Here is a 142129-nt window from a genome sequence, read left to right on the forward strand (position 1 = left end):
TACCATGGTCGATGGTATCAAAAGCCGCTGAGAGGTCTAATAGGACTAGGTCAGAGGAACAACCCCTGTCCTGAGCCCGCCAGAGATCATTCACCAGCGCAACCAATGCCGTCTCCGTGCTGTACCCGGGCCTGAAGCCCGATTGGTACGGGTCAAGATAATCGGTTTCCTCCAGGGAGCTGATGCGCTACCACACTCTCAACAACCTTCGCCAAAAAGCGAAGGTTGGAGACCGGACGATAGTTGTTCAAAATTGCTGGATCCAGGGCAGGCTTCTTGAGAAGGGGTCTCACCACCGCCTCCTTCAAGGCGGCGGGGAAAACACCCTCCCTCAAAGAAGCAGTTATTACTGCCTGGAACCAGCCTGTCTCCTCCCGAGCTGAATAAACCAGCCAGGAGGGGCATGGGTCCAATAAACAGGTGGTAGAGCTCAGCCTCCTCATAATCCTGTCCACCTCATCGGGGGGTCACAGGATTGAACTCAGTCCAGAAAACACTCTCAAGACCGCTCGCTTCTTCCACATCAGACTCTGCCCAGTCAGAGTCCAAACCAGCCCGAATCTGAGCGATTTTATCCGCCAGATGATGACTAAACTCCTCGGCCCACCCCTGTAAGGGCTCCTCCCTCGCCTCCTGATTAAGGAGGGAGTGAGTCACCCTAAACAGGGCAGCCGGGTGATTATCTGCGGACGCGATGAGGGCAGCGAAGTAGTTAGACTTTGCTGTCCGCATCGCCGCGAGATAAGACCTTATAAAGGATCTTAGTCGCAATCGGTCAGATTCAGACTGGCTGGATCTCCAACAGCTTTCTAGACCCCGTCTCCGACGCTTCATCTCCCGGAGCTCCACAGAAAACCATGGGGCCCAGCGGGATCTGCGCCAGGACAGGGGTCACAAGGGTACAACACGGTCGAGCGCCTCAGTAGCAGCCCTTTCCCAGGCATCCACCAAGGCGTCGCCTGGGCTGTGAGTGAGGGAGATAGGTATAGACCCAGGCGCTGTCTGGAACCGTTCCGGGTCCATTAGGCGCCTGGGGCGAAACCACCTGGTCGGTTCCGCAGCCCAGCAGCGGGGGGTAGCATACTGGAAGACAAGCCGTAGGAGATAATGATCGGACCATGACAGGGGAAGAATAGTTGGCAAACCCCCTCCCAGATCATCAAACCACTGCCCAGATAGGAAAACCAGGTCAAGAATGTGACCCCCTCCATGAGTTGGACCCTGAATTATCTGGGTCAGGTCCATGGCTGTCATGGAGGCCATGAACTCCCGAGCTAACTCTGACGACCCGCCCAGGGAAGGAAGGTTGAAATCACCCAGAACAATAAGTCTGGGAAACTCAACCACCAACCCTGAAAGGGTGTCAAGAAGCTCGGGCAGGGCCGTTGCAACACAGCTGGGCGCCAGGTATGTCAGCAACAAGCCCAACTGAACCCCAGGGCCACACCTCAGGAGGAGAGACTCACTCCCGCCAATCTGTACAACAGTGGTCTCCCGCGGACATAAGGTCTCCCGTATAACCACCGCCACACCCCCGCCCCTACCCTGAGCCCATGGACGATGCAGCACACAGAAGCCTGGGGGGCAGAGCTCAGTCAGAGGAACACCTCCCTCTGAGCCCATCAGGTTTCCGTAATGCATGCCAGATCTGCGCGTTCCTCCTCAATCAAATCTCGGACGAGGGAAGCTTTATTCGCAACGGATCTGGCATTAAAGTACACCATCCTTAGCTCAGGGGCCTGATCTCCCTCACCCCTGGATTAACGGGTATCAACCAGAGGGTCAGAGCACGCCACCGCTTGAAGACAGCGGGGGCGTGTTCCCAGATGTTGATATGGCCCTCCGTGTAACCACCCGCTGCCGTTCCCAATCGTCGTGGGGATTTGAAACCCCACCCCACTGCTGGGAGAACCAGAAGTCCCCAACCCCAGCCCCGTCTCGCCAGAAACCATCTCCGGCCTGGACTGACCACTGGTTGATAAAATCCCCTTATCCCTCCCAACCCTACCATTCCCCCCCTCCCCAACCCCCTAAAACAACCAGCTAAAAACATACTAGGGGCTTCTTAATCCGTTTCAACCAACAGCCCCTATCTATCCCCAACCATCTCTCAGGGTCCCAACAATTGGGCCCATCCTCGAGGGAGATAGAACAAAGGGCGAACGGTCGTATCCAGGAGGCAAGAACCCTCCTGAGGGCATATAAGTCCGCATTAGAGTAATATAAACGAACCATATGCTAAAATGTCCGCATGGGCTATTATAAGCAGCTAGATGGTCAAGCATTGAAATGATATTAAATAATGTCATTGGTGTTATTAAGTCAAAAGAGTGATTCAATCCATTAAGCTAAGCCGAGCCGGCTCTACTCTCACCCGAGCCGGCAACAGACAAGGACCATAACTGTCCTCTCACAACAGTCGAAAGCCAATCTGGGCTAAACTGGTCACAAACAGCCGGGATAAATCCACCCCAACTGATCTCTCACATCAGTGGGGTGGATTGATGGTCAGTTCAACTGCCCTCTCACTGCAGTCAAGTCCCGGGTCCACTCTTCACTATTAAAGAAAGTCACCGGAACAGGAGCATAAAAACTGTGTCCAAGATATTCCAAGGACATACGTCCGGGGAAGGGAAAGCCACCAGGTCTCAAACGCGGAATCCACAACAGTTCTAAGGAGCAAAATTGTGGACGCCTATCTCCAAGCCACCGTACTCTTCCAGCAACAGTCAGCATTCCAAGAACAAGGAAGGCAAAAACGACGTCCATTAGATATTCCAAGCGCCAAGTTGATCCTCGACCATCACTGTTCTCCAGGTTGGAGCTGGCACTCCGTGGGAAGGGAGGAGGGGGTCTCCCAAGCACTAATACCGCTCCAAAGGGGGGAGAAAGCACCGCGCTGTAAAAATGGCACCAACCAGCTGTTCCGAGGACGCGGAATTGTTTTCCAGCCGGCATATCCCCCCGCTGTTTTTGCAGCTCCAAGAGAGGGGGGGGAGGTCTCCGCACCGAACAAAGGGCGCCCACCAGATGTTCCAAGGCGGCGAGTTGACATTCAGCCGCCAATATCCTCAAAACCCCTCCATCTCTCCTTCTCTCTCCAAAGGGAGGGAGAAGCCTCCTCGCTGTGAAAGGCGGCGTCAGCGAAAACAACAAGTGAGCCCTCACCCGCCCAAAGCTCCCTCCGATGTTGCAACCACTCCGAGGAGATGAAAAAACACCTCCACACCGCAGAACGATGCCCGGTAGCTATACTCCAACCCAGGACGTCACAAGCCCCATACCAGGCTTCCTAGGCTGCTCAAACAGAAAGCCCATTGCGGAGCTTGTAAGCTTAGCTCCCGACCGCCACCATCTTAGGCAAAAAAAAATATATACAGAATAAAATGAAACCCATCCAAGGTTTATGGACTTTTCCGATATTTCTCCTCCTACCTGAGGCAGAGGTTCAGCCACTCTTTCAGCTCCACCACAAAGAGAAGGTGGTTCTAAAAACACTAAGGACAGCTTTCTATTATCTGTGAGATAGAAAACAGTGGAAGCAGAGAGATTTCACTCAAGATGAACATAACAATCACCTGGATGTCCAAATCTCACATCACATGAAAAGAACTTCGGTTACCTAGTGTGGTGTCCTGACTTTGACCTTTCTGGAAGCTCTCCCTGAATAACAGGTCCTGGGAGGATTTGGATGAATCTTTCCACCCCTGGGGATACTCAGTGATAGCTTGCAAGGATTTCTGGACAAGACGTGACAAGAGAAAGAAGGGAAGAGTACAGAGACAGAAATGAATTATCAGGACTGAACACACAACCTAGCAGACCCCAACGTCCATCGATTAAGTTGAAAAGTGAGAATCCAAGAATTGCCCCAAATGCATCCTCTGGAAGAAGAATAGAACAATGGGTCTTAGGAGTTCATAATCCCAGAAAATTCTACCAGAGACACATTGACAAATTCAGAGAGATTCTCCTTGGAACTGACATAATTACATTCTCACACCTGCAACTCTTCTTGCATCTTCTCAGATTCCTGGCTTAGCAAGAAGCCTTCGGCCAGGGCCACCGCCTGGGAACTGGTTTCCACTCCACACTCTCGCACCCATTTCTCCATCTCTGAGGGAAGGACAGCCAAGAACTGCTCCAGGAGCACCAGGTCCAGCATCTGGGCCTTTGTGTGTATTTCTGGTTGCAGCCACTGACAGCAAAGGCGGTGAAGATGACTGCAAACATCTTGGGGTCCCCTCCCCTCTTGGAACTGCACTTTTCTGAAGTGACAGCATTGGACCTCTGAACTGTTGGCTTCCTCTTCTTGGCTCTTCTGCGCAGGACTTGCCCCATTCTTCCCACAGCTCCAAGGCAGAGCAGCTGCAGGGCCTTTTCGAACTCCTGAATCTGCTGGGCTTTGTCCCTCCATGTAATCCATCACCAAAATGGACTGATCTCCCCAGGTCTTCCTAATCACAAGGGGTCTGTCCAAATCTCCAAATGCCATTGAGGCCTCTTCCCTCACAAGATACTTCAGTCTCCAGAGGAATCACCTTAGGTATCTGAAAAGCAAAACATAGGAGGTTGCAACAGGGTGGCAAATTTGAATACTGGGCATCCTCCTCCATAAATAAACAAATCAACAAAAGAAATTCTTATGACCCACCAATGTCTGGGAAGACAGGGGGTGGGAATCTTATTAGACTCATTTATGTTTGGGAAACTTCTTAGCACACTTCTCTTCTTGCTCAACTTCTATCAAGGAATCAAAATACCAAATAAATACATTTAAAATATGTTTTCGGTTTCTGTTTCTGTTAACAGATTAATTATATCAAATCGTTTCTGTTGCTGCCTAGAAAGAATGACCCTTTCCACAATCCAAATTATAAATGTCTCCAGGCAGAAGAAAATTCACCTGAGTGCCTATCTAAATCGATTTAGCAAGGAGGTTAATCAACATTTGAATTTCTAGTAAAACCTAAGGCAGCAGAACCCCATTAACCTCGTGGCCCAAACCCCTGGGTCAGGGGAAGGCAACCTCGGCTCTTTTATGGCTCATAGCTGGCTCAGGAATTCTGGGAGTTGAAGTCCTTGAGTCCTAAAAGAGCCGAGGTTCCCTTCCCCTGTCCTGGGTGAACTCCAGAAGCCAGAATTAACAAACCACCATCCAATGCACCGGCAGAGCCACCAACGGATAGTGAGGCAAGGAGGGAAACGAGGAAACCGAGTTCCAGTCCTTACAACCCTCGCACTCAACTCTTGACACGTGGAACTGTAGCCTTGTGTACAACCCAACAAGAGGGATGAAATGAGGGGTCCTTGGTGCTCTCTGAGTTTCCTTGTTTTCTTGCAGACATTTCATTACCCTAACTAGGTAGCATCATCAGTGCTAATAAGGAGTGCAAACTACAGCACCAGTTCCAGTCCTTGCGTGCCTGGCACACAACTCCTTGCAGCCTTGCATGCAAAGCCAGCAGGAGGGACTCTGACCCGTCACTTCTCTCGGTCTAGGAAGGGGAAGGCGAGGGAAACCCCTCCTGAAAACGAGGCCAAGAAAATTTGCAGGAAATCATCCAGGACTCAAGACTGACTTGGAAGCACAAATCTCTGCTTTGCAAAGACAGCCTCTCCTCCCCTTCTCTCCCCATGCAGAGGTTTTCCCATCAAAATGGGGGGTAAATGGCTGCCCTTTCTGTGACCCTGATTTCCCCCCCCCCAGAGCAGGGGTAGGCAACCTTGGCTTCTTTATGACTCGTGGACTTCAACTCCCAAAATTCCTGAGCCAGCATGGCTCAGCTGGGAAACCTCTCCCTTTCCCCTCAGCATGGCTGGCTCAGGAATTCTGGGAGTTGAAGTCCACGAGTCATAAAGCGGCCTAGTCCAGGGGTAGGCAACCTTGGCTCTTTGGTGACTTGTGGACTTCAACTCCCAGAATTCCTGAGCCAGCATGGCTCAGCTTGGAAACCTCTCCCTTTCCCCTCAGCATGGCTGGCTCAGGAATTCTGGGAGTTGAAGTCCACGAGTCATAAAGCGGCCTAGGGCAGGGGTAGGCCACCTTGGCTGTTTGATTACTCGTGGACTTCAACTCCCAAAATTCCTGAGCCAGCATGGCTCAGCTTGGAAACCTCTCCCTTTCCCCTCAGCATGGCTGGCTCAGGAATTCTGGGAGTTGAAGTCCACGAGTCATAAAAGAGCCAAGGTTGCCTATCCCTGGGCATGGGCAACTATAAATCAGCATACCCTTAATCGCTTGCCGGCCACCACAGTCTGGTGATTAGACCATTGCAAGAGTTAATGAGATGTTGTTCCTTATGCTTGGTGTCCTTCCTTCCAGAGCTCAGCTGGTGGACTGAATTCTGGAATTGTGGCTCAGGGATTCTGGGAGTTGAAGTCCACGAGTCACAAAAGAGCCAAGGTTGCCTACCCCTGCCCTAGAGACAACGCGAAGGATCCGAAGCTTTGCTTTCTCCCCTGTCTGGCCCACGCATGCACAGGGGCGGCAGGGGAACATGGGACCAATGTCCCCCCCCTTCCCATGACTCCAAGCCAGATGAATCTCTGCAAGTCTCCATGCCCGCCCCCAGCGCAAGAGAAAAGCCCCTCCCGCCATCACTGAACCGCGAGTCATCTCTGGATCGCGATCCGTGCAAGACTTCCCTGCAGCCTCTTCCCCTCCTAGAAAGGCTCACCCAAAGGCTCGCAGCGAGGCAGGGCAACGGAATCGGACAGCGTAGAAAGGGCAGACACACTTTGATGCCCTTTCTGGAAACCAGCTCGGGAAGCGTGCATCCCTCTGGATGCGGGAGACAGAGGGCGCATGCTCAGTTCTCTTGCAATGCGGGGGCGGGGGGGCCGGAGAGAGAGAGATATCGAGGGAGCCCCCTGGTGGACCCTGTGCGCAATGCCAGAGGACCTTGCAAGGGCGCAGGACATCATGTCCCATGCGGGCATGGGATGATGGGCATCAGAATAGAAGGATAGGTTCCCTCTAACATTGCCTATCTAGAGAAAAAGGGGCGTCTCCACCAGGCGGCAATTTCTAGATTTTCCCTTTTTTTTTAAATGTCTAAGAAACATCTGTGACCTTGTGAACACTGAGAAAATATCTGTGGAAACTCAAGAGCAGCTTCTCTGAAGGGTCTGCAGGGATTCCCAGAGGCCTCAAAAATGAGCAACATCCTGTCAGAAATGGAAGGGCGGTCAAAAGACAAGAACTGGAATCTCTATGAAACACAACTTGTGTCTTGGGGCTGATGACAAACTCAGCCCCTGAAGTGAGGGGAGCTGAGGGGCCTGACAGAGACAGATTTTGTTTTCAGTGGGAGAAAAGGTGCCACACTATAAAAACCAAACAGAAGCTTTATTGGCCACACACCAGCACTGTTTTTTTCTTAGAGACGATCAATCCAAGCAGGAGCAGCCTGCATTGGGAGCTATCCGGGGTTCTGAATCCTGTCTTCTGGCACATGCAATTTTTGATTGCACTACTTTTATTCACTTCCTTGACTATGCTAAAGCCTTTGATTGTGTGGATCATAACAAACTGTGGCAAGTCCTTAAAGAGATGGGCATACCAGACCATCTTATTTGTCTCTTGAGAAACCTATATGCGGGCCAAGAAGCAACAGTGAGAACTGGACACGGAACCACTGATTGGTTCAAAATTGGGAAAGGAGTCCGGCAAGGCTGTATACTGTCGCCTTGCCTATTTAACTTATATGCAGAGCACATCATGAGAAAGGCAGGGCTAGATGAATCGAAAGTTGGAATTAAGATTGCCGGAGGAAATATCAACAACCTAAGATATGCAGATGATACCACTCTAATGGCAGAAAGTGAAGAAGAACTAAAGAGCCTCTTGTTGCGGGTGAAGAAGGAGAGTGCAAAACTTGGGTTGAAACTAAACATTAAGAAAACCAAGATCATGGCATCTGGCCCTCTCAATTCCTGGAAAAATAGATGGGGAAGAAATGGAGGTAGTGACAGATTTTATTTTCCTGGGCTCCAAGATCACTGCAGATGGGGACTGTAGTCAGGAAATTAAAAGATGCTTGCTCCTCGGGAGGAAAGCCATGGCAAATCTAGACAGCACACTAAAAAGCAGAGACATCACCCTGTCAACAAAAGTGCGTATAGTCAAGGCTATGGTCTTTCCAGTTGCAATGTATGGCAGTGAAAGTTGGACCATAAGAAAGGCTGAGCGCCAAAGAATTGAAGTCTTTGAACTATGGTGCTGGAGAAGACTCCTGCTAGTTCCTTGGACTGCAAGGCGATCAAACCGGTCAGTCCTAGAGGAGATCAACCCTGACTGCTCTTTAGAAGGCCAGATCCTGAAGCTAAAACTCAAATACTTTGGCCACCTAATGAGAAGGAAGGACTCACTGGAGAAGAGCCTAATGGTGGGAAAGATTGAGGGCAATTGAAGAAGGGGACGACAGAGAATGAGGTGGCTGGATGGAGTCATTGCAGCAGTAGGCGTGAGCTTAGATGGACTCCAGAAGATGGTAGAGGACAGGAAGGCCTGGAGGAACATTGTCCATAGGGTCGCGATGGGTCGGACACGACTTCGCAACTAACAACAACTTTTATTATGTAATCCATTGCTACATTTCTTGAGGCTCCATGCTAGACCTCGGTACTAATGACACTAATATTCTCCCACAGTGTCCTCTAGTTGTCCTGTCAAGAGTGGTTTAATTCCTTTTACAGATTAATTTGGATTTGAACAAAAAATCAGGATGCTGCCAGGGGGCAAATCTTTGCATCCACTTTGCATTATGGCCAGATGTGTTAACTCTCCATAGAATCTTTTCCTTCTGCAGCTCTTTGTCTGAGCATCACCTGCTGGTCTTCTTTGAAGCAAGCACTTTGCTGCATTTTGTCCCAAGATGGGATCTGACACATGGAGCTGTACACCCTACTGGGAATTCTCTGGGTCAATTAATTTCCCATCAGCTTCCCAACTGGGTGTCCCAGGAAGTGGATGTGTTTGTGAAGGTTGATGCCACAGTGTCAGTCATCTTCTGGACGTCCCACTGACTGACTGACTGATTTATTTATAAAAATTATTGGCTGCCCATCTTATCACAGGGTAACTCTTGGAGGTTTACCATCATAAAAGTAATTATAGATACATATTGGGAAGGTGGGATAGAGATGGTATCGATTAGTCACCTCCACTGTGATGCTCCCCCATTGGGGCCTCAAGCTAACTGGCAGAGCCAGATCTTTAGGCCCTTAACTGAACATCAGGAGGGTTGGGGCTGATGTAAAATGGGGGTGGGGGTGGGCAAGATGATTCAGAGGGCAGGAACAACAGCAGAGGAGGGTCTTCTCCTGGACCTCACCAACCAGAATAGTCAGGCCGATGGGTCCTGCATCATGCCTCTCCTGGCAGCTTGTGTGGGATGGGTTTTGACTTCCCCTCAAAACCGCAAATGTAATCAATCATCAAAAAATGATTGCTATCTGGGATCCACTATATACCGTGTCACATTTCCAACAGATGGAATCCCAAGTGAGTGGAGAACAAAGCCTGACTTGAGTTTCAGCTCCTAGAATTCTGAACATGAGGGAAAAGGGAGGGTTTCCCACCCACGGCCTGCCTGAATCACCTTAAACAAGGGAGGAGGAGGAGGAGGAGGAGGAGATGGAGATCTCCTGAGGTGCATGCAGAACAACTAAGGGTTTTGCTAATTTCTGAGGCTGCTCTTGAGGAAAGTGACTTTTGAGCTTCAACGAAGATTTCCTCAGTGTTCACAAATAATAATAATCACACAGAAATAATTTCTGTGAAATTAAGAAGAGGAAGCTCTAAACCTGCAATCATATTTAGAAAGGCAAGACGTTAGAGAGACCCAATCCCACGCCCATCATCCCCGGCCCCCTTCGGCGCCCTTGCAGGATCCCCTGGCATAGCGCAGAGCGTCCACCAGGGGTCTCCCTCGGCAGCGGTTGGAAAGGATGGGCAGTCGCCTTCCGGAGGGAACTGAGCATGCGCCTGGCTCTTCCGCCATCAGAAGGCAGATTCGTACTTGCCGGAAAGGCTGGAAGCGCCTCTGCTTTTTCTCCCGTGTCCGATTCTGCTCCCCTTCGCTGCGGCCCTTAGGCTGAGCCACCGGGCCAAGAGGCCGTGAGGAATCCCCGCACGGGGGGCGATCCAGACGTGACTCAGAGTGAGTGGAGGGGGAGGAGGGGGCTTTCCTCTGATGCTGGAGGCGGGCGTGGAGTATGCAAAGCTTCATTGAGTTCCTCTTGTTGGGTTGTACACAAGGCTACAGTTCCACGTGTCAAGAGTTGAGTGCGAGGGTTGTAAGGACTGGAACTCGGTTTCCTCCTTTCCCTCCTTGCCTCACTATCCGTTGGTGGCTCTGCCGGTGCATTGGATGGTGGTTTGTTAATTCTGGCTTCTGGAGTTCACCCAGGACAGGGGAAGGGAACCTCGGCTCTTTTAGGACTCAAGGACTTAAACTCCCAGAATTCCTGAGCCAGCTATGAGCCATAAAAGAGCCGAGGTTGCCTTCCCCTGACCCAGGGGTTTGGGCCACGAGGTTAATGGGGTTCTGCTGCCTTATGTTTTACTAGAAATTCAAATGTTGATTAACCTCCTTGCTAAATCTATTTAGATAGGCACTCACGTGAATTTTCTTCTGCCTGGAGACATTTATAATTTGGATTGTGCAAAGGGTAGTTCTTTCTAGGCAGCAACAGAAACGATTTGATATAAATAATCTGTTTCCAGAAACAGAAACCCAAAACGTATTTTAAATGTATTTATTTGGGATTTTGATTCCTTGATAGAAGTTGAGCAAGAAGAGAAGTGTGCTAAGAACTTTCCCCAAACATAAATGAGTCAGTAAAATTCCCCTCCCACCCACATCTTCCCAGACATTGGTGGCTTCATAATAATTTCTTTTGTTGATTTGTTTATTTATGGAGGAGGATGCTCAGTATTCAAATTTGTCACCCTCTTCCAACCCCCTGTGTTTTGCTTTTCAGATATGTAAGCTGGTTCCACTGGAGACTGAAGTATCTTGTGAGGGAAGAGGCCTGAATGGCATTTGGAGATTTGGACAGACCCCTTGTGATTAGGAAGACCTGGGGAGATCAGTCCATTTTGGTGCTGGATTACATGGAGGGACAAAGCCCAGCAGATTCAGGAGTTGGAAAAGGTCCTGCAGCTGCTCTGCCTTGGAGCTGTGGGAAGAATGGGGCAATTCCTGTGCAGAAGAGCCAAGAAGAGGAAGCCAACAGTTCAGATGGCCAATGCTGTCACTTCAGAAAAGTTCATTTCCTCAATGGGAGGGGTCCCCGAGATTTTTGCAGCCATCTTTACCACCTTTGCTGTCAGTGGCTGCAGCCAGAAAGACACACGAAGGCCCAGATGCTGGACCTGGTGCTCCTGGAGCAGTTCCTGGCTTTCCTTCCCCCAGAGATGGAGAAATGGGTGCTGGAGTGTGGAGCGGAGACCAGTTCCCAGGCGGTGGCCCTGGCCGAAGGCTTCTTGCTGACCCAGGAGTCTGAGAAGATGCAAGGAGAGTTGCAGGTGTGGTAATGTAGTCTTAGCAGATCTGAAAAGAATCACTCTGTATTTGTCAATTCCTTTCTGTCAGAGTTTTCTGAAATTATTAACTTCTAAGGGGAGTTGTTCTATTCTTCCAGAGGATGTATTTGAGGCAATTCGTCCGTTCTGTTTTGGGTTTCAGCAATGGACATTGGGGGCTGCTAATTTGACAGTGCAATATGATAATTCATTTCTATTTCTCTGCTCTTTGTTTCTCGTATCACATCATGTCCAGAAATCTTTGGAAGCTGTGACTGAGTATCCCACGGGGAGGAAAGATTCATTCAAATCTTCTCGAGAGCTCCTGTTCAGGGAGACCGTATACAAACATCAAAGTCAGGCCACTATGCCAGGTAACAAAAGCTCTTTTTGTGTGACGTGAGATTTCAACATTTACGTGATTCTTTTGCTCCTCTTGATTGGAATCTCTCTTTTTAACAAATCTGCTTCCACTATTTTTCTCACAGAGAGTACAAAGCTATCTTTGGAATTTGTAGAGTCACCTCCTCTTTGTGGTGGAGCTGAAGGATTGGCTGAACCTCCACTTCAGGTAAGGAGGAGGAACGTTGCAAAAGGTCCGTGAATCTTGGATGGATTTCATTTTGCTATGGAGTTTGATGTATGCATTTGCGGTTTCTAAGCAACATGAATTTGATATCAGATCATTGAACATTCACACTCAATTTAGCTTACCCTCTCCTTTTTGAGGGGATCCTTTATGATATGCATTCTACACCCCTCCTGCTTCGCCTTCAGATTTCATTGACCAGACAGTTGTGAGCATTGTGACTCTTCTGTCTCCCAGTGTCATTCTCACACACCATTACAAAAAAAAACCCCTTTTTTGCATTTTGAAAAGGAATTTTGGGGCAACCATGACCTGGTGATTGAGAATCTTCATGGACATATATAGTACTATTACAAGCTCTTCCAACACATTCACGAAGGTGTGGAGTTGCGGTACATTTGCCTCTTAAGTGGATAAAGTAAGCCATTGGCAAAAATGTCAGTGGGTTTTGCCAGTGGTTTGCTGTGCTCTGCCCACCCTAGGGAGAATTGGGGTCACTGATAAGAGTAGATTGAAGACCCAACTACCAATTGACCCCAAAATTATTTTAGTTGGCTACAAAGAAAGGCATTCCAAATACTTCCAACTTGATCCAAAGAGCTTCAGTTGTGCTGTCAGCCAAAAGCTGTGAGATCTCATTCAGCAGAAAGATGCCCGTTGTGTTCATACGATCTCTCTGTTTAATTGGTGAAAGAAAACTGTCAGATTATTCTTGGGATTATCTGTTAAGTGGGAAACTTGTTTCCTTGTCCAGGATGTTGTGTCTTTGGAGGAAGTGGCCATTTATTTCTCCGAAGAGGAGTGGTCTCAGCTGGATCCTGACCAAAAAGCACTCCATGAGGAAGTCATGCTGGAGAATTCCAAGAATCTGGCTTCTCTGGGTAAGAACCCCCATCTGTGCTCAGAAATGTAGAGAAGGAATGGGTGGATGTTATTTTTGATTGGAAAATATCACTTTTTATTTATATCCCATCTTTGTTAGTTTTTTCTCAGGGCGGTAGATGCACCCAGTACTACTTCTTCTTCCTATTTTCCCCCTAACAACAATGCTGTGTCATGGGTTGAGCTGAGAGAGACTGGCCCAAAGTCAGCATTCGCTTAAGGCAGAACTAGAACTCCCAGTCATCCAGTTTCTAGTCTGGTGCCTTCACCATTGGAGCAAACTGACTGAGATGTGCCCACTTGTGTTCTGAGTTTGGCATCATTCCAAGTTGAGGGTGGGGAGCTTTTGCCATGCAGAAATTTTATTGACTTTCAAAGATTCTGTCTGACAGACAAGTGGAGATGAGGTTTTTCACTGAGGTTGGGGAGTTGGTGGGTATGTTGCTGTCCTAGCATTATAACAGTGTCCAATAGCACTTGGGGGAGTTTGTGGCCCCTTGGAATTGTCCCAGGTCATTGAACAGCCTGACACACACGGTTGGTCAAAGTTTAGGACAAGGTTTTGCTTACTTTCATTCTGAGGTCATCCAGTTTTGATGACCTAAATTTCAAAAGAAAAGATTTGGTCATTCCCCTACAGTTTTCATTTTTCCTTTTCAAGGCTTTAACGGGCAAGAGAATAAGAATTGCAAGGAGGAATGCCAAGCGATCCATCTGACAGAGAGAAAAGAGAACTTTACAGATCAAGTTCAACCAAAGAGTAATGAAACAAAGCCATCACAAAGCGGAATTAAATGCATGGAGTCTGGAAAGAGCTTTAATAAATCTGCTAATCTTATTTCCCTTAAAAAGACACGTTCAAAAGAGAAACGATATACCTGCATGGAATGTGGAAAGATCTTCCGTGATAGTTACCGTCTCAGAACTCATGAAAGGAATCACACAGGAGAACGGCCTTATAAATGCATGGAGTGTGGAAAGACCTTTAGTTATGGCAGTCAACTTACTTCCCACAAGAGGGTCCACACAGGAGAGAAACCATATCAGTGCTTGGAGTGTGGAAAGACCTTTACTTGTAGTGGTACTCTTAATAACCACAAGAGGATCCACACAGGAGAGAGGCCATACCAATGCATGGAGTGTGGAAAGGCCTTTACGTGTAGCAGCTGTCTTAATAAGCACAAGAGGATCCACACAGGGGAGAAGCCATATCAATGCATGGAGTGTGGAAAGGGCTTTAGTCAGAATTCGAATCTCACCTCTCATAAAAGGATCCACACAGGTGAGAAGCCATATCAATGTGTGGAGTGTGGAAAGAGTTTTAGTAGGAAGTTGAGTCTCACTTCTCATAAAAGGATCCACAAAGGCGAGAAGCCATATTAGTGCATGGAATGTGGAAAGGACATTATTTATAGCAGTAGTCTTAATACCCACAAGAGGATCCACACAGGAGAGAAGCCATATCATTGCATGGAGTGTGGAAAGGCCTTTACTTGTAGCAGTCATCTTTATTCCCACAAGAGGATCCATATACGAGAGATTCCATACAAATGTGTGGAATGTGGAAAGGGCTTTAGGTGGAATTGTGATCTCACCTCTCATAAAAAGATCCACACAGGAGAGAAACCATATCAATGTGTGGAGTGTGGAAAAAGCTTTAGTAAGAAGTTGAGTCTCACTTCTCATAAAAGGATCCACATAAGCGAGAAGCAATATCAGTGCATGGAGTGTGGAAAGGCCTTTACTTGTAGCAGTCATCTTTATTCCCACAAGAGGATCCACATAGGAGAGATGCCATATACAGGGAGTGCAGAATTATTAGGCAAGTTGTATTTTTGAGGATTAATTTTATTATTGAACAACAACCATGTTCTCAATGAACCCAAAAAACTCATTAATATCAAAGCTGAATATTTTTGGAAGTAGTTTTTAGTTTGTTTTTAGTTATAGCTATTTTAGGGGGATATCTGTGTGTGCAGGTGACTATTACTGTGCATAATTATTAGGCAACTTAACAAAAAACAAATATATACCCATTTCAATTATTTATTTTTACCAGTGAAACCAATATAACATCTCAACATTCACAAATATACATTTCTGACATTCAAAAACATAACAAAAACAAATCAGTGACCAATATAGCCACCTTTCTTTGCAAGGACACTCAAAAGCCTGCCATCCATGGATTCTGTCAGTGTTTTGATCTGTTCACCATCAACATTGCGTGCAGCAGCAACCACAGCCTCCCAGACACTGTTCAGAGAGGTGTACTGTTTTCCCTCCTTGTAAATCTCACATTTGATGATGGACCACAGGTTCTCAATGGGGTTCAGATCAGGTGAACAAGGAGGCCATGTCATTAGATTTCCTTCTTTTATACCCTTTCTTGCCAGCCACGCTGTGGAGTACTTGGACGCGTGTGATGGAGCATTGTCCTGCATGAAAATCATGTTTTTCTTGAAGGATGCAGACTTCTTCCTGTACCACTGCTTGAAGAAGGTGTCTTCCAGAAACTGGCAGTAGGACTGGGAGTTGAGCTTGACTCCATCCTCAACCCGAAAAGGCCCCACAAGCTCATCTTTGATGATACCAGCCCAAACCAGTACTCCACCTCCACCTTGCTGGCGTCTGAGTCGGACTGGAGCTCTCTGCCCTTTACCAATCCAGCCACGGGCCCATCCATCTGGCCCATCAAGACTCACTCTCATTTCATCAGTCCATAAAACCTTAGAAAAATCAGTCTTGAGATATTTCTTGGCCCAGTCTTGACGTTTCAGCTTGTGTGTCTTGTTCAGTGGTGGTCGTCTTTCAGCCTTTCTTACCTTGGCCATGTCTCTGAGTATTGCACAACTTGTGCTTTTGGGCACTCCAGTGATGTTGCAGCTCTGAAATATGGCCAAACTGGTGGCAAGTGGCATCTTGGCAGCTGCACGCTTGACTTTTCTCAGTTCATGGGCAGTTATTTTGCGCCTTGGTTTCTCCACACGCTTCTTGCGACCCTGTTGACTATTTTGAATGAAACGCTTGATTGTTCGATGATCACGCTTCAGAAGCTTTGCAATTTTAAGAGTGCTGCATCCCTCTGCAAGATATCTCACTATTTTTGACTTTTCTGAGCCTGTCAAGTCCTTCTTTTGACCCATTTTGCCAAAGGAAAGGAAGTTGCCTAATAATTATGCACACCTGATACAGGGTGTTGATGTCATTAGACCACACCCCTTCTCATTACAGAGATGCACATCACCTAATATGCTTAATTGGTAGTAGGCTTTCGAGCCTATACAGCTTGGAGTAAGACAACATGCATAAAGAGGATGATGTGGTCAAAATACTCATTTGCCTAATAATTCTGCACTCCCTGTAAATGTGTGGAATGTGGAAAGGGCTTTAGGTGGAATTGTGATCTCACCTCTCATAAAAAGATCCACACATGAGAGAAGCAATATCAATGCATGGAGTGTGGAAAGGGCTTTATTCAAAACTGGAGTCTCATTTCTCATAAAAGGATCCATATTATGGGGAAGAAACCATATGAATGAATAGATTGTTTGTGGAAAGAGCTATGTGAGAAATTACACTCTTTTTTTCCAATTTTATTAAATACACATTTAAAAACAAAAATGGATATGATTCAACTTCCCTAGCTACAACACTACTATTAGTATTATCTTATGTTACAGAAAGAAATAACAGAAACCTAAAATACAATCTATAACAGGACAAAGTATAAAAAACTACATATGAGATCTGTTGGTTTTTTTAGTACATGGTCATTCACTCCTCAACATTATATTTACGTATCTTTCAGTAATGACCATTATATAGATGCTAATAAAAAATCCTTACATTATCAACCAATCAAACAATGTTCATCTCAGCGGTCTTCCTTAACTCTAACCAATTGTACAAATTTTGTCAAATTTCATAATACTCCATTTAGTTCTTATTTTTGATCTCTAGGGTTAACCTGTCCATTTCAGCGCAGGATAAAATTTTATCTATTATTTCTTCTTCAGTGGGTGTTTCCTTTCTTTTCCATTTTTTGGCATATGCCAGTCTTGCTGCGGTTAAGATATGGACTAATAGGTAGAGAGATGCTTTAGATTATCGTTAATAATCCCCAATACAAAGATTTCTGGTTTACACTCTTACTTGCCATAGAAAGATCCACATCTAGGCGAAGCCATGTCAATACAGGAAATGTGGGAAGAGCTTCAATAGAAATACAAGTAGTCCTCAGCTTATGACTGCAATTGATCCTAAAATTTCTGTTCCTAAGCAAGACAGCTGTTACACCTCATGGCAGGTTCTTTTGGGTTGCCTTGGGACTTCCCTGGTCTCCTGGAGGGTGATGCCTCTGATTTGCCCTGAGGGGCTTTTCAGCTGCATTCTGCTTCGTGGTGACCCTCTCTCCCACATTTGAAACAGCCTGTTGATTTCCTAGCCGTGGACGGTGCTTTCGCTGGCTCGCGCGTTTGCTCACTTGGTGGGCGGGCCCATGGTTTTCCCTGGCGGTCTCTTTTTAGTAGGTCTATCTTCGCCTCCTTTGCCAGGACATACCAGTCATCAAGACGGTGTGGGTCTCCTCAAGGCAGTCAAGCATCATATAGATCGTAGTTTAGCCCGACTTTGAAATGATTTAGGTGGATGTCTTCCGGCCAGTTCAGCTTGCTGGCAATGGCCCGGAATTCTTGTGTGTATTCAGCCACTGGCCGTCTGCCCTGCCTCACCATTTTGATTCTCTCCCGGGCCTTACGATCAGCCAAAGGTCCTCAAACTGCCTCCTCAAGGATGACATGAATCAGTTGAAGTTGTTGAGTTCTGGGGTGTTGGAGTCATGCAGGTTCACCACCCAGTCTGCGGCCGGTCTGTCCAGGGCGGATTGCATGATGCGGATGTGGGCTTTGTCACTGGGGATGTCCCGTCCATATTCTTCCATATAGCTGAGGATTTGTGTTAGGAAAACCCCCAACCATGGTGGCTCTCCCCTGAATTTCGCTTCCAGGGGTGGTAGTCTCTGAATGGATCCGTGTCTGCGCAGCGGGTGCTATTGCCCCCCATCCTGATCCCCGTCTGGTTCGGCAGGGGGTGGGTGCTGCTGAGGCAGCAGCTCCTGGTCCAGTGGACGGCCCTGGTGTTGCAGGTTCCAGATCCTCCCCACTGTCTCTCCAGTTGTGGCCCCAGGCACTGCTGTGGCTGCGGTATTGAGGTTTCTCCTCTCTTAGTGAGCTAAGGGTTTTCTTCATCAGGCCAATAGCTTTCTCTAGGATCCACTCCTCTTCACTGACGTGCAGGGAGCTCTCCATCTCTTACCTCCATTTTGCTTGGTGGCCCTCCCGCCTCAGGATCACTTTCCTTGATGCCTTTTCCCACTTGCTTTTCCTTCCAACGCCCATTGACCACCGTGGTTTGCGGTCACGCGTCTCCACCACCTCTTCCCTGGAGGAATATGACGCTTCAGCCTCTGATCGTTGGTGGGGTTTTGTTCAGGGGGAAGTTCCCTTTCCATGGGGCTTTCCTGGTCCCTTGCCTCGTAGTTAGACATTGTATTTTTTGCAAAGTCCCCTGGTAAGGCTCTCCCTTCCAGGTTGACTCTTAATGCAGATCCTGTCTAATGTTAGAACCCACCCCAATCCACATCTTAGGAAAGAAGAACTCTTGGGAGACAGGATTGTCCAAACAGGAACTTTTACTAAAACATGGTTGACAGTGGATAATCTAGACAGGATCTGGAAACTGTGTTGTAGATCAATACTTTTAAAGTGACCCCGAGTAAAAATCCCTCCCCTCAGACCATTTGGTCAGTTTTGGATCATTAGAGTTCTATGTGTCAAAACCTCTTGTGGGGAAAAAGAAACATCAGTACATTTACAACATTATTACTTCCTCCCCTTCACATTCCAGTTGGAGATACAAGCCAGAATCCCACCCCTCTATATTTGTTCTTCTTAGTTCAAAGGTCTTTTCCCCTGGTCTTTATGATGGCCTCCAGGCAGGCTGAATAAACAACCTTGGGTCTAAGGGATAGGGATGGCCAATTAACATCTTCTCTTCCCCTCCTTGAAAATGGCAGAGTCCAGTAAGCTGGAGAGATTTAGGTTTGCACAGATAGGGAGTTAGGAATGGAATATAAATGGATTCTGACAGATATCATATCCTTAATTTGTTGACATAGAGGGTGAGAAGTTAAGTAGATGGGATATGTATTTTTAATATTAGATTTTGTGAGGAATGGTGATAGATGAATTGGGAGTATATTAAAAATCTTGGGAATGATAAATATCAAATGTTAAATTTAAACGTTAGTGGAAATTAAAACTGAAAAATCTATTAGGTCATTGATTGCCTAAAAGATTGTATGTTAAAACAACTGGAATATGTGTAAACTAAAAACTGTGGATATATGTAAAAGATATTTTCTATGTGATTGATAAAACTTGTCTTTTAATTTACAAATAGACAGTAAATATGAAGGGAAAAAGAGAGGAAATGTTTGTGGTAACAGACTGAAATCTGTACTAATGATATCTCTATGTAATTGAATACTACTACTCAGCCACCATGTTGCTTTTCAAATATGTGTCTGAAATTGTGCTTCCCCCATCCTTCACTCTACCAGCTGAGCTCTGGAAGGGCACCAAGCATAAGGAACAACATCTCATCAACTCTTACAATCCTGTAATCACCAGACTGAGGTGGCCAGCAAGCGATAAGGCCATGCTGATTTATAGTTGCCCATGCCCAGGGGTGGGCAACCTTGGCTCTTTTATGACTCATGGACTTCAACTCCCAGAATTCCTGAGCCAGCCATGCTGAGGGGAAAGGCAGTTTCCAAGCTGAGCCATGCTGGCTCAGGAATTCTGGGAGTTGAAGTCCATGAGTCATAAAAGAGCCAAGGTTGCCTATCCCTGCCCATGCCTATCGTTTTTTGTGGTCTAGTGGTTTTCACATTTACCTCACAGGCAAAAGGCTGAAAACCAGGCAGAAACGCATCTTTTTCTCAGCATCAGAGCCACTTCTCGCTCAAAGAAAGGGCAGGAAAAGGCTTCATCCCTAAGACAAGCAAGAACCCCATACCATTTTCTCTTTTATTGGGGAGGGAATGAATGAGGGGAGGCTGATTTCAAGCCACCGATCAAGGAAGGCTGGTCATCCCAAGTGAGTGGAGAATAAAGCCTGACTTGAGTTTCGCCTCCCAGAATTCTGAACATGAGGGAAAAGGGAGGGTTTCCCATTCATGGCCTGCCTGAATCCTCTTAAACACAGGAGGAGGAGGAGATCTCCTGAGATGCACTAGGTGTTTTGCTAATTTCTGAGGCAACTCTTGAGGAAAATGACTTTTGATCTTCAACAAAGATTTCCTCAGTGTTCACAAATCACACGCAGTTCCCAGAAATTAATAAGAGGAAGCTCTAAAACTGCAATCTGTATAGATGACACGATGATATTTAGAAAGGCAAGACTTAGACCCAATCCCACGCCCATCATCCCTGGCTCCCTTCGGCGCCCTTGCAGGATCCCCTGGCATAGCGCAGAGCGTCCACCAGGGGTCTCCCTCGGCAGCGGTTGGAAGGGATGGGCAGTCCCCTTCCGGAGGGAACTGAGCATGCGCCTGGCTCTTCCGCCATCAGAAGGGAGATTCGTACTTGCCGGAAAGGCTGGAAGCGCCTCTGCTTTTTCTCCCGTGTCCGATTCTGCTCCCCTTCGCTGCGGCCCTTAGGCTGAGCCACCGGGCCAAGAGGCCGTGAGGAATCCCCGCACGGGGGGCGATCCAGACGTGACTCAGTGTGAGTGGAGGGGGAGGAGGGGGCTTTCCTCTGATGCTGGAGGCGGGCGTGGAGTATGCAAAGCTTCATTGAGTTCCTCTTGTTGGGTTGTACACAAGGCTACAGTTCCACGTGTCAAGAGTTGAGTGCGAGGGTTGTAAGGACTGGAACTCGGTTTCCTCCTTTCCCTCCTTGCCTCACTATCCGTTGGTGGCTCTGCCGGTGCATTGGATGGTGGTTTGTTAATTCTGGCTTCTGGAGTTCACCCAGGACAGGGGAAGGGAACCTCGGCTCTTTTAGGACTCAAGGACTTCAACTCCCAGAATTCCTGAGCCAGCTATGAGCCATAAAAGAGCCGAGGTTGCCTTCCCCTGACCCAGGGGTTTGGGCCACGAGGTTAATGGGGTTCTGCTGCCTTAGGTTTTACTAGAAATTCAAATGTTGATTAACCTCCTTGCTAAATCGATTTAGATAGGCACTCACGTGAATTTTCTTCTGCCTGGAGACGTTTATAATTTGGATTGTGCAAAGGGTAGTTCTTTCTAGGCAGCAACAGAAACGATTTGATATAAATAATCTGTTTCCAGAAACAGAAACCCAAAACATATTTTAAATGTATTTATTTGGTATTTTGATTCATTGATAGAAGTTGAGCAAGAAGAGAAGTGTGCTAAGAACTTTCCCCAAACATAAATCTGTCTAATAAGATTCCCCCCCACCCCCTTTCTTCCCAGACATTGGTGGGTTCATAAGAATTTCTTTTGTTGATTTGTTTATTTATGGAGGAGGATGCTCAGTATTCAAATTTCTCACCCTCTTCCAACCCCCTGTGTTTTGCTTTTCAGATATGTAAGCTGGTTCCACTGGAGACTGAAGTATCTTGTGAGGGAAGAGGCCTGAATGGCATTTGGAGATTTGGACAGACCCCTTGTGATTAGGAAGAGGTGGGAAGATCAGTCCATTTTGATGCTGGATTACATGGAGGGACAAAGCCCAGCAGATTCAGGAGTTGGAAAAGGTCCTGCAGCTGCTCTGCCTTGGAGCTGTGGGAAGAATGGGGCAATTCCTGTGCAGAAGAGCCAAGAAGAGGAAGCCAACAGTTCAGAGGTCCAATGTTGTCACTTCAGAAAAGTTCATTTCCTGAATGGGAGGGGTCCCCGAGATTTTTGCAGCCATCTTCACCACCTTTGCTGTCAGTGGCTACAGCCAGAACGACACACAAAGGCCCAGATGCTGGACCTGGTGCTCCTGGAGCAGTTCCTGGCTTTCCTTCCCCCAGAGATGGAGAAATGGGTGCTGGAGTGTGGAGCGGAGACCAGTTCCCAGGCGGTGGCCCTGGCCGAAGGCTTCTTGCTGACCCAGGAGTCTGAGAAGATGCAAGGAGAGTTGCAGGTGTGGTAATGTAGTCTTAGCAGATCTGAAAAGAATCACTCTGTATTTGTCAATTCCTTTCTGTCAGAATTTTCTGAAATTATTAACTTCTAAGGGGAGTTATTCTATTCTTCCAGAGGATGTATTTGAGGCAATTCGTCCGTTCTGTTTTGGGTTTCAGCAATGGACATTGGGGGCTGCTAATTTGACAGTGCAATATGATAATTCATTTCTATTTCTCTGCTCTTTGTTTCTCGTATCACATCATGTCCAGAAATCTTTGGAAGCTGTGACTGAGTATCCTAAGGGGAGGAAAGATTCATTCAAATCTTCTCGAGAGCTCCTGTTCAGGGAGACCGTATACAAACATCAAAGTCAGGCCACTATGCCAGGTAACAAAACCTCTTTTTGTGTGACGTGAGATTTCAACATTTAGGTGATTCTTTTGCTCCTCTTGATTGGAATCTCTCTTTTTAACAAATCTGCTTCCACTATTTTTCTCACAGAGAGTACAAAGCTATCTTTGGAATTTGTAGAGTCACCTCCTCTTTGTGGTGGAGCTGAAGGATTGGCTGAACCTCAGGTAAGGAGGAGAAACGTTGCAAAAGGTCCATGAATCTTGGATGGATTTCATTTTGCTATGGAGTTTGATGTATGCATTTGCGGTTTCTAAGCAACATGAATTTGATATCAAATCATTGAACATTCACACTCAATTTAGCTTACCCTCTCCTTTTTGAGGGGATCCTTTATGATATGCATTCTCCACCCCTCCTGCTTCGCCTTCAGATTTCATTGACCAGACAGTTGTGAGCATTGTGACTCTTCTGTCTCCCAGTGTCATTCTCACACACCATTACAAAAAAAATACCTTTTTTTGCATTTTGAAAAGGAATTTTGGGGCAACCATGACCTGGTGATTGAGAATCTTCATGGACATATATAGTACTATTACAAGCTCTTCCAACACATTCACGAAGGTGTGGAGTTGCGGTACATTTGCCTCTTAAGTGGATAAAGTAAGCCATTGGCAAAAATGTCAGTGGGTTTTGCCAGTGGTTTGCTGTGCTCTGCCCACCCTAGGGAGAATTGGGGTCACTGATAAGAGTAGATTGAAGACCCAACTATGAATTGACTCCAAAATTATTTTAGTTGGCTACAAAAAAGGCATTCCAAATACTTCCAACTCGATCCAAAGAGCTTCAGTTGTGCTGTCAGCCAAAAGCTGTGAGATCTCATTCAGCAGAAAGATGCCTGTTTTGTTCATAGGATCTCTCTGCTTAATTGGTGAAAGAAAACTGTCAGATTATTCTTGGGATTATCTGTTAAGTGGGAAACTTGTTTCCTTGTCCAGGATGTTGTGTCTTTGGAGGACGTGGCCGTGTATTTCTCCGAAGAGGAGTGGTCTCAGCTGGATCCTGACCAAAAAGCACTCCATGAGGAAGTCATGCTGGAGAATTCCAGGAATCTGGCTTCTCTCGGTAAGAACCCCCATCTGTGCTCAGAAATGTAGAGAAGGAATGGGTGGATGTTATTTCTGTTAGGAAAATATCGCTTTTTATTTATATCCCGCCTTTGTTATTTTTCGCTCAGGTCATTAGACACACCCAGTACTCCTCCTCCTCCTACCGATTTTTCCCCAAACAACAATGCTGTGTCATGGGTTGAGCCGAGAGAGACTGGCCCAAAGTCACCTAGCCAGCATTCGCGCTTAAGGCAGAACTAGACCTCCCAGTCACCCAGTTTCTAGTCTGGTGCCTTCACCATTGGACCAAGCTGACTGAGATGTGCCCACTTGTGTTCTCAGTTTGGCATCATTCCAAGTTGAGGGTGGGGGAGCTATTGCCATCCAGAAATTTTATTGACGTTCAAAGATTCTGTCTGACAGACAAGTGGAGATGAGGTTTTTCACTGAAGTTGGGTAGCTGGTGGGTATGTTGCTGTCCCAGCATTATAACAGTGTCCAATAGCACTTGGGGAGTTTGTGGCCCCTTGGAATTGTCCCAGGTCATTGAACAGGCTGACACACACGGTTTGTCAAAGTTTAGGACAAGTTTTTGCTTACTTTCATTCTGAGGTCATCCAGTTTTGATATATGAGAATTGGGGGGATCCCACTTAGAAATACGTCTTTGGTAACAGCATGGCTTAGAATCTTCATGTTTGCCAGCAAAGCCGCCTAAATATATTTTGCTAAATTTAAAAAGAAAAGATTTGGTCATTTCCCCTAGTCTTGCTACAGTTTTCATTTTTCTTTTTCAAGGCTTTAACGGGCAAGAGAATAAGAATTTCAAGGAGGAATGCCAGGCGATCCATCTGGGAGAGAGAAAAGAGAAATTTACAGATCAAGTGCAAACAAAGAGTAATAAAACAAAGCCATCACAAAGTGGAGTTGAAGAAGGCTTTTCTCCGGTCAGTTTGCTTCCTAACCCTACAAGCACCGATACGGAAGAAGAACCTTATAAATGCATGGAGTCTGGAAAGAGCTTTAATAAATCTGCTTATCTTAGTTCCCATAAAAAGACACATTCAGAAGAGAAACGATATGCCTGCAAGGAATGTGGAAAGACCTTCCGTGATAATCACTGTCTCAGAACTCATGAAAGGAATCACACAGGAGAACGGCCTTATAAATGCATGGAGTGTGGAAAGACTTTTAGTTATGGCAGTAAACTTACTTCCCACAAGAGGGTCCACACAGGAGAGAAACCACATCAGTGCAAAGAGTGTGGAAAGACCTTTACGTGTAGCGGCACTCTTAATAACCACAAGAAGATCCACACAGGAGAGAAGCCATACCAATGTATGGAGTGTGGAAAGGCCTTTAGTCAGAACTGGAGTCTCATTTGTCATAAAAAGATCCACACTGGAGAGAAGCCATATCAATGCATGGAGTGTGGAAAGACCTTTTCTTATAGCAGTAATCTTAATTCCCACAAGAGGATGCACACAGGAGAGAAACCGTATAAATGTGTGGAATGTGGAAAGGGTTTTAGGTGGAATTCTGATCTCGAGTCCCATAAAAATATCCACACAGGAGAGAACCCATATAAATGCATGGAGTGTGGAAAGGCCTTTACTCGTATCAGTCGTCTTAATTCCCACAAGAGGATCCACACAGGAGAGTTGCCATATAAATGTGTGGAATGTGGAAAGGGCTTTAGGTGGAATTCTGTTCTTGCCACCCACAAGAGGATCCACACAGGAGAGAAGCCATATCAGTGCGTGGAGTGTGGAAAGGGCTTTAGTCAGAATTCGAGTCTCATCTCTCATAAAAGGATCCACACAGGAGAGAAGCCATATCAATGTGTGGAATGTGGAAAGACCTTTGCTTCTAGCAGTCGTCTGTATTCCCACAAGAGGATCCACACAGGAGAGATGCCATATAAATGTGTGGAATGTGGAGAGCACTTTAGGTGGAATTCTTATCTTGCCTCCCATAAAAGGATCCACACAGGAGAGAAGCCATATAAATGTGTGGAGTGTGGAAAGGACTTTAGGTGGAATTCTATTCTCACCTCTCATAAAAAGATCCACACCGGAGAGAAGCCATACCAGTGCATGGAGTGTGAAAAGACCTTTTCTTGTAGCAGTAATCTTAATTCCCACAAGAGGATCCACACAGGATAGAAGCCGTAGAAATGTGTAGAATATGGAAAGGGCTTTAAGAAAAATTGTAATCTTTCTTCCCATAAAAGGATCCGTATGGGGAAGAAACCATATGAATGAATGTATGACGTGTGGAAAAAGCTTTGCGAGAAATTACACTCTTGCCATAGAAAGATCCACATATAGGCGAAGCTATGACAATACAGGAAATGAGGGAAGAGGTTCAATAGAAATACAGGTAGTCCTCGGCTTATGACTGCAATTGATCCCAAAATTTCTGTTGCTAAGCAAGACAGCTATTAAATGAGTTTTGCCCATTTTATGACTTGTTGCCACAATTGTTAAATGAAGCATTGTAGTTGTTAAGTTAGTAACCCAGTTGTTAATTGAATCGGGCTTTCCCATTGGCTTTGCTTATTGTAAGGTTACAAAAGGTGTTGACATGACCCAGGGGACACTGCGACCTTTGTAAATATGAGTCAGTTGCACGTGAATTTTGATCATGTGACCATGGGGGAGTACTGCAATGTGAAAAACAGTCATAAGTTAATTGCTTTTGTGCTGTTGTAACTTTGAATACTCACTAAATGAACTGCTGTAAGTCGAGGACTACCAGTAGTCATCTAAAATCTCATGGAAGGAGCATTTGGACAACAATCCAAATAAATACTAGACCTTGTTAGGTAGCATGTATAATTTGCCTGAAGTTAAAACTCAAATACTTTGGCCACCTAATGAGAAGGAAGGACTCACTGGAGAAGAACCTCATGCTGGGAAAGATTGAGGGCAATAGAAGAAGTGGATGACAGAGAATGAGGTGGCTGGATGGAGTCACTGAAGCAGTAGGCGTGAGCTTAAAGGGACTCCAGAAGATGGTAGAGGACAGGAAGGCCTGGAGGAACGTTGTCCATAGGGTTGCGATGAGTCGGACACGACTTCGCAGCTAACAACAACAATAATTTGCCTTTCTAGTGCAAATCAGAACAAGGTGGATCCCAAATCCTGTTGTGGTTTTGGCTAAGTAGGAGTTTGGATCTGAAAAGTGAGTATCAGTGGAGATTAGGGACATTTAATTGCCCTTTCAGTGACTTGTCCAGCCTATTATTTTAACAGTTGCAGATTTCCCAATCATTTGAAGCAACTCCATCTGAACAATATATACCTGATTTGTCTCAACCAGAGAAAACCTATCATTCCTTCCAGCAGAGCAGACGTGCAGGCAGAAATTCAATCCTCAGTCTCTTACTAGAGTTCAACCTATTTTTGTTTTCCAAAATGCATAGCTAAATTTCCATGGAGATTCTTAGTCTTCCAGGTCATAGTTATCCCAAAGATGCTTTTTCATGTGTCAACTGGACTTTCTTGTTTTTCTTTGAAAACATTTCGTTTCTCATCAGCTCTGATGTCTTCAAAGAAAAACAAAAGTCCATTTGCCTCGTGGAAAAAGCGTCTTTGGGATAACTTTTCTTGTTTTGTTTAACCTTTTTACAGTTTGACATTCCACCCTTCTAAATGGGATGCAGACGACAGCAGTAGCTATGGAGGAGATCTATAAAGAGAACGAGATTTCACTGAGGCCGAATTGGAAAAAAATAACAGAGAGGCTGTGTGTACTAAATGTCTGATGATTTTCTCCCTCTTCCTTTCCCTTGTTCTTGCTCCAAATAAAACAGTAAAAGGAAAATTTAAATCTTGCCGGCATCAAAAAGAGCCAAGCATCAACTGAGGAAAGGGAGTTTGGGAAAGTGCAGGGCTAATGCCTCCTTAAGTAACACCAGCTGCCTGCAGTTAGTGCAGGTTCGAGTCCCACCAGGCTCAAGGTTGACTCAGCCTTCCATCCTTCCGAGGTAGGTAAAATGAGGACCCAGATTGTTGGGGGCAATTAAGCTGACTTTGTAATAATGCCGCTTGGGGGTGGGCCGAAAGCCCTAATAAGCAGGCATATACATAGAATGAAGGCTATTGCTAAGCACATTGGTTTGTGCTTAAATTGTAAGCCGCCCTGAGTCTTCGGAGAAGGGCGGGATATAAATGGGATTAAAATATATATATATGTGGGAATGATCTTGGGAGAACAGGAGAAACACTGGATGCCTGGGCAACGGTCTCAGAAGAGGCAGCTCAGGCCTCAGATGACGGAACACGCGGGAAGCATTTCAATTTCCAGAGAATAAAAACTGAGAAGGGGACAAATACTTTCAGTCTTGCAAGATTCTCTTAACTATATAGTTCAGGGGTAGGCAACCTTGGCTCTTTTATGACTCGTGGACTTCAACTCCCAGAATTCCAGAGCCAGCCATGCTGAGGGGAAAGGGAGAGGTTTCCAAGCTGAGCCATGCTGGCTCAGGAATTCTGGGAGTTGAAGTCCACGAGTCATAAAAGAGCCAAGGTTGCCTAACCTCACAATACAGGTAGTCCTCAACTTATGACCTCAATGAGCCTTGGTGGAGCAGTGGGCTAATGCCTCCTTAAGTAACACCAGCTGCCTGCAATTAGTGCAGGTTCGCATCCCACCAGGCTCAAGGTTGACTCAGCCTTCCATCCTTCCGAGGTAGGTAAAATGAGGACCCAGATTGTTGGGGGCAATTAAGCTGACTTTGTAATAATGCCGCTTGGGGGGGGGGCTGAAAGTCCTAATAAGCAGGCATATACATAGAATGAAGGCTACTGCTTAAGCACATTGATTTGTGCTTCTTAGATTGTAAGCCGCCCTGAGTCTTCGGAGAAGGGCGGGATATAAATGGGAATTAAAAAAAAAAGTTAGTACAATCACTGTAGGAATGGTTGGGGGCTTTTGCCACGTTAGAAAGTGCTGCAATTCACAAAGGAGTTACTACTTCATGGTGATGAAAATAACTGAATTCAGACCTACTGTGTGAGACGGTGACTAGAGATAAGCAATAGGAATGAGAAAGTATTTTTCAGTCTAAAATATTTGTGTCACGGGTTCCTCACCATAAACCTGTATGCATACATATACCACGGAAGAAGCTTCAGACGAAGAGTTCTGAAAAGAAACCACAACTGTGGGAAATCCTATAAACACACATGCAAATGTTTTTCTCCAGTGAAGGTGCCAAACCAGGGAACTTTTGTGTATTAGGCAAATGTGATCCCAACCACACCACAGAAACCACAAGCCTGGGTGACTCAACCAGCATGACCATATCTTTTCCTGGCCAAGACAGCGTGGTGCATGTTGTATCAGATGGGTTAAAGAACTCTGATTCTTCAGTGTGAAGGATGAGGGAGCATCCTCATCCTTCACACTGGTTGAATATTGGGTTGAATGCTGGTTGAATATTGGGTTTCAGAAGAGTGTTTCTCTCATTATTAGATGGGAACAGAGAAACCTCGAACATCAATTTTACATCTCTTGGGACAGAATCTTAACATCTGTGCCAGTTGCCACAGGTAGGCAACCTTTTCCTGGGCTCCAAGATCACTGCAGATGGGAACTGTAGCCAAGAAATTAAAAGGCGCTTGCTCCTTGGAAGGAAAGCCATGGCAAATCTAGACAGCACACTAAAAAGCAGAGACATCACCCTGTCAACAAAAGTGCGTATAGTCAAGGCTATGGTCTTCCCAGTTGCAATGTATGGCAGTGAAAGCTGGAGCATAAGAAAGGCTGAGCGCCAAAGAATTGAAGCCTTTGAACTATGGTGCTGGAGAAGACTCCTGCGAGTTCCTTGGACTGCAAGGCGATCAAACCGGTCAGTCCTAGAGGAGATCAACCCTGACTGCTCTTTAGAAGGCCAGATCCTGAAGCTAAAACTCAAATACTTTGGCCACCTAATGAGAAGGAAGGACTCACTGGAGAAGAGCCTAATGCTGGGAAAGGTTGAGGGCAATAGAAGAAGGGGACGACAGAGAATGAGGTGGCTGGATGGAGTCATTGAAGCAGTAGGCGTGAGCTTAGATGGACTCCAGAAGATGGTAGAGGACAGGAAGGCCTGGAGGAACATTGTCCATAGGGTCGCAATGGGTCGGACACGACTTCGCAACTAACAACAACAACAAGGCAACCTTGGCTTTTTTATGATTTGTGGACCTCAACTCCCAGAATTCCTGAGCCACCATGGCTTGCTCAGGAGTTCTGGCACTTGGAAGTCCACGAGTCATAAAAGAGCCAAGGTTGCCTCCTCTGGTATAGGGACATCATACATGTCTCCATTCCAAGGACTTGGGTTTGAATCCTGGCTGGCACATGCCTTTTTTCAACTTTTACCCTTCTGGGATGTGCAGGCAGCATCACCAGACCGAATTTTCATCCCAGTTTTTGTTTTTAGTGGGGGACAAGGAGCCCAGAAACCAAACACAAGTTTTGGTGGCCTGAATCTCTGGACTGAGGGAGGCTGATGCCAAGCCCTGGGCCAAGTCTTTGTGGCGCAAGGGGTTAGCGCATCTGGCTGTTAACCAGTAGGATGGTGGTTCGAGCCCACCCAGGGACGGCCTGCTTGATGAAATGATCCTGAGGTGAAGGTGATGGACTGTTATTGCATTGGGTTCTTCATCTGAGGGCTTCGATTCCCATACTGTCAAGGATTTTTCTCAGTAGGATTTAAATATCTGAATTAGTTTTACCCTCTGGAATGAAAAATGGGGGCGAACGGCCATCGCCTTTCTTGAGGATTTTATTGGCCACAGAGCAGCACTGGAATTGTGTTTTTGTTAGAGACGATTAATCCAAGCAGGAGCATCCAGCATTGGGAGCTATCCAGGGTTCTGAATCCTGTCTTCTGGCACATGCAATTTTTGATTGCAGTGCTTTTATTATGTAATCCATTGCTATTTTTCTTGAGGCTCCATGCTAGATCTCGGTACTAATGACACTAATTCTCTCCCATAGTGATCTCTAGTTGTCCTGTCAAGAGTGGTTTAATTCCTTTTACAGATTAATTTGGATTTGAAAAAAATAATCAGGATGCTGCCAGGGGGCAAATCTTTGCATCCACTTTGCATTATGGCCAGATGTGTTAACTCTCCATAGAATCTTTTCCTTCTTCTGCTCTTTCTCTGAGCATCACCTGCTGGTCTTCTTTGAAGCAAGCACTTTGCTGCATTTTGTCCCAAGATGGGATCTGACATATGGAGCTGTACACCCTACTGGGAATTCTCTGGGTCAATTAATTTCCCATCAACTTCTCCAGTGGGTGTCCCAGGAAGTGGATGTGTTTGTGAAGGTTGATGCCACAGTGTCAGTCATCTTCTGGACGTCACACTGACTGACTGACTGATTTATTTATAAAAATTATTGGCTGCCCATCTTATCACAGGGTAACTCTTGGAGGCTTACCATCATAAAAGTAATTATAGATACATATTGGGAAAGTGGGAGATGGGATTGATCAGTCACCTCCACTGTGATGCTCCCCCATTGGGGCCTCTAGCTAACTGGCAGAGCCAGATCTTTAGGCCCTTAACGAAAGGTCAGGAGGGTTGGGGTGCATGTCAAATGGGGGTGGGGATGGGCAAGATGATGCAGAAGGCAGGAACAACAACAAAGGAGGGTCTTCTGCTGGACCTCACCAACCAGAATAGTCAGGCTGATGGGTCCTGCATCATGCCTCTCCTGGTAGCTTGTGGGGGATGGGTTTTCACTTCCCCTCAAAACCACAAATGTAATCAATCATCAAAAAAATGATTGCTATCTGGGATCCACTATATACCGTGTCACATTTCCAACAGATGGAAATTGCAGGGATTAAAATGCAGCTGTGAGTAAGAATTTAACTGTTGGAAGGTTTAATAAATCTATCTAAGAAAGGTGTACCTTTAGGTTTTTTTCCCATTTACAGAGAAGGACTTGTATGCACATTCTAAATACAGACTTTCCCACAATGCAGTTTTGGGAGAAAACGTTGCAGAAACAACCTTTTGAAAGATGGCCAGCCCAACCCTCTAAGTTAGCACCTTCCCAATAGTTTAGCTGTTCAGAGGATGTAGATGTGAGGATGTGGCTTTTTCAAAGGAAAACACCAGGGACCACTCCTGAGCTATCTTGCTTATCCAGCTCACCTTTGTGATAGCTCAAGATGGTCCCATTCCACTGTGGGTGGCCACTATTTTAGATCATTTATATATCCTTAAAGGTAAAGGTAAAGGTTCCCCCGCACATGCGTGCTAGTCGTTTCCGACTCTAGGGGACGGTGCTCATCTCCGTTTCAAAGCCGAAGAGCCAGCGCTTGTCCGAGGACGTCTCCGTGGTCATCTGGCCGGCATGACTAGACGCCAAAGGCGCACGGAACGCTGTTACCTTCCCACCGTAGTGGTCCCTATTTTTCTACTTGCATTTTTATGTGCTTTCGAACTGCTAGGTTGGCAGAAGCTGGGATGAGTAACAGGCGCTCACTCTGTTACGCGGCACTCGGGATTCGACCCGCCAAACTGCCGACCTTCTGATCGACAAACTCAGCGTCCTAACCCACTGAGCCACCGCCTCCCTTATATATATCCTTGCAGAGTTTCATCTTATTGAGTTACATAACACATTATATTTTGCCCCTCCCCCCAAATGCTGCAGTGGCGAAATTTGGTCAAAGAAAATCTCTCAAAACCCAAGACTGAACCAACAGTCTGAGAGTGTCTGAAATTGTGCTTCCCCTGTCCTTCACTCTACCAGCTGAGCTCTGGAAGAGCACCAAGCATAAGGAACAACATTACTTGCTTTAATCACCAGACTGAGGTGGCCAGGAAGCGATAAGGCCATGCTGATTTATAGTTGCCCATGCCCAGGGGTGGGCAACCTTAGCTCTTTTATGACTCGTGGACTTCAACTCCCAGAATTCCTGAGGAAGCCATGCTGAGGGTAAAGGAAGAGTTTCCAAGCTGAGCCATGCTGGCTCAGGAATTCTGGGACTTGAAGTTCTTTGAGCCACTTCTTCTTCAAAGAAAGGGCAGGAAAAGGCTTCATTCCTAAGACAAGAAAGAACTCCATTGCATTTTCTATTTTATTGGAGAGGGAATGAATGAGGAGAGGCTGATTTCAAGCCACCGATCAAAGAAGGCTGGTCATCCCAAGCAAGTGGAGAATAAAGCCTGACTCGAGTTTCAGCTCCCAGAATTCTGAACATGAGGGAAAAGGGAGGGTTTCCCATCCACGGCCTGCCTGAATCCTCTTAAACACAGGAGGAGGAGGAGGAGGAGGAGGAGATCTCCTGAGGTGCCTGCAGAACAACTAAGGGTTTTGCTAATTTCTGAGGCTGCTCTTGAGGAAAGTGACTTTTGAGCTTCAACGAAGATTTCCTCAGTGTTCACAAATAATAATAATCACACAGAAATAATTTCTGTGAAATTAAGAAGAGGAAGCTCTAAACCTGCAATCATAATTAGAAAGGCAAGACGTTAGAGAGACCCAATCCCACGCCCATCATCCCCGGCCCCCTTCGGCGCCCTTGCAGGATCCCCTGGCATAGCGCAGAGCGTCCACCAGGGGTCTCCCTCGGCAGCGGTTGGAAAGGAAGGGCAGTCGCCTTCCGGAGGGAACTGAGCATGCGCCTGGCTCTTCCGCCCTCTGAAGGGAGATTCGTACTTGCCGGAAAGGCTGGGAGCGCCTCTGCTTTTTCTGCCGTGTCCGATTCTGCTCCCCTTCGCTGCGGCCCTTAGGCTGAGCCAGCGGGCCAAGAGGCCGTGAGGAATCCCCGCACGGGGGGCGATCCAGACGTGACTCAGAGTGAGTGGAGGGGGAGGAGGGGGCTTTCCTCTGATGCTGGAGGCGGGCGTGGAGTATGCAAAGCTTCATTGAGTTCCTCTTGTTGGTTTGTACGCAAGGCTACAGTTCCACGTGTCAAGAGTTGAGTGCGAGGTGTGTAAGGACTGGAACTCGGTTTCCTCGTTTCCCTCCTTGCCTCACTATCCGTTGGTGGCTCTGCCGGTGCATTGGATGGTGGTTTGTTAATTCTGGCTTCTGGAGTTCACCCAGGACAGGGGAAGGGAACCTCGGCTCTTTTAGGACTCAAGGACTTCAACTCCCAGAATTCCTGAGCCAGCTATGAGCCATAAAAGAGCCGAGGTTGCCTTCCCCTGACCCAGGGGTTTGGGCCACGAGGTTAATGGGGTTCTGCTGCCTTAGGTTTTACTAGAAATTCAAATGTTGGTTAACCTGCTTGCTAAATCGATTTAGATAGGCACTCACGTGAATTTTCTTGTAACTGGAGAGATATATAATTTGGATTGTGCAAAGGGTAGTTCTTTCTAGGGAGAACAGAAACGATTTGATATAATTAATCTGTTAACAGAAACAAACCCAAATGTATTTATTTGGTATTTTGATTCCTTGATAGAAGTTGAGCAAGAAGAGAAGAGTGCTACAGAACTCTCCCCAAAAACAAATTAGTCTGTCTAATAAGATTCCCAACCACCCCGATTTTACCAGACATTGGTGAGTTCATAAGAATTTTTTTGTTGATTTGTTTATGGAGGAGGATGCTCAGTATTCAAATTTGTCATCCTGTTGCAACCCCCTGTGTTTTGCTTTTCAGATACCTAAGCTGGTTCCTCTGGAGACTGAAGTATCTTGTGAGTGAAGAGGCCTGAATGGCATTAGGAGAATTGGACAGACCCCTTGTGATTAGGAAGACCTGGGGAGATCAGTTCATTTTGGTGCTGGATTAGATGGAGGGACAAAGCCCAGCAGATTCAGAAATTGGAAAAGGCCCTGCAGCTGCTCTGCCTTGGAGCTTTGGGAAGAATGGGGCAAGTCCTGGGCAGAAGAGCCAAGAAGAAGAAGCCAACAGTTCAGACGTCCAATGCTGTCACTTCAGAGTAGTGCAGTTCCAGGAGGGAAGAGGTCCCCGAGATGTTTGCAGTCAGCTTCACCGCCTTTGCTGTCAGTGGCTGCAGCCAGAAAGACACACGAAGGCCCAGATGCTGGACCTGGTGCTCCTGGAGCAATTTCTGGCTTTCCTTCCCCCAGAGATGGAGAAATGGGTGCGGGAGTGTGGAGTGGAAACCAGTTCCCAGGCGGTGGCCCTTGCCGAAGGCTTCTTGCTGAGTCAGAAGGAAGAAAAAATTCAAGAAGAGTTGCAGGTGTGTGAATGTAATTATGTCAGTTCCAAAGAGAATCTCTCTGAATTTGTCAATGTGTCTCTGGTAGAATTTTCTGGGATTATGAACTCCTAAGACCCATTGTTCTATTCTTCTTCCAGAGGATGCATTTGGGGCAATTCTTGGATTTTCACTTTTCAGCTTAATGTATGGACATTGGGGTCTGCTGGGTTGCGTGCTCAATCCTGATAATTCATTTCTGTCTCTGTACTCTTACCTTCTTTCTCTTGTCACGTCTTGTCCAGAAATCGTTGCAAGCTATCACTGAGTATCCCCAGGGGTGGAAAGATTCATCCAAATCCTCCCAGGAGCTGTTATCTAGGAAGAGCTTCCAGAAAGTTCAAAGTCAACACACCGCACTAGGTAACCGAAGTTCTTTTCATGTGATTTGAGGTTTGGACATCCAGGTGATAGTTTTGTTCATCTTGAGTGAAATCTCTCTGCTTCCACTGTTTTCTATCTCACAGATAATAGAAAGCTGTCCTTAGTGTTTTTAGAACCACCTTCTCTTTGTGGTGGAGCTGAAAGAGTGGCTGAACCTCTGCCTCAGGTAGGAGGAGAAATATTGGAAAGGTCCATGAACCTTGGATGGGTTTAATTTTATTCTGTATAATATTCACTGTGTAATGTTGCTGTTTCTAATGTATAATGTTGCTCTTTCTAAGCAAGACAAATTTTAGATCATATCATTAAAAATTCACACTTGGCTTAACTTAACTGTCCCTTCTGATAAATTTTTTCTGCCCTCCTGCTTCTTTTCTATCTCCCAGGGTCATTCTCACATACCATTACAAGCTCTCCCAACACTCCCACGAAGGTGTGGAGTTGGGGGGGAAGAGTTTGTTCCCTCGGTTGATGAAGCAGTCTATGGACAAAAAGCAGATGGATTTCCCCTGTATTTTCTTCTGCCCACTCTAGGAAGAATTGGAGCCAGTGAGAAGTAGTGGGTTTAATACCCAACTACCAATTGAGCAAAAAAACTGTTTTAGTTGGCTACACTGAAAGGCATGCCAAATATTTCCAATTTGATCCAATGTGCTTCAGTTGTCCCCTCAGCCAAAAGCTGTGAGATCTCATTTTGAATTCTGCAGAAAGATGCCCGTTGTGTTCATAGGATCTCTTTGCTTAATTTGTGAAAGAAAACTCTCAGATTAATCTTGGGAAACTGGTTTCCTTGTCCAGGATGTTGTGGAGTGGAGGGAAGAGTTTGTTCCCTCGGTTGATGAAGCAGTCTATGGACAAAAAGCAGATGGATTTCCCCTGTATTTTCTTCTGCCCACTCTAGGAAGAATTGGAGCCAGTGAGAAGTAGTGGGGCTAATATCCAACTACCAATTGAGCAAAAAAACCCACCTGTTTTAGTTGGCTACACTGAAAGGCATGCCAAATACTTCCAACTTTATCCAATGTGCTTCAGTTGTGCCGTCAGCCAAAAGCTGTGAGATCTCATTCTGAATTCTGCAGAAACATGACTGTTTTGTTCATAGGATCTCTTTTCTTAATTGGTGAAAGAAAACTCTCATATTTTCGTTGGGATTATCTGTTAATTGGGAAACTTGTTTCCTTGTCCAGGATGTTGTGTCTTTGGAGGAAGTGGCCGTGTATTTCTCCGAAGAGGAGTGGTCTCAGCTGGATCCTGACCAAAAGGCACTCCATGAGGAAGTTATGGTGGAGAATTCCAGGAATCTGGCTTCTCTGGGTAAGAACCCCCATCTGTACTCAGAAATGTAGAGAAGGAATGGGTGGGGGGCTTAGATGTTTTTTCTGATAAGAAAATATCACTTTATATCCCGCCTTTGTTATTTTTTGCTCAGGGCAGTAGATGCACCCAGTACTCCTCCTTCCTATTTTTCCCCTAACAACAATGCTGTGTCATGGGTTGAGCCGAGAGAGACTGGCCGAAAGTCAGCCAGCCAGCATTCGTGCTTAAGGCAGAACTAGAACTCCCAGTCACCCAGTTTCTAGTCTGGTGCCTTCACCATTGGAGCAAACTGACTGAGATGTGCCCACTTGTGTTCTCAGTTTGGCATCATTCCAAGTTGAGGGTGGGGGAGCTATTGCCATCCAGAAATTTTATTGACGTTCAAAGATTCTGTCTGACAGACAAAATGGAGATGAGGTTTTTCACTGAAGTTGGGGAGTTGGTGGGTATGTTGCTGTCCCAGCATTATAACAGTGTCCAATAGCAACTTGGGGAGTTTGTAGCCCCATGGAATTGTCCCAGGTCATTAAACAGGCTGACACACACGGTTGGTCAAAGTTTAGGACAAGGTTTTGCTTACTTTCATTCTGAGGTCATCCAGTTTTGATATATGAGAATTGGGGGGATCCCACTTAGAAATACGTCTTTGGTAACAGCATGGCTTAGAATCTTCATGTTTGCCAGCAAAGCCGCCTAAATATATTTTGCTAAATTTAAAAAGAAAAAATTTGGTCATTCCCCTAGTCTTGCTACAGTTTTCATTTTTCTTTTTCAAGGCTTTAACGGGCAAGAGAATAAGAATTGCAAGGAGGAATGCCAAGCGATCCATCTGGGAGAGAGAAAAGAGAACTTTACAGATCAAGTGCAACCAAAGAGTAATGAAACAAAGCCATCACAAAGTAGAGTTGAAGAAGGCTTTCCTCCGGTCAGTTTGCTTCCTAACCGTATAAGCACCGATACAGAAGAAGAACCTTATAAATGCATGGAGTCTGGAAAGAGCTTTAATAAATCTGCTTATCTTATTTCCCATAAAAAGACACATTCAGAAGAGAAACGATATGCCTACAGGAAATGTGGAAAGACGTTCCATGATAATCACTGTCTCAGAACTCATGAAAGGAATCATACAGGAGAACGGCCTTATAAATGCATGGAGTGTGGAAAGACCTTTGGTTATAGCAGTCATCTTAATTCCCACAAGAGGGTCCACACAGGAGAGAAACCATATCAGTGCTTGGAGTGTGGAAAGACCTTTACTTGTAGTGGTACTCTTAATAATCACAAGAGGATCCACACAGGGGAGAAGCCATATAGGTGCATGGAGTGTGGAAAGACCTTTACTCGTAGCAGCACTCTTAATAACCACAAGAGTATCCACAGAGGGGAGAAGCCATATCAATGCATGGTGTGTGGAAAGCGCTTTCATCGTAGGAGTAATCTTAAGTCCCACAAGAAGTTCCACACAGGGGAGAAGCCATATCAATGCATGGACTGTGGAAAGACCTTTACTCGTAGCAGCACTCTTAATAACCACAAGAGGATCCACACAGGGGAGAAGCCATATCAATGCATGGACTGTGGAAAGTTCTTTAGTCAGAGTTCGAGTCTCATCTCTCATAAAAGGATCCACACAGGTGAGAAGCCATATCAGTGCATGGAGTGTGGAAAGGCCTTTACTTGTAGCAGTCGTCTTAATCTTCACAAGAGGATCCACACAGGAGAGAAGCCATATCAGTGCATGGAGTGTGGAAAGGGCTTTCATCGTAGGAGTGATCTTAAGTCCCACAAGACGTTCCACACAGGGGAGAAGCCATATCAATGCATGGACTGTGGAAAGACCTTTACTCGTAGCAGCACTCTTACTACCCACAAGAGGATCCACACAGGGGAGAAGCCATATCAATGCATGGACTGTGGAAAGGTCTTTCGTCAGATTTCGAATCTCTTCTCTCATAAAAGGATCCACGCAGGTGAGAAGCCATATCAGTGCGTGGAGTGTGGAAAGGCCTTTACTTGTAGTAGTCGTCTTAATTCCCACAAGAGGATCCACACAGGAGAGAAGCCATATCAATGCGTGGAGTGTGGAAAGAGCTTTAGTAAGAAGTTCAGTGTTGCGATTCTTGATATATATACTGGAGTGGAGAAGATGGATTGATTCTATACAGAATAAATATGGGACTAAAAAGTTTCATTTGGTATATTAATGAGTATTAGTATAATTATTACCAGAATTATAAGATGTGTTGTTATTTAGTTATGTTTAAGGGAGCTAAAGTGCGATAGGATTTGAAGTTTAATTATAGTTACTGAGCATATTTTAGCTTAAGTTTGTTAAAGGTAAATGCCCTGTACTCTGCTGTGGGAAGTCGGGGGGAGGGGAATTGAGATTATGTTTTAAATGTATTGGACGATGTATGTTATGTTTATGTTTAAAAATGTATTGTAAAACTCTAAAACTCTTTAATAAAAAAAAACAAAAGTTCAGTCTCACCTCTCATAAAAGGATCCACACAGGCGAGAAGCCATATCAGTGCATGGATTGGGGAAAGGCCTTTACTTGTAGCAGTCATCTTAATTCCCACAAGAGGATCCACAGAGGAGAGAAGCCATATCAGTGCGTGGAGTGTGGAAAGACCTTTCATAGTAGCAGGAATCTTAATTCCCACAAGAGGATCCAGAGAGGAGAGATGCCATATAAATGTGTGGAATGTGGAAAGGGCTTTAGGTGGAATTCTAATTTTGCCTCCCATAAAAGGATCCACACAGGAGAGAAGCCATATAAATTTGTGGAGTCTGGAAAGGGCTTTATTCAGAACTGGGGTCTCATTTCTCATAAAAGGATCCATATGGGGAAGAAACCATATGAATGAATGCATGGCGTGTGGAAAGAGCTTTGCGAGAAATTACACTCTTACTTGCCATAGAAAGATCCACATATAGGCGAAGCCATGTCAATATAGGAAATGTGGGAAGAGCTTCAATAGAAATACAGTTAGTCCTCGGCTTATGACTGCAATTGATCCCAAAATTTCTGTTGCTAAGCAAGACAGCTATTAAATGAGTTTTGCCCATTTTATGACTTTTCTTGCCACATTTGTTGAATGAATCATTGCAGTTGGTAAGTTAGTAATCCAGTTGTTAATTGAATCTGGCTTTCCCATTGGCTTTGCTTATTGTAAGGTTACAAAAGGTGTTGACATGATCCAGGGGACACTGCAACTTTTGTAAATATGTGTCAGTTGCACGTGAATTTTGATCATGTGAGTATGCGGGGAACTCAACGGTCTTAAGTGTGAAAAACGGTCATAAGTTATTTGCTTTTGTGCTGTTGTAACTTTGAATAGTCACTAAATGAGCTGCTGTAAGTCGAGGACTACCAGTAGTCATCTAAAATCTCATGCAAGGAGCATTTGGGCAATAATCCAAATAAATACTAGACCTTGTTAGGTAGCATGTATAATTTGCCTTTCTAGTACAAATCAGAACAAGGTGGATCCCAAATCCTGTTGTGGTTTTGGCTAAGTAGGTTAGACCTGAAAAGTGAGTATCAGTGGAGATTAGGGACATTTAATTGCCCTTTCAATGACTTGTCCAGCCTATTATTTAACAGTTACAGATTTCCCAATCATTTGAAGCAACTCCATCTGAACAACATATACCTGATTTGTCTCAACCAGAGAAAACTTACCATTCCTTCCAGCAGAGCAGACATGCAGGCAGAAATTCAATCCTCAATCTCTTACTAGAGTTCAACCTTTTCTTGTTTTCCAAAGGTAAAGGTAAAGGTAAAGGTTCCCCCGCACGTGCGTGCTAGTCGTTTCCGACTCTAGGGGCCGGTGCTCATCTCCGTTTCAAAGCCGAAGAGCCAGCGCTTGTCCGAGGATGTTTCCGTGGTCATGTGGCCGGCATGACTAGACGCCAAAGGCGCACGGAACGCTGTTACCTTCCCACCGGAGCGGTCCCTATTTTTCTACTTGCATTTTTACGTGCTTTTGAACTGCTAGGTTGGCAGAAGCTGGGACGAGTCACAGGCGCTCACTCTGTTATGCGGCACTCGGGATTCGACCCGCCAAACTGCCGACCTTCTGATCGACAAGCTCAGCGTCCTAACCCAGGTCATAGTTATCTCAAAGATGCTTTTTCACGAGGCAACTGGACTTTCTTGTTTTTCTTTGAATACTTTTCGTTTCTGATCACCTCTAAAGCGAAATGTCTTCAAAGAAAAACAATAAAGTCCAGTTACCTGGTGAAAAAGCGTCTTTGGGATAACTTTTCTTGTTTTGTTTAATCTTTTTACAATTTGACATTCCATTCTCAGGCTGCTGGTTGAATTTTGGGTTTCAGAGGGGTTTTTCTCTCACTATTAGATGGGAAAAGAGAAACCTTGAATGTGCTGTTACATCAGCCATAAAGTACTATGCAGTGCAGTGCAGATTCAAGGTGCTGGTGATGACCTATAAAGCCCTAAATGGCATGGGTCCAGATTATCTCAGGGAGCACCTGCTGCCAGCATCAGCCTCCCATTGTCCTGTGCACTCCCACAGGGAGGGCCTCCTTAGGGTTCTGCCGGTTAGGGAATGCCGGCAGGTGATTCCAAGGGGGTGGGTATTCTCTGTGGGCGCACCTGCCCTATGGAATGAACTGCCGGTGGAACTTCGGACTGCCCCGGACCTTCGCTCGTTTCGCCGGGACCTGAAAACTTGGTTATTTGATCTTTCTGGCCTGGACTGAGGGGGTTTTAATTTAATTTTAAATTTTAATTTGTTTTAATCATGGGCTAATCTTAATTTAATTCTATTTTAATTGTATTTATTTGTATTGTTTAATTTGCCCTGTAAATTGCCCTGAGTCCTTCGGGAATAGGGCGGTATATAAATTCAATTAATAAATAAATAAAATAAAATATTGTGCTGCCACCATGTGGTTGTTTGGGGAACTGCAACAATATGTTAATTTGCTCAGCCAACCCCTCCCATTTGTGACGTACTTTCTCCTTAATTCTGTTCTATCACTTCCCACCATTTCAAGCGGACAGTAGGACCATTACTGTCTTTTGACCTTGAAAAACCGTCTATTTCATCATCTACCACCTTGTCTGCTGTAATCATCTCTGCATGGAAATAAAGGTCCTTCTGGATGATAAAAAGGTAATTTCATGAGTTCTGCTATCTGGCAAAGGCTGTTAGCAGTGATACTATCCACTTATACAGGCCAGGCACAGGGGTATCAGCAAGGGGATACATCATTAAACAACAGTCAGAGTCAGAATAGTCAAAGACAGTAGAATTCCTACTGCCTGCAATCCATATGTGTGTGTCATATCTGCAAGCAAATTCAGTGCAATCTGCCATCTTGTGAAAGCACATGGTCGCACGAGCTTACTGCACATCTGTGTATGCTAAAAACTGTTTCTGTACATTGGACTGTGTTATAAACCCTGTCTAAGCTGCGATTTGCCTTCATAAAGAGACAGTACCCATTTTTTTACAAAACGTGAAAAAATGTCTAGACAAGGCTCTGAACACTCCTTTATCGCTGAATCAACGCAGATGCTAGCTGCCCTAGAAAGGCTAAAGGTCTTTGAACAAGTAGTGAAGGAAAGCACCGATTCAGATTGTTCCATCCCAACAGAAGTGGAAGACCAGTGGAACGCACCAGTAAATATGTGCTAAAGCATAATATTTGCAACGATGCAGAGCCATCTTCTGTACCTCCTATGAACAACACTGTTCTGACTCTCAACATAGAGACCCCAAACCTGCAAAGGCCTGAGCCTCTTCAACTCTACAACACAAGTGCATCAACACTTCAAACTGCATCACCTCTTGCCAATGACAAGGTAACTTCCAACAATAAACTACAGTTTAATCAACAGCCAGCACAACCCTTAGAGTCTAAATCACAGCTGAATCCTCTTGCAACATCATTCTATCCTGGTACACCTCACTCTTATTCACCAGAGAACTTTCACACTCAAGGGGTCCCACAAGTTTCTTTGGCACCAAGGATCAGACTGTTAATATGAAACAGTATTAGAATGTGCAGAATGCCTTATACAAGGCTTGCAATGCACAAAGGAAAGTGTACTGGGACCTTTAAAAAGCAAACAGTAAAAGGCAAACTAACTTGAGTTGTATCATAAAAATATTTTTACTCAGACAATATAACACAAAACAAAAACACAATTACATATAGTCCAGTTTTCAATCCAAGGTCAGTAACGAAGAATCACCGTTGAATAACAGTTCAGGAGTAAACAAAGTCAAAGTCTAAAATCCTTACCAGTTAAAAGTCAAATATCAATACAGTAACAAGTCAGTCAGAGAAAAAACACGAGAGAGAGAGAGAGAGAGAGAGAGAGAGAGAGAGAGAGAGTGTCTAACATCTGAAATTCATTTATACTGAATAGAATTAGAGTTGTTGAAAGTGTGGTGGCACATCAGCTTCCTCTTTTCCTGGAGGAAGCGGATTATCTGGACCCCTACCAATCGGGCTTTAGGCCCGGGTACAGCACGGAGACGGCATTGGTCACACTGGTGAATGATCTCTGGCGGGCTCGGGACAGGGGTTGCTCCTGTGTCCTAGTCCTATTAGACCTCTCAGAGGCTTTTGATACCATCGACCATGGTATCCTACTGCGGTGCCTCAGGAGGTTGGGAGTGGGTGGCACTGTTTTACAGTGGTTCTCCTCCTACCTCCTGGGTGTTCTGTACCAGCCTGCTACCGGCCCTGCAGCAAAAGCAGGGACAACCCCTTTACAAATGGCAAGAGGCTAGAATAAAGCCTGCCAAATTTATTAACATAAAACAGAGCAAGACAAGACACCAACCATGAAACAGGAGCTATGAAACAGGAACTATCCAAGCGGTCGCCTTCAGCAAACCAGCCCTCCCACACATTCCCCTTAAATACAGTTCAGGGCGTGGCCTCTCTGTGCCTCCTTCCGAGGTGCCCCATTGCCTTCCTCTGTTTACTCCTGATTGACTGCCTCCTGCGTCGGGCGTCCTTGAACAGGGCCAGCTGTGGGTCATCTTCATCCACGCTGTCAGGCTCACACAGCTGGGTCTCCGTCGTGACCAGGTGGGAGGGGCCTGGATGAGGGCTCTGCGGAGCCTCAAGGCCATCATCAGCAAGGTCTTCAACACCCCCCTCCTCCTCCTCTGAGTCGTCCGACCCAACTGCCGAACCCACAGGCTGACCCTGAATCACAACACTGGGTCGTTCGCAGTCGGTGTTGGCAGGGGGGCAGAGGTTGGCCTCGAGGCCTCTCGTTTGTGGAGTCCCTCAGGGGTCGGTCCTCTCGCCCCTTCTGTTCAACATCTATATGAAGCCGCTGGGTGAGATCATTCGTGGTTTTGGGGTGGGGTATCATCAGTACGCTGATGATACCCAGCTTTTTATTTCCACCCCAGATCAACCCAGTGATGCCCTCGGCGTGATGTCCCATTGCCTGGAGGCAGTTCGGGTCTGGATGGGGAGGAACAGGCTGTGCATACCAGCATCTCGGGTTGTCCACTCTATTCCATCTTTATCTATAAGGGGTGAGGTGTTACCCCCCCCGTAGATAGGGCTCGCAACTTGGGTGTCCTTGACTCAGCTCAGTTTAGAAGATCATATAGGAGCTGTGACCAGGGGGGCTTTTGCCCAGGTTCGCTTGGTGCGCCAGTTGCGGCCCTATTTGGACGGAGATGCCCTACGCACAGTCACTCATGCGCTTGTGACCTCTCAGACCTCTCTAGACTACTGCAAGGCTCTCTACATGGGGATGCCCTTGAATACCACTCGGAGGCTCCAGCTGGTGCAGAATGAGGCCGCGCGAGTTGTGATGGGGGTCTCCCGATACTCCCATGTAACATCTCTGCTCCGCAACCTGCAAAGGCTTCCAGTTGTCTTCCGGGTGAGATTCAAGGTGCTGGTGATGACCTATAAAGCCCTAAATGGCATGGGTCTGGATTATTTACGGGAGTACCTTTTGCCGGTGTTAACTTCCCATCGTCCTGGGCGCTCCCACAGAGAGGGCCTCCTCAGGGTGCCGTCAGTCAGGGAATGTTGACTGGCGGCCCCCAGGGGGAGAGCATTCTCTGTGGGCGCGCCTGCCCTCTGGAATCAGCTCCCTGTTGAGCTCCGGATGGCTCCCGACCTTCGCTCTTTTCGCCGCGACCCAAAGACTTGGCTATTTGAACTTGCCGGCCTGGACTGAGGGACTGGGATTTTAGATTTTAAATTTTACATTTTAGAATGTGTTTTATTGTTTAGGACAGACATGTCAAACACAAGGCCCGGGGGCCGGATCCAGCCCGCAAAGTGGTTTCATGCGGCCCGTGAAGCCATCCTGGAAACAGTGAGGGAACGGCCCCCACTGCCTTGGCCCTGGCCCAGAGACCCTCCTTCTGCCAGAGACCCTCAGATCTGTCCCACTCCTCCCCCATAGGCACCCTTGATGCGAACGATGTAGAGCTAGCCACGCCCACCCAGTAGGCCACACCCACCCAGGCCACACCCACCTGGCCCCCTGAGGGAAACCGCAATGCTGATGCGGCCCTCAATGAAATTGAGTTTGACACCCCTAGTTTAGGGCTACTTGGTTTAATTTATTTTAATTTTTGTATATTATGTGTTGTATATAGTGTTTAAATTGCCCTGTACACCGCCCGAGTCCTTCGGGAGAGGGGTAGTATATAAATCAAATAAATAAATAAATAAATAAATAAATAAATAAATAAATAAATAAATAAATAAATAAAGAAAGAAAGAAAGAAAGAAAGAAAGAAAGAAAGGCAAGACGTTAGAGAGACCCAATTCCACGCCATTGCAGGATCCCCTGGCATAGCGCAGAGCGTCCACCAGGGGTCTCCCTCGGCAGCGGTTGGAAGGGATGGGCAGTCGCCTTCCGGAGGGAACTGAGCATGCGCCTGGCTCTTCCGCCATCAGAAGGCAGATTTTTTAGGTGCCGGAAAGGCTGGGAGCGCCTCTGCTTTTTCTCCCGTGTCCGGTTCTGCTCTCCTTCGCTGCGGCCCTTAGGCTGAGCCAGCGGGCCAAGAGGCCGTGGGGAATCCCCGCACGGGGGGCGATCCAGACGTGACTCAGAGTGAGTGGAGGGGGAGGAGGGGGCTTTCCTCTGATGCTGGAGGCGGGCGTGGAGTATGCAAAGCTTCATTGAGTTCCTCTTGTTGGGTCGTACGCAAGGCTACAGTTCCACGTGTCAAGAGTTGAGTGCGAGGGTTGTAAGGACTGGAACTCGGTTTCCTCGTTTCCCTCCTTTGCTCACTATCCGTTGGTGGCTCTGCCGGTGCATTGGATGGTGGTTTGTTAATTCTGGCTTCTGGAGTTCACCCAGGACAGGGGAAGGGAACCTCGGCTCTTTTAGGACTCAAGGACTTCAACTCCCAGAATTCCTGAGCCAGCTATGAGCCATAAAAGAGCCGAGGTTGCCTTCCCCTGACCCAGGGGTTTGGGCCACGAGGTTAATGGGGTTCTGCTGCCTTAGGTTTTACTAGAAATTCAAATGTTGATTAACCTCTTTGCTAAATCGATTTAGATAGGCACTCACGTGAATTTTCTTCTGCCTGGAGACATTTATAATTTGGATTGTGCAAAGGGTAGTTCTTTCTAGGCAGCAACAGAAACGATTTGATATAAATAATCTGGTTCCAGAAACAGAAACCCAAAACATATTTTAAATGTATTTATTTGGTATTTTGATTCATTGATAGAAGTTGAGCAAGAAGAGAAGTGTCCTAAGAACTTTTCCCAAACATAAATGAGTCTGTCTAGTAAGATTCCCCTCCCACCCACATCTTCCCAGACATTGGTGGCTTCATAAGAATTTCTTTTGTTGATTTGTTTATTTATGGAGGCGGATGCTCAGTATTCAAATTTCTCACCCTCTTCCAACCCCCTGTGTTTTGCTTTTCAGATACGTAAGCTGGTTCCACTGGAGACTGAAGTATCTTGTGAGGGAAGAGGCCTGAATGGCATTTGGAGATTTGGACAGACCCCTTGTGATTAGGAAGAGGTGGGAAGATCAGTCCATTTTGGTGCTGGATTACATGGAGGGACAAAGCCCAGCAGATTCAGGAGTTGGAAAAGGTCCTGCAGCTGCTCTGCCTTGGAGCTGTGGGAAGAATGGGGCAATTCCTGTGCAGAAGAGCCAAGAAGAGGAAGCCAACAGTTCAGAGGTCCAATGTTGTCACTTCAGAAAAGTTCATTTCCTGAATGGGAGGGGTCCCCGAGATTTTTGCAGCCATCTTCACCACCTTTGCTGTCAGTGGCTACAGCCAGAACGACACACAAAGGCCCAGATGCTGGACCTGGTGCTCCTGGAGCAGTTCCTGGCTTTCCTTCCCCCAGAGATGGAGAAATGGGTGCTGGAGTGTGGAGCGGAGACCAGTTCCCAGGCGGTGGCCCTGGCCGAAGGCTTCTTGCTGACCCAGGAGTCTGAGAAGATGCAAGGAGAGTTGCAGGTGTGGTAATGTAGTCTTAGCAGATCTGAAAAGAATCACTCTGTATTTGTCAATTCCTTTCTGTCAGAATTTTCTGAAATTATTAACTTCTAAGGGGAGTTATTCTATTCTTCCAGAGGATGTATTTGAGGCAATTCGTCCGTTCTGTTTTGGGTTTCAGCAATGGACATTGGGGGCTGCTAATTTGACAGTGCAATATGATAATTCATTTCTATTTTTCTGCTCTTTGTTTCTCGTATCACATCATGTCCAGAAATCTTTGGAAGCTGTGACTGAGTATCCCAAGGGGAGGAAAGATTCATTCAAATCTTCTCCAGCGCTCCTGTTCAGGGAGACCGTATACAAACATCAAAGTCAGGCCACTATGCCAGGTAACAAAACCTCTTTTTGTGTGACGTGAGATTTCAACATTTACGTGATTCTTTTGCTCCTCTTGATTGGAATCTCTCTTTTTAACAAATATGCTTCGAAAGCACGTAAAAATGCAAGTAGAAAAATAGGGACCACTACGGTGGGAAGGTAACAGCGTTCCGTGCGCCTCTGGCGTCTAGTCATGCCGGCCACATGACCACGGAGACGTCCTCGGACAAGCGCTGGCTCTTCGGCTTTGAAATGGAGATGAGCACCGGCCCCTAGAGTCGGAAACGACTAGCACGCATGTGCGGGGGAACCTTTACCTTTACCTTTTATTTTTCTCACAGAGAGTACAAAGCTATCTTTGGAATTTTTAGAGTCACCTCCTCTTTGTGGTGGAGCTGAAGGATTGGCTGAACCTCAGGTAAGGAGGAGAAACGTTGCAAAAGGTCCATGAATCTTGGATGGATTTCATTTTGCTATGGAGTTTGATGTATACATTTGCGGTTTGTAAGCAACATGAATTTGATATCAGATCATTGAACATTCACACTCAATTTAGCTTACCCTCTCCTTTTTGAGGGGATCCTTTATGATATGCATTCTCCACCCCTCCTGCTTCGCCTTCAGATTTCATTGACCAGACAGTTGTGAGCATTGTGACTCTTCTGTCTCCCAGTGTCATTCTCACACACCATTACAAAAAAAACCCCTTTTTTTGCATTTTGAAAAGGAATTTTTGGGCAACCATGACCTGGTGATTGAGAATCTTCATGGACATATATACTACTATTACAAGCTCTTCCAACACATTCACGAAGGTGTGGAGTTGCGGTACATTTGCCTCTTAAGTGGATAAAGTAAGCCATTGGCAAAAATGTCAGTGGGTTTTGCCAGTGGTTTGCTGTGCTCTGCCCACCCTAGGGAGAATTGGGGTCACTGATAAGAGTAGATTGAAGACCCAACTACCAATTGACCCCAAAATTATTTTAGTTGGCTACAAAGAAAGGCATTCCAAATACTTCCAACTTGATCCAAAGAGCTTCAGTTGTGCTGTCAGCCAAAAGCTGTGAGATCTCATTCAGCAGAAAGATGCCCGTTGTGCTCATACGATCTCTCTGTTTAATTGGTGAAAGAAAACTGTCAGATTATTCTTGGGATTATCTGTTAAGTGGGAAACTTGTTTCCTTGTCCAGGATGTTGTGTCTTTGGAGGAAGTGGCCGTGTATTTCTCCGAAGAGGAGTGGTCTCAGCTGGATCCTGACCAAAAAGCACTCCATGAGGAAGTCATGCTGGAGAATTCCAGGAATCTGGCTTCTCTGGGTAAGAACCCCCACCTGTGCTCAGAAATGTAGAGAAGGAATGGGTGGATGTTATTTTTGATTGGAAAATATCACTTTTTATTTATATCCCATCTTTGTTAGTTTTTTCTCAGGGCGGTAGATGCACCCAGTACTACTACTTCTTCCTATTTTTCCCCTAACAACAATGCTGTGTCATGGGTTGAGCTGAGAGAGACTGGCCCAAAGTCAGCATTCGCTTAAGGCAGAACTAGAACTCCCAGTCATCCAGTTTCTAGTCTGGTGCCTTCACCATTGGAGCAAACTGACTGAGATGTGCCCACTTGTGTTCTGAGTTTGGCATCATTCCAAGTTGAGGGTGGGGAGCTTTTGCCATGCAGAAATTTTATTGACTTTCAAAGATTCTGTCTGAAAGAGAAGTGGAGATGAGGTTTTTCACTGAAGTTGGGGAGTTGGTGGGTATGTTGCTGTCCCAGCATTATAACAGTGTCCAATAGCACTTGGGGAGTTTGTGGCCCCTTGGAATTATCCCAGGTCATTGAACAGGCTGACACACACGGTTGGTCAAAGTTTAGGACAAGGTTTTGCTTACTTTCATTCGGAGGTCATCCAGTTTTGATGACCTAAATTTCAAAAGAAAAGATTTGGTCATTTCCCCTAGTCTTGCTACAGTTTTCATTTTTCTTTTTCAAGGCTTTAATGGGCAAGAGAATAAGAATTGCAAGGAGGAATGCCAAGCGATCCATCTGACAGAGAGAAAAGAGAACTTTACAGATCAAGTTCAACCAAAGAGTAATGAAACAAAGCCATCACAAAGTGGAGTTGAAGAAGGCTTTCCTCCGGTCAGTTTGCTTCCTAACCCTACAAGCACTGATACGGAAGAAGAACCTTATAAATGCATGGAGTCTGGAAAGAGCTTTAATAAATCTGCTAATCTTATTTCCCATAAAAAGACACATTCAGAAGAGAAACGATATACCTGCATGGAATGTGGAAAGATCTTCCGTGATAATTACTGTCTTAGAACTCATGAAAGGAATCACACAGGAGAACGGCCTTATAAATGCATGGAGTGTGGAAAGACCTTTACTGGTACCAGTCATCTTAATTCTCACAAGAAGATCCACACAGGAGAGAGGCCATATCAATGCATGGAGTGTGGAAAGACCTTTACTTCTAGTAGCACTCTTAATGACCACAAGAGGATCCACACAGGTGAGAAGCCATATCAATGTGTGGAGTGTGGAAAGAGCTTTAATAAATCTGCTAATCTTATTTCCCATAAAAAGACACATTCAGAAGAGAAACGATATGTCTGCAAGGAATGTGGAGAGATCTTCCGTTATAGTTACCGTCTCAGAACTCATGAAAGGAATCACAGAGGAGAACGGCCTTATAAATGCATGGAGTGTGGAAAGACCTTTACTTGTACCAGTCATCTTAATTCTCACAAGAAGATCCACACAGGAGAGAGGCCATATCAATGCATGGAGTGTGGAAAGACCTTTAGTTATGGCAGTAAACTTACTTCCCACAAGAGGGTCCACACAGGAGAGAAGCCATATCAATGCATGGAGTGTGGAAAGACCTTTACTTGTAGCAGCACTCTTAATAACCACAAGAGGATCCACACAGGGGAGAAGCCATATCAATGCATGGAGTGTGGAAAGGGCTTTAGTCAGAATTCGAATCTCACCTCTCATAAAAGGATCCACACAGGTGAGAAGCCATATCAATGTGTGGAGTGTGGAAAGAGCTTTAGTAGGAAGTTGAGTCTCACTTCTCATAAAAGGATCCACAAAGGCGAGAAGCCATATTGCAGGGATGCTGGAAGCTGCTGTTGCTGGGATGCTGCTGCTGCTGCAGCCGGGTTGAGAAATTAGCTGCTGGTGAAGCTGGGCAGAGGCTGCTCCTGCCCAGGGTTGGTACCCATGAAAGAAGGACACAGAGATCTCTCGGGGAAAGGGCCCCGCTGCTCCTGGGATGCACACTGAATACTGGACCACTGAACACTGAACTGAACTCCCAGGAGCAGTGGACCTTGTTTATTTATAGCAAAAGCAACCAATCACATTTTATTCTTATTCAAATAGACCAATCATGGTTACACATGTGTTCTTCTAAACTATCCTAAAAGGACATAGGTGTTAGAGGTAGATTCAAATACAGTAATGACCAATCATTTGCAGGAGGCGTCAGAATTTGCCTTAAATGGAATAGCCAATGGTGTGAAGGAATACTGTGATTATGCCCTTATGTGGCTGTAGCCAAATGGCCTCTCCTAGGTTTCTTTGTTTTCTGGGTTTATGGCTTACTTCCTTACACATGGTTCACTGAAGACTTTCCATGGTAGAAAAGTACTAGCCAGAAAAGTACTAGCCAGCTACATGTATAGGAACAGAGATCATGGTTATTCCAACACCATATGAGTGCATGGAATGTGGAAAGGACATTATTTATAGCAGTAGTCTTAATACCCACAAGAGGATCCACACAGGAGAGAAGCCATATCAGTGCATGGAGTGTGGAAAGGCCTTTACTTGTAGCAGTCATCTTTATTCCCACAAGAGGATCCATATAGGAGAGATGCCATACAAATGTGTGGAATGTGGAAAGGGCTTTAGGTGGAATTGTGATCTCACCTCTCATAAAAAGATCCACACAGGAGAGAAACCATATCAATGTGTGGAGTGTGGAAAGAGCTTTAGTAAGAAGTTGAGTCTCACTTCTCATAAAAGGATCCACATAGGCGAGAAGCTATATCAGTGCACGGAGTGTGGAAAGGCCTTTACTTGTAGCAGTCATCTTTATTCCCACAAGAGGATCCACATAGGAGAGATGCCATATAAATGTGTGGAATGTGGAAAGGGCTTTAGGTGGAATTGTGATCTCACGTCTCATAAAAAGATCCACACATGAGAGAAGCCATATCAATGCATGGAGTGTGGAAAGGGCTTTATTCAGAACTGGTGTCTCATTTCTCATAAAAGGATCCATATGGGGAAGAAACCATATGAATGGAATGTTTGTGGAAAGCTTTGTGAGAAATTACACTCTTTTTTTCAGTTTTATTAAATACACATTTAAAAACAAAAATGGATATGATTCAACTTCCCTAGCTACAACACTACTATTAGTATTATCTTATGTTACAGAAAGAAATAACACAAACCTAAAATACAATCTATAACAGGACAAAGTATAAAAAACTACATATAAGATCTGTTGGTTTTTTTAGTACACGGTCATTCACTCCTCAGCATTATATTTACGTATCTTTCAGTAATGTCCATTATATAGATGCTAATAAAAAATCCTTACATTATCAACCAATCAATGTTCATCTCAGCGGTCTTCCTTAACTCTAACCAATTGTACAAATTTTGTCAAATTTCATAATACTCCATTTAGTTCTTATTTTTGATCTCTAGGGTTAACCTGTCCATTTCAGCGCAGGATAAAATTTTATCTATTATTTCTTCTTCAGTGGGTGTTTCCTTTCTTTTCCATTTTTTGGCATATGCCAGTCTTGCTGCGGTTAAGATATGGACTAATAGGTAGAGAGATGCTTTACTGAGATTATCGTTAATAATCCCCAATACAAAGATTTCTGGTTTACACTCTTACTTGCCATAGAAAGATCCACATCTAGGAGAAGCCATGTCAATACAGGAAATGTGGGAAGAGCTTCAATAGAAATACAAGTAGTCCTCAGCTTATGACTGCAATTGATCCTAAAATTTCTGTTCCTAAGCAAGACAGCTGTTACACCTCATGGCAGGTTCTTTTGGGTTGCCTTGGGACTTCCCTGGTCTCCTGGAGGGTGATGCCTCTGATTTGCCCTGAGGGGCTTTTCAGCTGCATTCTGCTTCGTGGTGACCCTCTCTCCCACATTTGAAACAGCCTGTTGATTTCCTAGCTGTGGACGGTGGTTTCGCTGGCTCGCGTGTTTGCTCACTTGGTGGGCGGGCCCATGGTTTTCCCTGGTGGTCTCTTTTTAGTAGGTCTATCTTCGCCTCCTTTGCCAGGACATACCAGTCATCAAGACGGTGTGGGTCTCCTCAAGGCAGTCAAGCATCATATAGATCGTAGTTTAGCCCGACTTTGAAATGATTTAGGTGGATGTCTTCCGGCCAGTTCAGCTTGCTGGCAATGGCCCGGAATTCTTGTGTGTATTCAGCCACTGGCCGTCTGCCCTGCCTCACCATTTTGATTCTCTCCTGGGCCTTACGATCAGCCAAAGGTCCTCAAACCGCCTCCTCAAGGATGACATGAATCAGTTGAAGTTGTTGAGTTTTGGGGTGTTGGAGTCATGCAGGTTCACCACCCAGTCTGCGGCCGGTCTGTCCAGGGCGGATTGCATGATGCGGATGTGGGCTTTGTCACTGGGGATGTCCCGTCCATATTCTTCCATATAGCTGAGGATTTGTGTTAGGAAAACCCCCAACCGTGGTGGCTCTCCCCTGAATTTCGCTTCCAGGGGTGGTAGTCTCTGAATGGATCCGTGTCTGCGCAGCGGGTGCTATTGCCCCCCATCCTGATCCCTGTCTGGTTCGGCAGGGGGTGGGTGCTGCTGAGGCGGCAGCTCCTGGTCCAGTGGACGGCCCTGGTGTTGCAGGTTCCAGATCCTCCCCACTGTCTCTCCAGTTGTGGCCCCAGGCACTGCTGTGACTGCGGTATTGAGGTTTCTCCTCTCTTAGTGAGCTAAGGGTTTTCTTCATCAGGTCAATAGCTTTCTCTAGGATGCACTCCTCTTCACTGACGTGCAGGGAGCTCTCCATCTCTTACCTCCATTTTGCTTGGTGGCCCTCCCGCCTCAGGATCACTTTCCTTGATGCCTTTTCCCACTTGCTTTTCCTTCCAACGCCCATTGACCACTGTGGTTTGCGGTCACACGTCTCCACCACCTCTTCCCAGGAGGAATATGACGCTTCAGCCTCTGATCGTTGGTGGGGTTTTGTTCAGGGGGAAGTTCCCTTTCCATGGGGCTTTCCTTGTCCCTTGCCTCGTAGTTAGACATTGTATTTTTTGCAAAGTCCCCTGGTAAGGCTCTCCATTCCAGGTTGACTCTTAATGCAGATCCTGTCTAATGTTAGAATCCACCCCAATCCACATCTTAGGAAAGAAGAACTCTTGGGAGACAGGATTGTCCAAACAGGAACTTTTACTAAAACATGGTTGACAGTGGATAATCTAGACAGGATCTGGAAACTGTGTTGCAAATCAATACTTTTAAAGTGACCCCGAGTAAAAATCCCTCCCCTCAGACCATTTGGTCAGTTTTGGATCATTAGAGTTCTATGTGTCAAAACCTCTTGTGAGGAAAAAGAAACATCAGTACATTTACAACATTATTACTTCCTCCCCTTCACATTCCAGTTGGAGATACAAGCCAGAATCCCACCCCTCTTTATTTGTTCTTCTTAGTTCAAAGGTCTTTTCCCCTGGTCTTTATGATGGCCTCCAGGCAGGCTGAATAAACAACCTTGGGTCTAAGGGATAGGGATGGCCAATTAACATCTTCTCTTCCCCTCCTTGAAAATGGCAGAGTCCAGTAAGCTGGAGAGATTTAGGTTTGCACAGATAGGGAGTTAGGAATGGAATATAAATGGATTCTGACAGATATCATATCCTTAATTTGTTGACATAGAGGGTGAGAAGTTAAGTAGATGGGATATGTATTTTTAATATTAGATTTTGTGAGGAATGGTGATAGATGAATTGGGAGTATATTAAAAATCTTGGGAATGATAAATATCAAATGTTAAATTTAAACATTAGTGGAAATTAAAACTGAAAAATCTATTAGGTCATTGATTGCCTAAAAGATTGTATGTTAAAACAACTGGAATATGTGTAAACTAAAAACTGTGGATATATGTAAAAGATATTTTCTATGTGATTGATAAAACTTGTCTTTTAATTTACAAATAGACAGTAAATATGAAGGGAAAAAGAGAGGAAATGTTTGTGGTAACAGACTGAAATCTGTACTAATGATATCTCTATGTAATTGAATACTACTACTCAGCCACCATGTTGCTTTTCAAATATGTGTCTGAAATTGTGCTTCCCCCATCCTTCACTCTACCAGCTGAGCTCTGGAAGGGCACCAAGCATAAGGAACAACATCTCATCAACTCTTACAATCCTGTAATCACCAGACTGAGGTGGCCAGCAAGCGATAAGGCCATGCTGATTTATAGTTGCCCATGCCCAGGAGTGGGCAACCTTGGCTCTTTTATGACTCATGGACTTCAACTCCCAGAATTCCTGAGCCAGCCATGCTGAGGGGAAAGGCAGTTTCCAAGCTGAGCCATGCTGGCTCAGGAATTCTGGGAGTTGAAGTCCATGAGTCATAAAAGAGCCAAGGTTGCCTATCCCTGCCCATGCCTATTGTTTTTTGTGGTCTAGTGGTTTTCACATTTACCTCACAGGCAAAAGGCTCAAAACCAGGCAGAAACGAATCTTTTTCTCAGCATCAGAGCCACTTCTCGCTCAAAGAAAGGGCAGGAAAAGGCTTCATCCCTAAGACAAGCAAGAACCCCATACCATTTTCTCTTTTATTGGGGAGGGAATGAATGAGGGGAGGCTGATTTCAAGCCACCGATCAAGGAAGGCTGGTCATCCCAAGTGAGTGGAGAATAAAGCCTGACTTGAGTTTCGCCTCCCAGAATTCTGAACATGAGGGAAAAGGGAGGGTTTCCCATTCATGGCCTGCCTGAATCCTCTTAAACACAGGAGGAGGAGGAGAACTCCTGAGATGCACTAGGTGTTTTGCTAATTTCTGAGGCAACTCTTGAGGAAAATGACTTTTGAGCTTCAACAAAGATTTCCTCAGTGTTCACAAATCACACGCAGTTCCCAGAAATTAATAAGAGGAAGCTCTAAAACTGCAATCTGTATAGATGACACCATCATATTTAGAAAGACAAGACGTTAGAGAGACCCAATCCCACGCCCATCATCCCTGGCCCCCTTCGGCGCCCTTGCAGGATCCCCTGGCATAGCGCAGAGCGTCCACCAGGGGTCTCCCTCGGCAGCGGTTGGAAGGGATGGGCAGTCGCCTTCCGGAGGGAACGGAGCATGCGCCTGGCTCTTCCGCCATGTGAAAGCAGATTCGTACTTGCCGGAAAGGCTGGGAGCGCCTCTGCTTTTTCTCCCGTGTCCGGTTCTGCTCCCCTTCGCTGCGGCCCTTAGGCTGAGCCAGCGGGCCAAGAGGCCGTGAGGAATCCCCGCACGGGGGGCGATCCAGACGTGACTCAGAGTGAGTGGAGGGGGAGGAGGGGGCTTTCCTCTGATGCTGGAGGCGGGCGTGGAGTATGCAAAGCTTCATTGAGTTCCTCTTGTTGGGTTGTACACAAGGCTACAGTTCCACGTGTCAAGAGTTGAGTGCGAGGTGTGTAAGGACTGGAACTCGGTTTCCTCGTTTCCCTCCTTGCCTCACTATCCGTTGGTGGCTCTGCCGGCGGCGGTGCATTGGATGGTGGTTTGTTAATTCTGGCTTCTGGAGTTCACCCAGGACAGGGGAAGGGAACCTCGGCTCTTTTAGGACTCAAGGACTTCAACTCCCAGAATTCCTGAGCCAGCTATGAGCCATAAAAGAGCCGAGGTTGCCTTCCCCTGACCCAGGGGTTTGGGCCACGAGGTTAATGGGGTTCTGCTGCCTTAGGTTTTACTAGAAATTCAAATGTTGATTAACCTCCTTGCTAAATCGATTTAGATAGGCACTCAGGTGAATTTTCTTCTGCCTGGAGACATTTATAATTTGGATTGTGCAAAAGTTGTACTTTCTAGGCAGGAACAGAAACGATTTGATATAAATAATCTGTTTCCAGAAACAGAAACCCAAAACATATTTTAAATGTATTTATTTGGTATTTTAATTCCTTGATAGAAGTTGAGTAAGAAGAGAAGTGTGCTAAGAACTTTCCCCAAACATAAATCTGTCTAATAAGATTCCCCCCCACCCCCTTTCTTCCCAGACATTGGTGGGTTCATAAGAATTTCTTTTGTTGATTTGTTTATTTATGGAGGAGGATGCTCAGTATTCAAATTTCTCCAACCCCCTGTGTTTTGCTTTTCAGATACGTAAGCTGGTTCCACTGGAGACTGAAGTATCTTGTGAGGGAAGAGGCCTGAATGGCATTAGGAGAATTGGACAGACCCCTTGTGATTAGGAAGACCTGGGGAGATCAGGCCATTTTGGTGATGGATTACATGGAGGGAGAAAGCCCAGCAGATTCAGGAGTTGGAAAAGGCCCTGCAGCTGCTCTGCCTTGGAGCTGTGGGAAGAATGGGGCAAATCCTGGGCAGAAGAGCCAAGAAGAGGAAGCCAACAGTTCAGAGGTCCAATGCTGTCACTTCAGAAAAGTGCAGTTCCAGGAGGGGAGGGGTCCCCGAGATGTTTACAGTCAGCTTCACCGCCTTTGCTGTCAGTGGCTGCAGCCAGAACGACAGACAAAGGCCCAGATGCTGGACCTGGTGCTCCTGGAGCAGTTCCTGGCTTTCCTTCCCCCAGAGATGGAGAAATGGGTGCGGGAGTGTGGAGCGGAAACCAGTTCCCAGGCGGTGGCCCTGGCCGAAGGCTTCTTGCTGAGTCAGAAGGAAGAAAAAATTCAAGAAGAGTTGCAGGTGTGAGAATGTAATTATGTCAGTTCCAAGGAGAATCTCTCTGAATTTGTCAATGTGTCTCTGGTAGAATTTTCTGGGATTATTTATTTATTTATTTATTTTAATTCCATTTATATCCCGCCCTTCTCCGAAGACTCAGGGTGGCTTACAAGCTTAGCAGTAGCCTTCATTCTATGTATATGCCTGCTTATTAGGGCTTTCACACACACCCCAAGCGGCATTATTACAAAGTCAGCTTAATTGCCCCCAACAATCTGGGTCCTCATTTTACCTACCTCGGAAGGATGGAAGGCTGAGTCAACCTTGAGCCTGGTGGGATGCGAACCTGCACTAATTGCAGGCAGCTGGTGTTATGAACTCCTAAGACCCATTGTTCTATTCTTCTTCCAGAGGATACATTTGGGGCAATTCTTGGATTCTCACTTTTCAGCTTAATCTATGGACATGGGAGTCTGTTAGGTTGCGTGTTCAATCCTGATAATTCATTTCTCTCTCTGTACTCTTCCCTTCTTTCTCGTGTCACGTTTTGTCCAGAAGTCCTTGCAAGCTATCACTGAGTATCCCCAGGGGTGGAAAGATTCATCCAAATCCTCCCAGGAGCATTTATTCAGGAAGACCTTCCAGAAAGGTCAAAGTCAGGACACCACACTAGGTAACCGAAGTTCTTTTCATGTGATGTGAGATTTGGACATCCAGGTGATTGTTTTGTTCATCTTGAGTGAAATCTCTGCTTCCACTGTTTTCTATCTCACAGATAATAAAAAGCTGTCCTTAGTGTTTTTAGAACCACCTTCTCTTTGTGGTGGAGCTGAAAGAGTGGCTGAACCTCTGCCTCAGGTAGGAGGAGAAATATCGGAAAGGTCCATGAACCTTAGATGGGTTTAATTTTATTCTGTATAACATTCAATGCGTAATGTTGCTGTTTCTAATGTATAATGTTGCTCTTTCTAAGCAAGACAAATTTTAGATCATATCATTGAAAATTCACACTTGGCTTAACCTAACTGTCCCTTCTGATAATTTTTTTCTGCCCTCCTGCTTCTTTTCTATCTCCCAGGGTCATTCTCACATACCATTACAAGCTCTCCCAACACTCCCACAAAGGTGTGGAGTTGGGGGGGAAGAGTTTGTTCCCTCGGTTGATGAAGCAGTCTATGGACAAAAAGCAGATGGATTTCCCCTGTATTTTCTTCTGCCCACTCTAGGAAGAATTGGAGCCAGTGAGAAGTAGTGGGTTTAATACCCAACTACCAATTGAGCAAAAAAACTGTTTTAGTTGGCTACACTGAAAGGCATGCCAAATATTTCCAATTTGATCCAATGTGCTTCAGTTGTCCCCTCAGCCAAAAGCTGTGAGATCTCATTTTGAATTCTGCAGAAAGATGCCCGTTGTGTTCATAGGATCTCTTTGCTTAATTTGTGAAAGAAAACTCTCAGATTAATCTTGGGAAACTTGTTTCCTTGTCCAGGATGTTGTGGAGTGGAGGGAAGAGTTTGTTCCCTCGGTTGATGAAGCAGTCTATGGACAAAAAGCAGATGGATTTCCCCTGTATTTTCTTCTGCCCAATCTAGGAAGAATTGGAGCCAGTGAGAAGTAGTGGGGCTAATATCCAACTACCAATTGAGCAAAAAAACCCACCTGTTTTAGTTGGCTACACTGAAAGGCATGCCAAATACTTCCAACTTTATCCAATGTGCTTCAGTTGTGCCGTCAGCCAAAAGCTGTGAGATCTCATTCTGAATTCTGCAGAAACATGACTGTTTTGTTCATAGGATCTCTTTTCTTAATTGGTGAAAGAAAACTCTCATATTTTCGTTGGGATTATCTGTTAATTGGGAAACTTGTTTCCTTGTCCAGGATGTTGTGTCTTTGGAGGAAGTGGCCGTGTATTTCTCCGAAGAGGAGTGGTCTCAGCTGGATCCTGACCAAAAGGCACTCCATGAGGAAGTTATGGTGGAGAATTCCAGGAATCTGGCTTCTCTGGGTAAGAACCCCCATCTGTACTCAGAAATGTAGAGAAGGAATGGGTGGGGGGCTTAGATGTTTTTTCTGATAAGAAAATATCACTTTATATCCCGCCTTTGTTATTTTTTGCTCAGGGCAGTAGATGCACCCAGTACTCCTCCTTCCTATTTTCCCCCTAACAACAATGCTGTGTCATGGGTTGAGCCGAGAGAGACTGGCCGAAAGTCAGCCAGCCAGCATTCGTGCTTAAGGCAGAACTAGAACTCCCAGTCACCCAGTTTCTAGTCTGGTGCCTTCACCATTGGAGCAAACTGACTGAGATGTGCCCACTTGTGTTCTCAGTTTGGCATCATTCCAAGTTGAGGGTGGGGGAGCTATTGCCATCCAGAAATTTTATTGACGTTCAAAGATTCTGTCTGACAGACAAAATGGAGATGAGGTTTTTCACTGAAGTTGGGGAGTTGGTGGGTATGTTGCTGTCCCAGCATTATAACAGTGTCCAATAGCAACTTGGGGAGTTTGTAGCCCCATGGAATTGTCCCAGGTCATTAAACAGGCTGACACACACGGTTGGTCAAAGTTTAGGACAAGGTTTTGCTTACTTTCATTCTGAGGTCATCCAGTTTTGATATATGAGAATTGGGGGGATCCCACTTAGAAATACGTCTTTGGTAACAGCATGGCTTAGAATCTTCATGTTTGCCAGCAAAGCCGCCTAAATATATTTTGCTAAATTTAAAAAGAAAAAATTTGGTCATTCCCCTAGTCTTGCTACAGTTTTCATTTTTCTTTTTCAAGGCTTTAACGGGCAAGAGAATAAGAATTGCAAGGAGGAATGCCAAGCGATCCATCTGGGAGAGAGAAAAGAGAACTTTACAGATCAAGTGCAACCAAAGAGTAATGAAACAAAGCCATCACAAAGTAGAGTTGAAGAAGGCTTTCCTCCGGTCAGTTTGCTTCCTAACCGTATAAGCACCGATACAGAAGAAGAACCTTATAAATGCATGGAGTCTGGAAAGAGCTTTAATAAATCTGCTTATCTTATTTCCCATAAAAAGACACATTCAGAAGAGAAACGATATGCCTACAGGAAATGTGGAAAGACGTTCCATGATAATCACTGTCTCAGAACTCATGAAAGGAATCATACAGGAGAACGGCCTTATAAATGCATGGAGTGTGGAAAGACCTTTGGTTATAGCAGTCATCTTAATTCCCACAAGAGGGTCCACACAGGAGAGAAACCATATCAGTGCTTGGAGTGTGGAAAGACCTTTACTTGTAGTGGTACTCTTAATAATCACAAGAGGATCCACACAGGGGAGAAGCCATATAGGTGCATGGAGTGTGGAAAGACCTTTACTCGTAGCAGCACTCTTAATAACCACAAGAGTATCCACAGAGGGGAGAAGCCATATCAATGCATGGTGTGTGGAAAGCGCTTTCATCGTAGGAGTAATCTTAAGTCCCACAAGAAGTTCCACACAGGGGAGAAGCCATATCAATGCATGGACTGTGGAAAGACCTTTACTCGTAGCAGCACTCTTAATAACCACAAGAGGATCCACACAGGGGAGAAGCCATATCAATGCATGGACTGTGGAAAGTTCTTTAGTCAGAGTTCGAGTCTCATCTCTCATAAAAGGATCCACACAGGTGAGAAGCCATATCAGTGCATGGAGTGTGGAAAGGCCTTTACTTGTAGCAGTCGTCTTAATCTTCACAAGAGGATCCACACAGGAGAGAAGCCATATCAGTGCATGGAGTGTGGAAAGGGCTTTCATCGTAGGAGTGATCTTAAGTCCCACAAGACGTTCCACACAGGGGAGAAGCCATATCAATGCATGGACTGTGGAAAGACCTTTACTCGTAGCAGCACTCTTACTACCCACAAGAGGATCCACACAGGGGAGAAGCCATATCAATGCATGGACTGTGGAAAGGTCTTTCGTCAGATTTCGAATCTCTTCTCTCATAAAAGGATCCACGCAGGTGAGAAGCCATATCAGTGCGTGGAGTGTGGAAAGGCCTTTACTTGTAGTAGTCGTCTTAATTCCCACAAGAGGATCCACACAGGAGAGAAGCCATATCAATGCGTGGAGTGTGGAAAGAGCTTTAGTAAGAAGTTCAGTGTTGCGATTCTTGATATATATACTGGAGTGGAGAAGATGGATTGATTCTATACAGAATAAATATGGGACTAAAAAGTTTCATTTGGTATATTAATGAGTATTAGTATAATTATTACCAGAATTATAAGATGTGTTGTTATTTAGTTATGTTTAAGGGAGCTAAAGTGCGATAGGATTTGAAGTTTAATTATAGTTACTGAGCATATTTTAGCTTAAGTTTGTTAAAGGTAAATGCCCTGTACTCTGCTGTGGGAAGTCGGGGGGAGGGGAATTGAGATTATGTTTTAAATGTATTGGACGATGTATGTTATGTTTATGTTTAAAAATGTATTGTAAAACTCTAAAACTCTTTAATAAAAAAAAACAAAAGTTCAGTCTCACCTCTCATAAAAGGATCCACACAGGCGAGAAGCCATATCAGTGCATGGATTGGGGAAAGGCCTTTACTTGTAGCAGTCATCTTAATTCCCACAAGAGGATCCACACAGGAGAGAAGCCATATCAGTGCGTGGAGTGTGGAAAGACCTTTCATAGTAGCAGGAATCTTAATTCCCACAAGAGGATCCAGAGAGGAGAGATGCCATATAAATGTGTGGAATGTGGAAAGGGCTTTAGGTGGAATTCTAATTTTGCCTCCCATAAAAGGATCCACACAGGAGAGAAGCCATATAAATTTGTGGAGTCTGGAAAGGGCTTTATTCAGAACTGGGGTCTCATTTCTCATAAAAGGATCCATATGGGGAAGAAACCATATGAATGAATGCATGGCGTGTGGAAAGAGCTTTGCGAGAAATTACACTCTTACTTGCCATAGAAAGATCCACATATAGGCGAAGCCATGTCAATACAGGAAATGTGGGAAGAGCTTCAATAGAAATACAGTTAGTCCTCGGCTTATGACTGCAATTGATCCCAAAATTTCTGTTGCTAAGCAAGACAGCTATTAAATGAGTTTTGCCCATTTTATGACTTTTCTTGCCACATTTGTTGAATGAATCATTGCAGTTGGTAAGTTAGTAATCCAGTTGTTAATTGAATCTGGCTTTCCCATTGGCTTTGCTTATTGTAAGGTTACAAAAGGTGTTGACATGATCCAGGGGACACTGCAACTTTTGTAAATATGTGTCAGTTGCACGTGAATTTTGATCATGTGAGTATGGGGGGAACTCAACGGTCTTAAGTGTGAAAAACGGTCATAAGTTATTTGCTTTTGTGCTGTTGTAACTTTGAATAGTCACTAAATGAGCTGCTGTAAGTTGAGGACTACCAGTAGTCATCTAAAATCTCATGCAAGGAGCATTTGGGCAATAATCCAAATAAATACTAGACCTTGTTAGGTAGCATGTATAATTTGCCTTTCTAGTACAAATCAGAACAAGGTGGATCCCAAATCCTGTTGTGGTTTTGGCTAAGTAGGTTAGACCTGAAAAGTGAGTATCAGTGGAGATTAGGGACATTTAATTGCCCTTTCAATGACTTGTCCAGCCTATTATTTAACAGTTACAGATTTCCCAATCATTTGAAGCAACTCCATCTGAACAACATATACCTGATTTGTCTCAACCAGAGAAAACTTACCATTCCTTCCAGCAGAGCAGACATGCAGGCAGAAATTCAATCCTCAATCTCTTACTAGAGTTCAACCTTTTCTTGTTTTCCAAAGGTAAAGGTAAAGGTAAAGGTTCCCCCGCACGTGCGTGCTAGTCGTTTCCGACTCTAGGGGCCGGTGCTCATCTCCGTTTCAAAGCCGAAGAGCCAGCGCTTGTCCGAGGACGTTTCCGTGGTCATGTGGCCGGCATGACTAGACGCCAAAGGCGCACGGAACGCTGTTACCTTCCCACCGGAGCGGTCCCTATTTTTCTACTTGCATTTTTACGTGCTTTTGAACTGCTAGGTTGGCAGAAGCTGGGACGAGTCACAGGCGCTCACTCTGTTATGCGGCACTCGGGATTCGACCCGCCAAACTGCCGACCTTCTGATCGACAAGCTCAGCGTCCTAACCCAGGTCATAGTTATCTCAAAGATGCTTTTTCACGAGGCAACTGGACTTTCTTGTTTTTCTTTGAATACATTTCGTTTCTGATCACCTCTAAAGCGAAATGTCTTCAAAGAAAAACAATAAAGTCCAGTTACCTGGTGAAAAAGCGTCTTTGGGATAACTTTTCTTGTTTTGTTTAATCTTTTTACAATTTGACATTCCATTCTCAGGCTGCTGGTTGAATTTTGGGTTTCAGAGGGGTTTTTCTCTCACTATTAGATGGGAAAAGAGAAACCTTGAATGTGCTGTTACATCAGCCATAAAGTACTATGCAGTGCAGTGCAGATTCAAGGTGCTGGTGATGACCTATAAAGCCCTAAATGGCATGGGTCCAGATTATCTCAGGGAGCACCTGCTGCCAGCATCAGCCTCCCATTGTCCTGTGCACTCCCACAGGGAGGGCCTCCTTAGGGTTCTGCCGGTTAGGGAATGCCGGCAGGTGATTCCAAGGGGGTGGGTATTCTCTGTGGGCGCACCTGCCCTATGGAATGAACTGCCGGTGGAACTTCGGACTGCCCCGGACCTTCGCTCGTTTCGCCGGGACCTGAAAACTTGGTTATTTGATCTTTCTGGCCTGGACTGAGGGGGTTTTAATTTAATTTTAAATTTTAATTTGTTTTAATCATGGGCTAATCTTAATTTAATTCTATTTTAATTGTATTTATTTGTATTGTTTAATTTGCCCTGTAAATTGCCCTGAGTCCTTCGGGAATAGGGCGGTATATAAATTCAATTAATAAATAAATAAAATAAAATATTGTGCTGCCACCATGTGGTTGTTTGGGGAACTGCAACAATATGTTAATTTGCTCAGCCAACCCCTCCCATTTGTGACGTACTTTCTCCTTAATTCTGTTCTATCACTTCCCACCATTTCAAGCGGACAGTAGGACCATTACTGTCTTTTGACCTTGAAAAACCGTCTATTTCATCATCTACCACCTTGTCTGCTGTAATCATCTCTGCATGGAAATAAAGGTCCTTCTGGATGATAAAAAGGTAATTTCATGAGTTCTGCTATCTGGCAAAGGCTGTTAGCAGTGATACTATCCACTTATACAGGCCAGGCACAGGGGTATCAGCAAGGGGATACATCATTAAACAACAGTCAGAGTCAGAATAGTCAAAGACAGTAGAATTCCTACTGCCTGCAATCCATATGTGTGTGTCATATCTGCAAGCAAATTCAGTGCAATCTGCCATCTTGTGAAAGCACATGGTCGCACGAGCTTACTGCACATCTGTGTATGCTAAAAACTGTTTCTGTACATTGGACTGTGTTATAAACCCTGTTTAAGCTGCGATTTGCCTTCATAAAGAGACAGTACCCATTTTTTTACATTTTTTACAAAACGTGAAAAAATGTCTAGACAAGGCTCTGAACACTCCTTTATCGCTGAATCAACGCAGATGCTAGCTGCCCTAGAAAGGCTAAAGGTCTTTGAACAAGTAGTGAAGGAAAGCACCGATTCAGATTGTTCCATCCCAACAGAAGTGGAAGACCAGTGGAACGCACCAGTAAATATGTGCTAAAGCATAATATTTGCAACGATGCAGAGCCATCTTCTGTACCTCCTATGAACAACACTGTTCTGACTCTCAACATAGAGACCCCAAACCTGCAAAGGCCTGAGCCTCTTCAACTCTACAACACAAGTGCATCAACACTTCAAACTGCATCACCTCTTGCCAATGACAAGGTAACTTCCAACAATAAACTACAGTTTAATCAACAGCCAGCACAACCCTTAGAGTCTAAATCACAGCTGAATCCTCTTGCAACATCATTCTATCCTGGTACACCTCACTCTTATTCACCAGAGAACTTTCACACTCAAGGGGTCCCACAAGTTTCTTTGGCACCAAGGATCAGACTGTTAATATGAAACAGTATTAGAATGTGCAGAATGCCTTATACAAGGCTTGCAATGCACAAAGGAAAGTGTACTGGGACCTTTAAAAAGCAAACAGTAAAAGGCAAACTAACTTGAGTTGTATCATAAAAATATTTTTACTCAGACAATATAACACAAAACAAAAACACAATTACATATAGTCCAGTTTTCAATCCAAGGTCAGTAACGAAGAATCACCGTTGAATAACAGTTCAGGAGTAAACAAAGTCAAAGTCTAAAATCCTTACCAGTTAAAAGTCAAATATCAATACAGTAACAAGTCAGTCAGAGAAAAAACACGAGAGAGAGAGAGAGAGAGAGAGAGAGAGAGAGAGAGAGAGAGTGTCTAACATCTGAAATTCATTTATACTGAATAGAATTAGAGTTGTTGAAAGTGTGGTGGCACATCAGCTTCCTCTTTTCCTGGAGGAAGCGGATTATCTGGACCCCTACCAATCGGGCTTTAGGCCCGGGTACAGCACGGAGACGGCATTGGTCACACTGGTGAATGATCTCTGGCGGGCTCGGGACAGGGGTTGCTCCTGTGTCCTAGTCCTATTAGACCTCTCAGAGGCTTTTGATACCATCGACCATGGTATCCTACTGCGGTGCCTCAGGAGGTTGGGAGTGGGTGGCACTGTTTTACAGTGGTTCTCCTCCTACCTCCTGGGTGTTCTGTACCAGCCTGCTACCGGCCCTGCAGCAAAAGCAGGGACAACCCCTTTACAAATGGCAAGAGGCTAGAATAAAGCCTGCCAAATTTATTAACATAAAACAGAGCAAGACAAGACACCAACCATGAAACAGGAGCTATGAAACAGGAACTATCCAAGCGGTCGCCTTCAGCAAACCAGCCCTCCCACACATTCCCCTTAAATACAGTTCAGGGCGTGGCCTCTCTGTGCCTCCTTCCGAGGTGCCCCATTGCCTTCCTCTGTTTACTCCTGATTGACTGCCTCCTGCGTCGGGCGTCCTTGAACAGGGCCAGCTGTGGGTCATCTTCATCCACGCTGTCAGGCTCACACAGCTGGGTCTCCGTCGTGACCAGGTGGGAGGGGCCTGGATGAGGGCTCTGCGGAGCCTCAAGGCCATCATCAGCAAGGTCTTCAACACCCCCCTCCTCCTCCTCTGAGTCGTCCGACCCAACTGCCGAACCCACAGGCTGACCCTGAATCACAACACTGGGTCGTTCGCAGTCGGTGTTGGCAGGGGGGCAGAGGTTGGCCTCGAGGCCTCTCGTTTGTGGAGTCCCTCAGGGGTCGGTCCTCTCGCCCCTTCTGTTCAACATCTATATGAAGCCGCTGGGTGAGATCATTCGTGGTTTTGGGGTGGGGTATCATCAGTACGCTGATGATACCCAGCTTTTTATTTCCACCCCAGATCAACCCAGTGATGCCCTCGGCGTGATGTCCCATTGCCTGGAGGCAGTTCGGGTCTGGATGGGGAGGAACAGGCTGTGCATACCAGCATCTCGGGTTGTCCACTCTATTCCATCTTTATCTATAAGGGGTGAGGTGTTACCCCCCCCGTAGATAGGGCTCGCAACTTGGGTGTCCTTGACTCAGCTCAGTTTAGAAGATCATATAGGAGCTGTGACCAGGGGGGCTTTTGCCCAGGTTCGCTTGGTGCGCCAGTTGCGGCCCTATTTGGACGGAGATGCCCTACGCACAGTCACTCATGCGCTTGTGACCTCTCAGACCTCTCTAGACTACTGCAAGGCTCTCTACATGGGGATGCCCTTGAATACCACTCGGAGGCTCCAGCTGGTGCAGAATGAGGCCGCGCGAGTTGTGATGGGGGTCTCCCGATACTCCCATGTAACATCTCTGCTCCGCAACCTGCAAAGGCTTCCAGTTGTCTTCCGGGTGAGATTCAAGGTGCTGGTGATGACCTATAAAGCCCTAAATGGCATGGGTCTGGATTATTTACGGGAGTACCTTTTGCCGGTGTTAACTTCCCATCGTCCTGGGCGCTCCCACAGAGAGGGCCTCCTCAGGGTGCCGTCAGTCAGGGAATGTTGACTGGCGGCCCCCAGGGGGAGAGCATTCTCTGTGGGCGCGCCTGCCCTCTGGAATCAGCTCCCTGTTGAGCTCCGGATGGCTCCCGACCTTCGCTCTTTTCGCCGCGACCCAAAGACTTGGCTATTTGAACTTGCCGGCCTGGACTGAGGGACTGGGATTTTAGATTTTAAATTTTACATTTTAGAATGTGTTTTATTGTTTAGGACAGACATGTCAAACACAAGGCCCGGGGGCCGGATCCAGCCCGCAAAGTGGTTTCATGCAGCCCGTGAAGCCATCCTGGAAACAGTGAGGGAACGGCCCCCACTGCCTTGGCCCTGGCCCAGAGACCCTCCTTCTGCCAGAGACCCTCAGATCTGTCCCACTCCTCCCCCATAGGCACCCTTGATGCGAACGATGTAGAGCTAGCCACGCCCACCCAGTAGGCCACACCCACCCAGGCCACACCCACCTGGCCCCCTGAGGGAAACCGCAATGCTGATGCGGCCCTCAATGAAATTGAGTTTGACACCCCTGGTTTAGGGCTACTTGGTTTAATTTATTTTAATTTTTGTATATTATGTGTTGTATATAGTGTTTAAATTGCCCTGTACACCGCCCGAGTCCTTCGGGAGAGGGGTAGTATATAAATCAAATAAATAAATAAATAAATAAATAAATAAATAAATAAATAAATAAATAAATAAATAAAGAAAGAAAGAAAGAAAGAAAGAAAGAAAGAAAGAAAGAAAGAAAGAAAGAAAGAAAGAAAGAAAGAAAGAAAGAAAGGCAAGACGTTAGAGAGACCCAATTCCACGCCATTGCAGGATCCCCTGGCATAGCGCAGAGCGTCCACCAGGGGTCTCCCTCGGCAGCGGTTGGAAGGGATGGGCAGTCGCCTTCCGGAGGGAACTGAGCATGCGCCTGGCTCTTCCGCCATCAGAAGGCAGATTTTTTAGGTGCCGGAAAGGCTGGGAGCGCCTCTGCTTTTTCTCCCGTGTCCGGTTCTGCTCTCCTTCGCTGCGGCCCTTAGGCTGAGCCACCGGGCCAAGAGGCCGTGAGGAATCCCCGCACGGGGGGCGATCCAGACGTGACTCAGAGTGAGTGGAGGGGGAGGAGGGGGCTTTCCTCTGATGCTGGAGGCGGGCGTGGAGTATGCAAAGCTTCATTGAGTTCCTCTTGTTGGGTCGTACGCAAGGCTACAGTTCCACGTGTCAAGAGTTGAGTGCGAGGGTTGTAAGGACTGGAACTCGGTTTCCTCCTTTCCCTCCTTTGCTCACTATCCGTTGGTGGCTCTGCCGGTGCATTGGATGGTGGTTTGTTAATTCTGGCTTCTGGAGTTCACCCAGGACAGGCGTGCGTGGAGTATGCAAAGCTTCTAAATTCCACGTCGTGGGAAGGAGGGAACTCGAGGTCCTCTGTTCCCCCTGTCAACCCCGTGGAAAGAAGGGACATACAGGGAAGAAATGAAAGCTCCGCACCGGCCGGGTTTCCCCCCCCCCCCGGAAAGAAAATCAGGGTGGCCAGGATTAGCGTGGGGGGGAGGGGAAGGCATTTACCCTCCCTTTCCTTAGGCAAAACTCTGCATGCGGGCGGAGGGAGAGGTTGACTTTCCAAAACACGCAGAATGTCTTGATTCCTAGACGATTTCCTGTGAATTTTTGCCCCCATTTTCGGAAGGGGTTTCCCTCGCCTCCCCTCTCCTAGGCCCAGAGAAGGGACCGGCCAAAGTTCCTCTTGTTGGGTTCTACGCAAGGCTACAGTTCCACGTGTCAAGAGTTGAGTGCGAGGGTTGTAAGGACTGGAACTCGGTTTCCTCGTTTCCCTCCTTTGCTCACTATCCGTTGGTGGCTCTGCCGGCGGCGGTGCATTGGATGGTGGTTTGTTAATTCTGGCTTCTGGAGTTCACCCAGGACGGGAAGGGAACCTCGGCTCTTTTAGGACTCAAGGACTTCAACTCCCAGAATTCCTGAGCCAGCTATGAGCCATAAAAGAGCCGAGGTAGCCTTCCCCTGACCCAGGTGTTTGGGCCACGAGGTAAATGGGGTTCTGCTGTCTTATCTTTTACTAGAAATTCAAATGTTGATTAACCTCCTTGCTAAATTGATTTAGATAGGGACTCACGTGAATTTTCTTCTGCTTAGAAACATTTATAATTTGGATTGTGTAGTTCTTTCTAGGCAGCAATAGAAATTATTTGATATAAATAATCTGTTAACAGAAACAGAAACCCAAAACATATTTTAAATGTATTTATTTGGTATTTTGATTCCTTGATAGAAGTTGAGCAAGAAGAGAAGAGTGCTAAGAACTCTTAAATGGGTCTGTCTAATAAGATTCCCACCCCATGTCTTCCCAGACATTGGTGGGTTCATAAGAATTTCTTTTGTTGATTTCTTTATTTATGGAGAAGGATGCTCAGTATTCAAATTTGTCACCCTGTTGGAACCCCCTGTGTTTTGCTTTTCAGATACGTAAGCTGGTTCCGCTGGAGACTGAAGTGTCTTGTGAGGGAAGAGGCCTGAATGGCATTAAGAGATTTGGACAGACCCCTTGTGATTAGGAAGAGCTGGGGAGATTAGTCCATCTTGGTGCTGGATTACATGGAGGGACAAAGTCCAGCAGATTCAGGAGTTCGAAAAGGCCCTGCAGCTTCTCTACCTTGGAGCTGTGGGAAGAATGGGGCAAGTCCTGGGCAGAAGAGCCAAGAAGAAGAAGCCAACAGTTCAAAGGTCCAGTGCTGGAACTTCAGAAAAGTGCAGTTCCAGGAGGGGAGGGGTCCCCGAGATGTTTACAGTCAGCTTCACCGCCTTTGCTGTCAGTGGCTGCAGCCAGAAATACACACAAAGGCCCAGATGCTGGACCTGGTGCTCCTGGATCAGTTCCTGGCTGTCCTTCCCCCAGAGATGGAGAAATGGGTGCGGGAGTGTGGAGTGGAAACCAGTTCCCAGGCGGTGGCGCTGGCCGAAGGCTTCTTGCTGAGCCAGGAATCTGAGAAGATGCAAGGAGAGTTGCAGGTGTGAGAATGTAATTATGTCAGTCCCAAGGAGAATCTCTCTGAATTTGTCAATGTGTCTCTGGTAGAATTTTCTGGGATTATGAACTCCTAAGACCCATTGTTCTATTCTTCTTCCAGAGGATGCATTTGGGGCAATTCTTGGATTCTCACTTTTCAGCTTAATCTATGGACATTGGGGTCTGTTATGTTGCGTGTTCAATCCTGATAATTCATTTCTCTCTCTGCACTCTTCCCTTCTTTCTCGTGTCACGTCTTGTCCAGAAATCCTTGCAAGCTATCATTGAGTATCCCCAGGGGTGGAAAGATTCATCCAAATCCTCCCAGGAGCTGTTATTCAGGAAAAGTTTCCAGAAAGGTCAAAGTCAAGACACCAAACTAGGTAACCGAAGTTCTTTTCATGTGATGTGAGATTTGGACATCCAGGTGATTGTTTTGTTCATCTTGAGTGAAATCTCTCTGCTTCCGCTGTTTTCTGTCTCACAGATAATAGAAAGATGTCCTTAGTGTTTTTAGAACCACCTTCTCTTTGTGGTGGAGCTGAAAGAGTGGCTGAACCTCTGCCTCAGGTAGGAGGAGAAATATCGGAAAGGTCCAAGAACCTTGGATGGGTTTAATTTTATTCTGTATAATATTCAATGTGTAATATTGCTGTTTCTAATGTATAATGTTGCTCTTTCTAAACAAGACAAATTTTAGATCATATCATTAAAAATTCACACTTGGCTTAACTTAACTGTCCCTTCTGATAAATTTTCTCTGCCCTCCTGCTTCCTTTCTATCTCCCAGGGTCATTCTCACCAACCATTACAAGCTCTCCCAACACTCCCACGAAGGTGTGGAGTGGGAGGGAAGAGTTTGTTCCCTCAGTTGATAAAGCAGTCCATAGGCAAAAAGCAGATGAATTTATATTTATATTTTTATATTTATTAAATTTTTATACCGCCCTTCTCCCGAAGGACTCAGGGCGGTGTACAGGGCAATATCAAAATACAAAGTACAAAAGTTAAAAGAATTAAATAATTATGCCCGATATAATACAATAATTAAAAACCATGTTAAAACCCAAACCCCGAACCCATCAGACCAGGCCGGCTTGTTCAAATAAATAGGTTTTTAGATCGCGTCGGAAGGAGCGAAGGTCGGGGGCCATCCGGAGCTCAACCGGCAAGCGGTTCCACAGGTCTGGCGTGCCCACAGAGAACGCCCTCCCCCTGGGGGCCACCAATCGACATTCTTTGATCGGAGGCACCCTGAGGAGGCCCTCTCTGTGGGAGCGCACTGGACGGAGGGAGGTTGACGCCGGCAGCAGGTGCTGCCATAGGTAATCCAGACCCATGGCATGTAGGGCTTTATAGGTCATCACCAGCACCTTGAATCTCACCTGGAGGGCAACTGGAAGGCAATGCAGCTCGCGGAGCAGAGGTGTAACATGGGAGTATCGGGAGACCCCCTACACAACTCGCGCGGCTGCATTCTGCACCAGTTGAAGCCTCTGAGTGGTCCTCAAGGGCAGCCCCTGTATTTTCTTCTGCCCACTCTAGGAAGAATTGGAGCCAGTGAGAAGTAGTGGGTTTAATGTCCAACTACCAATTGAACAAAAAAACCCACCTGTTTTAGTTAGCTACACTGAAAGGCATGCCAAATACTTCCAACTTGATCCAATATGCTTCAGTTGTGCCGTCAGCCAAAAGCTGTGAGATCTCATTCTGAATTCTGCAGAAAGATGCCATTTTGTTCATAGGATCTCTGCTTAATTTGTGAAAGAAAACTCTCAGATTATTCTTGGGATTATCTGTTAATTGGGAAACTTGTTTCCTTGTCCAGGATGTTGTGTCTTTGGAGGAAGTGGCCGTGTATTTCTCCGAAGAGGAGTGGTCTCAGCTGGATCCTGACCAAAAAGCACTCCATGGGGAAGTCATGCTGGAGAATTCCATGAATCTGACCTCTCTGGGTAAGAACCCCCATCTGTGCTCAGAAATGTAGAGAAGGAATGGGTGGTGGGATTAGATGTTATTTGTGATAGGAAAGTATCACTTTTTTTTTTTTATTGAAAAGTTTTAAAAATACAGTTTTCCTTTAAAAAACCCCCTTCCCCCTCCCTCCTCCCCTCCCTACCTCCCCCCTTCCCCCCCTCCCCCCCTCCCTCCTCCCCCCCACCTCCCCCCAACCCCCCTCCCCCCCCCCGGACTTCCCAGAGCTAAATACAAGGTATATATATATATATAAAAGCAATCATAAACAACCATATACTAACAACTATAAATTCTAAAATCCATCACTCTCTAACTTATATAGGATCAAACAAAACTTAGCATTATTAAATATATATAGAAGACAAAATAAAAAAAGAAAAAAGAAAACGAAAGAAGACTTATTCAAATGCTAGATAAAACTTCTTGACCCTATACTTATTCTGGATAAACTCAATCCATTTTCTCCATTCCATAATATAATGTTCTTGCGAGTAATCTTTCAAATAGGCCGAAATCTTCGCCATCTCAGCCAAGTCAGAAACCTTTAAAATCCACTCTTGTATAGTCGGCAGTTCCTCTTTCTTCCAATATTGACCTATCAAAAGTCTTGCTGCCGTAACTAAATTCAACATCAACTTAGAGTCCACAACTGTAGCGTCAACAATTATTCCCAACAAAAAAAATTGCGGACAAAACTTTATCCTCCGTTTAAAAATCTTCTGCATATTCCACCAGACTTTTATCCAAAAAGCCTTGACCTTTTTACATGTCCACCATATGTGAAAATATGTTGCCTCTTCATCACCACACCTCCAACATTTAGGCTGATAATTCGGATACATACTTGCAAGCTTTTTAGGATCTAGATGCCATCTATAAAACATTTTGTAAAAGTTCTCTCTTAGACTTTGAGCTTGAGTGAATTTTACATTCCTCACCCAGATCTTTTCCCACGTGTCCATTGTAATAACTTCCTGAATGTTTTGGGCCCATTTTATCATACAATCCTTAACAAGCTCTGTTTCTGAATCGATCTCTATCAATGCAAGATATATCCATTTAATATGTGCTGGTCCTTGATTTCTAATTTGCTTTATCAAATTTTCATCAGTCGTTGCAAATCCATTTTTTTGGTCTTCTTTCCACCTGGCCTGTAACTGAATATATTGAAACCAAGTCTGAACAACCTTCTCTTCTCGCAAGAAACTATATGATTTCAAGCACCAAATATTCCTTTCCAAACTTAAAATTTCCTTGTAAGTAGTCTCATCATGTTTGAAACCAGCATGTATATTTTCTATTGCGTGTTTTGGGATTGCCCACAATGGTATCTTGCTGCTTAACTTATGTCTATACTTCTTCCAAACTCTCAGCAATGCCTGTCTTAAAATATGCATCCTAAACACAGTATCTACCTTCTTATCATACAACAAATATGCATGCCAGCCAAACAACAAATCATGGCCCTCAAGATTTAATAACCTCGATTGTGTCAAATTAATCCAATCACTTATTCCTACTAGTGCAGCAGCTTCATAATATAATTTAAAATTAGGCATTTTAAGGCCACCTCTCTCACGAGTATCCTGCATAATCTTAAGTTTAACTCGTGGCTTTTTCCCTGCCCACACAAATTTATTGATACCACGCTGCCATTCCTCCAAGTTAGAGTCTTTCTTAAGAATCGGTATCATTTGAAATAAGAATAAAAATTTGGGCAGGACATTCATTTTCACTGCTGCAATCCGTCCCAACAAAGACAATTGCAATTTTTCCCAACTCTCCAGTTCTTTTTGAATTTTCCCCCATAACTTTTCATAATTATTTTTATATAGCTTTGTATTAGAGGGCGACAAAATCACCCCCAAATATTTAACCCTTTTAACAATCTCAAATCCAGTTAATCCTTCTAGGAGAGCCTTCTGCGAAGCTGTCATATTTCTAGCCAAAATTTTAGTTTTCTGTATATTTACTTTAAATCCAGAAACCTTCCCATATTGTGTTATTATCTCCATCAGGTCCACAACAGAGTTCTCTGGCTGGGTCACTGTAACAACCAGATCATCTGCAAATGCTCTCAATCTGTAATCCTGATCTCCAACTTGTATCCCCTTAATTTTTTCCGAATTCCGAATCTTAACCAATAATATCTCTAATGTTAATATAAATAACAAGGGCGATAGCGGACACCCTTGCCTTGTGCCCTTCTCAATATTACATACTGTTGTCAAACTATTGTTAACTATAATTCGGGCAGTTTGTTTTTGGTATAATGCCCTAATCGGTTGTAAAAATTTTTCCCCAAAATCCATTTTGTCTAAAACTTTCAACAAAAATTGCCAGTTCAATTGATCAAAAGCCTTTTCAGCATCTAAAAAGATTAGCGCAGCAGAGATCTGGTTGTGCCTTTCCAAAAACTCTAACACATCAACTATATGTCTCACATTAGTTTTCATTTGTCTTCCACTAATAAACCCCGTTTGGTCCCCATGAATCACCTGTTGCAGAACCCTCATCAGTCTATTAGCCAAAACCTTAGCAAATATCTTATAATCTGTATTTAAAAGCGATATCGGTCTGTAATTTTTAACTAAAGTAGCATCCTGGTCTTCCTTCGGAATCAAAGAGATAAAAGCTCTTCTCCAAGACGGGGGCACCTTTCCCCCCCTCTGGATTGTCTGGAACAGTTCCTTTAACGGTTTTATCATCTCTAATTGTAAGTTTTTATAATAGGCCGCAGTCAAGCCATCAGTGCCTGGTGCTTTATCCACCTTCAGTTCCTTAATAGCTGTAAAAATTTCTTCTTCTGTAATCAGTTGGTTAATCCCCTCTTTTTGTACTTGCGTAAGAACCGGGATGCTAGCCTTCTCCAAATACGTATCAATATCTTTTGCATTAATGTCCTCTTTAGTATATAATTTCGAATAAAAATCCACAAAGGCATCCTTAATAAGATTCTGTTGATACACAACCCTTCCTTTATACTCAATCTTATCTATATTAGATGCCCTTTGTTTTTTCCTCAGTCTATAAGCCAACCATCTGCCTGGCTTATTAGCATTGCAAAAAGTATTATGCCTAGCAAACCGCAGATTGGTCGCCACTTGATCAGCCATTAATTTATCAAATTGTCCTCGTAACAGTCTAATAGCCTCCTTGATCTTCACCTCCTCTGGGTTCAAAATCAAAGCCTTTTCTTTTTCCTTTATTTCATTCTCCAGTTCTTTCCTTCTAGTTTCCACTGCACGTCTATGTCTATTATTCATATATATCAACACCCCTCTCATATAGGCCTTGCTAGCATCCCAAACCATATCCATAGAGGTACCCTTATTCATATTCATCTCAAAAAAATCCTTCATCCGCTGTTTGCATTCTTCCACATTTCTCTGATTTCTAAACAAATTCTCATTTACGCGCCATGAGCGTCTATCTCCTCTTTCCTTATCAATCTCCAACCACACTGGACTGTGATCAGAGATAATTCTTGCGCAGATTTTCACCTTTTTAGTTCTCAAAAGAAGATCATTAGTCAACAAAATAAAATCAATCCTCGAAAAAGATTGGTGTCTATCAGAGTAAAATGTATAATCCTTCTCCCGCAAATGTCTCTCACGCCAAATATCTCGCAATTCCAGGTCATCCTTCATTTCAAAAAAAGATTTAGGCAGTCTAGCGTGACTTGGAATGCGTTTAAAGGCTCCAGCCTTATCCAACTGTACATCCATAACTCCATTCCAGTCCCCCATAAAAATAAAGGATTTATAATCCAACTGGGTAAGCTTTGTATGAAGTAAACTAAAAAAGTCAGCTTGTTGTTGATTTGGAGCATATAATCCAACTAAAAGCGTCTTTTTACCTTCTAACAACAGCTCGATCATAACATATCTTCCATGCTTATCTGCTTCAATTAGGTCCGCTGTTAAGGCACTTTTAACATAAACAACCACTCCATTTTTCTTATTCTCTGCAGAAGCAACAAATTGCGTACCCAGCCTCGAGTTCAATAAATACTTTTGATCCAAAACTCTAATATGCGTTTCTTGCAGGCATATAACATCTATCTTAAATTGTTTTAAATATTGAAAAACTTTCTTCCTCTTCTGTGGTGAGTTTAGTCCATTAACATTCCAGGTTAAAAATTTAGTTGCCATGTATATCCCTGAAAAGCTCTTGGACCACAGCTTTGATAGGACTGGTTACTTTAGGCCGTGCTCCTCCCACAGCTTGGCTATGAATGCGTTGTGAAGAATCTGAAGACTTTTGCTGATCTTGTTCTTTTATTTTCTTTACTCGTTTTAAAGCAGCACGCGTCACTCTTTGCTCTCTAGGATCATCCAAAGAGATTATAGCTTGATCTCCTCCAGCACCATTTTCCTCTGTTTCCTCCTCTTGTTGTTCTTCTTCTCCAGATCCCTTTCCAGCTTCCAGGAGCGTTAATGGGGTTGCTTTTAAGACATTATTGTAGAAATCACGTGCTTGTTTCACAGTAATCAGCCTATACCTATTACCATCATACATCACCATCAGCCCCTCTGGAATCTCCCATCTGAACCTTATATCTCTTTGTTTGAGCTCTTGCACAAGAAATGTATAGTCCTTTCTTCCCCTTAAAACCCTTGGAGGAATTTCTTTTAAAACCAAGACTTCTTGTTCAGCAATCACAACCTTAGCATCATAGGCAGCTTGTATAACTTGATCTCTAATTTCTCTTTTTGCAAAATAAACCACCACATCTCTAGGCAACTTTCTCTGTCTGGCAATCCATGAATTCACCCGAAACACTTTATCCATAGCTGCTCTTATTTCAGATGCTGGCTGGTTCAATACCCCTTCGAGAGCCTCAGAGATCAGCTGCTTTAAATCTTCTTTAACATTCTCTTTTAAGCCTCTAATTCTGACAGCAAACTGCATCTGGTAATATTGGGCATGGCTTAACTCCCTTTCCAACTTGCCTCTTTCAATTTCATTCTCCCGTGCTTTTACTTCTAGTATAGCATTCCTTTGAGCCAAATCATCCACTTTTTCATCTAAATCTTCCACACATTCCGCCACTTTATGCACTGAAGTCAAAATGTCTACCTTCATCACGCTGTACTTCTGTTCCATCCTCTCTTCCATTCTTTCCTCAAATTTCTCCAATTTCTCCTCCATCTGTGCAAATTTATCAGCAATTGATTGATTAATTGATTCCAAAAGTACCTGGGCATGTTTATCCAAGGCATCTCGCAAATCCTTCGATGTCAGCACTTCAGGAGGGTGCAATGCCTGTAGTGATGATTGTTGCACCGGCGAGGATCCTCCACTCCGAAGAGTTTTAGAGGGAGGTTTAGCCGCCATCTTTTAATCCTCAATTATGACGCACTTTCAATTAAAGTTTAAAAAGTCCAACAAGTTAGAGAGTACAGTAAAATAGTCCTCTTCACCTTTTCCTCTTGTACCGCTCTGCCTGCTCCTTTAAATCATAGTCCTTTCTTCAGGCAGGGATGGTTCGCAGACGCCTGGCTCTGCTCCAGGAAGTTCGGAGCAGAGACGACGGCCAGCTGGGAGCAACCCAGGCTTCGGGGGAGTTCAATCCTTCAGCCGCCCAAGCTCAAAGCTCAGGCGGCCTCGGAGAACTCTACCCCTACCTGGGGCCTCACCCCCTCCTCTTCTCCCGAGGAGGGGGCTTCAATTTCGCCCGAACAGCTGATCGGCGCTGTTTCGGGCGAAAAAACAAACAGCTGAGCCGCGGGCAGCCAGGGGAGGCTGTCTTCGGCGCCGCGCCGCCAGCGGAAGTCCAGGAAAGTATCACTTTTTATTTATATCCTGCCTTTGTTAGTTTTTGCTCAGGGTAGTAGACACACCCAGTACTCCTCCTCCTCCTTCCTATTTTTCCCCAAACAATAATGCTGTGTCATGGGTTGAGCCGAGAGAGACTGGCCCAAAGTCATCCAGCCAGCATTCGCACTTAAGGAACTAGAACTCCCAGTCACCCAGTTTGTAGTCTGGTGCGTTAACCATTGGACCAACTGTCTGAGATGTGCCCACTTGTGTTCTGAGTTTGGCATCATTCCAAGTTGAGGGTGGGGAGCTTTTGCCATCCAGAAATTTTATTGACTTTCAAAGATTCTGTTTGACAGACAAGTGGAGATGAGGTTTTTCACTGAAGTTGGGCAGCTGGTGGGTATGTTGCTGTCCCAGCATTATAACAGTGTCCAATAGCACTTGGGGAGTTTGTAGCCCCATGGAATTGTCCCAGGTCATTAAATAGGCTGACACACACGGTTGGTCAAAGTTTAGGACAAGGTTTTGCTTACTTTCATTCTGAGGTCATCCAGTTTTGATGACCTAAATTTCAAAAGAAAAGATTTGGTCATTCCCCTACTCTTGCTACAGTTTTCATTTTTCTTTTTCAAGGCTTTAACGGGCAAGAGAATAAGAATTGCAAGGAGGAATGCCAAGCGATCCATCTGACAGAGAGAAAAGAGAACTTTACAGATCAAGTTCAACCAAAGAGTAATGAAACAAAGCCATCACAAAGCGGAATTAAATGCATGGAGTCTGGAAAGAGCTTTAATAAATCTGCTAATCTTATTTCCCATAAAAAGACAACACATTCAGAAGAGAAACAATATACCTGCATGGAATGTGGAAAGATCTTCCATGATAGTTACCGTCTCAGAACTCATGAAAGGAATCACACAGGAGAACGGCCTTATAAATGCATGGAGTGTGGAAAGACCTATACTTGTACCAGTCATCTTAATTATCACAAGAAGATCCACACAGGAGAGAGGCCATATCAATGCATGGAGTGTGGAAAGACCTTTACTTCTAGTAGCACTCTTAATGACCACAAGAGGATCCACACAGGTGAGAAGCCATATCAGTGCATGGAGTGTGGAAAGACCTTTACTTGTAGCGGCACTCTTAGTAACCACAAGAGGGTCCACACAGGAGAGAAGCCATATCAGTGCATGGAGTGTGGAAAGGCCTTTACTTGTAGCAGTCATCTTAATTCTCACAAGAAGATCCACACAGGAGAGAAGCCATATCAATGTGTGGAGTGTGGAAAGAGCTTTAATAAATCTGCTAATCTTATTTCCCATAAAAAGACACATTCAGAAGAGAAACAATATACTTGCAAGGAATGTGGAAAGACCTTCCGTGATAATCACTGTCTTAGAACTCATGAAAGGAATCACACAGGAGAACGGCCTTATAAATGCATGGAGTGTGGAAAGACCTTTACTTGTAGCAGTACCCTTAATTCCCACAAGAGGATCCACACAGGCGAGAAGCCATACCAATGCATGGAGTGTGGAAAGGCCTTTATTTATAGCAGTCGTCTTAATACCCACAAGAGGATCCACACAGGCGAGAAGCCATACCAATGCATGGAGTGTGGAAAGGCCTTTATTTATAGCAGTCGTCTTAATACCCACAAGAGGATCCACACAGGAGAGAAGCCATATCAATGCATGGAGTGTGGAAAGACCTTTCATCGTAGCAGTAATCTTATTTCCCACAAGAGGATCCACATAGGAGAGATGCCATATAAATGTGTGGAATGTGGAAAGGGCTTTAGGTGGAATTGTGATCTCACCTCTCATGAAAAGGTCCACACAGGAGATAAGCCATATCAATGCATGGAGTGTGGAAAGACCTTTCATCGTAGCAGTAATCTTAGTTCCCACAAGAGGATCCACACAGGAGAGAAGCCATATCAATGCATGGAGTGTGGAAAGACCTTTACTTCTAGTAGCACTCTTAATGACCACAAGAGGATCCACACAGGTGAGAAGCCATATCAGTGCATGGAGTGTGGAAAGACCTTTACTTGTAGCGGCACTCTTAGTAACCACAAGAGGGTCCACACAGGAGAGAAGCCATATCAGTGCATGGAGTGTGGAAAGGCCTTTACTTGTAGCAGTCATCTTAATTCTCACAAGAAGATCCACACAGGAGAGAAGCCATATCAATGTGTGGAGTGTGGAAAGAGCTTTAATAAATCTGGTAATCTTATTTCCCATAAAAAGACACATTCAGGAGAGAAACAATATACTTGCAAGGAATGTGGAAAGACCTTCCGTGATAATCACCGTCTTAGAACTCATGAAAGGAATCACACAGGAGAACGGCCTTATAAATGCATGGAGTGTGGAAAGACCTTTACTTGTAGCAGTACCCTTAATTCCCACAAGAGGATCCACACAGGCGAGAAGCCATACCAATGCATGGAGTGTGGAAAGGCCTTTATTTATAGCAGTCGTCTTAATACCCACAAGAGGATCCACACAGGAGAGAAGCCATATCAATGCATGGAGTGTGGAAAGACCTTTCATTGTAGCAGTAATCTTAGTTCCCACAAGAGGATCCACATAGGAGAGATGCCATATAAATGTGTGGAATGTGGAAAGGGCTTTAGGTGGAATTGTGATCTCACGTCTCATAAAAAGATCCACAAATGAGAGAAGCCATATCAGTGCATGGAATGTGGAAAGGGCTTGATTCAGAACTGGAGTCTCATTTCTCATAAAAGGATCCATATGGGGAAGAACCCATATGAATGAATGCATGGCGTGTGGAAAGAGCTTTGCGAGAAATTACACTGTTACTTGTCATAGAAAGATCCACATCTAGGCAAAGCCATGTCAATACAGGAAATGTGGGAAGAGCTTCAATAGAAATACAGGTAGTCCTCGGCTTATGACTGCAATTGATCCCAAAATTTCTGTTGCTAAGCAAGACAGCTGTTACCCCTCGTGACAGGTTCTTTTGGGTTGCCTTGGGACTTCCCTGGTCTCCTGGAGGGTAATGCCTCTGATTTGCGCTGAGGGTCTTTTGAGCGGCATTCTGCGGTGCGGTGACCTTCTCTCCCACATTTGAAACAGCCTGTTGATTTCTTAGCCGCAGATGGTGGTTTCGCTGGCTCGCGTGTTTGCTCGGGTGGTGGGCGGGCCCATGGTTTTTCCCAGCAGTCCCTTTTTAGTAGATCTATCTCTGCCTCCTCTGCCAGGACATACCAGTCATTGAGATGGTGTGGGTCTCCTCGAGGCCATCAAGCATCATATAGATCGTAGTTTACCCCTTCTTTGAAATGGCTAAGGCGGATGTCTTCCAGCCAGTTCAGCTTGCTGGCAATGGCCCAGAATTCTTGTGTGTATTCAGTAACTGGCCGTCTGCCCTCCCTCACCAGTTTGATTCTCTCCTGGGCCTTATGATCAGCCAAAGGGTCCTTAAACCGCCTCCTCAGGGATGACATGAATCGGTTGAAGAATGATAAATATCAAACGTTAAATTTAAATGTTAATGGAAATTAAAACTGAAAAATTTATTAGGTCATTGATTGCCTAAAAGATTGTATGTTAAAACAACTAGAATATGTGTAAACTAAAAACTATGGATATATGTAAGAAAGATATTTTCTATGTGATTGATAAGATAAAACTTGTCTTTTAATTTACAAATAGACAGTAAATATGAAGGGAAAAAGAGAGGAAATGTTTATGGTAACAAACTGAAATCTGTACTAATGATATCTGTATGTAATTGAATACTACTACTTAGCCACCACGTTACTTTTCTAATATGTGAATGTAATATTAGAAAATCAATAAAATTTGTAAAAAAAAAAAGAATTTAACTGTTGAAAGGTTTCAACATTCTGTCTAAGAAAGGTGTCCCTTCCGATTTTTTTTAAAGATTTACAGAGAAGGACATGGCAAGCCATGTCTTGTATGCACATTCTAAATACAGACCTTCTCACAATGCAGTTTTGGGCGAAAACGTCGTAGAAGCAACATTTTGAAAGATGGTCAATCCAACCCTCTAACTTAGCACCTTCCCGATGGTTTAGTTGTTCAGGAAGATGTAGGTGTGAGGATGTAAATGTGAGGATGTGGCTTTTTCAAAGGAAAATACCAGGGACTAGTCCTGGACTATCTTGCTTATCCAACTCACCTTTGTGATAGCTCAGGATGGCCCCATTCCACTGTGGGTGGCCACTATTTCAGATCATTTATATATCCTAGCAGACTTTCATCTTATTGGGTTACATAACATTATATTTTGCCTGTGCCCCCCCAAATGTTGCAGTGGAGATATTTGATCAAAGAAAAGGAGTTACCTGTGGTGGCCAGGACTGGATAAGGGCATTGAGGAGCAAGTAGCTGGATGTTATCAATGTCAGAGATCCAGCCAGAACAGACACATGCTCCAGTGCACAGGTGGGAGGCCACTCACAACCCATGGTCCAGGATTCACATAGATTACGCCGGACCATTCCAGGGAGAAATATTTTTAGTGGTCGTAGATAGCTACTCGAGGTGGTGCCTGTGAAAAGGATGACATCTGCCAAGACCATACAGGAGCTGAGGGGGCTCATGGGTTACCTGATGTAATTGTATCTGATAATGGCCCTCAATTCACATCCACCGAATTTCAAGACTTCCTCAAGGCCAACTTGATTAGACACACAACGGCTTCACCCTTCCACCCATCCAGTAATGGTTTGGCTGAGAGGAACATAAGATCTACAAAGGATGCACCGCGGAGGATCATTGTTGGCGATTGGCATCAGAGACTGGCTCAATTCTTGGTGCATCACTCCCTGCACAGCGACGGGTAAGAGCCCAGCGGAGATGCACTGGGGAAGGAGGCTGATAACCAAACTGGACAGACTTCATCCAGATAGAGTGGTCGCGGAAGCAGAACAGGCCAACACAGCCAGGACATTGGCCATAGGGGATCTAGTGTGGACCAGGAACTATGGCAGGGGGGAGAAGTGGATGGAGGGAGCGGTAGTGGACAAAACAGGACCCTTATCTTATATCATTGAGGGGGAAGGGGGCAGGCAGGTCAGAAGACATATCGACCAGCTGAGGAACCGGGCACCAGAGAACCGTTCCCAGGAACAACAAGAAGGCCTTACACAACAGCCCAAGGCTCGGAGTATTGAGCCACTACCAGTATGTCCACCTGAACCACCACCAGTATGTCCACAATCGTCAGAAGCTCAGGCAGTGAAGCCAGTTGCACATCACCCAGGAAGAAGGCCAACAACAACAACACGCGGTTCAATGACAACGGAAGCAAAAAATGACGCAGTACCAGCGGGACTTACCTCAGTCAAATCTACCTCAGAGCAGTCGCGGGAAGGAAACCAGGCAATGCCGAGAGAAGCAACTCAAGGGTGCGAAGTTGGGTCGGAAAGGCAACCGGGAAGGTACCCGGCCAAGACTCACAAAACCCCAGCTTACCTGAGGGATTATGTGGAAAAGTAAAAGTAGGAGTTAGAAAAATTGTAGTGTAGTATTGTTCACGTTGGGGGGAGAGGGGTGTTGTGTATGCCACCCCCATACCTGGTGACATGGGTCAGGCGACCGATTGGTCTATCTGTCTGGCGGGGAAAAAAGGACACTGGGTTGGGTGTCACCTGTCTGGCGGGAAAATAGAGCCAGTGGATTGGCTTTCTGCGTGGATGTGGAAAAGCTATAAGAGGGCACCTGGGGGGAAAGATTCCAGTTCCATCTTGTATTCAATAAAGAGATAAACCCTGACTGTTGTCTCCTGGTTCTTACACGTGGCACGCACGACAGAACAGGCACCAAGCATAAGGAACAACATCTCATTAACTCTTACAATGCTGTAATCACCAGACTGAGGTGGCCAGCAAGCAATAAGGCCATGCTGATTAATAGTTGCCCATGCCCAGGGGTGGGCAACCTTGGCTCTTTTATGACTCATGGACTTCAACTCCCACAATTCCTGAGCCAGCCATACTGAGGGGAAAGGGAGAATTTCCAAGCTGAGCCATGGTGGTTCAGGAATTCTGGGAGTTGAAGTCCATGAGTCATAAAAGAGCCAAGGTTGCCTATCCCTGCGCATGCCTATAGTTTTTTGTGGTCTAGTGGTTTTCACATTTACCTCACAGGCAAAAGGCTCAAAACCAGGCAGAAACGCATCTTTTTCTCAGCATCAGAGCCACTTCTCGCTCAGAGAAAGGGCAGGAAAAGGCTTCATCCCTAAGACAAGCAAGAGCCCCATACCATTTTCTCTTTTATTGGGGAGGGAATGAATGAGGGGAGGCTGATTTCAAGCCACCGATCAAGGAAGGCTGGTCATCCCAAGTGAGTGGAGAATAAAGCCTGACTTGAGTTTCAGCTCCCAGAATTCTGAACATGAGGGAAAAGGGAGGGTTTCCCATCCACAACATGGGAGGAGGAGGAGGAGAACTCCTGAGGTGCATGCAGAGCAATTAGGTTTTTTGATAATTTCTGAGGCTGCTCTTGAGGATGGTGTATAGATGACACCATCATATCTAGAAAGGCAAGAGGTTAGACAAACCCAATCCCACGCCCGTCATCCGTCGCCCACTTCGGGGCCCTTGCAGGATCCCCTGGCATTGCGCAGAGCGTCCACCAGGGGTCTCCCTCGGCAGCGGTTGGAAGGGAAGGGCAGTCGCCTTCCGGAGGGAACTGAGCATGCGCCTGGCTCTTCCGCCATGTGAAGGCAGATTCGTACTTGCCGGAAAGGCTGGAAGCGCCTCTGCTTTTTCTCCCGTGTCCGATTCTGCTCCCCTTCGCTGCGTCCCTTAGGCTGAGCCAGCGGGCCAAGAGGCCGTGAGGAATCCCCGCACGGGGGGCGATCCAGACGTGACTCAGTGTGAGTGGAGGGGGAGGAGGGGGCTTTCCTCTGATGCTGGAGGCGGGCGTGGAGTATTGAAAGCTTCATTGAGTTCCTCTTGTTGGGTTGTACACAAGGCTACAGTTCCACGTGTCAAGAGTTGAGTGCGAGGTGTGTAAGGACTGGAACTCGGTTTCCTCGTTTCCCTCCTTGCCTCACTATCCGTTGGTGGCTCTGCCGGTGCATTGGATGGTGGTTTGTTAATTCTGGCTTCTGGAGTTCACCCAGGACAGGGGAAGGGAACCTCGGCTCTTTTAGGACTCAAGGACTTCAACTCCCAGAATTCCTGAGCCAGCTATGAGCCATAAAAGAGCCGAGGTTGCCTTCCCCTGACCCAGGGGTTTGGGCCACGAGGTTAATGGGGTTCTGCTGCCTTATGTTTTACTAGAAATTCAAATGTTGATTAACCTCCTTGCTAAATCGATTTAGATAGGCACTCACGTGAATTTTCTTGTGACTGGAGACGTTTATAATTTGGATTGTGCAAAGGGTAGTTCTTTCTAGGCAGCAACAGAAACGATTTGATATAATGAATCTGCTTCCAGAAACAGAAACCCAAAACATATTTTAAATGTATTCATCTAATATTTTGATTCCTTGGATGTTGAGCAAGAAGTTGAGCAAGAAGAGAAGAGTGCTACAGAACTTTCCCCAAACAAATGAGTCTGTCTGATAAGATTCCCGCCCCCCATCTTCCCAGACATTGGTGGGTTCATAAGACTTTTGTTGATTTGTTTATTTATGGAGAAGGATGCTCAGTATTCAAATTTGTCACCATGTTGCAACCCCCTGTGTTTTGCTTTTCAGATACATAAGCTGGTTCCACTGGAGACTGAAGTATCTTGTGAGGGAAGAGGCCTGAATGGCATTAGGAGAATTGAACAGACCCCTTGTGATTAGGAAGACCTGGGGAAATTAGTCCATTTTGGTGCTGCATTAGATGGAGGGAGAAAGCCCAGCAGATTCAAGAGTTGGAAAAGGCACTGCAGCTGCTCTGCCTTGGAGCTGTGGGAAGAATGGGGCAAATCCTGGGCAGAAGAGCCAAGAAGAGGAAGCCAACAGTTCAGAGGTCCAATGCTGTCACTTCAGAGTAGTGCAGTTCCAGGAGGGAAGAGGTCCCCGAGATGTTTGCAGTCATCTTCACCGCCTTTGCTGTCAGTGGCTGCAGCCAGAAAGACACACAAAGGCCCAGATGCTGGACCTGGTGCTCCTGGAGCAGTTCCTGGCTGTCCTTCCCCCAGAGATGGAGAAATGGGTGCGAGAGTGTGGAGTGGAAACCAGTTCCCAGGCGGTGGCGCTGGCCGAAGGCTTCTTGCTGAGCCAGGAATCTGAGAAGATGCAAGGAGAGTTGCAGGTGTGAGAATGTAATTATGTCAGTTCCAAAGAGAATCTTTCTGAATTTGTCAATGTGTCTCTGGTAGAATTTTCTGGGATTATGAACTCCTAAGACCCATTGTTCTATTCTTCTTCCAGAGGATGCATTTGGGACAATTCTTGGATTCTCACTTTTCAGCTTAATCTATGGACATTGGGGTCTGTTATGTTGCGTGTTCAATCCTGATAATTCATTTCTCTCTCTGCACTCTTCCCTTCTTTCTCGTGTCACGTTTTGTCCAGAAGTCCTTGCAAGCTATCACTGAGTATCCCCAGGGGTGGAAAGATTCATCCAAATCCTCCCAGGAGCTGTTATTCAGGAAGAACTTCCAGAAAGGTCAAAGTCAGGACACCACACTAGGTAACCGAAGTTCTTTTCATGTGATGTGAGGTTTGGACATCCAGCTGATTGTTTTGTTCATCTTGAGTGAAATCTCTGCTTCCACTGTTTTCTATCTCACAGATAATAGAAAGCTGTCCTTAGTGTTTTTAGAACCACCTTCTCTTTGTGGTGGACCTGAAAGAGTGGCTGAACCTCTGCCTCAGGTAGGAGGAGAAATATCGGAAAGGTCCATGAACCTTGGATGGGTTTAATTTTACAGTATTCTGTATAATATTCAATGTGTAAAGTTGCTGCTTCTAATGTATAATGTTGCTCTTTCCAAGCAAGACAAATTTTAGATCATATCATTGAAAATTCACACTTGGCTTAACTTAACTCTCCCTTCTGATAAATTTTCTCTGCCCTCCTGCTTCAGGCTGAGATTTCATTTTCCAGATGTTGTCTTGAACAGAGATCTTCTTTTCTATCTCCCAGGGTCATTCTCACATACCATTACAAGCTCTCCCAACACTCCTACGAAGGTGTGGAGCTGGGGGGAAGAATTTGTTCCCTCAGTTGATAAAGCAGTCCATAGGCAAAAAATCAGATGGATTTCCCCTGTATTTCCTTCTGCCCACTCTAGGAAGAATTGGAGCCAGTGAGAAGTAGTGGGTTTAATACCCAACTACCAATTGAGCAAAAACCCTGTTTTTGTTGGCCACACCAATTGAGCAAAAAACCTGTTTTTGTTGGCTACACTGAAAGGCATTCCAAATACTTCCAACTTGATCCAATGTGCTTCAGTTGTGCCGTCAGCCAAAAGCTGTGAGATCTCATTCTGAATTCTGCAGAAAGATGCCCGTTGTGTTCATAGGATTCCTCTGCTTAATTTGTGAAAGAAAACTCAGATTATTCTTGGGATCATCTGTTAATTGGGAAACTTGTTTCCCTGTCCAGGATGTTGTGTCTTTGGAGGAAGTGGCCGTGTATTTCTCCGAAGAGGAGTGGTCTCAGCTGGATCCTGACCAAAAAGCACTCCATGAGGAAGTCATGCTGGAGAATTCCAGGAATCTGGCTTCTCTGGGTAAGAACCCCCATCTGTGCTCAGAAATGTACAGAAGGAATGGGTGGGGGGCTTAGATGTTATTTTTGATAGGAAAATATCACTTTTTATTTATATCCCACCTTTGTTATTTTTTTCTCAGGGCGGTAGACACACCCAGTACTACTCCTCCTCCTTCCTATTTTTCCCCTAACAACAATGCTGTGTCATGAGACAGACTGGCCCAAAGTCAGCCAGCCAGCATTCGTGCTTAAGGCAGAACTAGAACTCCCAGTCATGCAGTTTCTAGTCTGGTGCCTTCACCATTGGACCAAACTGTCTGAGATGTGCCCACTTGTGTTCTGAGTTTGGCATCATTCCAGGTTGAGGGTGGGGGAGCTTTTGCCATCCAGAAATTTTATTGACGTTCAAAGATTCTGTCTGACAGACAAGTGGAGATGAGGTTTTTCACTGAGGTTGGGGAGTTGGTTGGTATGTTGCTGTCCCAGCATTATAACAGTGTCCAATAGCAACTTGGGGAGTTTGTGGCCCCGTGGAATTGTCCCAGGTCATTAAACAGGCTGACACACACGGTTGGTCAAAGTTTAGGACAAGGTTTTGCTTACTTTCATTCGGAGGTCATCCAGTTTTGATGACTTAAATTTCAAAAGAAAAGATTTGGTCATTCCCCTAGTCTTGCTACAGTTTTCATTTTTCTTTTTCAAGGCTTTAACGGGCAAGAGAATAAGAATTGCAAGGAGGAATGCCAAGCGATCCATCTGAGAGAGAGAAAAGACAGCTTTACAGATCAAGTGCAACCAAAGAGTAATGAAACAAAGCCATCACAAAGTGGAGTTGAAGAAGGCTTTCCTCCGGTCAGTTTGCTTCCTAACCCTAGAAGTACCGATACGGAAGAAGAACCTTATAAATGCATGGAGTCTGGAAAGAGCTTTAATAAATCTGCTAATCTTATTTCCCATAAAAAGACACATTCAGAAGAGAAACGATATGTCTGCAAGGAATGTGGAGAGATCTTCCGTGATAGTTACTGTCTCATAACTCATGAAAGGAATCACACAGGAGAACGGCCTTATAAATGCATGGAGTGTGGAAAGACCTTTAGTTATGTCAGTCATCTTAAATACCACAGGAGGGTCCACACAGGAGAGAAGCCATATCAATGCATGGATTGTGGAAAGGCCTTTACGTGTAGCAGCAGTCTTACTAAGCACAAGATGATCCACACAGGGGAGAAGCCATTTCAATGCATGGAGTGTGGAAAGGGCTTTAGTCAGAATTCGTATCTCACTTGTCATAAAAGGATCCACACAGGAGAGAAGCCATATCAATGCATGGATTGTGGAAAGACCTTTACGTGTAGCAGCACTCTTAATAAGCACAAGAGGATCCACATATGGGAGAAGCCATATCAATGCATGGAGTGTGGAAAGAGCTTTAGTAAGAAGTTGAGTTCTCATAAATGGATCCACACAGGCGAGAAGCCATATGAGTGCACGGAGTGTGGAAAGGCCATTATTTATAGCAGTAGTCTTAATACCCACAAGAGGATCCACACAGGAGAGAAGCCATATCAGTGCATGGAGTGTGGAAAGGCCTTTACTTGTAGCAGTCATCTTTATTCCCACAAGAGGATCCACATTGGAGAGATGCCATATAAATGTGTGGAATGTGGAAAGGGCTTTAGGTGGAATTGTGATCTCACTGCTCATAAAAAGATCCACACATGAGAGAAGCCATATCAATGCATGGAGTGTGGAAAGGGCTTCATTCAGAACTGGAGTCTCATTTCTCATAAAAGGATCCATATGGGGAAGAAACCATATGAATGAATACATTGTGTGTGGAAAGAGCTTTGTGAGAAATTACACTCTTTTTTTCAATTTTATTAAATACACATTTAAAAACAAAAATGGATATGATTCAACTTCCCTAGCTACAACACTACTATTAGTATTATCAGTGCTTTTTTTGTAAAAGAAAAAGGTGCCGGAACTCACACATGTCACACATGTTAGTAATGACTTACAAAGCCCTACATGGCATGGGTCCGGATTACCTACGGCAACACCTGCGGCCGGCGTCAACCTCCCTCCGTCCAGTGTGCTCCCACAGAGAGGGCCTCCTCAGGGTGCCTCCGATCAAAGAATGTCGATTGGTGGCCCCCAGGGGGAGAGCGTTCTCTGTGGGCGCGCCAGACCTATGGAACCGCTTGCCGGTTGAGCTCCGGATGGCCCCCGACCTTCGGTCTTTCCGGCGCGATCTAAAAACGTATCTATTTGAGCAATCTGACCTGGTCTGATGGGTTAGGGTTGGGGTTTTAATACGTCTTAATTATTGTTTTAACCTTGGGCATTTATTTAATCGCTTTTAACTTTTGTATCCTGTTTTGTATTTATTTATTTATTTTTTTATTTTAATTCCATTTATATCCCGCCCTTCTCCGAAGACTCAGGGCGGCTTACAAGCTTAGCAGTAGCCTTCATTCTATGTATATGCCTGCTTATTAGGGCTTTCACACACCCCCCCAAGCGGCATTATTACAAAGTCAGCTTAATTGCCCCCAACAATCTGGGTCCTCATTTTACCTACCTCGGAAGGATGGAAGGCTGAGTCAACCTTGAGCCTGGTGGGATGCGAACCTGCACTAATTGCAGGCAGCTGGTGTTACTTAAGGAGGCATTATTGCCCTGTACACCGCCCTGAGACTTTCGGGAGAAGGGCGGTATAAAAATATAATAAATAAATAAATAAAAAATAAATACATACATACATACATACATACATACATACATACATACATACAACCCACCTTGCCTACCCTACAAGGTTCCATCCAAAAAAGGTGCTGGAACTCCGTTCTGAGCGTTCTATGAGGAAAAAAAGCCCTGAGTATTATCTTATGTTACAGAAAGAAATAACAGAAACCTAAAATACAATCTATAACAGGACAAAGTATAAAAAACTACATATGAGATCTGTTGGGTTTTTTAGTACACTGTCATTCACTCCTCAGCGTTATATTTACGTATCTTTCAGTTATTTCCATTATATAGATGCTAATAAAAAATCCTTACATTATCAACCAATGAAACAATGTTCATGTTAGCGGTCCTCCTTAACTCTAACCAATTGTACAAATTTTGCCAAATTTCATAATACTCCGTTTCGTTCTTATTTTTGATCTCTAGGGTTAACCTGTCCATTTCAGTGCAGGATAAAATTTTATTATTTCTTCTTCAGTGGGTGTTTCCTTTCTTTTCCATTTTTGGGCATATGCCAGTCTTGCTGCGGTTAAGATATGGACTAATAAGTAGAGAGATGCTTTACTGAGATTATCGTTAATAATCCCCAATACAAAGATTTCTGGTTTACACTCTTACTTGACATAGAAAGATCTAGGCGAAGCCATGTCAATACAGGAAATGTGGGAAGAGCTTCAATAGAAATACAAGTAGTCCTCGGCTTATGACTGCAATTGATCCTAAAATTTCTGTTGCTAAGCAAGACAGTTGTTACCCCTCATGGCAGGTTCTTTTGGGTTGCCTTGGGACTTCCCTGGTCTCCTGGAGGGTGATGCCTCTGATTTGTGCTGAGGGGCTTTTGTGAGGCATTCTGCTTCGTGGTGACCCTCCCTCCCACATTTGAAACAGCCTGTTGATTTCTTAGCCATGGACAGTGGTTTCGCTGGCTCACGTGTTTGCTCGGGTGGTGGGCGGGCCCATGGTTTTCGCCAGCAGTCCCTTTTTAGTAGATCTATCTCTGCCTCCTCTGCCAGGACATACCAGTTATCGAGATGGTGTGGGTCTCCTCGAGGCAGTCAAGCATCATATAGATCATAGTTTAGCCCGTCTTTGAAATGGCTAATGCGGATGTCTTCCAGCCAGTTCATCTTGCTGGCAATGGCCCGGAATTCTTCTGTGTATTCAGCCACTGGCTGTCTGCCCTCCCTCACCATTTTGATTCTCTCCTGGGCCTTACGATCAGCCAAAGGGACCTCAAACTGCCTCCTGAAGGATGACAGGAATCGGTTGAAGTTGTTGAGTTCTGGGGCGTTGGAGTCATGCAAGTTCACCACCCAGTCTGTGGCCGGTCTGTCCAGGGCGGATTGCATGATGCGGATGCCGGCTTTGTCACTGGGGATGTCCCGTCCATATTCTTCCATATAGCTGAGGACGTGTTAGGAAAAACCCCAAGCGTGGTGGCTCTCCCCTGAATTTCGCTTCCAGGGGTGGTAGTCTCTGAATGGATCCGTGTCTGCGCAGCGGGTGGTATTGCCCCCCATCCTGATCCCCGTCTGTGGTTCGGCAGGGGGTGGGTGCTGCTGAGGCGGCAGCTCCTGGTCCAGTGGACGGCCCTGGTGTTGCAGGTTCCGGATCCTTCCCACTGTCCAGTTGTGGCCTCAGGCACTGCTGTGGCTGCGGTATTGAGGTTTCTCCTCTCTTAGTGAGCTAAGGGTTTTCTTCATCAGGTCAATAGCTTTCTCTAGGATCCACTCCTCTTCACTGACGTGCAGGGAGCTCTCCATCTCTTACCTCCATTTTGCTTGGTGGCCCTCCCGCCTCAGGATCACTTTCCTTGATGCCTTTTCCCACTTGCTTTTCCTTCCAACGCCCATTGACCACTGTGGTTTGCGGTCACGCGTCTCCACCACCTCTTCCCCGGAGGAATATGACGCTTCAGCCTCTGATCGTTGGTGGGGTTTTGTTCAGGGGGAAGTTCCCTTTCCATGGGGCTTTCCTTGTCCCTTGCCTCGTAGTTAGACATTGTATTTTTTGCAAAGTCCCCCGGTAAGGCTCTCCCTTCCAGGTTGACTCTTAATGCAGATCCTGTCTAATGTTAGAACCCACCCCAATCCACATCTTAGGAAAGAAGAACTCTTGGGAGACAGGATTGTCCAAACAGGAACTTTTACTAAAACATGGTTGACAGTGGATAATCCGGACAGGATCTGGAAACTGTGTTGCAGATCAATACTTTTAAAGTGACCCCGAGTAAAAATCCCTCCCCTCAGACCATTTGGTCAGTTTCGGATCAGTCGAGTTCTATGTGTCAAAACCCCTTGTGGGAAAAAAGAAACATCAGTACATTTACAACATTGTTACTTCCTCCCCTTCACATTCCAGTTGGAGATACAAGCCAGAATCCCACCCCTCTTTCTTTGTTCTTCTTAGTTCAAAGGTTTTCTTCCCTGGTCTTTGTGATGGCCTCCAGGCAGGCTGAATAAACAACCTTGGGTCTATAGGGATGGCCAATTAACATCTTCTCTTCCCCTCCTTGGGAATGGCAGAGTCTAGTAAGGGGGTGAGATTTAGGTTTGCACAGATAGGGAGTTAGGAATGGAATATAAATGGATTCTGACAGATATCATATCCTTAATTTGTTGACATAGAGGGTGAGAAGTTAAATAGATGGGATGTGTATTTTGAATATTAAGATTTTGTGAGGAATGGTGATAGATGAATTGGGAGTATATTAAAAATCTTGGGAATGATAAATATCAAACGTTAAATTTAAATGTTAGTGGAAATTAAAACTGAAAAATCTATTAGGTCATTGATTGCCTAAAAGATTGTATGTTAAAACAACTAGAATATGTGTAAACTAAAAACTATGGATATATGTAAAAGATATTTTCTATGTGATTGATAAGATAAAACTTGTCTTTTAATTTACAAATAGACAGTAAATACGAAGGGAAAAAGAGAGGAAATGTTTATGGTAACAAACTGAAATCTGTACTAATGATATCTGTATGTAATTGAATACTACTCAGCCACTACGTTGCTTTTCAAATATGTGTCTGAAATTGTGCTTCCCCCGTTGAGCTCTGGAAGGGCACCAAGCATAAGGAACAACATCTCATTAACTCTTACAATGCTGTAATCTCCAGAGTGAGGTGGCCGGCGAGCGATAAGGCCATGCTGATTTATAGTTGCCCATGCCCAGGGGTGGGCAACCTTGGCTCTTTTATGATTTGTGGACTTCAACTCCCAGAATTCCTCAGCCAGCCATGCTGAGGCAAAGGCAGAGTTTCCAAGCTGAGCCATGCTGGCTCAGGAATTCTGGGAGTTGAAGTCCATGAGTCATAAAACAGGCAAGGTTGCTAACCCCTGCCCATGCCTATCGTTTTTTGTGGTCTAGTGGTTTTCACATTTACCTCACATGGAAAAGGCTCAAAACTAGGCAGAAACGCATCTTTTTCTCAGCATCAGAGCCATTTCTCGCTCAAAGAAAGGGCAGGAAAAGGCTTCATCCCTAAGACAAGCAAGAGCCCCATTCCAATTTTTATTTTATTGGGGTGGGAATGAATGAGGAGAGGCTGATTTCAAGCTACCGTTCAAGGAAGGCTGGTCATCCCAAGCGAGTGGAGAATAACGCCTGACTTGAGTTCCAGCTCCCAGAATTCTGAACGTGAGGGAAACGGAGGGTTTCCCATTCGTGGCCTGCCTGAATCACCTTAAACATGGGAGGAGGAGGAGGGGATCTCCTGAGGTGCATGCAGAACAACTAAGGGTTTTGCTAATTTCTGAGGCTGCTCTTGAGGAAAATGACTTTTGAGCTTCAACAAAGATTTCCTCAGTGTTCACAATTCACACATAGTTCCCAGAAATTAAGAAGAGGAAGCTCTAAAACTGCAATCATATTTTGTCCCATGAGGGGCTTGCCACCTGGAGCTTGGCTGATCCGGAACTGACCGAATAAACTGAGGGGTGGAGTTTGCTTGGGGACACTTTAAAAATGTTGATCTGTGAGGGGATTCTTCAGATCCTGTATATCGGGGGTGTCAAACTGCCGGCCCACGGGCCGGAGCGTCATGGAGAAACCGCGCCCATCCCATTTTCGGCAATGGGAAAAAGTTCCAATATGTCGTGCGACGTAACGTGACGTCGCAAGTTTGACATGCCTGCTGTATATTATACCCTCTATCATCTATATTTTAGTAAATGTTCCTGCTTGGATAATCTTGTCTCCAAGAGTCTTTCTTTCTTAAGTTGTGGATTGAAGTGGGTTCTGAAATTGGGTTACATAAGACATTATATTTTGCCCCTCCCCCCAAATGTTGCAGTGGGGATATTTGGTCAAAAATAATTTTTCAAAAGCCAAGACTGAACCAACAGTCAGAATGTTTGAAATTGTGCTTCCCCTGTCCTTCACTCTACCAGCTGAGCTCTGGAAGGGCACCAAGCATAAGGAACAGCATTTCATTAACTCTTACAATGCTGTAATCACCAGACTGAGGTGGCCGGCGAGCGATAAGGCCATGCTGATTTATAGTTGCCCATGTCCAGGGGTGGGCAACCTTGGTTCTTTTATGACTCGTGGACTTCAACTCCCAGAATTCCTGAGCCAGCCATTCTGAGGGGAAAGCTGAGCCATGCTGGCTCATGAAGTCCACGAGTCAGAAAAGCCAATTCAGCTCCCAGAATTCTTAACATGAGGGAAAAGGGAGGGTTTCCCATCCATAGCCTGCCTTACACGGGAGGAGGAGGAGGAGGAGGAGAACAACTAAGGGTTTTGCTAATTTCCGAGGCTGCTCTTGAGGAAAATGACTTTTGAGCTTCAACGAAGTTTTCCTCAGTGTTCAGAAATCACACGCAATTTCCAGAAATTAAGAAGAGGAAGCTCTAAACCTACAATCATATTTAGAAAGGCAAGACGTTAGAGAGACCCAATCCCACACCCATTATCCCTGGCCCCCTTCGGCGCCCTTGCAGGATCCCCTGGCATAGCGCAGAGCGTCCACCAGGGGTCTCCCTCCGCAGCGGTTGGAAGGGATGGGCAGTCCCCTTCCGGAGGGAACTGAGCATGCGCCTCGCTTTTCCGCCATCTCGAGGCATTTTCGTACTTGCGGGAAAGGCTGGGATCGCTTTTCTGCCGTGTCCGATTCTGCTCCCCTTCGCTGCGGCCCTTAGGCTGAGCCAGCGGGCCAAGAGGCCGTGAGGAATCCCCGCACGGGGGGCGATCCAGACGTGACTCAGAGTGAGTGGAGGGGGAGGAGGGGGCTTTCCTCTGATGCTGGAGGCGGGCGTGGAGTATGCAAAGCTTCATTGAGTTCCTCTTCTTGTGTTGTACACAAGGCTACAGTTCCACGTGTAAATAGTTGAGTGCGAGGTTTGTAAGGACTGGAACTCGGTTTCCTCCTTTCCCTCCTTTCCTCACTATCCGTTGGTGGCTCTGCCGGCGGCGGTGCATTGGATGGTGGTTTGTTAATTCTGGCTTCTGGAGTTCACCCAGGACAGGGGAAGGGAACCTCGGCTCTTTTAGGACTCAAGGACTTCAACTCCCAGAATTCCTGAGCCAGCTATGAGCCATAAAAGAGCCGAGGTTGCCTTCCCCTGACCCAGGAATTTGGGCCACGAGGTTAATGGGGTTCTGCTGCCTTATGTTTTACTAGAAATTCAAATGTTGATTAACCTTCTAGCTAAATCGATTTAGATAGGCACTCACGTGAATTTTCCTGTAATTTGGATTGTGAAAAGGGTAGTTCTTTCTAGGCAGCAACAGAAACGATTTGATATAAATATTCTGTTTCCAGAAACAGAAACCCAAAACGTATTTTAAATGTATTTATTTGGTATTTTAATTCCTTGATAGAAGTTGAGTAAGAAGAGAAGTGTGCTAAGAACTTTCCCCAAACATAAATCTGTCTAATAAGATTCCCCCCCCACCCCCTGTCTTCCCAGACATTGGTGGGTTCATAAGAATTTCTTTTGTTCTTTTGTTTATTTATGGAGGAGAATGCTCAGTATTCAAATTTGTCACCCTGTTGCAACCCCCTGTGTTTTGCTTTTCAGATACCTAAGGTGGTTCCTCTGGAGACTGAAGTGTCTTGTGAGGGAAGAGGCCTCAATGGCATTTGGAGATTTGGACAGACCCCTTGTGATTAGGAAGACCTGGGGAGATCAGTCCATTTTGGTGCTGGATTAGATGGAGGGAGAAAGCCCAGCAGATTCAAGAGTTGGAAAAGGCGCTGCAGCTGCTCTGCCTTGGAGCTGTGGGAAGAATGGGGCAAATCCTGGGCAGAAGAGCCAAGAAGAGGAAGCCAACAGTTCAGAGGTCCAATGCTGTCACTTCAGAGTAGTGCAGTTTCAGGAGGGAAGAGGTCCCCGAGATGTTTGCAGTCATCTTCACCGTCTTTGCTGTCAGTGGCTGCAGCCAGAAAGACACACAAAGGCCCAGATGCTGGACCTGGTGCTCCTGGAGCAGTTCCTGGCTTTCCTTCCCCCAGAGATGGAGAAATGGGTGCGGGAGTGTGGAGTGGAAACCAGTTCCCAGGCGGTGGCCCTGGCCGAAGGCTTCTTGCTGAGCCAGGAATCTGAGAAGATGCAAGAAGAGTTGCAGGTGTGAGAATGTAATTATGTCAGTTCCAAAGAGAATCTTTCTGAATTTGTCAATGTGTCTCTGGTAGAATTTTCTGGGATTATGAACTCCTAAGACCCATTGTTCTATTCTTCTTCCAGAGGATGCCTTTGGGGCAATTCTTGGATTCTCACTTTTCAGGTTAATCTATGGACATTGGGGTTTGTTAGGTTGCGTGTTCAATCCTGATAATTCATTTCTGTCTCTGTCCCTTCTTTCTCGTGTCACGTCTTGTCCAGAAATCCTTGCAAGCTATCACTGAGTATCCCCAGGGGTGGAAAGATTCATCCAAATCCTCCCAGGAGCTGTTATTCAGGGAGAGCTTCCAGAAAGGTGAAAGTCAGGACACCACACTAGGTAACCGAAGTTCTTTTCATGTGATGTGAGGTTTGGACATCCAGGTGATTGTTTTGTTCATCTTGAGTGAAATCTCTCTGCTTCCACTGTTTTCTATCTCACAGATAATAGAAAGCTGTCCTTAGTGTTTTTAGAACCACCTTCTCTTTGTGGTGGAGTTGAAAGAGTGGCTGAACCTCTGCCTCAGGTAGGAGGAGAAATATCGGAAAGGTCCATGAACCTTGGATGGGTTTAATTTTATTCTGTATAATATTAAATGTGTAATGTTGCTGTTTCTAATGTATAATGTTGCTCTTTCCAAGCAAGACAAATTTTAGATCATATCATTGAAAATTCACACTTGGCTTAACTTACCGTATTTTTCGGACCATAAGACGCACCTGATGATAAGACGCACCCAGTTTTTAGAGCAGGAAAACAAGAAAAAAAATATTCTGAACCAAATAGTATCAGTATACTAAAACAGGGCTTTTCAACCTTTTCATCCATTGTACCACTTTTAGGACAAGGCAATGTCCGAGTACCACAAGTTGCCCAGCAAGGTGTCAAAAACCTGACACCCCCCCAAAAAAGGAAAAAAAATGATAAAGTACAGGTAGTCCTCGACTTACAACGATTTACTTAGTGACTGTTCAAAGGTACGATGGCACTGAAAAAAGCGACTTATGATCATTTTTCACACTTATGACCATTGCAGCATCACCAGGGTCATGTGATTTACATTCGGATGCTTGGCAATTGATTCATATTTATGATGGTCACATTGTTCCAGGGTCATGTGATCGCCTTTTGCAACCTTCTGACAAGCAAAGTTAGTGGGGAAACCAGATTCACTTAACAATCATGTTACTAATTTAATTTCTCTCTCTTCTTCTCTTTTTCTCCCTCTCTCCACCTCCCTCTTTCTCTCTCACTTTCTCTCCCTCTCCTTCTTTCTCTATTTTTCTCTTTCCCTCTATTTCTCCCTCTACTTCCCTCTCTTTCTTTCTCCTTCTTTCTCTCTCCCTCTTTCTCTCCCTCTATTTTTCTTTTTCCCTCTATTTCTCCCTCTCTCCCTTTCTTTCTCTCCCTCTCTTTCTCTCCCTTTCTTTCTCCTTCTCTCTCTCTCCATTTCTCTCCCTTCCTATCTTTCTCCTCTCTCCCTCTTTCTCTCCCTCCCTATTTCTTTTTCCTTCTCTCTCTCCCTATCTTTCTCTCTTTCTCTCTCTCCCTCCCTCTCCCATTGTCCCTTCCTTCCTTCCTTCCTTCCTTCCTTCCTTCCTTCCTTCCTTCCTTCCTTCCTTCCTTCCTTCCTTCCTTCCTTCCTTCCTTTTTTCCTTCCTTCTCTCCCTCTTTGTCCTTCCCTCTCTGTGTTAGAGCAGTACCCATGGAGGCGGCCCTGCAGCCCGGCTTTCTCTTGCAGAAAGCAAGCTGAAACGGAGCAAGGGAGATTGCCAGGAACGCGATCTCGCGTGGTTTCAGTTTCCCTTGCTACAAGAGAAAGCAGGCTGAAACAGAGTGAGGGAGATTGCAGCAGTGCAAGATCGCGTTCCTGGCAATCTCCCTTGCTCCGTTTCAGCCTGCTTTCTCTTGTAGCAAGGGAAGCTGAAACCAAGCGAGGGAGATTGCAGGAGTGCGAGATCGGCGTTTCTCAGCACGTGCCGAGTTGTGCTCCTGGCAATCTCCCTTGCTTTCCACTTGCGGAGGTTGGGGCTAGCCATACGAATCACCTTCGGACCATAAGACGCACCCTCGTTTTCCCCCTCACTTTTGGGGGGAAAAAGTGCGTCTTATGGTCCGAAAAATACGGTAACTGTCCCTTCTGATAAATTTTCTCTGCTCTCCTGCTTCAGGCTCAGATTTCATTGTCCAGATGTTGTCTTGACCAGAGATCTTCTTTTCTATCTCCCAGGGTCATTCTCACATACCATTACAAGCTCTTCCAACATTCCCACAAAGGTGTGGAGTTGGGGGGAAGAATTTGTTCCCTCAGTTGATAAAGCAGTCCATAGGCAAAAAATCAGATGGATTTCCCCTGTATTTCCTTCTGCCCACTCTAGGAAGAATTGGAGCCAGTGAGAAGTAATGGGTTTAATACCCAACTACCAATTGAGCAAAAAAACTGTTTTAGTTGGCTACACTGAAAGGCATGCCAAATATTTCCAACTTGATCCAATGTGCTTCAGTTGTCCCCTCAGCCAAAAGCTGTGAGATCTCATTTTGAATTCTGCAGAAAGATGCCCGTTGTGTTCATAGGATATCTCTGCTTAATTTGTGAAAGAAAGCTCTCAGATTAATCTTGGGAAACTTGTTTCCTTGTCCAGGATGTTGTGTCTTTGGAGGAAGTAGCCGTGTATTTCTCCAAAGAGGAGTGGTCTTGGCTGGATCCTGACCAAAAGGCACTCCATGAGGAAGTCATGCTGGAGAATTCCAGGAATCTGGCTTCTCTCGGTAAGAACCCCCACCTGTGCTCAGAATTGTACAGAAGGGATGGGTGGGGGGCTTAGATGTTATTTCTGATAGGAAAATATCACTTTTTATTTATATCAGCCAGCCAGCATTCGCTCTTAAGGCAGAACTGGAACTCCCAGTCACCCAGTTTCTAGTCTGGTGCCTTCACCATTGGAGCAAACTGACTGAGATGTGCCCATTTGTGTTCTCAGTTTGGCATCATTCCAAGTTGAGGGTGGGGAGCTTTTGTCATCCAGAAATTGTATTGACTTTCAAAGATTCTGTCTGACAGACAAGTGGAGATGAGGTTTTTCACTGAAGTTGGGGAGTTGGTGGGTATGTTGCTGTCCCAGCATTATAACAGTGTCCAATAGCAACTTGGGGAGTTTGTAGCCCCATGGAATTGTCCCAGGTCATTAAACAGGCTGACACACACGGTTGGTCAAAGTTTAGGACAAGGTTTTGCTTACTTTCATTCGGAGGTCATCCAGTTTTGATGACCTAAATTTCAAAAGAAAAGATTTGGTCATTCCCCTACTCTTGCTACAGTTTTCATTTTTCTTTTTCAAGGCTTTAATGGGCAAGAGAATAAGAATTGCAAGGAGGAATGCCAAGCGATCCATCTGAGAGAGAGAAAAGACAGCTTTACAGATCAAGTGCAACCAAAGAGTAATGAAACAAAGCCATCACAAAGTGGAGTTAAAGAAGGCTTTCCTCCGGTCAGTTTGCTTCCTAACCCTACAAGCACCGATACGGAAGAAGAACCTTATAAATGCATAGAGTCTGGAAAGAGCTTTAATATATCTGCTAATCTTATTTCCCATAAAAAGACACATTCAGAGGAGAAACGATATGCCTGCAAGGAATGTGGAAAGATCTTCCATGATAATCACTGTCTTAGAACTCATGAAAGGAATCACACAGGAGAACGGCCTTATAAATGCATGGAGTGTGGAAAGACCTTTAGTTATGGCAGTAAACTTACTTCCCACAAGAGGGTCCACACAGGAGAGAGGCCATATCAATGCATGGAGTGTGGAAAGACCTTTACGTGTAGCAGCACTCTTAATAACCACAAGAGGATCCACACAGGGGAGAAGCCATATCAATGCATGGAGTGTGGAAAGGTCTTTAGTAAGAATTCGAATCTCACCTCTCATAAAAGGATCCACACAGGTGAGAAGCCGTATCAGTGCTTGGAGTGTGGAAAGGCCTTTACTTGTAGCAGTCATCTTAATTCTCACAAGAAGATCCACACAGGAGAGAAGCCATATCAATGTGTGGAGTGTGGAAAGAGCTTTAGTAAGAAGTTGAGTCTCACTTCTCATACAAGGATCCACACAGGTGAGATGCCATATAAATGCATGGAGTCTGGAAAGAGCTTTAATAAATCTGCTAATCTTATTTCCCATAAAAAGACACATTCAGAAGAGAAACGATATGCCTGCAAGGAATGTGGAAAGACCTTCCGTGATAATCACTGTCTTAGAACTCATGAAAGGAATCACACAGGAGAGAAGCCGTATAAATGTGCGGAATGTGGAGAGAGCTTTAGGTGGAATTCGAATCTTGCCTCCCATAAATGGATCCATGCAGGGGAGAAGCCATATCAATGCATGGAGTGCGGAAAGGGCTTTAGTCAGAACTGGAGTCTCATTTCTCATAAAAGGATCCATACAGGCGACAAGCCATATCAATGTGTGGAATGTGGAAAGACCTTTACTTGTAGCAGTACCCTTAATTCCCACAAGAGGATCCACACAGGCGAGAAGCCATACCAATGCATGGAGTGTGGAAAGTCCTTTATTTATAGCAGTCGTCTTAATACCCACAAGAGGATCCACACAGGAGAGAAGCCATATCAATGCACGGAGTGTGGAAAGACCTTTCATCGTAGCAGTAATCTTATTTCCCACAAGAGGATCCACATAGGAGAGATGCCATATAAATGTCTGGAATGTGGAAAGGGCTTTAGGTGGAATTGTGATCTCACCTCTCATAAAAAGATCCACACAGGCGAGAAGCCATATCAATGCATGGAGTGTGGAAAGGCCTTTACTTGTAGCAGTCATCTTTATTCCCACAAGAGGATCCACATAGGAGAGATGCCATATAAATGTGTGGAATGTGGAAAGGGCTTTAGGTGGAATTGTGATCTCACCTCTCATAAAAAGATCCACACTTGAGAGAAGCCATATCAATGCATGGAGTGTGGAAAGGGCTTTATTCAGAACTGGTCTCATTTCTCATATGGGGATCCATATGGGGAAGCATCCATATGAATGAATGCATGGCGTGTGGAAAGCGCTTTGCGAGAAATTACACTCTTACTTGCCATAGAAAGATCCACATCTAGGCGAAACCATGTCAATACAGGAAATGTGGGAAGAGCTTCAATAGAAATACAGGTAGTCCTCGGCTTATGACTGCAATTGATCCCAAAATTTCTGTTGCTAAGCAAGACAGCTGTTACCCCTCGTGACAGGTTCTTTTGGGTTGCCTTGGGGCTTCCCTGATCTCCTGGAGGGTGATGCCTCTGATTTGTGCTGAGGGGCTTTTGAGAGGCATTCTGCTTCTCGATGACCCTCTCCCACATTTGAAACAGCCTGTTGATTTCTTAGCCGTGGACGGTGGTTTCACTGGCTCACGTGTTTGCTCGGTTGGTGGGCGGGCCCATGGTTTTTCCCAGCAGTCCCTTTTTAGTAGATCTATCTCTGCCTCCTCTGCCAGGACATACCAGTTATCGAGATGGTGTGGGTCTCCTCGAGGCAGTCAAGCATCATATAGATCGTAGTTTAGCCCGTCTTTGAAATGGCTAATGCGGATGTCTTCCAGCCAGTTCAGCTTGCTGGCAATGGCCCAGAATTCTTCTGTGTATTCAGCCACCAGCTGTCTGCCCTCCCTCACCATTTTGATTCTCTCCCAGGCCTTACAATCAGCAAAAGGGTCCTCAAACCGCCTCCTTAGGGATGACATGAATCGGTTGAAGAATGATAAATATCAGTTAAATGTAAATGTTAGTGTAAATTAAAATGAAAAATCTATTAGGTCATTGATTGCCTAAAAGATTGTATGTTCAAACAACTAGAATATATGTAAACTAAAAACTGGATATATGTAACAAAGATATTTTCTGTGTGATTGATAAGATAAAACTTGTCTTTTAATTTACAAGTAGACAGTAAATATGTAGGAGAAAAGAGGAAACGTTTATGGTAACAAACTGAAATCTGTACTAATGATATCTGTATGTAATTGTATAGTACTACTCAGCCACCATGTTGCTTTTCAAATATGTGAATGTAATATTAGAAAATCAATAAATTTTTAAAAAAATAATTAACTGTTGAAAGGTTTCAAAAATCTGTCTATGAAAGATGTCCCTTCAGGGTTTTTTTAAAAAAAGATTTACAGAGAAGGACAGGGCAAGCCATGTCTTGTATGCACATTCTAAATACAGACCTCCTCACAATGCAGTTTTGGGAGATAGCATCACAGAAGATGGCCAACCCAACCCTCTAACTTAGCACGTTCCCAATGATTTAGCTGTTCAGGAGGATGTAGGTGTGAGGATGTGGCTTTTTCAAAGGAAAACACCAGGGACCAATCCTGGGCTATCTTGCTTATCCAACTCACCTTTGTGATAGCTCAGGGTGGCCCCATTCCACTGTGGGTGGCCACTATTTTAGATCATTTATATATCCTAGCAGACTTTCATCTTATTGGGTTACATAAAACATTATATTTTGCCCCTCCCCCCCAAATGTTGCAGTGGGGATATTTGGTCAAAGAAAATCTCTCAAAAGCCAGGACTGAACCAACAGTCAGAATGTTTGAAATTGTGCTTCCCCTGTCCTTCCCTCTACCAGCTGAGCTCTGGAAGGGCACCAAGCATAAGGAACAACATCTCATTAACTCTTAGAATGCTGTAATCTCCAGACTAAGGTGGCCGGCCAGCGATAAGGCCATGCTGATTTATAGTTGCCCATGCCCAGGGGTGGACAACCTTGCCTCTTTTATGACCCATGGACTTCAACCAGGCTCAAGGTTGACTCAGCCTTCCATCTTTCCGAGGTAGGTCAAATGAAGACCCAGATTGTTGGGGGCAATAAGCTGACTTTGTAATAATGCTGCTTGGGGGGGGCGAAAGCCCTAATAAGCAGGCATATACATAGAATGAAGGCTATTGCTAAGCACATTGATTTGTGCTTAGATTGTAAGGCACCCTGAGTCTTCGGAGAAGGGCGGGATATAAATGGGATTAAAATAAAAATAAAATAAACTTCCAGAATTCGGGAGCCAGCCATGCTGAGGGGAAAGGGAGAATTTCCAAGCTGAGCCATGCTGGCTCAGGAATTCTGGGAGTTGGAAGTCCATGAGTCATAAAAGAGCCAAGGTTGCCTATCCCTGCCCATGCCTATCCTTTTTTGTGGTCTAGTGGTTTTCACATTTACCTCACAGGCAAAAGGCTCAAAACCAGGCAGAAACACATCTTTTTCTCAGCATCAGAGCCACTTCTCGCTCAGAGAAAGGGCAGGAAAAGGCTTCATCCCTAAGACAAGCAAGAACCCCATACCATTTTCTCTTTTATTGGGGAGGGAATGAATGAGGAGAGGCTGATTTCAAGCCACCGATCAAGGAAGGCTGGTCATCCCAAGTGAGTGGAGAATAAAGCCTGACTTGAGTTTCAGCTCCCAGAATTCTGAACATGAGGGAAAAGGGAGGGTTTCCCATCCACAACACGGGAGGAGGAGGAGGAGGAGGAGAACTCCTGAGGTGCACTAAGTGTTTTGCTAATTTCTGAGGCAGCTCTTGAGGAAAATGATTTTTGAGCTTCAACAAAGATTTCCTCAGTGTTCACAAATAACACATCGTTCCCAGAAATTAAGAAGAGGAAGCTCTAAAACTGCAATCTGTATAGATGACACCATCATATTTAGAAAGGCAAGACGTTAGAGAGACCCAATCCCACGCCCATCATCCCTGGCCCCCTTCGGCGCCCTTGCAGGATCCCCTGGCATAGCGCAGAGCGCCCACCAGGGGTCTCCCTCGGCAGCGGTTGGAAGGGATGGGCAGTCGCCTTCCGGAGGGAACTGAGCATGCGCCTGGCTCTTCCGCCATCTGAAGGGAGATTCGTACTTGCCGGAAAGGCTGGAAGCGCCTCTGCTTTTTCTGCCGTGTCCGATTCTGCTCCCCTTCGCTGCGGCCCTTAGGCTGAGCCAGCGGGCCAAGAGGCCGTGAGGAATCCCCGCACGGGGGGCGATCCAGACGTGACTCAGAGTGAGTGGAGGGGGAGGAGGGGGCTTTCCTCTGATGCTGGAGGCGGGCGTGGAGTATGCAAAGCTTCATTGAGTTCCTCTGGTTGGGTTGTACGCAAGGCTGCAGTTCCACGTGTCAAGAGTTGAGTGCGAGGTGTGTAAGGACTGGAACTCGGTTTCCTCGTTTCCCTCCTTTCCTCACTATCCGTTGGTGGCTCTGCCGGTGCATTGGATGGTGGTTTGTTAATTCTGGCTTCTGGAGTTCACCCAGGACAGGGGAAGGGAACCTCGGCTCTTTTAGGACTCAAGGACTTCAACTCCCAGAATTCCTGAGCCAGCTATGAGCCATAAAAGAGCCGAGGTTGCCTTCCCCTGACCCAGAGGTTTGGGCCACGAGGTTAATGAGGTTCTGCTGCCTTATGTTTTACTAGAAATTCAAATGTTGATTAACCTGCTTGCTAAATCGATTTAGATAGGCACTCACGTGAATTTTCTTCTGCCTGGAGACATTTATAATTTGGATTGTGCAAAAGGTAGTTCTTTCTAGGGAGGAACAGAAACGATTCGATATAATTAATCTGTTAACAGAAACAGAAACCCAAATGTATTTATCTGATATTTTGATTCCTTGATAGAAGTTGAGCAAGAAGAGAAGAGTGCTACAGAACTCTCCCCAAAAATAAATTAGTCTGTCTAATAAGATTCCCAACCACCCCGATTTTACCAGACATTGGTGAGTTCATAAGAATTTTTTGTTGATTTGTTTATGGAGGAGGATGCTCAGTATTCAAATTTGTCACCCTGTTGCAACCCCCTGTGTTTTGCTTTTCAGATACCTAAGCTGCTTCTGCTGGAGACTGAAGTATCTTGTGAGTGAAGAGGCCTGAATGGCATTAGGAGAATTGGACAGACCCCTTGTGATTAGGAAGACCTGGGGAGATCAGTCCATTTTCGTGCTGGATTAGATGGAGGGAGAAAGCCCAGCAGATTTAGAAGTTGGAAAAGGCCCTGCAGCTGCTCTGCCTTGGAGCTGTGGGACGAATTGGGCAAGTCCTGGGCAGAAGAGCCAAGAAGAAGAAGCCAACAGTTCAGACGTCCAATGCTGTCACTTCAGAATAGTGCAGTTCCAGGAGGGGAGGGGTCCCCGAGATGTTTGCAGTCAGCTTCACCGCCTTTGCTGTCAGTGGCTGCAGCCAGAAAGACACACGAAGGCCCAGATGCTGGACCTGGTGCTCCTGGAGCAATTTCTGGCTTTCCTTCCCCCAGAGATGGAGAAATGGGTGCGGGAGTGTGGAGTGGAAACCAGTTCCCAGGCGGTGGCCCTTGCCGAAGGCTTCTTGCTGAGTCAGAAGGAAGAAAAAATTCAAGAAGAGTTGCAGGTGTGAGAATGTAATTACCGTATGTCAGTTCCAAAGAGAATCTCTCTGAATTTGTCAATGTGTCTCTGGTAGAATTTTCTGGGATTATGAACTAAGACCCATTGTTCTATTCTTCTTCCAGAGGATGCATTTGGGGCAATTCTTGGATTCTCACTTTTCAGCTTAATCGATGGACGTTGGGGTCTGCTAGGTTGCGTGCTCAATCCTGATAATTCATTTCTGTCTCTGTACTCTTCCCTTCTTTCTCTTGTCACGTCTTGTCCAGAAATCCTTGCAAGCTATCACTGAGTATCCCCAGGGGTGGAAAGATTCATCCAAATCCTCCCAGGAGTTGTTATTCAGGGAGAACTTCCAGAAAGGTCAAAGTCAAGACACCGCACTAGGTAACCGAAGTTCTTTTCATGTGATGTGAGGTTTGGACATCCAGGTGATTGTTTTGTTCATCTTGAGTGAAATCTCTCTGCTTCCACTGTTTTCTATCTCACAGATAATAGAAAGCTGTCCATAGTGTTTTTAGAACCACCTTCTCTTTGTGGTGGAGCTGAAAGAGTGGCTGAACCTCTGCCTCAGGTAGGAGGAGAAATATCGGAAAAGTCCATGAAGCTTGGATGGGTTTCATTTTATTCTGTATAATATTCAATGTGTAATGTTGCTGTTTCGAATGTATAATGTTGCTCTTTCCAAGCAAGACAAATTTTAGATCATGTCATTGAAATTTCTCTCTTACCTATCCCTTCTGATCAATTTTCTCTGCCCTCCTGCTTCAGGCTCAGATTTCATTGTCCAGATGTTGTCTTGACCAGAGATCTTCTTTTCTATCTCCCAGGGTCATTCTCACATACCATTACACGCTCTCCCAACACTCCCACGAAGGTGTGGAGTTGGGGGGAAGAGTTTGTTCCCTCAGTTGATAAAGCAGTCCATAGGCAAAAAATCAGATGGATTTCCCCTGTATTTCCTTCTGCCCACTCTAGGAAGAATTTAATACCCAACTACCAATTGAGCAGAAAAACTGTTTTTGTTGGCTACACTGAAAGGCATTCCAAATATTTCCAACTTGATCCAATGTGCTTCAGTTGTGCCGTCAGCCAAAAGCTGTGAGATCTCATTCTGAATACTGCAGAAAGATGCCTTTTTTGTTCATAGGATCTCTCTGCTTAATTGGTGAAAGAAAACTGTCACATTATTCTTGGGATTATCTGCTAATTGGGAAACTTGTTTCCCTGTCCAGGATGTTGTGTCTTTGGAGGAAGTGGCCGTGTATTTCTCCGAAGAGGAGTGGTCTCAGCTGGATCCTGACCAAAAAGCACTCCATGAGGAAGTCATGCTGGAGAATTCCAGGAATCTGGCTTCTCTCGGTAAGAACCCCCATCTGTGCTCAGAAATGTAGAGAAGGAATGTCTGGGGGGCTTAGATGTTATTTCTGATAGGAAAATATCACTTTTTATTTATATCCCATCTTCGTTATTTTTTGCTCAGGGCAGTAGACACACCCAGTACTACTTCTTCCTATTTTTCCCGAAACAACAATGCTGTGTCATGGGTTGAGCCAAGAGAGATTGGCTCAAAATCACCCAGCCAGCATTCGTGCTTAAGGCGGAACTAGAACTCCCAGTCACCCAGTTTCTAGTCTGGTGCCTTCTCCATTGGACCAAACTGACTGAGATGTGCCCACTTGTGTTCTCAGTTTGGCATCATTCCAAGTTGAGGGTGGGGGAGCTATTGCCATCCAGAAATTTTATTGACGTTCAAAGATTCTGTCTGACAGACAAGTGGAGATGAGGTTTTTCACTGAAGTTGGGGAGCTGGTGGGTATGTTGCTGTCCCAGCATTATAACAGTGTCCAATAGCACTTTGGGATTTTGTGGCCCCATGGAATTGTTCCAGGTCATTGAACAGGCTGACACACACAGTTGGTCAAAGTTTAGGACAAGGGTTTGCTTACTTTCATTCTGAGGTCATCCAGTTTTGATATATGAGAATTGGAGGGATCCCACTTAGAAATACATGTTTGGTAACAGCATGGTTTAGAATCTTCATGTTTGCCAGCAAAACCGCCTAAATATAATTTGCTAAATTTCAAAAGAAAAGATTTGCTCATTCCCCTAGTCTTGCTACAGTTTTCATTTTTCTTTTTCAAGGCTTTAATGGGCAAGAGAATAAGAATTGCAAGGAGGAATGCCAAGCGATCCATCTGAGAGAGAGAAAAGACAGCTTTACAGATCAAATGCAACCAAAGAGTAATGAAACAAAGAGATCACAAAGTGGAGTTGAAGAAGGCTTTCCTCCGGTCCGTTTGCTTCCTAACCGTACAAGCACCGATACGGAAGAAGAACCTTATAAATGCATGGAGTCTGGAAAGAGCTTTAATAAATCTGCTAATCTTATTTCCCATAAAAAGACACATTCAGAAGAGAAACGATATGCCTGCAAGGAATGTGGAAAGATCTTCCGTGATAGTTACTGTCTCAGAACTCATGAAAGGAATCACACAGGAGAACGGCCTTATAAATGCATGGAGTGTGGAAAGACCTTTAGTTATGGCAGTAAACTTACTTCCCACAAGAGGGTCCACACAGGAGAGAAACCATATCAGTGCTTGGAGTGTGGAAAGACCTTTACTTGTAGTGGTACTCTTAATAACCACAAGAGGATCCACACAGGAGAGAAGCCATACCAATGCATGGAGTGTGGAAAGACCTTTCATAGTAGCAGTAATCTTAATTCCCACAAGAAGTTCCACACAGGAGAGAAGCCATATCAATGCACGGAGTGTGGAAAGACCTTTACTTGTAGCGGCACTCTTAATAACCACAAGAGGATCCACACAGGGGAGAAGCCATATCAATGCATGGAGTGTGGAAAGGTCTTTAGTCAGAATTCGAATCTCACCTCACATAAAAGGATCCACACAGGAGAGAAGCCATATCAGTGCATGGAGTGTGGAAAGGCCTTTACTTGTAGCAGTCGTCTTAATTCTCACAAGAAGATCCACACAGGAGAGAAGCCATATCAATGCGTGGAGTGTGGAAAGAGCTTTAGTAAGAAGTTGAGTCTCACTTCTCATAAAAGGATCCACACAGGCGAGAAGCCATATCAGTGCATGGAGTGTGGAAAGGCCTTTACTTGTAGCAGTCGTCTTAATTCCCACAAGAGGATCCACACAGGTGAGATGCCATATAAATGCATGGAGTGTGGAAAGGGCTTTAATCAGAATTCCAGTCTCACCTCTCATAAAAGGATCCACACAGGCGAGAAGCCATATCAGTGCATGGAGTGTGGAAAGGCCTTTACTTGTAGCAGTCGTCTTAATTCCCACAAGAGGATCCACACAGGAGAGAAGCCATATCAATGCATGGAGTGTGGAAAGACCTTTCATAGTAGCAGTAATCTTAATTCCCACAAGAGGATCCACACAGGAGAGATGCCATATAAATGTGTGGAATGTGGAGAGAGCTTTAGGTGGAATTCTAATTTTGCCTCCCATAAAAGGATCCACACAGGAGAGAAGCCATATCAATGTGTGGATTGTGGAAAGGCCTTTAGGTGGAATTGTGATCTCACCTCTCATAAAAAGATCCACACTTGAGAGCAGCCATATCAATGCATGGAGTGTGGCAAGGCCTTTATTCAGAACTGAAGTCTCATTTCTCATAAAAGGATCCATATGGGGAAGCATCCATATGAATGAATGCATGGTGTGTGGAAAGAGCTTTGCGAGAAATTACACTCTTACTTGCCATAGAAAGATCCACATCTAGGCGAAACCATGTCAATACAGGAAATGTGAGAAGAGCTTCAATAGAAATACAGGTAGTCCTCGGCTTATGACTGCAATTGATCCCAAAATTTCTATTGCTAAGCAAGACAGCTGTTACCCTCATGGCAGGTTCTTTTGGGTTGCCTTGGGGCTTCCCTGATCTGGAGGATGATGCCTCTGATTTGCATTGAGGGGCTTTTGAGAGGCATTCTGCTTCTCGATGACCCTCTCTCCCACATTTCAAACAGCCTGTTGATTTCTTAGCCGTGAACGGTGGTTTCACTGGCTCACGTGTTCGCTCGGACGGTGGTTTTCCCCAGCAGTCCCTTTTTAGTAGATCTATCTCTGCCTCCTCTGCCAGGACATACCAATTATCGAGATGGTGTGGGTCTCCTCGAGGCAGTCAAGCATCATATGGATTGTAGTTTAGTCCGTCTTTGAAATGACTAAGGCGGATGTCTTCCGGCCTGTTCAGCTTGCTGGCAATGGCCCGGAATTCTTCTGTGTATTCAGCCACTGGCCATCTGCCCTGCCTCACCATTTTGATTCTCTCCCGGGCCTTACGATCAGCCAAAGGGTCCTCAAACAGCTTCCTGAGGGATGACATGAATCGGTTAAAGAATGATAAATATCAAATGTTAAATGTAAATGTTAGTGGAAATTAAAACTGAAAAATCTTTTAGGTCAAAAGATTGTATGTTCAAACAACTAGAATATATGTTAACTAAAAATTATGGATATATGTAACAAAGATATTTTCTGTGTGATTGATAAGATAAAACTTGTCTTTTAATTTACAAGTAGACAGTAAATATGTAGGAAAAAAGGAAACGTTTATGGTAACAAACTGAAATCTGTACTAATGATATCTCTGTATGTAATTGTATAGTACTACTCAGCCACCACGTTGCTTTTCAAATATGTGAATGTAATATTAGAAAATCAATAAATTTTTTAAAAAATAATTAACTGTTGAAAGGTTTCAAAGATCTGTCTAAGAAAGATGTCCCTTCAGGGTTTTTTTTTTAAAAAGATTTACAGAGAAGGACAGGGCAAGCCATGTCTTGTATGCACATTCTAAATACAGACCTTCTCACAATGCAGTTTTGGGAGAAAACATCACAGAAGATGGCCAACCCAACCCTCCCCTCTAACTTGAAAGATGGCCAACCCAACCCTCTAACTTAGCACATTCCCAATGGTTTAGCTGTTCAGGAGGATGTAGGTGTGAGGATGTAAATGTGAGGATGTGGCTTTTTCAAAGGAAAACACCAGGGACCAGTCCTGGGCTATCTTGCTTATCCAACTCACCTTTGTGATAGCTCAAGATGGCCCCATTCCACTGTGGGTGGCCACTATTTTAGATCATTTATATATCCTAGCAGAGTTTCATCTTATTGGGTTACATAACACATTATATTTTGCCCCTCCCCCCCAAATGTTGCAGTGGGGATATTTGGTCACATTCAGAAGAGAAACGATATGCCTGCAAGGAATGTGGAAAGGTCTTCCGTGATAGTTACTGTCTCAGAACTCATGAAAGGAATCACACAGGAGAACGGCCTTATAAATGTATGGAGTGTGGAAAGACCTTTACTTGTAGCAGTCATCTTAATTCTCACAAGAAGATCCACACAGGAGAGAGGCCATATCAATGCATGGAGTGTGGAAAGACCTTTACTTGTAGAAGTACTCTTAATAACCACAAGAGGATCCACACAGGTGAGAAGTCATATCAATGCATGGAGTGTGGAAAGACCTTTACTTGTAGAAGTACTCTTAATAACCACAAGAGGATCCACACAGGTGAGAAGCCATATCAATGCATGGAGTGTGGAAAGACCTTTACTTGTAGAAGTACTCTTAATAACCACAAGAGGATCCACACAGGCGACAAGCCATATCAGTGCATGGAGTGTGGAAAGGCCTTTACTTGTAGCAGTCGTCTTAATTCCCACAAGAAGATCCACACAGGAGAGAAGCCATATCAATGTGTGGAGTGTGGAAAGGGCTTTAATCAGAATTCCAGTCTCACCTCTCATGAAAGGATCCACACAGGCGAGAAGCCATATCAGTGCGTGGAGTGTGGAAAGGCCATTACTCGTATCAGTCGTCTTAATTCCCACAAGAGGATCCACACAGGCGAGATGCCATATCAGTGCGTGGAGTGTGGAAAGACCTTTCATAGTAGCAGTAATCTTAATTCCCACAAGAGGATTCACACAGGAGAGATGCCATATAAATGTGTGGAATGTGGAAAGGGCTTTAGGTGGAATTGTGATCTCACCTCTCATAAAAGATCCACACAGGAGAGAAGCCATATCAGTGCATGGAGTGAAGAAAGGGTTTTAATCAGAACTGGAGTCTCATTTCTCATAAAAGGATCCATATGGGGAAGAAACCATATGAATGAATGCATTGTGTGTTGAAAGAGCTTTGTGATAAATTACACTCTTGCCATAGAAAGATCCACATATATTAATAATAATAATAAGTTGGAAGGGACCTTGGAGGTCATCTAGTCCAACCACCTGCTAAGGCAGGAAACCCTATACCATTTCAGACAAATGGCTGTCCAGTCTCTTCTTAAAAACCTCCAGTCTTGGAGCATTCACAGCTTCTGGAGGCAGGTTGTTCCACTGGTTAGTTGTTCTAACTGTCAGGAAGCTTCTCCTTAGTTCTAGGTTGCTTCTCTCCTTGACTAGTTTCCATCCATTGCTTCTTCTCCTGCCTTCAGGTGCTTTGGAGAATAGCTTGACTCCCTCTTCTTTGTGGCGGCCCCTGAGTTATTGGAACACTGCTATCATGTCACCCCTCACCCTTTTCTTCATTAAACTACACATACCCAATTCCAGCAACCGTTCCCTATATGTTTTAGCCTCCAGTCTCTCAATCATCTTTGTTGCTCTTCTCTGTACTCTTTCTAGAGTCTCGACATCTTTTTTACATCATGGTGACCAAAACTGGATGCAGTATTCCAGGTGTGGCCTTACCAAGGCATTGTAAAGTGGTATTAGTACGAAGCCATATCAATACAGGAAATGAGGGAAGAACTTCAATAGAAATACAGGTAGTCCTCGGCTTATGACTGCAATTGATCCCAAAATTTCTGTTGCTGAGCAAGACAGCTGTTAAATGAGTTTTGCCCATTTTATGACTTTTCTTGCCACATTTGTTGAATGAATCATTGCAGTTGGTAAGTTAGTAACCCAGTTGTTAATTGAATCTAGCTTTCCCATTGGCTTTGCTTATTGTAAGGTTGCTTTTGTGCTGTTGTAACTTTGAATAGTCACTAAATGAACTGCTGTAAGTCAAGGACTACCAGTAGTCATCTAAAATCTCATGCAAGGAGCATTTGGGCAATAATCCAAATAAATACTAGACCTTGTTAGGTAGCATGTATAATTTGCCTTTCTAGTACAAATCAGAACAAGGTGGATCCCAAATCCTGTTGTGGTTTTGGCTAAGTAGGTTAGACCTGAAAAGTGAGTATCAGTGGAGATTAGGGACATTTAATTGCCCTTTCAGTGACTTGTCCAGCCTATTATTTAACAGTTGCAGATTTCCCAATCATTTGAAGCAACTCCATCTAAACAACATATACCTGATTTGTCTCAACCAGAGAAAACTTACCATTCCTTCCAGCAGAGCAGACGTGCAGGCAGAAATTCAATCCTCAATCTCTTACTAGAGTTCAACCTTTTCTTGTTTTCCAAAGTGCATAGCTAAATATCTATGGAGATTGTTAGTCTTCCAGGTCATAGTTATCCCAAATATGCTTTTTCACGAGGCAACTGGACTTTCTTTCTTTTTTCTTTGAAAACATTTCACTTCTCATCACCTCTGAAGAAGCTTCTTGGATGAGAAGTGATATGTCTAAAAAAAAAACAAAGTCCATTTGCCTCGTGGAAAAAGCGTCTTTGGGATAACTTTTCTTGTTTTGTTTAACCTTTTTACAGCTTGACATTCCACCCTTCTAAATGGGATGCAAACGATAACAGTAGCTATGGAGGAGATATATTTATATATTTATATTTATTATATAAATATAAATATATATTTATATATTTTTATATTTATTATCTATTATATATTTATATTTATTAAATTTTTATACCGCCCTTCTCCCGAAGGACTCAGGGCGGTGTACAGGGCAATAAATATTAAAAAACAAAGTACAAAAGTTAAAAAACAATTAAATAATTATGCCCGATATATACAATAATTAAAACCATGTTAAAAAACCCAGTCTATAAAGAGAACAAGATTTCACTGATGCCGAGTTGGAAAAAAATAACACAGAGGCTGTGTGTACTAAATGTGTGTACTAAATTTCTCTCTCTTCCCTTCCCTTGTTCTTGCTCCAAATAAAACAGTAAAAGGAAAATTTAAATCTTGCCGGCATCAAAAAGAGCCAAGCATCAACTGAGGAAAGGGAGTTTGGGAAAGTCCGGAGTACCTTAGGGAACACCTGCTGCCGGCATCAACTTCCCTCTGCCCTGTGCGTTCCCACAGAGAGGGCCTCCTCAGGGTGCCACCGGTCAGAGAATGTCGACTGGTGGCCCCCAGGGGGAGATCCTTCTCTGTGGGCTCCCTGGAGCTATGGAATCAGCTACCGGTTGAGCTCCGGACGGCGCCCGATCTTCGCTCCTTTCGCCGCGAGCTAAAAACATACTTTTTTGAACAAGCTGGCCTGGCCTGATGAGGGGATTGGGGGGGGTTGTTATTGTCATTTTATTGGGGTTTTAAGATGTATTTTTAGTATATGGGCATGTATTTAATCATTTTTTTTAACTTTTGTAATCCTGTATTTTTATTCTTGCCCTGTTCACCGCCCTGAGTCCTTCGGGAGAAGGGCGGTATAGAAATATTATTAAATTAAATTAAATTAAATTAAAGTGCAGGGCTAATGCCTCCTTAAGTAACACCAGCTGGCTGCAATTAGTGCAGGTTCGAGTCCCACCAGGCTCAAGGTTGACTCAGCCTTCCATCCTTCCGAGGTAGGTAAAATGAGGACCCAGATTGTTGGGGGCAATTAAGCTGACTTTGTAATAATGCCGCTTGGGGGCCCCCGAAAGCCCTAATAAGGAGGCATATACATAGAATGAAGGCTATTGCTAAGCACATTTGATTTGTGCTTCTTAGATTGTAAGCCGCCCTGAGTCTTCGGAGAAGGGCGGGATATAAATGGGAATAAAAAAAAAAGTTAGTACAATCACTGTAGGAATGGTTGGGGGCTTTTGCCACGTTAGAAAGTGCTGCAATTCACAAAGGAGTTACTACTTCATGGTGATGAAAATAACTGAATTCAGATCTACTGTGTGAGATGGTGACTAGAGATAAGCAATAGGAACGAGAAAGTATTTTTCATCCTAAAATATTTGTCGCAGGTTCCTCAACATAAACCTGTACGCATACATATACCACGGAAGAAACTTCAGACGAAGAGTTCTGAAAAGAAACCACAACTGTGGGAAGTCCTACAAACACACATGCAAAAGTTTTTCTCCAGTGAAGGTGCCAAATTCTGTTTTCCTATGGAATGACAGGGTCCCAGACAAAAGCTAAAATGGGGGGGGGGTTTGTTCATTTTATCTGTACCCTTAATTTAAATTAATGAAATAGAGTTGGTATGATTTCTTTCTATTTATATAGTTAATGAACTTTGGGTTGAATATCAATTGCAAACATCAGATTATTTTTGGAAGGGCTTACATGGTGGTTTTAAAATCTCACGCCAGCTTGAAATCATTTACAGAAAAGACAGCCTAACAATATTCTATCAGCCCTCCAAGGTAATCCAGATAGGAAACACGACCAGATAGGTTAATGTATTAATAGAATAGTGTAAGTCTGAAAGTAAACATCTGCAGTCATCTTTACATTTTCCTCCATCTGTGGGATGGGCAATATATAAATTTAATAAGTAATAAATAATGGCCTTTTGGACTATTCTTTTTGGACTATTATGCAACTGCAGTCTCCTCCTTTTATCAAATAGTTTTTTAGGCAGCATGTGAGATTCAAGGTACTAGTAATGGTATTCAAAGCCCTACATGGCAGGGGTCCGGAGTACCTGAGGGAACACCTGCTGCCGGCATCGACTTCCCTCCGCCCTGTGCGTTCCCACAGAGAGGACCTCCTCAGGGTGCCACCGGTCAGAGAATGTCGACTGGTGGCCCCCAGGGGGAGATCCTTCTCTGTGGGCGCCCCGGAGCTATGGAATCAGCTACCGGTTGAGCTCCGGACGGCGCCCGACCTTCGCTCCTTTCGCCGCGAGCTAAAAACATACTTTTTTGAACAAGCTGGCCTGGCCTGATGAGGGGATTGGGGGGGGGTTGCTATTGCTATTTTATTAGGTTTTAAAGATGTATTTTAGTATGTGGGCATTTATTTAATCTTGTTTTAACTTTTGTAATCTGTATTTTTATTCTTGCCCTGTTCACCGCCCTGAGTCCTTCGGGAGAAGGGCGGTATAGAAATAGTATTAAATAAATAAATAAATAAATAAATGTGTTTCTCTTGTCCCTCAAGAGATTCCCACAAAACATGTTCATGTAGTGTGGAAATAGCTTCTTATTTAAACCTATTCCTAGTTGTGTCCAGAAACCAGTAACTATCAAGAGAAAAATGATTTATCTAGTCAAGCATTCAAGAACTTAAATGAGTCATAGATTTTATACAATTACATAACATATACGATACATATGGAACAGTGTTACATGAATAATAAAAATAGCCGTGAAAGGACAATGCCTATCCAGTTCAAATTGTCAAAAGGCCTTCTATACATATAGAAATATTCCTGAATGTTTTTCATTACCGGTATATTGTTTCAAAGATTCCAAAATATCAAGCAAAATTATCACATTCTTCAGTTATTGTTTAAGCAAAACCATAATTTTATTAAGAGGTTATATGGTACCTCTTGCTGTTGCTCAATATTTCTGTTCTGATATCGCCTACCTCCCTTTTCTAGCTGTTCTACTGTCAGGGAATTGCTCAGTTTGCTCAGCAAATGAAATCAGAGGTGCTGAAATGAACTTGTAGTTTTATATAAATAAATATAACATCTAGATTTACATCAAATAAGATAGGCACATCACTACAATTATGAGGTAAATCATTAGGTAAATCTCAGAACAGCATACAAAGCACAAAGAAGAATAAAAGGCGGGAAAAGGGGGAAACTCCCCTTTACACCTATCAACCAATCATAATGTAGATTGCCTCAGGCAGGAGCCCACACACTTCAATCAGCTAGATGTCATGGTTTTGATTAATGAGACAGATCAAAGAACATTCTGGCATTGTTTTATCTAAAAAGTCTATAATAATGAGAACAAAGCATTGGCACTCATGGGTGGATGCCAGAATCTGAATTCTCTTCCCCTGAACACATTGTATCATACACAATTCCCTCCCTTAGTTACATGTGATAAATCACATTCTCCAATTAGTTTAACATGCAAAGTTTCACTTCTTTTCTGTAGCAGCCATTCCTTATCTTATTAAAACAACCGGGTTAGCATTCTCCTCCCCACCCCCAGCTTCATTGATTCAAAGCAAAACAGTTTCAAGGAAAAGGCTGCCTCTTATATTGTCAGAGGAAAAACATCCAATGTTTGCAGTGTTGACACTAACAGTTTTGGCTCATTATACACTTTATTTTTTTATTTTATTTCAAACTTAGGAATTTAATTTAATAGAACTAGAAGCTGCAGCTCCTGACAGAACTTCTGGCAAGCCCTATGCTATGAACCTCCACCAGCTTTGAAGGCAGGTGCCAACAAAAACTGATATAAAACTACGCATAACATCCAGGGCTTTTTTTCTCATTGAATGCTCAGAACGAAGTTCCGGCACCTTTTTTTTTGATGGATGTTTTTTGCACAAGCTGTGCTACTCTCTCTATTGGCTTTTGAAAGCTGATAGGAATTGCTGCTGCGCGTGCCAAAAGGCCCAGCCAGCAAACGTTGCACATGCAAGTTGTCTGCAGCGAAGGCAAATTGGCATAAACTTTGCACCCCTCCCTGCTGCCCAACTACATCATCTCCTATTGTAAGTAAGAGAGGACCAGAAGTGGGAGGTGGGGAGTAGCACTTAATTCTGCCCTGCTGAAAAAGCAGAGTCCATGTGCACTCCTGCCTCGTGCTCACCCATGTCAGCCATGCTCTCCATGCCATGCTGCAGCATGGAGAGCCTGCAACCGAAGCACGGAAAACGTGTGCACGCCTGCCTCGTACTCACTTCGTGTCAGCCAGGCTGACCTCAAGTCAGAAGGAGAAAACGCAGTGGCAAAGAAACCCCCTCCACAAATAACTTGCATTTGTCAAGTCTATCCTGCCCTCTGCGAGACCTTTGGCCCAATGGGGAGGTGAGGCCTGGCAGACACAATTTCCTTCTCCACCTCTTTTTAATGGTAGTCCTGAAGATACCTGGAGGAGATGGGAGTGGCAACGCCACAATGCTGTGGGAGTTGCGGGGCCCGCTCTACATGGGGCTGTGTGGGGCAGGGCAGAGGCGTCACTGGTGGGGCGGCTGCAGGCACTGGGCGTGGAGGTGGCATGCATGGGGCACGGTGGGCGGCTGACCTTCCATGGGCCAGGCCAGCTGGTGGCCTACCTGGTGCTGGACCTGCGCCGCTGCCTCCTCGCCCTGCACACCTATGTAGCTGCCCTGGAGTGCCTGGCCCATGATGCCTGGCCCATGATGCCTGCTGCTTCCTACTGCCCGCCACCTTGCCCTCCCGCCGCCCCACACCGGCATCTGTCTCGGCAATTGCAAGCTCTGCACCATCGGTGTGCATTGCGGGAGACACATCACCTCGCATGGATTGGCCCTGAACTGCTGCACACATTGTCCTGTGTGGCCTGGAGGGGCTGGGGGTCACCTCCCTCAGCCAGGAACTGTGTCTCATGGCTACTATTTTAGTGGTTATCTGGATTCTTGCAGATTTTGTACGTCTATCTGAAATGGTAATCTTAAGCATTTTTTCATAAATTACTTGATATGCAACTATATTTTCTCATATTTATCTAATGTTACTTTTGCATCTACTTTTTTCAATCCATTTTCTTTCTGTCATTAATTCCCCAAGAATAAGAAATGTAAATTGTAACCTCCTCATAGCACAGTTCTGTATCATTGTTAAAATACACTGGGCAATTATGGACATATTCATTCATATTTGTAAATAGATTGAATTGTAACACTTTCCACCTCACCTAAGCCTGTTCTCTTGTGTGTATAATTTGAACATAGCCAGGCCATTTTTTATCAGCAGTTGTAAAGAAATAGAAACAAAATGTTTAACTTATATATTAATAACAATTTCTTTGCAATTCATTATCTTGTCAGTAACACGACTCCATCAATTAAACACATATATGTTGAAGGCAGCATATGCACTTGTATTAAGACATCTATTATTTCCCACTGCTAGTCCTTCCAAAAGGAACTCAATATATGTCATACTATATATGCAAAAGTTGTCTCCTCTATTAAAGTGCAACACATCATTTTCCAAGTAGACAAAAATAATATTCCATCTTTACTCTACCCACAGTGTATAAACATGGGGGAGCTATCCCACAGTTTTTCACCCCCATGGCAGCCTACTATGCTGTCTTCATGATAAATTTGATAAAACAGAACTTAGTGTTCTAAGTTCATCATAAACTAAGTCTCATGAAAATAATTATTTTGGCAGGGATGAATTAATAGCATGCATTTTGGGTTATAGGAGCATCTCATTCACTTGAACCAATGTGATCATATCTTTGAAATGGTATATACAAGCCTTCAATAATATGGTTGCTAATATAGGTAGGTCTGGCTTATGAGCTGTTTGTATTTAAGGAGATGCTCACAACAAATTCTAGTTTATTTGGTGAATGCCTGAAAGATGCATTACTTCATCTAAGCCAAAAACAGATGAAAAAACTAAAGGCAATTATGAATTAAACTTGGCTAAAATCTCAAAGATTTGCTGGATGAGAATTGGACAAAACTTTGGAATTTACTATGAACATTTGCCTTAACTAAAATAAATTAAATTCATGTTAAGAATTGAATATATACTTTTTAAATTATATAAATAAATATATAAATAAAAAATTAACAAGATGAGAGTTCCGGCACCTTTTTTTTAGAAAAAAAGCACTGATAAAAAACACAACTACTACAACATGTACTTTCAGTGTCCCATTGTGTTAAAACTCTGGACCTACGGATTGGGACTGCAGAGCCACCTCCATATCCATAGATGAACTTCACATCAGTGTGTCTTCCTTGAACCTGAAGGATTATTGTCACTGCATGTTTTTTTTGTTCGTCAGAAAGTTCATTTCTAACTGTACATTTCCCCTGTTCTCTGCACCTGTTGTGATAACTTATCTGGTAACCATAGTGAATCCCATATAACTAGTTATGTTATGGTTTCAGTCTGTTTAGTGCGCATGTCTAGAAAAAGTTCTCACAGTTATTCTTTATTGTCTCTCACTTTGCTGCTACTGACTGTTACGTTAGGATGTAGTGAGCTAGCTCTGTATAATATATATTTAGTAAAAGGTATTTAGTAAGATTATGCGTCGTGTTTTTATTGCCTTCCTGCACGCACATCATGCATTCTCTGAAGCACGGTCCTTCGCCCTCTACAAAGGTGATTTTTACCTTGACATTTTGATAGCAGAGGATGGTTTGATTTATGTTTTTGGAGATGCATGTTTCTGCGGCTGTTATCAGTTAGTTAGTGCTAGTGAGGCAGCGGTGATTAACTGCTGAAACATGTCAGGAAGGAAGCCACGGCTGAAAAGGAGTCTTTCTGTGGGCCAGCTCCCTTCAACTTTAAGAACTCCGATAGCTTCGGCCACACGCCTTGGAGAAGACGCACCTGCTCCTGTCGACAATGCAAGGTCAGTCACTCCTTTTTCTACCTTTCCAAGCTCCCTGGCAGCTGTTTTTGGAAATGTTCACACTCCAGGGGCTCAAGATGAGTTTCAAAGGCTTGGAGTGAAACCTAAAGTTCAGCCGAAGAAAATTCCTTCTGCTCCTTCAAGCCTCAAGCAAACTATGCGAGATAGGGCTATGCAAGGCTACTGTGAACAAATTGGGGTTTTTGAAAGGCATTTGCAGCAGGCAAAGAAATATGTGTCAATGGTTCAGCAATATGAGAGGAATTATGAACATGAACCGGCCATATTGCCACACCCACAAGGAGAAGCCATATTGCCTCCTTCTTCCCCAAAGCCAAAGTCACGCCCATCATTGAGTGTCATGCAAGACGAATGGGAACCGGAGGCTCCTATGTCACATGATTATGGGCTGTCCCAAAGGACATACAGAGCCACAGTGATGCCTGAAGCAAATGTTATAGCACCATCTACTGGTGAAGCTGCATTAAGACATGAATTGGAGCTCTCACTCTCGCAATTGTCTATGGAGGAGTCTTTGCTCAGAGATACAAGATTTCTGCCGTTATCTGAGGCTCCAGCCCCTGATGGTGCTAGGATTCCTGTTACTGTTGCTTCTCCTGTTAATATTGCTTCTATGCAAGCCCCTCTACCTGGCAGAACACAGCCATATTTAACCCACATGCAATTGCCACCGGGTTCTTATATGCGAAGGCCAGTGTCATCTGCAGGTTATGCTACTGCACCAGCCCCAGCGCCAGCGCCTCCTGCTGGCCAGGGTGGAATAGCAGCTCAAAGACAGTCACAGCCAGCACCAAGACTACTGGCAGCTTCAATGCAACTGCCGTATGTCCAGGCACAGACGCCACTGGTGCCCCCTGCAGGTTATGGTCGGATTGCACAACCTGCACAGCCAGTACCTCAATTGTATATTCCTCATCAAACACCTTCCATTGTACCACTGGCTGGTGATTCAAAATTAAAGAAGTCAGGACAGAATTACAGAGCATGGGTCAGTGAGGTTGGACTTTTGCTACGCAGAGAAGGTACTCACATGATGGTGTTTAATCCTCCTGCCCAGCCATGGACTCCTGACATATGGGACTTGGATAATAGAGCATGCACAACTTTATTGATGTCAATGGACACTGAATTGCAGCTCACGTTTACACAAGATGCAACTGCCCAACAAATTTGGACTCAGTTAGAGACATGTTATCGGCCTACATCAATTGAGTCTACATGTTTACTTTTGTCTGAGTTCCATGGTTCCAGATTAAAACCTGGTGAACATATTGGAGCACATTTGACTAAAATGAAAGGTATTAGAAAAGAACTGGGTGAAAAAGGCTATCCTATTGATGATTTTCAAATGATCAGCATTATCATCAATTCTTTGAATCATGAATGGAAAGATGCTATTTCCAAGATCAATCAAGTGCCTATTGCTCAACGCACAGTGGATCATGTATGCAGAATTTTAGCCGAAGAAGAGGCACTTATGCAAGCTGCGCCACATTTAAGGGAACCACCTGCATCAAGAGCTTCAGCGAGGCGTGCCTTCCGTGGAAGGACCTACATTCCAAGGATGCCAAGATGCTACATCTGCAATCGTGTGGGACATGCCACCCGGGATTGTCCCCAACGAGTTCCAGCGCCCGTCACATACCAGCCCAGAGGAACAGATTCCAGAGGAGGCAGAGGTAGAGGCGGACGACAAGGTCGTGGTCGTGGTTCCAGGCGTGATCCACAAGCTCCACTTGTCACATTGGTTGTGACCAACGATCCACAGCCTCAACCAGAGTCCGACAGACGACTTCTTTGGACTTTGGACAGTGGAGCAGCGTTACATGTTACCTACAGAAAAGAGCTTTACACAGAGATGCACGAGCCTGAACCTGAACTTCGTGAACTTTACTCTTTTTCCAATCATCCTGTTCAGGTCATGGGAAAAGGAACTGTTTATATTGAAGAGCTCGGTGCTCTCATTCCAAATGTTTACTACGTTCCGTCTGCCAGTAGTAATTTGCTTAGTCAGAGTCATTTGTCTAGGTTTTCTCATTTTCAGGTCCACCATCTTGAAAAAGCAAGTTATATAGTCAAAGACGGAGATATTGTTGTTGAAACCATGTTGATTGGTGGTGTTTATTACTTAAAACCAAAGTCTAAGCAGCAAGAGCAGGCAAGTATACACGTTCCAAAAAGCACAGGCCCAGAGAGAGACGTCCCAGAGAGAGATCCTGTTGCTACTCCAAAGGTTCCTAATAATGATAAAAATACAAAAAAGACACAGGTTGCTCACAGCAAGCCTGGGGTTCCTAATAAAAATGCTAATGTTGAGAATTCACTAACAGGTAAACCTTTGCATTCCAGGTGTATCCATAAGTGGCATAGAAGATTGGGTCATGCCAGTTTCCGTGTTCTGAAGAAGATGCCAGAGTTCGCAAGAGGTTTGGATCTAAAGGGGTGTAAGGTGTTCTTGGACTGTGCTGTCTGCAAGAAAGCCAAATCCAAGGCAGCAGCAATTCCAAAACGCGCTACACGCCTGTCAACACGCATTTTTGATTTGGTACACACTGACATAGTTGGTCCTTTTGAACCCACACTTGGTTTTAAAAGATATTTCTTGACAATCGTTGATAATTATTCTAGATATGGATATGTATATCCTATGAAAGAAAAATCTGAGACCTTTCAGATCTTTAAAGACTTTGCTAGTCTTGTCTATACCCAATTCGAGGTCAACATTGCCAGAATCCAGAGTGATCGCGGTGCTGAATTCATGTCTCAGCGTTTCCAGGACTGGATGCGTGAGAATGGGATAGTACATCAGACATCTGCTCCTTATACTCCAGCTGAAAATGGAGTGGCAGAACGCAGAAATGGAGTTCTGCAAACCATGATGCGTTGCCTCCTTGAAGATGCTAACCTCAGTCTTCCATACTGGGGTGAAGCTATCAAATATGCTAACCATATCATCAACCGTACTTGGAGTAGTGTGATAAATCAGACCCCTTATTTCATGTTGTATGGACACAAGCCTGATCTCTCACATCTCCATGTTTTTGGTTCATATGCTATGGTGAATATTCCATTAGCCCAAAGAAAGAAAGGGGGTCCTGCAGCAAAAAGGATGAGATTTATGGGCATTGATGATAATTCAAAATGGAGCAAATACATTGACTCTCATCATGTTATTGTGGTTTCACAATCTGCTACTTTTGAGGAAGATGCTGACTGGTCCAGGATTCATTCTAACGATCCTGGAGTTTATTTTCCTAGAGATGATGTTGCTGATGCCACACAACCTGATGATCAAGATTCACAGGATAATGTTCCTTCCACGAGTTCTTCTCAACCTACTGTTCCGTCTTCGCAAACCGCTGATGTTGCTGCTGGCGACGATGATGAAGACGAGGACGACACGGAAGAAGAATGGACGGTTGGCCCGAGACGTTCCAAGAGGACCACAAAGGGAATTCCTCCAAAACGGTATTCGTGGCAAGTAACGAAAGCACCTTTACCTTTGATTTGTAATGTTACACTTCCACCTGAGAAGTTCACACAGATCAAACATCTTCCTGAATCAGAACAAGATAAATGGTTTGAGGCAATGCAGGCTGAAATGGACAGTCTAAAGAAACTTCAAGTGTTTACGCCTGCAAGCCCTCCAGCAAACAAGAAAGTTATTGGTACTCGATGGGTCTACAGGATCAAAAAGAAGCCGAATGGTGAGTCATTGTACAAGGCCAGACTCGTAGCCCAGGGTTTCGCTCAACGTTATCCTGAGGACTATACAAATACATACTCACCCACAGTGCGGACTGAAAGTGTGAAAATTGCATTAGCCACTGCAACTATCCTTGGCCTGGAAGTTTTTCAGTTCGATGTTGAAACGGCTTATCTACACGCTGATCTTGATGAAGAAATCTACGTCAAAGGTCCTCCAGGTTTCCGACAGCAAGAAGGGGATACCTGGTTTCTACACAAAAGTCTTTATGGTCTGAAACAGTCTGGTTTAATGTGGTACTTATGTCTTTCTGACAAACTAAATTCAATGGGCTTTATTAAGTCCGAAACAGATGAATGCGTGTTTACTAAAAGATCCGGTAATAGGTATGAGATAATTCTTGTTTATGTCGATGATATTGTTTATATTGGTCCAAATAAGCAGATGAGTGAGGTTTTTGGTAAAGCTTTACAAAAGTTTTTCACGTTGAAGTGTTTAGGATGTATTAACACTTATTTAGGTGTTCAAATTGCCAAAACTCAGAAGGGGTTTAGTCTCACACAAGAAGAGAAGATTGAACAACTGTTACATCACTGTAACATGGAGGACGCTAAGCCTGTGAGTATACCCATGCAAACTGATTTTCACATTTTGGCACATGAACCAAGTCCTGAGTTCGAAGATCAAACACTATATCGCTCAGTCATTGGGTCGCTGCTGTATATTAGTAGTTGGACTAGACCCGACATTGCACTTAGTGTTAATCTGTTATCACGACACGTAGGCAAGGCAAAACAGTTTCATTGGACATGTGTTAAGAAGTTATTGAGGTATCTAAAACACACCAAAGACATGAAGTTGTTGTTGGAACCAACACATACTGACTATGCAGAGTTATGTTGTTTTGCAGATTCAGATTGGGCGAGTGATAAGAAGTCACGGAAAAGTACATCAGGTTACATGATGTTCTTAAATGGTTGTCCTGTTTACTGGCATGTGCGTAAACAGAATTTTGTTTCTTGTTCCTCTACAGAAGCTGAGTATGCTTGTGTGTCTGATGCATGCAATTCTTTAACCTGGTTTGATGCTTTGGTCACAGATATCTGGACACATCCGATTCGACCGATCACAGTGATGGAAGATAATGAATCTGTGGTTTATATTTCTGAAACACGTTTTACAGGTTCAAGGTCCAGACACATTGACATCCGATATCAAAACATAAGGCAACTGGTTAAACAAGGTTTTGTGACATTACAGTATGTGCCTACACGTGATCAAATTGCTGATATGCTGAACAAACCACTTCCTACAGCCCAGCATGAGTATCTGCGTGAGAAGATGTGCCTTACTTGAGTCTTCACTTTGCTGACGAAAGAAGGGGAATGTCACTGCATGTTTTTTTTGTTCGTCAGAAAGTTCATTTCTAACTGTACATTTCCCCTGTTCTCTGCACCTGTTGTGATAACTTATCTGGTAACCATAGTGAATCCCATATGACTAGTTATGTTATGGTTTCAGTCTGTTTAGTGCGCATGTCTAGAAAAAGTTCTCACAGTTATTCTTTATTGTCTCTCACTTTGCTGCTACTGACTGTTACGTTAGGATGTAGTGAGCTAGCTCTGTATAATATATATTTAGTAAAAGGTATTTAGTAAGATTATGCGTCGTGTTTTTATTGCCTTCCTGCACGCACATCATGCATTCTCTGAAGCACGGTCCTTCGCCCTCTACAAAGGTGATTTTTACCTTGACAATTATCATACAGAGTAATATGAAATATGTTATATGGACTAAATGAAGAATGAATGCATGATGTTCCTGATGTCAATGCTGGTAACATCAGATGTTCTTGCTTGACAACATAGGGAGATGTAGCCTTCCTTTAAGTCATATATTATTTTTAGAGCTAGAATTAGTGGACACTAGGGGGAGTAGGGAGAATGTATCTCAAGACTGTTTGTAATAAGAGAAGATAAGAATTTGGTGGGTTGTTAAACAGGAGGGAAAGTTTCCATTTTAAACTAATTGGAGAATGTGATTTATGACATTAAATTAAGGGAGGGAATTGTGTTTGATAAGATGTGTTCAGGGGAGGAGAATTCAGATCTTGGCTTCTAATATGTATGTGCCGAAGCTATGCAAGTATAATAAAAGATTCTTTAAGGTAAACAACTCCTTGAAGTTCTTTGAAGTACTGCATTTGTTGGAACCATGACACCTATCATGCATCATATCCATATCATTCTCTTCTCCAGAAGAGAATCCACCTGCTATTGGAAAGTCATCTGCTTTCTTTTGGCCATCCAATATATCAACTAGGATCTCCAACTCCTTCTCAACATCCATCTGGGTTACAGTCTCCATGGCAATTATTTGAACCCCAGAAAGACTTGGGATGTTGTGCTGGACCTGCTGTTAGCTAAGGAGGCTAATATTGTTAATTACATCTGTGGAAGGGAGAAGGACATTTTCATTGTTCTTGAAGAAATTGAGATTGACATCTCTCAGATTGCCACTATGTTGGCTGCCTAAAAAAATCTGATGGGCATGTCCATAGCATTTGTCTGAAATGGTATAGGTTTCCTGCATGAGCAGGGGGTTGGACTATATGACCTCCAAGGTTCGTTCCAACATCATCATCATCATTATTATTATATAATTTTTATTCATTAAACATGACACTCAGTCAACTGAACACTCAGATTGACTGGCACTAATGGTTGACATGAGTTGCTGCCAGCATCCTCGGTATCAACCAGGTATCACCTTAAAATGTAAGATGTTCCGAGTAGCGCAGGTTTTTGTAGCTTTGCTGGAGTTATTGCAGGAAGCTGCATCATCATCATTATTATTATTATTATTATTATTATTATTATTATTATTATTATTATTATTATTATTATTATTATTATTATTAAGATGGGAAATGAAATCTCATTTCAGGCTCCGGGAATATTAAAATCAGCTCCAATTTAAGATTAATATTTGGAGATTTCATAGAAAAGAAAAACCTAAACTATACTTAACATTAGGGAGGGTTCAGGGGCACTGATTGCTGCCATTGGCATTAGAAGACAGGCAGCACTAGAGTTACGTGTCACCAACCTGGAGAGTCACCACACTCCATAGTTCTGGGTGATCTTCCACAGTAGCCTTTGGAGACAAGATACCATATTGAAGGACAGCAGAAGTCATTGTCTGGGTGTTGAACTACCTTCCTGCAGCATCACTTTCTAGACATGTCCTGAGAGGATGGACCACAACCACTAGGTAATGGTGCCCTCAGGGGTGTAAATGTGATTTTTCAATAAGATGCCTATCTCCAGCTACCCTTCCTCACATGGAGTACAGGGAGAAGTTCAGAAGCCCCAGAGGACAAATTGCTTCTCACTGTAATAATCATCATCCTGGTCTTTGAGACCTCTTCTGCCACTTCTCCAGAGACTGCCTTTGATGTAAACATCAGACTGAAGCAACATGGAAGGGACATTATATCAGAAAAGGATAAATGCCTCAGGTCGTGCTCTTGTGTGCCACACGTTTTGGGGCATGGAGGGGCTGAGCTCTTTCACGTAACTTTCCGTACTTTCCAAATGAAGCTTGTTTTGTCTTTGTTTGAATCAGGAAAGCCACTGGCGTTTCCAACTTGTGAGAAGTGCTTTGAATTCTTCTAGCTCTTCTTTACAAACAGGAAGGGAATTAATTCAGTCCCATGAATTACGGACCTCCTGTTTTTGTTTCTGACGCTGCTAGTGTCCCAACTAGTGTTTGGGAAGCTTAGAAGGAAGTGCCTGCTGAATTTGGAGCACCTGTACGGGAAAAAAACCTTGGAGCCATTACAGGCCAGGAGACCATCTCATTAGTATAGTCTCCTCTGCAACAAAAATGTTGCATACAATGTTAAGTTTCAACACCGCTCCTTTCAGTCAGTCTCACTTGTAAGTCATTCAGCGTGATGGAGCTGCATTCTCACCATTTGCAGTTCTAACCCTCTCTTTTCTTTTCTTCTTATTCCATTTATTTCTATATTGCAGAGTCTGCCTAATTTCCTGAATTGCTCTGATTTTCAGGGCTTACATTTCCTGTCTACTTTTATGGAAGAAACTCATATCCATAGATGCACAGGAAAAAAACAACAACCCCTGAAAGAAGTCCACACTTCTTTCTTATTCTCTTGAACACTTATTTATTTTATTTATTTATTTAATTTAATTTGCATACCGCCATTCTCCCAAAGGACTCAGGGCGGTGAACAGGGCAATAAATATCAAAATACAAAAATACAAAAATTAAGAACAGATTAAACCATAGTGCCCAAATACAATAAATAAATTACATTAAAAACAATAATTAAAACCCAAACCCATCAGACCAGGCTGGCTTGTTCAACAAATAGGTTTTTAGATCACGTCGGAAGGAGCGAAGGTCGGGAGCCATCCGGAGCTCAACTGGTAAATGGTTCCACAGGTCAGGTGCACCCACAGAGAACGCCCTCCCCCTGGGGGCCACCAGTCGACATTCTCTGACCGGTGGCACCCTGAGGAGGCCCTCTCTGTGGGAGCGCACTGGGCGGAGGGAAGTTGATGCCGGCCGCAGGTGCTCCCTAAGGTACTCCGGACCCATGCCATGTAGGGCTTGAACACTGAATTTTATTTAAAGCAGTGATTGTAGTTTCCCCTGCCCAGCTCACAGACATATTTTTTTTATGGATTGAGCTCTCATTCATATCGATCCTTATAGGGATAGAGGCTTTTTTTTAAAAAAATGGCTTTTCTGGGTTACTTATGAAACATCCTCTTTCTTTTACGATGGTTCTATTTTAATGATTGAATTATTTTGCAACCTGGTTATTGGGCTGATGAAAATTGGTACTGCTACATATTATGGTGCCTTTGTGCTTTTTAATTTCGGTGGGGGACTATATTCACCCCTTCAGCTCAACACTTACACATTTTAAATAGTTAAGAATGACTATCATTTGCCTTTAGTTTTGGCTCAATAGTGGCTTAAGTAGGCTTATGGAGAAAGCATGGATTAAATAGAAAACAGTATTTTTTATTGCTGTTCATGGTGCTGATATTAACATGAGCATTATTTTACACTAGTTTGCCTTTTAGTAAATTAGAAATACAACGCTTTATTTACGCTATTCAAATGGTAAACGATAATCGCCAGCTCCTGAAGAATCTCACACTTGGCTACAACATCCATGACAACTATTTTAACACACTTGGCACTTCAGATGCCTTGCTGGACATGCTCTCGACTGGAGAAGCCAATGTTCCCAACTACAGCTGTGGAAGGAAGGCCGACATTTTGGCTCTTCTTGATGGAGCTCTTGAAGACATTTCCACTCAAATGTCAACATTAGTAGCCCCCTACAAAGTCCCACAGGTTTGTGTGTGCGTGTTTCTGTGTTTGGGGTGGTAGTGAGTGAATGATAGATAAAACCATATCTCCTCTATGAAATTTAAAAGCTGCTTTTCATTATGACCATTGTATCTCAGAGAATTAAAATCCACAGTGGGGAGGGAGCACACTTGTGAAGGTGAGGAATCGAGGTGTGCCTCTGTTTTCAATCAAAAGTACACCATATATAGCAGTGATTAAAAGCTTACATTTTATACATCACTTTAGCCAAAATAATAATATTTTCAATGCTGAACAAATCCCATATCCATATAGAGTCCCAATGGATTACCTTATCTATTTTGATAAAACGTATATGGCTTATAGGTCCCTAGTAACCACTAGCATGAATTAACCACTTTATTCAAAAAGTCACAAGCATATGAGCTAACATGTCAAATATTTTTTACCCTAATGTATACATGATGAAATTCAACATAAACAACTTGAAGTGCAATAGATTCCCTCCCACAAGAGGACATTCTACTGACTGAATTATTCAAACAATATCCCAACTCGTGGGTCTCTTTATTGTCAGGTTGATTTACACATATAAGTAATACCTCCTATATCTGGTTGGGTAGAAGTGGCAATAGTATTTTCTATACATAAAAAAGGGAATACAGTGTACCCTGGGAAATTTTGGCCCATTAGTCTAGTAGATACTGTAGCTAAAATAAACAGTAAAGTCCTCTTGAAATAGAGTTCAGAATGGGTAGATGAACAAAGAATTTTTTTGCTAAACAACAAGCAGGCTTTAGACAGACTTTTGACTGACCAACCACAGTCTGCATGTAGTCCTCAATGGAACTACATCTACATGGAGGGAAACATACAGTGGAGCACATCAAGGTTCTGTTTTAGGTACAGTTCTCTTCAACAGCTCCATGAACATTCTAGATGAAGGGAAAGAAAGGATCTCATCAAATTTGGAGACAACACCAAGCGGGGGAGAATTGCTAATAATTTGTAAGATGAACTCAAGATTCAAAAGGATCTTGATAGTCTTTAGCACTGGGCCCTAGTCAACAAACTGGAATTCTGTGGTTAGAAAAGTAACATCCTAGATTTACACAAGGAAATCCAAATGCACAGTTATAGAACAGATGGTACCTGGCCAATTGTGACAGGGATCTTGGTGTCCTAGTAAATCATCATTTTAATATGTGCCAGCAGTGAGCTGCAGCTTTCAAAAAGCCAATTGAGTTGTAGGCTGCATCAATAGAAGATCATGTGTACTGCTTTAGCCTGCACTAGTAAGGAAAGATGTGGAATACTGCATCTAATTGTGGTCACCAAGATACAAAAAAGATGCTGAGATTTTAGAGTACAGAGCAGAGCAGCAAATATGACAAGGGTCTGGCTGCTAAACCATACAATGAACAGTTAAGGGAACTAAGTATGTCTAGTGTAAGGAACAGAAGGGCAAGGGGTGACAAGATAGCTGTCTTTAAATATTTGAGGGACTGTCACAGACAAGAGGGGTAGACCTAGTCTCCAAACCACCTGAGGGCAAGAAAAAGTAATGGGTGAAAGTTCCTGGAGCTACAGTGAAAACAATAAGTGAAATAACTTGCCCTGTGAAGCTGTGGGTGGTCCATCATAGGATATTTTCAAGAAGAGATTGGGCAACCATTTGTCCTGAATGCTATAAGTTCTCAAGAACTGAGTTAGACTGGAGGGCCTCCAAGCTCCCTTCCAAACCTATGAGTTGATTCACTATTGATTTTATTACAAACTATGTCAGTCAGGAGAAACAATGGTTTTCTGCTCTTACAAAACTTAGTGCAGCATTACAAACAGTAAACAAAGAAATATTATAGAGGAAATTGATTACTCTTGAAATGGAAGTCAGACTGATGGCCCTAGTTAAAGCTCTTTGTATAAGCCCTTGTTTGAGAGGGCAGTTTTGATTCCATGGAACCATGAGAAGAACGATACTTACTAAGGGGTAAGAGAAGGGTGCTTATTTAAACCATTGTAATTCTATCTAAACATTAGTGACTTAGCTGCACTAATGAATGAACCAGACGTACGTATTCCTAGGGCCTAAATACCTATTGTAACGACCCACTATAAACTGACAATATACAGTTATATGAAGAAGAAAGTACACCTTGGGGAGGCGGTGTTTATCAGAGAGTTCTTTATGCAGCCATGCTGGTTTCTTTTGAGAGCTGTTATTTTTCTTCTTTGTTGGTATTGTGCTAGACTGGGCCTTTATTATCTCACTTTTCAAAATTTCCCAAGCTTCTTGAGTTGTTTTCCCCTTTAGGATTCTCATCCATGGAATTCTTCCCAAGGTCTCTCTAAGTTTATTGAAATTAGCTCTTTTAAAGTCCAAGACTCTAGTTTGGCTGTACAGTATTCTATTGCTTGTGCTTCCATAATGTTGAATTCCAATATTGCATGATCACTTCCTCCCAAGGTTCTTGTGGCTTCGACACTTTCTATCATTTCATCTTTGTTAGTGAGAATTACCGGTAAATCCAATATGGCTAATCCCCTAGTTCCCTTCTCTACTTTTTGGGAGAGAAAGTTTTCTGCTAGGTTTGTCAGGAATCTGTTAGATCTTCCACTTGGTGCAGAATTTGTCTCCCAGTTGATATCAGGGTAATTAAAGTCCCCCATTACTATTGTGATGCGCTTCCTACATACCTTAGTTAACTGACTAGCAAAAAGTTCATCTATTTCCTCTACTTGGTTGGGCAGCCTATAGTATACACCTATGGCAACATCATTTTCCCCCCCTTTTATATTGACCCAAATACATTCAAGTTTACAGTTTTCGTCGTTGTTGTGCTCTATTTCTGTAGAGATAAAGTTATTTCTTATATATAGAGCAACTCCACCTCCTCTTTTGTTTAGTCTGTTTCTTTTAAATAATTTAAATCCCTCTAGCTGTGTGTTCCGTTTTTGGGTTTCGTCCCACCATGTTTCCATAATGGCAACAATATCATATCCTCCCTCATTTACCTGAATTTCTAATTCACCCTGCTTACTGTTCATACTCTGCACATTGGTGTATAGACATTTGAGTCCTTTATGACTGACCCTGTGTTTACTTGCTACATGACTTGTGTGGTGCCTGAGTTCCCCTATTTTCTTAGATTGCTGGGGACAGTGATGTTCTGTATCAATTAACTCACTGTCCCCATTGTTTAGTTTAAATATTCCTCCAGAAAAGCTGTGAATTTATTGCCAAGTAACTCAGTCCCTTTCTTGGATGGATGCAGACCATCTCTTTTGTACATTTTTTCATTGGACCAGCTACAGACATCATGACTAATATAACCAAAGCCTTCTCCTTTACACCACTCCTTTAGCCAAATATTAAATTCTGCTATACGCTGGCCTTTTCCATTTTGCTCCTTGTACACTGGTAAGACCTCTGAAAAAGTGAGCCTACAGCCTATTCTCCTGAGTTCCTGCCCCAAGCCCTGGAAATCATTCTGCACAGAGAGTACATCGTTTTGGGACAGATCATTAGTGTCAAGATGTACAATGGCATCCACATCACAGTCTTTGCTGGCATTGTTGACTATTTTGAAAATACGCTTCTTGTCCCTACTGGCAGTAGCACCTGGAAGACACCTGACCTCTTTTGAAACCTCTGTATCCTTTCCTAAATTTACATCCCTTATATTTGAATCACCAACCAGAAGGTGGCTTCTCTTTTTGGGTACCTTTCTTTTCTTGCATGACTGATGTGTAATACCTGATTCGCACTTCTCCCTGTCAAAAACAAGTTCATCTTGGACCATGGTCCCCTGCTTATTTGAGTTATCATCACAATTACCTTGACCTGTTTTCTTAATGTCCATGTCAAGGTCAGCAAGGGCACTGTATCTATTATGCAGGGACACAGCTAAAGCTTTGGGTTTATGGTTCACAGCTCTCACCCTGCCAGATCCCATGGTTGTCCACACTGCCCTTCTCCTGCAGGATCTTTGTGGTAGAGGGGGCTGATAGCGTGGAGGCTCAGTAGAGTAGGAGGGCTGAACTGAACACCTGATTTCTGCCTGAAGAGCACAGATTACAGACCCTAGATGAATAATCTGTCCTTGTAGACTAATAATTTGTGTACAGATAGGACAGTTTCCCAGTTTGAAAAGAGTGCTGCAATAGACAGCTGCAAAACAAGTGTTGCACTGAATTAAACCAGACATGCTGAGATGAAAGGAATCTCAGATGCACTTGCCCTGAATGTACCACCAGTATTTTTGATTTTGTTATACGATTCGTGCACCATTAGGCGCGCGGGCCGCTACTGTGGTCCTCCACCCACTTCTCCTTAACTCACAGTTTTGTAGCTTTTCCCAGCAGCCTCTGGCAGTTTAAAAGCAAAGAGGGTCCAATCAGCAAGGACTTAGCTACTGTGGTCCTCCACCTACTTCTCCTTAACTCACAGTTTTGTAGCTTTCCCCAGCAGCCTCTGGCAGTTTAAAAGCAAAGAGGGTCCAATCAGCAAGAACCTAGCTACTGTGGTCCTCCACCCACTTCTCCTTAACTCACAGTTTAACTTAACTCAACAATCCAGAATAGTTGGTGAAATGGACATGGAAGATTATTTGAATTGATGATGAATGCAGCAAGATTATTACATGCACAAAGATGGAAAAATTTAGCACTACCCATCATGGAGGAATGGTTGGTGAAATGGACAGAATTTGCTGAAATGGACAAAATGATTTCTTTTATTAGAGGAAGGCCAATGTACCTTTATTGGGGACTGAAACAATGTTAGTGTCTTTACTGAGTAAAAAAATCCACGAAAACCAACTTGCAATTGATGCTTTTAATGATTGGACAGGACAGATTATAAAAAGAAGAGAATTACAATGTAACTTTAGAGAGAGAAGTTAAAATATAATTGCTATGAAGAATATTGGAAGCTACTTCTTTATGTTTTATAGCTTTATTTATAGTATTTATAGTATTTTGTGAATGGGATCTTCTTGCAAAACTTCTATTTTAGGTATGTAAGAAAAGTTCTTGTGCATCATGCCAGGACCCATCTTCATGTCAAAATGAACCCCCTGATACATGTGGAATATCCACAAGCAGAAATCTGAATTGTCCTAACTTCTGACTGGGTGTTTATGCCCAATCTCACCATCTTCCTTACATCACATTCATGGCATATTACATCATCCCATGCTGTAGGAATTCTTTTCTGGAAATCTTACTTTAGCTCCTCTCTCGTTTAACTTCTACATAATAATTTATCAGTTGGATAATCCAGATTATCTTCATCCTAATTTGACTGATGATGCTGAGAAATTGAGTCCAATACTGCAAAGAATCCCAATTACACATAAATTATGATACAACTAAAATAATGACATTTTTACACATATCCCCTGCAAGTATTTCTGGTATATTAACAATATTTCCTTTGCACAAGTGCCGTGTTTAAAATATCTTGGGGGCCATTTCAGGCTCAAATTAGCTAAGGACAGAGGACACATATGATACTTCAAAACAGCTCAGCAGCCATCTTGCAATTCTACAGTACAAAGATGGAAGACACCATTGTCCAACTGCCCTTAACGTTTTCCAGAAAAATCATTCATACTCATGCACGGAGAACATCTTTTGATCATTATCTAGATTTGTGCTGTTTGAAATTCCTCTGTTTCACATTTCCACATTTCTTCTGGTCATAAGATGATCCTTTATATTCAGATCAGGCCTCAGAATGATAATGTAGCACTTGGGAATGAAGATGCAGCATAGGAGACCAGCACTGGAGGACAAGATGGAGAAAACCTGCACAGCCACAATGTATTTCCCTTTGGTGCTCAGATAGGTGGGCACAAAGGTCACCCAGACACTGCAGAAGACCAGCATGCTGAAGGTGATTAGCTTGGCTTCATTGAAGGCCCCAGGCAGATTCCTAGCCAGGAAAGCCACTGTGAAGCAGATGGCAGCCAGGAAGCCGAAATAGCTAAGGGTGATGTAGAACATGACGACAGAGCCTTCATTGCATTGCAGGATGATCACTCCAGGCTGGGAGTGGAAATCAGAGTCAGGGAATGGAGGAGAAACTCCCAGCCAGATGAAGCAGATGATAATTTGGACAGCAGAACAAGAAAGGATGATGGAGTTGGCCAAGCTCTTCCCCAACCATCTCTTCACTGGGTTTCCTTGTTTTGTGGCCAGGAAAGCCAGCACCACTGTGATTGTTTTGGCCAAGAGAGAAGAAATGGCAACTGAGAAGATAATGCTGAAAACTGTTTGTTGGAGAAGGCAGGTGGCTTTCCTTGGTTGACCAATGAAGAGAAGAGGAGACAAGAAGCAAATCAGGAGGGAGAGCAGGAGGATGTAAGAGAGATCTCTGTTGTTGGCTTTGATGATGGGGGTTTCTCTATATTTAATGAATGTAATTAAAATGAGGCTTGTCATTAGGAACAAGAGTAGCAGCAAAGAGACCAGGATGATGCCTAGATGTTCTTCATAAGACAGGAAGGTTACAACTTTGAGGATACATTGGACTTGGCCCTCATTTGGATATTTATCATCTGGACACTTGATGCATTTTTCTGTATCTGAGAAAACCCAAAAGCAATATTTCTTTAACATTCTGTCCTGTCACTTTTTAAGAAATATCTTTTTGGGACAACAACTGACCCCCATGAGCATTTTCAAAGAAGCATTTGTTAACAGTTGACCCCTATTGCTAATATCTATCAAATTGGGGGAAGTTATAGGACATGAATGATTTCCTCTATAATGTGCAGAACCTTCATAGGAAGCTACATTATTAGAGGTAAAAAAATCAGTTTATCTTTCTAGGCAAACCTTCTAAATCATGTCAGATGTTATTTGTTAGTGTACAGGGAACCAGAGGATGTTTCTCTTGTAAAATGTACTTGGCTGGCAGTCCAGGAAATAATCTGGAATGCCTACTGGCGGAAGCAGGATTTTTATGAAATGAGTTGCACGCATAATTGTCCACATCACCTCATTGTGGATCAGGAACACCTTCTCAGTGATCTTCAAGAGGAGACCTATGTAGAAAGCATTGCAATAATCATTCTAGGAGATGGACCTAAGACAATTCTTCAAGTTTCAAAGAACTCAGATGTTCCTAGAGAAGTAAATGTGGAAGACCACATAAGCATAAGAGGTGTTTTCTCTGGCAGTAATAAAAACTTGACCAGTCTGCCACACCCTTCTATCTTTGTTCAGGTCTTCCTTCAGGATCTTTCTGGTATTCTTCCCTTTAGATTACAAATTGTGTAGTTTGAAAACAAACGAGAAAACAGTTGAGCTTCAAACTGTCTTATAATTTGCACTGTATGAAAATTCTCTGGATGAATCCACTTCCACAAGGTTCTTCCTTTTCTGTGGTGTCACCAGTGGTGGGATTCACCCAGTTTACACCAGTTCGGCAGAACCGGTAGCTAACTTTTTGTTGCCCAGGCCCAGAACGGACTTCCGAAAGTGGCATCCACACAGAGAACTGGTTGTTCACATGTTTGAAACCCACTACTGGCTGTCACCCACCTTCCTGAGTGGAGATGGTCCCCTCTGGACAAGGAACACAGTCATAGCAGCAAACTGGCTCTCCTTCTCGCTTCCGCTTGACAAATCCAGGATGACATTTTTCTACACATTTGGACTGAGGAAGAGTCTAAGCATAAAAAAGGGAATTCCAAAGAAAATATGTTAGCCTAGCCATCCTGACACGATGACATGCTATTGAAATAAGACTAAAATTGACTGTTCAGTTTCTGGAACTATAGTGAAGGGAGATGGAGGTGAGGTCATGAGAATGTAACCCTCAAAAAGGGTAACCCGGGCATCTATTTCACCAGCACATGGGATATGGGTATGGGTCCGATGTCAGAAAGAGACATTTCTAAGGCTTTCTGTTGAAGAACAACAATTAGGTAACAACTGGCATGGAGGAACAAACCCATATTTGCTATTAATTAAATTTGGAACCTCTTTTTTCCCCAGAATACTTGAGTCAGGTAACAATCAAGATGAAAAATTGCATTCAAGGGGTTTTCAGATGAGGTGCTGTCTTACAAGCCAAAGGCTAAATCTAAGCAGTGTTTTGCTTCAAATTGTTCTCTTTACTTCACATATCAGGAAGGATTTTTCTCTGAGTAAAAGTCATGTTTCAGGGCTTCAGTTTTCTGGGACAGGGCACATCACTATGTTTATCATACAGTCAGTATGATTCCATGTGAAGAGAAAGACTTGGACTTCTTTCATAAGAGCAGAAAGCTCTTATGAGCCTTGGATTGGAATGGATTGGAATGAGTTACTTTGGCCAAGTCTGGGTTGCTTAAAGCATCTTGCCATGCTGATTCATGGTAGACTGGCCCCAATCAGTGCAAGGTAAATTCTGATTGCAAAAGTTATTTCCCACTGGGACCAACAGGACCTCCATCCAGTCTTGATTCAATTTCATTCAACTCAATCCAAACCTGAACTCAGGCACTGGTCAACAAAATTTCTGCCTTTCTTTGCGTTTGAGGACAGGGAACAAACAAACCACAATCCCCAGCACTTGAGAGCCTCTCTTACCATTTCCATGCAGGTTTCTCCATTTCAACACTAAGCAGTGGTGCGTAGGCTTAGCCCAATGAAATGGGTTGGAACCCATTTGAAAATAAAGAAACGACATCAATAGTTCTCCCACCTTGTTGAGCAACTTTAGCTGTGACAGATGATCTTGGTTGAAGATAAATCTCTGTCTTTCAAAACTCCCCAGGTGGTTTTGGGTGAGACCCATCTTGGGAGAAATCATCCAGCTAATGATTTTCAGATCACCTGTTAAATCTCCATTTTGGTCCCTGTACAGTTTGAATGTGGAATGATTCCAAAATGTATTCTTTTCCAGAAAGGGATGGAGCTAGTATTGGAACATGTAGGAATTTTAATAGCATTGATCTTGGTAACTTATTACTTGTTGTCTGCTCTCATTTAAATTTTTCTTCTACAGTAATCTAACTTGCCTTAACATTAAGAAAACCAAGATCATGGCATCCGGCCCTCTCAATTCTTGGCAAATAGATGGGGAAGAAATGGAGGTAGTGACAGATTTTATTTTCCTGGGCTCCAAGATCACCACAGATGGGGACTGCAGCCAAGAAATTAAAAGACGCTTGCTCCTGGGGAGGAAAGCCATGGCAAATCTAGACAGCACACTAAAAAGCAGAGACATCACCCTGCCAACAAAAGTACATATAGTCAAGGCTATGGTCTTCCCAGTTGCAATGTATGGCTGTGAAAGTTGGACCATAAGAAAGGCTGAGCGCCAAAGAATTGAGACCTTTGAACTATGGTGCTGGAGAAGACTCCTGCGACTCCCTTGTACTGCAAGGCGATCAACCCGGTCAGTCCTATAGGAGATCAACCCTGACTGCTCTTTAGAAGGCCAGATCCTGAAGTTGAAACTCAAATACTTTGGCCACCTAATGAGAAGGAAGGACTCACTGCAGAAGAGCCTAATGCTGGGAAAGATTGAGGGCAAGAGAAGAAAGGGACGACAGAGAATGAGATGGCTGGATGGAGTCACTGAAGCAGTAGGCATGAGCTTAAATGGACTCCAGAAGATGGTAGAGGACAGGAGGGCCTGGAGGAATGTTGTCCATGGGGTCACGATGGGTCGGACATGACTTCACAATTAACAACAACAATCTAACTTGTAAATGTTGTTAGTTGGAAGCCCACGTTTTATCACCATCTTAAAAAGAAAGGTTCAGCAAAATGTCTCAAACTTCTATTGACAATATATGTACTGAAAAAAATATAATTCACAATATTTGTCTGTTACAGGGAACATTATATAGCAGGCCACAAATAAATTGGACAAACAGAATATTCATAAACTCCTTGAAAGCAACAGGTGAATACTAGAAAGCATGGATTTTCAAAATATGTTTAGATAAACTAATTCTTCATTTTAAGGCTACATTAAGAAGATATCTATCTATCTATCTATCTATCATCTATCTATCTATCTATCTATCTATCTATCTATCCATCCATCCATCCATCCATCCATCCATCCATCCATCCATCCATCCATCCATCCATCCATCTATCTATCTATCTATCTATCTATCTATCTATCTATCTATCTATCTATCTATCTATCTATCTATCTATCTATCTATCTATATGTTGCTCATCTTGTTGTGTCAGGCGACATTGCATTTCTGAAAGTATAAATGTCTCACCAACTCTTTTTATAGCCTGAGATATTAAGGAGTTCTTTCTCTGCCCATTATTCAGTTGTGTACTCTCCCCCTTCTCTGACTACACATTTTAATAGATTGCGGGAATGCAGGTGATATGAATTGATTTTGGCAAAGCATTAACAGATTCCTGATTTGATGATTAGGAGCCTAATTAAATGAGGGCTGGGTGGTGCATTAATTAAAACTATTTAAAATGTGCTCTCTTCAATAATAACAAACTTTCAGAAAAAATATTATTTCCTATAGAAGAAGTGCATTAGTAAAATGCAATAGAAAAATATCTCCTTTTTAGCAATCAGAACTTTAGCAATTAGGACTTGAGAAACTATATTATCGTATATAAGAACAAATGGATGCCAGATACAATATCTATACTGGTCACTGATTATAAAAAAATAGTAGTATTTGCATTATTTGATGACAGTCAAATAATGAATTTGATGATACTGTTATTTGTGATGCACAAGAAAAAGGATGAAGGATACCAAACTTGATAAGAATATTTGTGAAAATTATCTTAAGATAGTAGTTGATTGCAAACTGAATGTGAGTCAGCAGTTTGAGGCTCATGGAAAGAAGGCAAATGTATCCCCATAGTCTCAGAAAGTGAACGTTGTGGCTGGGGAGACACCAATTCAAGTACAAGTGCAACTTGCATGCACCACACGTGCAGATGACGTTACACAAAAAAACTGGATCAGCTTCAAACAGGAAGCCAAGGAACAGATCAAAGGAGCTGCTCTTAGCCTTGAGGAAAGACAACAAGGAGAAGAGCCATATTTGGTTTATAGGAGCTAAAATCAAAATTATTCTGGGCACAATTTTCCCACTAACATAATCACTTAGTTGAAGAAGAGAGGATACAGCACTCTATAGCAGGGGTGTCAAACTTGAAATGTCATGTGACGTGTCGTGACGTATCGTGACTTTTTTTCCATTGCCGGCAATGGGGTAGGTGCGGTTTCGCTATGCTGCATCAGGTCAGCGGGCTGGCAGTTTGACACCCCTGCTCTATAGGGATAACTGAAAAATATTACACAAAAGCTTAAGATCTGTGCACTGTCATTCCAATGTCCGATATGGAAAACAGATTTTCGCTATGGTAGAGAAGATTCTTATTGAATGAGAGGGGAAAAAAATCCTAAAAGAGGAAGAATTTTAGTGCTGAGCCGGAGTAACAGAAAAGTTGACTCTCCCATTCACTAATTGTCTTAACACAAAGACCAAGTAGCCATCAGTCAAGAAACCTTGAACTGGGATTCCTACAGAGAAGAGGAAGTTAGGTTAAATAGTTTCTGGATATCCATCAAATTTATGAACTTAAAATTCTATGCTAATCACAAACCCATGCAACCCAAAATTTATTTTAAAACGCACACATCCCTTTTAAAATTAGCAGTGTTTAATATCAAAATATATCTGTTTTAGTAGCAGCTCTTTGGGACATATTGCCCGAAGCAATTAGATCAGCCATAGTGGACAATCACTTAGATATGAGCCAGCAGTGTGCTGCAGCTGCCAAAAAAGCCAACACAGTGCTAGGCTGCATTAACAGAGCAGAGAAGATTTGGATGAGGGGATAGATGGGGAACTCATCAAATTTGCA

The 142129-nt window shown here is 44.2% G+C and overlaps 6 protein-coding genes across 18 annotated transcripts; all 6 read left to right on the plus strand.

Moving 5' to 3' along the window:
- Positions 1 to 11044: 11044 nt before the first annotated feature.
- On the plus strand, positions 11045 to 14387 carry LOC308663003 (uncharacterized protein; the record flags this gene model as incomplete). The annotated part of the gene is made up of 5 exons (XM_081319147.1): positions 11045 to 11536; positions 11790 to 11907; positions 12022 to 12104; positions 12877 to 13003; positions 13666 to 14387. 5 exons carry the CDS (start codon positions 11045 to 11047, stop codon positions 14385 to 14387), a joined length of 1542 nt encoding a protein of 513 aa, XP_081175273.1.
- Positions 14388 to 21624: 7237 nt separating this feature from the next.
- LOC308664071 (uncharacterized protein) lies at positions 21625 to 81880 on the plus strand. Its single transcript, XM_081321030.1, has 5 exons — positions 21625 to 22165; positions 22419 to 22536; positions 22651 to 22727; positions 23499 to 23625; positions 78673 to 81880. Exons 1-5 carry the CDS (start codon positions 21674 to 21676, stop codon positions 80724 to 80726), a joined length of 2868 nt encoding a protein of 955 aa, XP_081177156.1. The 5' UTR covers positions 21625 to 21673; the 3' UTR covers positions 80727 to 81880.
- LOC308664082 (uncharacterized protein) lies at positions 33297 to 38982 on the plus strand. 3 transcript variants are annotated; one of them, XM_081321058.1, is made up of 7 exons: positions 33297 to 33424; positions 34035 to 34132; positions 34233 to 34779; positions 35043 to 35160; positions 35265 to 35347; positions 36369 to 36495; positions 37275 to 38982. In XM_081321058.1, exons 3-7 carry the CDS (start codon positions 34366 to 34368, stop codon positions 38651 to 38653), a joined length of 2121 nt encoding a protein of 706 aa, XP_081177184.1. In that variant the 5' UTR covers positions 33297 to 33424; positions 34035 to 34132; positions 34233 to 34365; the 3' UTR covers positions 38654 to 38982. The 3 variants fall into 3 exon arrangements, with proteins under 3 accessions (XP_081177184.1, XP_081177182.1, XP_081177183.1); XM_081321056.1 differs by having other exon boundaries at positions 34035 to 34779; XM_081321057.1 differs by lacking the exon at positions 33297 to 33424 and having other exon boundaries at positions 33845 to 34132.
- On the plus strand, positions 45389 to 51940 carry LOC308664083 (uncharacterized protein). Its single transcript, XM_081321059.1, has 6 exons — positions 45389 to 45586; positions 46415 to 46961; positions 47215 to 47332; positions 47663 to 47739; positions 48512 to 48638; positions 49310 to 51940. Exons 2-6 carry the CDS (start codon positions 46470 to 46472, stop codon positions 50497 to 50499), a joined length of 2004 nt encoding a protein of 667 aa, XP_081177185.1. The 5' UTR covers positions 45389 to 45586; positions 46415 to 46469; the 3' UTR covers positions 50500 to 51940.
- On the plus strand, positions 55737 to 103187 carry LOC308664074 (zinc finger protein with KRAB and SCAN domains 5-like). Of its 10 annotated transcripts, none has more exons than XM_081321034.1 (7): positions 55737 to 55883; positions 85556 to 85648; positions 85750 to 86296; positions 86560 to 86677; positions 86780 to 86862; positions 87596 to 87722; positions 100419 to 103187. In XM_081321034.1, the coding sequence occupies exons 3-7, from the start codon at positions 85883 to 85885 to the stop codon at positions 102032 to 102034; spliced, it is 2358 nt and encodes a 785-aa protein (XP_081177160.1). In that variant the 5' UTR covers positions 55737 to 55883; positions 85556 to 85648; positions 85750 to 85882; the 3' UTR covers positions 102035 to 103187. The 10 variants fall into 10 exon arrangements, with proteins under 10 accessions (XP_081177160.1, XP_081177167.1, XP_081177168.1 ...); XM_081321041.1 differs by lacking the exons at positions 85556 to 85648; positions 85750 to 86296; positions 86560 to 86677; ... (1 more) ...; positions 87596 to 87722; positions 100419 to 103187 and adding exons at positions 56704 to 57250; positions 57785 to 57902; positions 58005 to 58087; ... (1 more) ...; positions 59109 to 59235; positions 60015 to 61722; XM_081321042.1 differs by lacking the exons at positions 85556 to 85648; positions 85750 to 86296; positions 86560 to 86677; ... (1 more) ...; positions 87596 to 87722; positions 100419 to 103187 and adding exons at positions 56704 to 57250; positions 57788 to 57902; positions 58005 to 58087; ... (1 more) ...; positions 59109 to 59235; positions 60015 to 61722.
- Positions 103188 to 105210: 2023 nt separating this feature from the next.
- Positions 105211 to 111143, plus strand: LOC308664081 (uncharacterized protein). Of its 2 annotated transcripts, XM_081321054.1 has the most exons (7): positions 105211 to 105341; positions 105742 to 105839; positions 105939 to 106485; positions 106751 to 106868; positions 106973 to 107055; positions 107717 to 107843; positions 108627 to 111143. In XM_081321054.1, the coding sequence occupies exons 3-7, from the start codon at positions 106072 to 106074 to the stop codon at positions 110072 to 110074; spliced, it is 2190 nt and encodes a 729-aa protein (XP_081177180.1). In that variant the 5' UTR covers positions 105211 to 105341; positions 105742 to 105839; positions 105939 to 106071; the 3' UTR covers positions 110075 to 111143. The 2 variants fall into 2 exon arrangements, with proteins under 2 accessions (XP_081177180.1, XP_081177181.1); XM_081321055.1 differs by lacking the exon at positions 105211 to 105341 and having other exon boundaries at positions 105680 to 105839.
- The last annotated feature ends 30986 nt before the right edge of the window (positions 111144 to 142129 follow it).

This window comes from Vipera berus (genome assembly GCF_964194415.1).
Source record: "Vipera berus genome assembly, chromosome: 2".
NCBI lineage: Eukaryota > Metazoa > Chordata > Lepidosauria > Squamata > Viperidae > Vipera > Vipera berus.

Bases quoted from the DNA above. Each gene is read 5' to 3' on its own strand.
- LOC308664074 (XM_081321034.1), top strand. From the start codon at position 85,883: ATGGAGGGAGAAAGCCCAGCAGATTCAAGAGTTGGAAAAGGCACTGCA. The intron at 86,297-86,559 runs GTGTGAGAATGT...CGTTTTGTCCAG, and splicing joins AGATGCAAGGAGAGTTGCAG to AAGTCCTTGCAAGCTATCAC. The intron at 86,863-87,595 runs GTAGGAGGAGAA...TTCCCTGTCCAG, and splicing joins TGGCTGAACCTCTGCCTCAG to GATGTTGTGTCTTTGGAGGA.
- LOC308664071 (XM_081321030.1), top strand. From the start codon at position 21,674: ATGGCATTTGGAGATTTGGACAGACCCCTTGTGATTAGGAAGAGGTGG. The intron at 22,166-22,418 runs GTGTGGTAATGT...CATCATGTCCAG, and splicing joins AGATGCAAGGAGAGTTGCAG to AAATCTTTGGAAGCTGTGAC. The intron at 22,728-23,498 runs GTAAGGAGGAGA...TTCCTTGTCCAG, and splicing joins AAGGATTGGCTGAACCTCAG to GATGTTGTGTCTTTGGAGGA.
- LOC308664081 (XM_081321054.1), top strand. From the start codon at position 106,072: ATGGAGGGAGAAAGCCCAGCAGATTTAGAAGTTGGAAAAGGCCCTGCA. The intron at 106,486-106,750 runs GTGTGAGAATGT...CGTCTTGTCCAG, and splicing joins AAATTCAAGAAGAGTTGCAG to AAATCCTTGCAAGCTATCAC. The intron at 107,844-108,626 runs GTAAGAACCCCC...TTCTTTTTCAAG, and splicing joins CAGGAATCTGGCTTCTCTCG to GCTTTAATGGGCAAGAGAAT.
- LOC308664082 (XM_081321056.1), top strand. From the start codon at position 34,366: ATGGAGGGACAAAGCCCAGCAGATTCAGAAATTGGAAAAGGCCCTGCA. The intron at 34,780-35,042 runs GTGTGTGAATGT...CGTCTTGTCCAG, and splicing joins AAATTCAAGAAGAGTTGCAG to AAATCGTTGCAAGCTATCAC. The intron at 35,161-35,264 runs GTAACCGAAGTT...TCTATCTCACAG, and splicing joins AAGTCAACACACCGCACTAG to ATAATAGAAAGCTGTCCTTA.
- LOC308664083 (XM_081321059.1), top strand. From the start codon at position 46,470: ATGGCATTTGGAGATTTGGACAGACCCCTTGTGATTAGGAAGAGGTGG. The intron at 47,333-47,662 runs GTAACAAAACCT...TTTTTCTCACAG, and splicing joins AAGTCAGGCCACTATGCCAG to AGAGTACAAAGCTATCTTTG. The intron at 48,639-49,309 runs GTAAGAACCCCC...TTCTTTTTCAAG, and splicing joins CAGGAATCTGGCTTCTCTGG to GCTTTAATGGGCAAGAGAAT.